The 144,179-nt window shown below is 38.2% G+C and overlaps 7 protein-coding genes and 2 long non-coding RNA genes across 12 annotated transcripts in view; 5 read left to right on the top strand and 4 right to left on the bottom strand.

Moving 5' to 3' along the window:
• The window catches only part of LOC126599255 (uncharacterized), a 3,038-nt gene extending 641 nt beyond the window's left edge, over positions 1-2,397 (bottom strand). The window contains exons 1-2 of the long non-coding RNA XR_007615050.1: positions 2,211-2,397; positions 1,155-1,229 (exon numbers count right to left, since the gene is read on the bottom strand). This is a non-coding gene — a long non-coding RNA (uncharacterized LOC126599255). The remainder of the gene's footprint in view (positions 1-1,154; positions 1,230-2,210) is intronic.
• Positions 2,398-34,767: 32,370 nt separating this feature from the next.
• On the top strand, positions 34,768-37,349 carry LOC126599246 (disease resistance protein RGA2-like). Its single transcript, XM_050265596.1, has 2 exons — positions 34,768-35,189; positions 35,748-37,349. Exons 1-2 carry the CDS (start codon positions 34,803-34,805, stop codon positions 36,573-36,575), a joined length of 1,215 nt encoding a protein of 404 aa, XP_050121553.1. The 5' UTR covers positions 34,768-34,802; the 3' UTR covers positions 36,576-37,349.
• An 864-nt stretch (positions 37,350-38,213) lies between these two features.
• Positions 38,214-43,905, bottom strand: LOC126599239 (probable galactinol--sucrose galactosyltransferase 2). Of its 3 annotated transcripts, none has more exons than XM_050265585.1 (14): positions 43,770-43,905; positions 42,993-43,204; positions 42,578-42,828; positions 42,151-42,241; positions 41,912-41,960; positions 41,709-41,800; positions 41,500-41,607; positions 41,227-41,349; positions 40,198-40,750; positions 39,697-39,764; positions 39,475-39,609; positions 39,165-39,382; positions 38,875-38,963; positions 38,214-38,785 (listed from the first exon to the last, which is right to left on the bottom strand). In XM_050265585.1, the coding sequence occupies exons 2-14, from the start codon at positions 43,181-43,183 to the stop codon at positions 38,447-38,449; spliced, it is 2,307 nt and encodes a 768-aa protein (XP_050121542.1). In that variant the 5' UTR covers positions 43,184-43,204; positions 43,770-43,905; the 3' UTR covers positions 38,214-38,446. The 3 variants fall into 3 exon arrangements, with proteins under 3 accessions (XP_050121542.1, XP_050121543.1, XP_050121544.1); XM_050265586.1 differs by having other exon boundaries at positions 42,993-43,207; positions 43,770-43,900; XM_050265587.1 differs by lacking the exons at positions 42,993-43,204; positions 43,770-43,905 and having other exon boundaries at positions 42,379-42,720.
• A 15,259-nt stretch (positions 43,906-59,164) lies between these two features.
• On the top strand, positions 59,165-65,115 carry LOC126599251 (uncharacterized). Its single transcript, XM_050265602.1, has 2 exons — positions 59,165-59,717; positions 64,741-65,115. Exons 1-2 carry the CDS (start codon positions 59,237-59,239, stop codon positions 64,872-64,874), a joined length of 615 nt encoding a protein of 204 aa, XP_050121559.1. The 5' UTR covers positions 59,165-59,236; the 3' UTR covers positions 64,875-65,115.
• Positions 65,116-65,352: 237 nt separating this feature from the next.
• LOC126599243 (putative elongation factor TypA-like SVR3, chloroplastic) lies at positions 65,353-72,891 on the top strand. The gene is made up of 14 exons (XM_050265594.1): positions 65,353-65,676; positions 65,917-66,026; positions 66,122-66,325; positions 66,415-66,591; positions 66,924-67,076; positions 67,653-67,742; positions 68,055-68,189; positions 68,284-68,400; positions 69,627-69,778; positions 69,857-69,941; positions 70,253-70,347; positions 71,208-71,373; positions 71,661-71,856; positions 72,548-72,891. Exons 1-14 carry the CDS (start codon positions 65,427-65,429, stop codon positions 72,682-72,684), a joined length of 2,067 nt encoding a protein of 688 aa, XP_050121551.1. The 5' UTR covers positions 65,353-65,426; the 3' UTR covers positions 72,685-72,891.
• A 29,285-nt stretch (positions 72,892-102,176) lies between these two features.
• On the top strand, positions 102,177-105,840 carry LOC126599244 (calcium-dependent protein kinase 32-like). The gene is made up of 8 exons (XM_050265595.1): positions 102,177-103,170; positions 103,511-103,634; positions 103,751-103,894; positions 104,068-104,220; positions 104,353-104,468; positions 104,610-104,777; positions 104,983-105,216; positions 105,383-105,840. The coding sequence occupies exons 1-8, from the start codon at positions 102,670-102,672 to the stop codon at positions 105,536-105,538; spliced, it is 1,596 nt and encodes a 531-aa protein (XP_050121552.1). The 5' UTR covers positions 102,177-102,669; the 3' UTR covers positions 105,539-105,840.
• Positions 105,841-106,531: 691 nt separating this feature from the next.
• LOC126599242 (pentatricopeptide repeat-containing protein At2g33680-like) lies at positions 106,532-110,733 on the top strand. Of its 2 annotated transcripts, XM_050265593.1 has the most exons (4): positions 106,532-106,626; positions 106,865-106,962; positions 107,381-107,518; positions 108,605-110,733. In XM_050265593.1, exons 3-4 carry the CDS (start codon positions 107,514-107,516, stop codon positions 110,724-110,726), a joined length of 2,127 nt encoding a protein of 708 aa, XP_050121550.1. In that variant the 5' UTR covers positions 106,532-106,626; positions 106,865-106,962; positions 107,381-107,513; the 3' UTR covers positions 110,727-110,733. The 2 variants fall into 2 exon arrangements, with proteins under 2 accessions (XP_050121550.1, XP_050121549.1); XM_050265592.1 differs by lacking the exons at positions 106,865-106,962; positions 107,381-107,518 and having other exon boundaries at positions 106,538-106,626.
• On the bottom strand, positions 110,579-111,184 carry LOC126599256 (uncharacterized). The gene is made up of 2 exons (XR_007615051.1): positions 111,109-111,184; positions 110,579-110,949 (listed from the first exon to the last, which is right to left on the bottom strand). It is a non-coding gene; the product is annotated as an uncharacterized LOC126599256 (long non-coding RNA).
• A 1,640-nt stretch (positions 111,185-112,824) lies between these two features.
• On the bottom strand, positions 112,825-115,185 carry LOC126599249 (remorin 4.1-like). The gene is made up of 2 exons (XM_050265600.1): positions 114,280-115,185; positions 112,825-113,433 (listed from the first exon to the last, which is right to left on the bottom strand). Exons 1-2 carry the CDS (start codon positions 114,991-114,993, stop codon positions 113,242-113,244), a joined length of 906 nt encoding a protein of 301 aa, XP_050121557.1. The 5' UTR covers positions 114,994-115,185; the 3' UTR covers positions 112,825-113,241.
• Positions 115,186-144,179: the final 28,994 nt, after the last annotated feature.

Below are 144,179 nucleotides of genomic sequence, written 5' to 3'. Positions count from 1 at the left end.
TCAATTAGCAGCCAAAGTAATAAGTAGGTTACCAACATTCTTAATTTCAAAACAAGTACAGACAATGTATATTTAAATTGAGCAAGTAACAAATTATATGCAACAACCTTATGAACAACCCTGATCACAAAAAATTATTGTATGTGCTTGTGTATATGTGTGTGGATCAACAATTAGATACGCAAAATAAATGTGACTATTGTATGGTTGATATTATTCATTTGCAATTTGCCATTATCTGGTGATTCACTTCTTGTTAGCTACTGTCCAGAGATATCACTGGCAAGCACCAACTTTCACTTGTCCTAGAGTTGATACTTCATTTTATTTCAAGGAATAAGGTGATACAAAAAGAGGATGACGACAAAGAAGAAACAATATCTTCGCCAATATGAAGAATCAGAATGAAAAGCTAAAGCACATAAGTTATAACATTAATCAACAGAAAAAGGTGAAATTTAAGTCATTTTTTGGTACGAGGGATGAAGACTCAAATTCAAGTCTTATTTTCGGTGATCTAGTTATGTAGTTAAGAACTTTGATATCAAGCAAAGTAGGAAACCCATTAATCCATTTAAAAAGCAAAACTTAAATTACTGATAGGGTTAAACTAATCAAACTATTATAAAAATTAAAATAGAATAAGAAATGGAAATTCCAAATTGCAGTGGCAAACATTTTGCAATCCATCATCCAACCAACTAATCTTCCAATTATTTGCATATACATACATATATACACACACACACACATATATATATGCTTGGAATATGTATTTAATTATTGCAAAGAAGCAAAACAAAGAAACGAGAAAATTAAAGGGAAAAGGAAAAGGGGAGAAGAGAAAGAGAACTGAGACTCAAATTTAAGTCATTTTTCGGTACGAGGGATGAAGACTCAAATTCAATTCATATTTTCGGTGATCTAGTTATGTAGTTAAGAACTTTAGAGCATAATTTGAGCATTGTTGAAATGAATCTGCAGTATTCACCTGTGGAATTACAGTTCATGCTCTTATGTCTTTAAGAGTTATCATGTCTAAAAATGAGATGTGGAGAAAGAAGAAGCGGAAACAACTGAAGCGGGGGAAAAAAGGTAACATAGTTGAGCATATGATAAATTTTGAAATATGTGTAAAAAGTAGAAAAAATTACCTCCAATAAGAACACCAACTCTAGTTGTTCCCCCACAGCGACCAGACAAGTACTTTGAAGGATTGCACTGGGACACTAGAGACACGACAACCAGTAAAAAAAATGTTAGAACAAAACGAGCCAGCTTGAGATTGTGATGCTATGTATATTTCAGCTTCAGAATATTAATATGTCAGGCAATTGGTAAAAGTTACAGATGCATTTCAATTCACATAAATAAATGGAATGCAAGCAGAATTCAAGGCTCGAGATCACAGAGTAAATCACCCACGAGTTCTGACTTCCTATGTATGGTATATTCTAACTATAACAGTTTGTACAGGTCATTGCAAGCTTTTATTTATTCAACAAGAACTCGGTGCAAATCCAAGTTTGTTACATCCCCTCGTGAGGAATTAAGATGCGAAATAGGAATTCAGTAGAACTTGTAAGTTTGAGAGACTATCAGCGTAATTAGACAACTTGTACTATCAAGGTTTACGTTAGTTATTGTTATAACTTAATCAGGTCAACAACCATCGGATAGCAAAGTTTACTACATGGACAGTTGCACTGGAAAAACTTATGCTGTAATTTTACAAGTCTTCTCTCCCCTCTTAACTTGTAGATCCAAGGTCCTAAATATATCTAGTAAAGGCATGTGCTTCACCTAATATCCTCTATAAACAAACAGGAGAAATTGCACAAAGGCTTTGACTTTCGGTAAAGTATTCGTTGGGATAACGACCATTCAACTCAAAACAATAAGAAAACATTAGAATACTGCAGATTCATTTCAACAATGCTCAAATTATGCTCTACATACTCAGATCAATCTTGGTAATAACTCATAAAAACTGCCAAACATAAATAAGTCATCGACAAAATTGCAAAAACTTCAGCAAGAACACCTCCATGTTCATACACAAAACACACATACAGATCAACAAAATTGCAAAAACTTCAGACAATCAACTTGAATCACATCACGAAAAAATCAATTTGACAAAAACCCAAAATGCAATTTGAGCCTAAACCGTAAATAACAAAAACCCATCGAAAATCAGAAACCCTCACCTTGATTTTGGGACTTAATTCGCGTCGACTTCGAGATTCGTGTGGCTGCCTATCGTTTAAGACGAGAGGGTAGTGGTGGTGGTTGGATTCGAGATTGTGAAGAGGAAAGCTTGCGAAGAGGAGAGTGATGTCTATGGGAAAGAGAGAAGGAGAGATGAGCAAGAGGGAAGAGAGTGGTCTATACGAGAAAGAGGGAAAGAGGAAAGAGAGATGTCTACGGGAAAGAGGTCCAAACTTGGAAAATTGAAAAAAAAACCGCCTATTTTTCACTATTGCATGGCCAAAATTATCATAACTTGCGCGACGTAGGTATACAATTTGACATTGCGCAAAGTGGTTTTGCACGATGACCACATTAAGGCGTCGCGCAAGGTTTTTTTTTTTTTTTTAAATTATTATAAAAATTACTGTAAATATGACTTTACTCCTTTCAAATTCAATTTTTTTTTACTTAAACCCCACAATAATATATATTTTCTAACAAAAATCCACAATAATTTTTTTTTACATATATATCATTCAATTTCTTAAGTGTTACAAGTACAAAATAAATAAATTAAAATCTACTTAGTAAATATATATATACCATTGAAGTTGATGGGAAATGCATTGTACGAAACTAGTTTCAACGATCCAACCATCAAACTTGTTTTTATATGCTTCGAGATTGCATACGCCAAAAATCGGAAAAATTAAACATTCAGAGATCAAGTAACGGGACAAACCTTTTTGACGGCAATAAACGAAAAATCACGATTTAACGGTTATTTTAACTCCGATTTTGATGATTTTTTACATCTACACTCTTTAACCCTATATGAATACAATGAATTAATTCGATCGTCAATTTAAAACATTCACACAAGTGAATACCACAAAATCTTATTTTATACTTGATGAAAGTATAAATAAAATCTAAGTGTTAGGGAATCTATCGTTTTAATGGGATACGCATCGTACGAAACTAGTTTCAAAGATCCAACCGTCAAACTTGTTTGTATATGCTTCGAGATCTCATATGCCAAAAATAGACAAAAACAAACATTCAGAGATCAAGTAACGGGATAAACCTTTTCGACGGCAATAAATGAAAAATCACGATTTAACGGTTATTTTAACTCCGATTTTGATGATTTTTTACATCTACACTCTTTAACCCTATATGAATACAATGAATTAATTCGATCGCCTATTTAAAACATTTACACAAGTGGATACCACAAAATTTTATGTTATACTTGATAAAAGTATAAATAAAATCTAAGTGTTAGGGAATCTATCGTTTTAATGGGATACGCATTGTACAAAACTAATTTCAATGATCTAACCGTCAAATTTGTTTGTATATGCTTCGAGATCGCATACGCCAAAAATCTCAAAAAATAAATATTCAGAGATCAAGTAACGGGACAAACCTTTTCAACGGCAATAAACGAAAAATCACGATTTAATGGTTATTTTAACTCCGATTTTGATGATTTTTTACATCTACACTCTTTAACCCTATATGAATACAATGAATTAATTCGATCGTCAATTTAAAACATTTACACAAGTGGATACCACAAAATCTTATGTTATACTTGATTAAAGTATAAATAAAATCTAAGTGTTAGGGAATTTATCGTTTTGATGGGATACACATTGTACGAAACTAGTTTCAACAATTCAACCGTCAAACTTGTTTGTATATGCTTCGAGATCGCATACGCCAAAAATCTCAAAAAATAAATATTCAGAGATCAAGTAACGGGACAAACCTTTTCAACGGCAATAAACGAAAAATCAAGATTTAATGGTTATTTTAACTCCGATTTTGATGATTTTTTACATCTACACTCTTTAACCCTATATGAATACAATGAATTAATTCGATCGTCAATTTAAAACATTTACACAAGTGGATACCACAAAATCTTATGTTATACTTGATTAAAGTATAAATAAAATCTAAGTGTTAGGGAATTTATCGTTTTGATGGGATACACATTATACGAAACTAGTTTCAACAATTCAACCGTCAAACTTGTTTGTGTATGCTTCGAGATCGCATACGCCAAAAATCACAAAAAACAAACATTCAGAGATCAAGTAACGAGACAAACCTTTTCGACGGCAATAAACGAAAAATCATGATTTAACGGTTATTTTAACTCTGATTTTGATGTTTTTTACATCTACACTTTTTAACCCTATATGAATACAATGAATTAATTCAATCGTCAATTTAAAATATTTACACAAGTGGTTACCACAAAAGAAAAAGGTAATGAAAGAACCCAAAAAGAAAAGCAAAAGTAAAAAAAAAAAAAAAACCTTTGCGCGGCGTAGCTACACATGCGTCGTGCAAAATAGATTTGCGCGACGTAGTACCCCTGCGTCGCGCAAAGTTGTTATTTTTTTTTCCTATTGCAGATACAAAAAACATCATCATTTTGCAAGGATCAGTCTTTGCCCTCTCACCCTCCATCTCCCTCTCCCTCTTCCTCTCCCCTGTGTTGTTGTTGGTTTTTTTTTTTTTTTCTATTGTAGATACAAAATATCCCTATTAACTTTTCTTCACATTTTCATGAGGAAAAATGACTGAAACATGTAATGTGTTTACGTATATTTGAGAGACCATTGATTTAGCCAATCTCAAGTTCGTGCTTCTTGAAATTTGTTATAAAACGCAGTGAAAGTAAAAAGTGGGAGGTGAAATAGATAAAAGGATTTGATTGAAAATAGTGACATGAAATCTCATAGATTGGAACTTCAGTATCATTACAAGGCAAAATGAACAAGAGACTGAGAAAAAATACAAATTGAATTAAAAGAAAAGCTTTCTCGGCGACGGTTTTGAGAGATGGTGAGGGTTGAGAGAGATGGAGAGTCTAAAAGAGAGTGAAAGAGAGAAGGTTGAGTGTGAAGAAAAAGGCCCCAGTGTGCGATTATTTAAAAAAAAACAAAGTCGTCGACTTTGCGTGACGCCAACTACGTCGTGCAAAGTTGACAAAAAAAAAAGCATAAAGCATTTTTGGTTTGGCGCCAAAATCTTGCGCGACCCAGCTTACGTCACGCAAAGTAATTTTGCGAGACAACACTTTGCTCGTCGAAGGTTTGCGTCGCTCAAATTTGTTTTGCACGACGTAGGTGCACCTACGTCGCGCAAAGTTGGGTAAAGCATTATTGGTTTGGCACCAAAATATTGCACGACGTAGGCTGCGTCGCACAAAGTGGCTTTGCCCGACGACACTTTGCGTGACAAAGGTTTGGGTCGCGCAAAGCTGTTTTGCTCGACGCAGAAGCACCTATGTCGCGCAAAATAGCTTTGTGTGACGCAAACCTTCGTCACGCAAAGCCACTATGCGCGACATTTTGTGTTTAGCGTCGCGCAAAGTGGCTTTGTGCGACGAAATTTGCTGCGTCGCGCAAACATGTTTTTGTACTAATGTAACATAAACACTTCCTTTCAAATTTAATGAAAAAAAGCAAAAGTAACCCCTACCACAGTGGTGGAGAAGAGTATTGTCCTTGCACCATGGTGTGAATTCGAGCTCTATTGGCTTCCTAACCTAACAAATCTATTGTTCGACAAAATTAATAAATAAATAAAACCTGACTTTCCTTCCTAGTATGGATTGTCCGTTGGCAGTCAACATCATTGCTGACGTAAGAAAATAGGGTTGATTGTCCGTTGGCAGTCAACATCATTGCTGACGTAAGAAAATAGGGTTGTAGTGACAAATTAACCCTTGAAACGGTTGGATATTGGAAAATTTGCAGTTAAAAAAATGTTTTGGAACTTTAGCATGCATGCTAATATCAGCTTTTGAAAAGCAACGGTCAGATGGTGTGAAATTAAATCCTGCACTATCTTTTTTCTGTAAAATATTTGAAGAATTCTTCATTTTTAGACCGTTTAAGGACGTTGTAAAAGCATTTGGTTACTGAAAAGGTGGTAAAGAGATCCATGCCTGTGGCTAAAGGCACCAACCATGATCAAGTAGTGCTGAAAGCTATGATACCTTATCATAAAAGTAACCTATTCGTCAAAAATGGTTTAGGGTTTAAGGGCGGGGAGGGCGAAAATCACATTACAATGGAAGCTCACTTTATGGGGCGGGGAGGACGAAAATCACATTACAATTGAAAGTTCACACAAAAATGACACACGTATTAAAATATTCTCTAATAAAAGTGGACTTCACAATGGTATATGAAGTTCACATGTATTAAAAAGTGTCAGTCTTATAAATCTCAAATAGCATTACGCTAAAAATTAAATTAATAAAAGAAGACAATAAATTGAACAACAATGGTATGGAACTAGAGGAATGCAAGTAAATGTTTAATTGAAAAGCAAAGAAATATCATTACAATTTTTTTTTAAATTTATTATTATTAAGGGGAGGGAAAATGGTTTGAAACTATTACAATAATTTAGCAGGTATGTGAGTTTCAACATTGGGACGCATGGGTAGAAACTCAACATATTCTCCACTAAATTTGTACTGCAACTCCTACTCTTACGTACGGTAAAACTATGTTACCCTCATTAAGCACATATGGTGAATGGTAATAAGCCCATATATATTCCCCATGATTAACGATTAACATATGAGCATGGGATTACACCTCACCTTTAAATTTAGTTTCTTGTAGTAGTACTGCTGCCTCTTATAATTATATAAATATATATAATTTATGGTGTGATCCATATAATTTCACTTCTTTGCTTCTTCCGTTGCTGCAGCTGGCTTGGATTGTGGTGCTGCAGGGGAGGGTTCCGGTGGAACTCCACCATCAATACAACTCCTGCACTTGCTCTCAACCCATCCTTCAATATCATGCTCCGCACCAAGATGCCTTCCACCACATAACCGAGCTACAATCCCTGCAATCACACCCACTATCGTGATCACCGCTAAAACCACCACCAGTGTCTCGATTGATGTATGCGTGTAGCGGCTGCTACTGCTTGCGTCCACCACTATTGCCGGCGGTGCCCAAATTTGTGGTGGTGGAAGCTGATTGTCTAGCAGCCTTGCCTTTGGAATCCCCATGAACATCAACATGAACATGAACAATGGGACCGTGAAATTAACAGGTGCTAAAGGCTTAGACTGAGAAAATGGGACTATAAACGGAGGTATGAAAATAGTAAAAATGAAAAAACCAAGTGATGCAATGGAGTAATGAGAGAGAGAGAGAGAGAGAGAGAGAGAGAGAGAGAGTGAGGGAGTTAGCACTCTTTGTTTTGGTACTTCTTTTTGGTTTACTCTTTCTTTTGGTACTTTGGATCTTGGTTCTGTTATTATTTCACTTCTCATCGTTTGCATACTTTTCTTAGCTTTTGATTTTCTTTTATTGATAATACTTGTATTCCCCATTAGCGGGATGAGTTCATTCTTCCACTTGTAAATAATATATTTTCACAATAAAAATTTCATAATCAGAACATTCACTCTCTTAATCTTCATTTAAAAATTATTCTTACAAAAAATTATTTGAATTCCATATTGTTTAGTCATCCAAATGTAATAAATAAAATGACGGTGTACATAAGTACCAAATAACATATTCATGGTGAACCGTTGTTTTAATTTTGAAATTTAGATGACTAAACGATCTTTAATTCGAACGATTTTTTTAGACATAATCTTCTATTTTTATAAATTTTGAACGATTTTTTGTAGGAATAATCTTCAAATATAGATTAGAAGATTGAACCCTTCCGATTTTGAAAGTATTTTTTATTTTATTTTTATTTTTTATGAAGATACATTATAAGTAAGTAGGGAAAGAATTTCATCCCTAAAAGAAGGATGCAAGCATTATCCTTCTCGTTTTATCCATTTTAACACAACATAGATCATTGAAAGATTTTTTATTTTTTTATAAAACATGGATGAGGGCTGAACTGTCTTGAAACTTGACATGTATAAACATTGAGGATTTTCACATGTCAGTGGTGTCTTGTTTGCTCTGTGATCCTGAAGCTGAAAAGAGAGATAATATGAGTTCTCTTCCCAATTTGTCCTTAATGGTATCACATGTTAATGTCCGATATGCAACCCCGAGAACCAAGAACCAAGAACCAATAAACCATTTTTCTTGTTGCCAAAGCATATTTCTCTTATATATGTGAGGACTATATTTCTCTCTCTCTCTCTCTCAAATAGAATAACTAGTTGGGTTCTAATGTGGTATCACCAAAGAAAGTTTGACAAGCATATAATAATTGGACATTGTTTAGCTCTTTACATATGAGAAATCATTTTTCTTTATAGGACGATCTAACATCATTTAATTTTACAAATATCATAATCGAAATCGCTCATTCTCCTTGTATATTATTTTTAGAAAACTTTGTTTGATTTAGAGACTATTTAATAATCTATATGAATAAAATCAGGGATGGAGCTAGTAATTTTTTCTCGGGTGGACTATAATTCTAAGCTACATAACTTGTTATAAGAGCCTCCTAATATTGTTTCCCACATCCTCACTAAAATACATATACATATAAAAACATACTGGGCATAAGTGAACTCATGATGAACAAAACTCGATGGTACGGGTATATTTCATAAATAAGTAACAAATATACACCTATTAAGGGGGAAATAATGAACCTTGTCCATCAAAATACATACAAAACATACAACAAAAGCAAGAAACAAACATGCAATGCAAATATAGACAACATAAACTACTTAAGTTCAATCTTAATATAATGAAAATACCTCAAACACTCAAACAATTAGCAACAAAAGCTCAACATACATAAACAACCTATACTAAATCACATATCCTAATTTAAGTGAAATACGTGGGGCATAAATTTTCTCAACAATTACTCGGATGGGCTGAGTTAGACTAAACTATTACTTGTTACTATAATTTTTTTTATAAGTTCTATACCTATAGTGGACGGTCTCAAATTAAATGGAAACTTTTAGACATGATTTTAAAATGATGATAGAGTATGAATGATTCCGACTATAATGTTTGTACAGTAAAATGATGTTACACATGAGAAAAACTTGATGAGTTAATGGACATAGACAGAGATAGCTCAGGCCCACCAGGGGCGGATGCCCCAACTCAATTATTTTTTGTTTTAAAAAAACTTTTTTAGTTGCTTGTGATAGTAGTATTAATATTTTTTTTTATGCATTATTGTCATCGTTGAAAAAGCATATTTAGCCATACAATTTTTGAAGATCGATTCTGAAATTGGATGAGAGATCAATGGATGAATGATAACATGATTATTTTTTATAGAGAGAGATTTGATGGTATTAGTAATGAAGTTTTTATGCAACGTTTCAAAACATGAAACACGTCGAGGGATATTGTTATAAGTTGTATAAAAAAAACTTATGGATTAATATATAAGTATTTTGTAGAGTATATTCTTGAACATTTTAATTTGTAACTTTGTTATTTGAGGATGTTCCCATCCATGCAGATCTCTAGCTACATTCTTGTTAATGGAAGTGAGAAAAACATGCACATAACAAGTCATGTATGTATTCGTATTGAATGGAGAAAAAGTTGAATGTGACCGTTGCATTAGGGCCCTGTTAACAAGTCATGTATGCATTCCATCTGTAAATATTTTGCATGCATGAAATCCATTTCATTCAAAATATGGAAACATTTTATTCTGACCGTTTCATAAAGCAAGTCATGACCAGCATAATGCCATGCCCGTATACAATCCTCGAAACAAAAAGCATGCTCTAAATTATAATTGCCACAATATTTTTATTTGTTTATCCTCTTGCAGAACAGGGAAGCTCTTGCTGCAATCAAATTTTATAGAGCTTTAGTTGTTTTCCTTCCTTCTTATTCAAGGTTAATATTTGCATCACAATTCCCACACAAGGGAAGCTCTTGCTGCAGTCGAATTTTATACCAACATCTGAAGAACTTGTGCTCTTCTATTGAAGTACATAGTATAGAAGTCTTGATCATTAAATGAAACCATAGCATTATTGCTTTAATCCCATGCCTAGTTTCCAAGTAACCATTATGGCTGCTTGTCTATGTCGGCCTTACCTCTTCTCCTTGTTTTAAGGTCCTTCACTTGTTCTTTCAAGTCTTGTGGTTGGTGTAAGCCACCTTAAATCAAGGCAGAGTATGGGTGCTAGGTTTGCCCGGTTTCTAGGGCTAGTTGTAATCTTTTCCTTTCTATCACTCTCTCCTACATATATGTCCTTGTACATGCTTCCTCTTTATGAAATACAATACATTTTAATGATCAAGACTTCTATACTTTGTACTTCAACATACTCGGTTAAAAAAAAACTTGGGCTACTGATGTTTTTGTACACCACATTTTTCACTTGAACTGCTCATCTCTTTGCACGGTTTCTCTCTGTCACATCAATATTGGTCTATATTTATAACTATGGGGTTGGTATCATTATGCATTTCTATGTTCTCAAATCTGATGTTGCTTGCACTTCCTGACCCTCCTTGCATATATCACCTTGTTGGTTTTTTGTATGTACTTTGTACTCAAAGCTCAATATTATACATCTAATTAATTGAAGTGTTTTTGAAACTCTACCTGCCACGTTTTGATCCGGACTGCATTTGTAGTTACATAAAGTTTTGCTCCCTTCTTAAACCAAAGAGTACCGTAGACTAACCCTACTGTTATTGTTATCTTCTTGTTACAACTATATATAATCATTTGTATGTAATTAATTACCTTTGTGTCATCAGTTTCTCCATGACTCTCAGCTCCAAAGTCATTGACACTGACGGCCTCAGCCGAAGATGAAGTGCTGCTATCCATTTTATCGAAGCTCATTGAGCTTAGGACATCTGCACTTTCCTTGATCAAAGTTATAGAAGAATTATAGTGGTTCGCTGGAGACTTACGATTTGGTGTGCTACTATCGTTACGTGGTCTTGTTCACGTGTAAGGTTTAAATGACCCCAAACATAAATCATGTATTGAGCCCAACGGTTCATGTACTCTCACATATATCTTAGTGATATCATCATGTATATCTTATGGTCTTGCGTCCAAAGTAGTGATATCCGGAGAGTGATGAATTGATTCTGAAACCTCGAGTGCAAAGAATGCTTAACCAAGCTACAACCGCATCGTCTCTAATAAAACATAAAGAAGGATGCACGATACAGAGTAGAAAAGATAGGCACTTTTATTACAGATAAACCAGAACACTATTGTGGAGCAAAAAATAATCAAGAAAATTATGGAGGTGACACTTGGATTTTTGAGTTAAAAGGATAAAATTACACTCGAGGCATACTGAAATTCTCATGCACATGCAATAGACAATAACGGCTCAATCAAGGAAGAGACAAAGGTGATCAAAATGGTATTTATTCAAATCCCTCTCATCACTTCTCATCAAATCCTTATTCAAAAGGTAACTCCCAAATTTCCTATTTAAATTAGGATTAATTGCCATGTTAATTGCTTGCAAGATATTAATATCTTGCAATTATTCACCCAATTACACCATATATGGTTGGCTACTATTCTCCAAATAGGGCCGGCCACTCCCTTATAAATATCCCTATTATCCCACTAAAAAGCTAAGTCATTTGCTACCCACAAACTCCTAAACACATTCATTTCAGAATTCTAACTTTGGCATCAGAGATTCTTCGGCCAAAGCCACCCCCCATTAATCGTGGGCGCATGAAGCTTTGGCCTTAATCTTAGGTGTTATTATTTTGTAGGTGCATTTTCGTCAAAGGAGAAGAAAGAGGAAATTTACATCCACAAATTAGTGCTTTCATTGAGAGCTTGATTCACCCACTCGAAGAAGACTCTCGCATTCAAAGTTTCTCATTTCTCGTTCATTCATAGATTTTTCGTACGTTCTTATTCCTATAATTTTTTTATAAAGTTATTTGAATAAATGTAAACAGAAAGTACAATGACTAGAAATTCGGAAACCATAACGAACGAATCTTCCTACGTTCAAGGATTTGGACCAAGTGATGGAGATCGAGGCATAACCCCACCATGATGATCCACAAGGCTTAATGCAAGAGGACTAGCACTACCCCCACGGGGCACTGCCTTAGCAACCCATGGCAAGCCCACTGCCCATGGTGAGTAGGCCACCTTGCAACAATAGACTCAGGCCCATGTCACAAGGCAACCAGCCCAGCGTGAAGCAACCCACACCCAGTATGCCCACGATGCTACAATGGCAGCTGAGGCCTAGGTAACTACAGCAAGTGGAGCATCCCAATACTCGCAGGCCTAAGGCCAGCGCGAGCCCAGCGCATTCCTAAGCCGAGCTCAAGACCTACAGGCCTAAGGTGCAACGCAAGCCCGAGGCGCACCAAGGGGAGCCCAGCGCCCACTCGCTCCAGCGGTCCAACCCTCACCCACGGTCCGACCCTTGTAGGTTATCTAACTAGCTCTTGCGATCCAACCTATGATCTAACTTGATTCCGTGGCCCATTTAGTGATCCCGACAAGTACAAGATTGGTTCAACCATCCCAACTTCAGATTTCTGGACTGATGATTGAACCGGGGGTATTTTCACCCCATTTCTCCATAGATTTGACATGTCCTAACTCAAATCTCGCGCTTGGAGTCCATTACACTTCCACCATTCAAGGAGACGCATATCGTCTAAGCTCTTCCAACCCAAATAATGAACAACACTTGTCTCGACAAGTCATAGAGTTGACAAGCGCCCTCGCGCAGCAGACGACTTTTGTGAATTAACTCTTGCAGTGTACCGAGATGCAACGAGCCCTAGACGAGGTGTCTTGAAGTAGGACAAAGGCAGACGACAAGCCTCTCCAGCTGCGTCCCGGCAAGCAACCACTCAACCAGCCACGAACCAAGCGTTCTGGCAGTGTACAATCTCGACTGGGCCCTCGAGATAGGGTATACTTTTGTCTTAGCGCGCGGAAGAGCGTGCACTCTCGGTTAAGCTCACGGGTGAACATACATACACGGTTAGGGCCACACTTCGATAATCAACATGAGTAACCTTCCAGGCGAAATGTTCATTTGCAGCTAAGCCTGCAAGGTAGGGGTGGGCACTTGAAACCGAAAACCGAAACCGAAACACGAATCGAATCAAACCGCACCAAACGGTTTGGTTTTGCGGTTTTGAAACGGTTTCGGTTTCAAAACCGAACCGCGACACACAAAACGGTTTGGTTTCGGTTTTGGGTTTTCAAAACCGCACCGAAACCGAAACCGCACCATATAATAAATAAATGTTATATTTTAAACTTTTTAATTTTTAATTAGTTCAACTAGGTTATAGATTTGGTTTTGCGGTTTTGGGTTTGCACTTCGACTTCTGAGTGAGTCCTGACTAGTCTGTGTCTGACTGCTTCTGCGCTGCCTCCTTGCATCTCCGCCTCTGCCTTGCCTTTTGGTCACCAGGCTGCTTCTGCTTCCATCTCTGCAATCTGCATCTCTGCGTCTGCCTCTGCGAGCGACTGCCTGCTTGCATCTCTGGAAGCGGTGGAAGTGATCGGTGACTGCCTGTTGGTTGCATTTGTGTTTTCAGTGGTGTCCAGACAAATCGTCTGTCTTTGGAAGTTCTGCAGAGGATGGTCTTTTAAACATTTGGGATTATGAGAAGGTATATTGGCCTTCAGGATGGTCTTTTAAACATTTGGGATTATGAGAAGGTATGTCGGGCACTTTCTTTTCTTTTATTTTCCTTGTAGTTTGTTGTTCATGGTTTGCTTAACTTTATAACTGTATACATGGACAAGGTTGTTGATTTTCATTGGAATGCATCTGATCCATGGACTGTTGTCAGTGTGTCTGATGACTGTGATAGTACTGGCGGAGGGGGTACATTGCAGGTATCGGAATGTTTGTTCTTGTCGTTGTTGAAAGGGTTTCATTTTTCGAGTCATAAAATCATTTCTAAGAATATTTCATAAGAGTACATGTGAAAGCTGAGGGAGCTATAATGAGAAACCATATAAGATTGAATATTACCCATTACATAAGATTAAGAAAGATGTTGCTAGTTTAACATCGCGGAGAGTTTTTTCTACATGATGAATTATTCTGCTGCTAACCCCTTTTTTGAATTTTAGCATTTCGATAAGAGGTGTTTAAAAGCATTATGGAGAAAATTTGTTAGGAAGCAAATTTCCTTTAAAAAGTTGAGCTTAAACCAAATTTTACTGGTGTACCAATGATGTGTTTTACCCTTACGTCCCTCCCTTCCTCGGAGAAATGCTGGCCTTAGATTTTACTCTTGACTTGGAAATTTTGCTTTCTTTTCCGGCCTTAGATTTCTTTTCCAGCTTTTGTTTCAGTGCAGTTTTTTGCTGCAGGTTTGGTGTAGTTTTTGGTGTTGTCTTGCTGCTGTTTTCTGTTGTTTTTCTGTGTTTTTTATGCAGTTTGGCTGCATTTTTTTGGCAGTTTTGGAGCTGTTTTTTGTTGCATTGTTGTTGCTGTTTTTTTGCAATTTTGCTGCATATTCATTAATTAATATACAAGGAAAATAAGACCGTCTTATGCATAAATATGTGTATATTTTAAATTGTACATTTTTTTCTCAAAAACCAAACCGAAACCGTTTGAAACCGCACCGAACCGAACCAAACCAAACCAAACGGTTTGGTTTCATTTCGGTTTTGGCTTCAAAACCGCACCGCACCGCACCGCAAAAAGTTTCGGTTTCGATTGTGGTTTCACTCGAAACCGCACCGAACCGCACCGCGCCCACCCCTACTGCAAGGAGCATCCCCCACCTCACATCGGAGTAGGCAGCACGACGAACGGAGAGAAATAGTCACTCAATTCGACTCAAGTTTAATCGGCAGCCTATGAGTAATTCACTCGCCTGCTAGGAACGTACCACATGCATCGCAGGTGCGGCATAGACTAGTTGAGCACATGGAAGAGCAGCCTAGACTAACAGGTCACGACTGGAAGCAGCCAAGAACTCTGCTACCCCCAATAAAGACAAATTCAGAAAGAAGTAGAAATACTTTTGACCAAACGATTGCGCGACTTCCAGCGCAATGAATTCACTGACGAGGCGCTCTGAAGAGACATGGCCAACATAAGCAGGTCACCCTTCATAAACGAGATCAAGTAAGTAGAGCCTCCACGCAAGTCAACATGCCACATTTCACATCCTTTAAAGGATATGGAGACCTAGAAAGGCACCTAAAGCACTACCGCAGTGCAATGATCCTTTATCAAAACAATAACGCCCTCATGTGCAAGATATTCACCACCACTCTACAAGGCAAGGCACAAGATTGGCCACACCCTGCCGCCACAATTTATCCAGAGATAAGCTTTCTTGGTTTTCACCAAAGAATATTCATCTTATCCCTCAATCAAGAAGAAGTCCGACTACTTGTTCAAAGTCAAGAAGAAACCAAAGGAGTGCTTTGCGACTATGTGAAGAGGTTAAAAGTAGAGAATGTGAAGATAATCGGTTGAACTACTCGATAGCTAGTGCAACCTTCCAAAAATGACTCCTAGCAGACCACCTGTTATGCAGAGAATTGATCATGAAAGAAGATCTAACTTTTGCAGACTCATTTGCTATGGTAGAGAAGCATGCACTTTGGGACGAGGCTCGGCGAGCAAACAAGGCACCTAGGTAGCCTCGAAAAGAATTTGTAGTAGATCAAAATAATGAGGATGAGAACAGTACAACAAGAAAAGCAGGTAGGAGGCCAAGCGTAGGGACCGATCCCCGATTAAAGGAGGCCCGATGCCCAAGAACTACTCTAAGTTCTCGATCTCGATCCACCAAATCCTCCGCGACATCAAGAGTGAACTGTGATTCAAGCTGTCGAAACAATCAAATGGAGATACCTCCAAGTTGGACCACACCAAGTACTGTGCATTCCATCGAGGTCCCGGCCACACAACTGACGACTGTTACACTTGGAGGAACTACCTAAAGAAGCTGGTGAAAGAAGGCAAGGTTGACATATACTTGGACAAGCCAGCTCCATAGCCTAGAAGGAACGCAGACACCTGCGAAGAGCCACCAACTAAGACAATTCGGATTAATGGCATATTCGCTAAATCCGAGTACTTGTTAAGAAGTGAAACATCCACCATGCTTTATTAGTCTCTCATGTCCAAGCAATCAACACCCAACCTGGACCCATCGTTGGCTTCACCGAGCAGGATGCCAAAGTCGTCGACTTCCCACACGACGACGCACTAGTGATATCTGTCCAACTAGCCTACGTTATAGTCGACATAATGATGGTTAACAACGGAAGTGCGGTCAACCTACTTCAGCTCTTAGTAATTTAGAAGATAGGCCTGGAAAGCACAATCATATGCCGAACGGATGTACTCACCAAATTTAACGTACACACCTCGACTGCCATCGACAACATTACACTTGACGTGAGAACATCGCCAGTTGTCTCAAAGTAGATGTTCACAATGGTAAACGACTCGTCTCCCTACAATGGGATTCTAGGGCAACTTAGTTGATAAAGCTGGATGCTGTAACCTTCGTCAAGTATCAAAAAAATCTGATTCTGCATCCCAAGAGGAGGAGTTGGAGAAATCAAGTCTGACCAGGCCATATCTCGACGATGCGCTGTGCAAGTACTGAAGGAGTAAAAAAAGAAGACCTTTGTCGCCGTAGAGGCTACCGAGGTCCAAAGGGATGGCGAAGATACCAAATAGCAATTAAAACCAAGGTCTCAAATACCGATAATATCGGTGATATTTCGCCGATATTATCGGTTTTTCACGTTACCGATATTTTAATAGGTATCCAACGGGTTTTCGTCAAAATATCGCAATATTATCGATAATATCGCGATATTTATGAAACTATCGCGATATTTTGGAAATGTGCTAATCGGAGAAGAATGCCGGAGCTTCTACAACTCCGGTCGACTGTAAAAGAGCAGTTCCTCGACACCCACGACCTCGCCGGAGATGGGTGTGCCTATTCCCGAGCCGATTTCGTCCAAAAAACCTTGCAAAAACTTGATTTTGAACTTAAATTTCACATATAAGCTTCAATCTATAACAGAAAGAGGCAAACCCAAAGCTTACCTAACCGGAGAAATTCAAGAAACTTGCCGGAGTTCCTGCGTTCGCCGAGTTGCAGAGACGAGAAGGAGAGGGAGAAAGACGAGGTTGCTGATGATGATGGGTGTCTTCCTGAAGCAGGTGTGATGGTGTGCGTGTGTGTATGTGGGTCTCGGACCCTCGGTGCAGAGAGAAATGAGAGAGACGGCGCCGACGAGAGAGGAGCAGAAGGCGATGTGGGAGAAGGATCGAGAGACCTTGGGTCTCTGTGCGTGTGTGTGGGAGAAGGATCAAGTGACCTTGGGTCTCTGTGCATGTGTGTGGGAGATCTGTGTGTGTGGGGGGGGAGGGGGGAGAATGGAGAAGGGGGAGAAGGGAGCTCAGAGAAGGATCGAGAGAGAGACTGTGTGCGTGTGTTGTGTTGTGTGCGTGTGTGGTGGCGTGTCTGTGTGTGTGTGGTTGGGTCATCTGACTCACCTGACAACTTTTAAAATCACTTTTTACAATTTCAGACCATGGACAAAAATAATAGTGCTTTCATAATGAAACCGTGTGCCACTGTGAGTCTGTGATATTCTTTCACATTCACAACCGTGTGCCACCGTCTGTGATATTCTTTCACATTCTCAGAGGTGGAGTATCAGAGCCATGCAGAGCATTTTCGTTTCTTCTTCTTCCCTTACCCCTTTCAAAGCCATTATAGATCCATTCCAGAGCTTGAACACAAAGGGTTCAATATTTAAAGTAAGTTTACAAACTTATATTTATATTATTGTAATTTATACAACAACAAAAAAATTTGTGTGGACTCGTATGTTAATTTTTTTAAGTAATTAATACTTGCATGTTAATTTTTGTAAGTAATTAAGTAATGTTAACAATTATATGTTAATTTTTTAAGTAATTAAGTAATGTTGTATAATTATTCCCTAGGATAATTTTAATATGTTTAATGTTATTTATTATTTTATTAATATTAGGTTTTATTATCAAATTGGATTATTCATTAAATTGGATTATTATTCATCACTATGTTTTATATTAGGATTATTTTTTTATCAAATTGGATTATTATTCATTAATATTAGGTTTTATTATTCCATATTATTTTTATAATTACTTAAATTTTTACAATCATTTTCTTTACTTCGTATTTAATTCTTCTGTAGAATAACTTTATTATTTAGGCTCTTTTATATAACCGTCATCACTACTATATTTTTTGGCCAAAAAATAATTGTCTAATTTTCATGAAAAATAAATATAGATACGTTTAAGATGTCCAGTGGAGTTACTAAACGTGATCCAGCTTGGGAACATGGAGACCCAATAGACGGAAACAAACATGGCACAATTTGCAAATATTGTGGTCGGGTAATGAAGAGTGGCGGAGTGACACGACTTAAGTACCATCTTAGTGGATTAGATCCAGCAAAAAATGTCCAACGATGCGATAATGTCCCCTCAGAAGTGAAAGCATTCATCAGCACATTATTAAAAAATAAAAAACAACAGAAGGAAAAGATAACACATGGAATGGAAAATATTCGAGCTGGGCTACGAGGAGAAGTCATTGGCCAAGCGGTTGACAGTGATGATGATGACGATGAAGACGAATGTGATGATGACATGGGACCTGAAGAACGACGCAGTTTGAAACAAGCATTACATGCCTCCAAACAGTCAACATGGGAAAGAGAACACCTTCATAAAATTCCTAGTAGAGCATAAGGTTTCGGGACAAGTGGTGGTGCACAAATGAGAGAATCACAACCAACACCACCAATAGCCCCAAGTTTATATAAGTCATCCAAAGCACGTCAAAAGAGTGTTTGGAGTTATTTCACTGGAGGTAATGTGAATGAGGGAATGGGGCATCTAATTAGCAAGTTCTTTATCTATGAAAATGTCCCTGCTGAGAAAGCATCATCACATCATTTCAAAAATATGGTAGTGGGATGTCAACAGGCCGGTGTTGGAGTACAACCTCCCACTCCCTATGAGATAAGAAACAAATATTTGGATATGGAGTATAAAGACATTGGCGAGTATGTTAACAAGTTGAGGTCAAAGTGGGAAACTAATGGTTGCACAATCATGTGTGACGGATGGACTGGCCCGACCAGATTGTCTATCATAAACTTCATGGTATACTCCAAGAGAAAGACAATTTTTTTGAAGTCTGTTGATGCTTCAGACCATATAAAGAACTACAAGTATATTTACAAATTATTGAGGGATGTAATCATGGAGGTGGGAGAGCATAATGTTGTCCAAGTCGTGACCGACAACGGTTCTGCATTTGTCAAAGCTGGAAAAAAGTTAATGAAGCATCATAATGTGTTTTGGACATCATGTGCAGCACATTGTATTGATCTCATGTAGGGGTGGGTTCAAAAAACCGAAAACCAAACCGAACCGAAACCGAAAAAATCAAACCGAACAAAAAAACATAACCGAATTGAAAAAACCGAACCGAACCGAATTCTTTTGGTTCGGTTCGGTTTTAGTGATCTAGAAACCGAACCAAACCGAACTGAACCGAATTAATTAAATTAATTTTTTTATTTAATTATTTGTTTTGGATATTATTTTCTAAACCCAATTTGTAAGTTAAAATGTGCTAAACCCAATGTGTTGCCAAACTTTAAGCTCAAAATATTAAAAAAAAGTCCTATAAAAACTTTAAACCCTAACCTATTATTTATCTCCCATATAAGGTTCCGGAGTAAAACCTCATCCTGAAGTACCTACATCCATCTCCATAGCACTGTCTACTTCTGTCTCAGCTTTCTTTTCCAAATCTACTCTTATATAACATGTAACAGAATCCATAAACATTTATTTCGGGTAGATTACTTAGGGAATTTGTGATGGAAAAAAATCCAACACATACTAAATAAATCCACCCATGCATTACTTTTGCTAATCAAGTTGTCAACATGCAGTTACAAGCAAACAACCCTGATCTTTGAACAACATCATACAATTTAACTTTTCTAAGTCATTTGTACGATTTTTGTGTTGTGAGGTTGTTAGTTTGGACTTTGGAAGACTTGATTGATGATTTTAGTTCAACTTTAAATGTTTATTTTCATTGTCTTTGATTATAGTTATAATGCTTATGTTATGATTGTGTTGCATATGTTAAAATTTAAAATTTCAATGTTTTTCATTTTTTGAAAGGAAAAAAAAAACAAAAAACCGAAACCGAACCGAAACCGAACCGAAAAAAACCGAAAAAAAAATGAACCGAACTGGGATGTGAGTCATCAGTTCTTTCCTCCGCCTGATAGTTTATTCTCGAGGATCACTGAACTTGGCTTTGACGTTCGGGTAGTGTCTTCCCTTTTCTGAGTTGCATCTGGTCTACCACCTTAGGCTTTTCTTACTGGATCTTGGGTAACTTAGACTGAGATTGGAACTTGATTTGATCATTCGCTCGAACCGAACCGAAATTTCGGTTTGGTTTCGGTTTTGGCAAAAAACCGAACCGAATTAAACCGAACCCACCCCTAATCTCATGTTTGAGGCAATAGGGAAGAGAGAGAATGTTGCTACTGTGGTAAAAAGAGCTAGAACAATCACAAATTATATTTACAATCACGGTTAGTTGTTGGCAAAGATGCGAGAATTTTGCAAAGGAGACATTATTCGTCCAACTACCACTCGATTCGCCACCAACTATATTGCATTAGACAGCCTACTTAAGAAGAAAGCAGGGTTGAAGCAACTATTCACTAGTGACGATTGGGCCAACCACAATTTGAGCCGCTCAAATGCAGGTCGTATGGTGGAAAGTATAGTGCTTGATCATGATTTTTGGACTCAATCAGAACATGTGTGCCAAGTGTTTGAACCTCTTTACAAAGTTTTACGGATCGTTGACACAGAAGTGTATCCTACTATGAGGGCAATATATGAGTTGATGCGTGTAGTGAAGGATGAATTGGAAAGAAAACATGGTGCAAGGTGGGTCATAAAGACAATTGAAAACCGATGGTATAAAACATTATACCACGATTTGCATGCAGCAGGTATAAATTATGTCATAATTTGCAATTCACTTCTTTAGTTGCATACGTATTATTTCTCTTATTAGAGTATGTGTTTCTTTGAACAGCATATTATTTGAATCCTCGATACCAATATAGACCCAGTGTTGGAGATGATGGTACCCTTATACGTGTGGTACATAATGTATACTCTAAATTAGACCCTGCATCACCAGCAGTTGGCCAATTTGGAAATGAGGTACACAATTACTTAAATTATAATAATTACTTTGTTGGATTAAACTAACACGATTTATTGAATTCAGCTAACATGGTTTAAAGATGCAAGAAGAACTTTTGGATAACCAACAACAGTTGCTGCTCGAACAAAAATGTCTCTTAGTGAGTGTAAACATATTTCACGATAAGTTTATAATAGAATTTGTTGGAGTTATTAGGCTTATCAACATTGTTTTTCATTATAGCTGAATGATGGATCATGTATGGGACCGATGCACCAACTGTGAGAAAGTTAGCAATCAAAGTATTATCACAAACAGCTTCCTCATCTGCTTGTGAAAGAAATTGGAGCACATTTGCACTCATACACACAAAGCAAAGAAATAGGTTGGCTCATAGTAGGTTGGAAAAATTAGTTTATTGCTACTACAACATGAAGCTTCAAATTCAAGATAAGGAAGCAGAAATAGATCATGTCGACCGTGGTGACCCACTAGATGTGTTTGATATTGTTGCTGAAGATGATGATACAGAGGGTAACCAACTTTATCAATGGATTAGACCTCTTCATTTAGATGATGATGAAGGCAACCCAGCTCCCAGAGTTGCTGAAGAATCACATAATGAAGGGATAAATGTAGAAAGAGTATTAGAGGAGAGGTGGGATCTAGCAGCGCTAACTCTTTGGAAAAACTTTTGCGCCCAATACCAAGAAACACTGGAATTCCACCTTCTTCCAATCCTACACAACCACAACATCGTGCTGATACTAATGATAACTCTAGTACAAGATCAGGAGACTCACCTACCACCGGAGGTGGGAATGATGAAGGATATAGTGGAGCTGGAGGTAGTGGTGGTGGATATGGAAACTATGTTGGACCACCTCCCGGATTTATGAGCCCTTTCACTGATGAGGCAAACTTCACGCATGCAACACAGGATGAGAACCATGGCAGTAGGCGGGCAGGACCAGGAATTGGTGCAATAGGGAAGGACTATACTCGTAGAGAAAGAGGTAAGGGGATTTTGTCAAGTCAAGAAGATGACTCATTATCTATAACTTCAGACTCTGTTGGAGTGGGAAGTAGTAACTATGGTTATACTCATAACCAACCATTTCCTTACCCTTCATATCCCATTCCTGTTGGGATGGAATCGAGCGACTCATGAAAACAATCTGAGACTCAATCTTTAAATGATTTTGCTTATAGACAACGTCAACCAATCTCGGATCCATATGCGTGGCATGTTAACAATTACATGCAAAACTATTTTGGGGATTTATCATTTGATAACTACTCTTCACAATACACTCACTCTACACATAGAGATGACGAAGATAGTGAAAAATTTGAACCCCATAGGAACTCTATGTGGTACTAAGTCACTCATGTATCTTACCATGCAATGTATAAAGTGTAAAATATTGTACTAATTCATTATATATAAATGATTATGGTGTGTTTAAACTTCTTTCATTAATTACTACATATTTTCTACACTCACAATGTTTGCCAGCTCGCTATATAATCAACTTGATAATGTTAAATCCATCATGCAATGCATTTCCTTCCAATTTTTTGTGATAAACTAATAGATAATTGACTAAATAAACATCCTGCAAAGTTTCAATAAAAATTTCCAAGTTTTTCCTACAATTTCCGTGGTTTCCATATTATTTTTATCGATATCGATAATATCCCGATATTTCCATCGATATTTCCGTATTTTTGAACTACCGATATTTCCGATATCATCGATATTTAATACCTTGATTACAACAGACATATCAAGAAGATGGTGTCCAAATCAACGCGCTAGCAGATGAGATGGGATGGAAACCCGAAGAGGACACCGAACACATCATTCTTGATCCCTAGCAGTCGAATAAGATTGCTAGAATCGGCTCACGTCTGAGCTCGAAAGAAAAAGCTCATGGCTTTCTTTAAGGAAAATTGTGACATTTTTGCATGGTCACCTTCTGACATGCCCTAGTATCGACCCTAAGATAGCTTGCCACAAGTAGCACGTCGATCCCGTTGCTAAACCAGTGATCCAAAAGAGAAGACATTTCGCACCTGAACGAGTGGCGATCATTGAAGTCGAAATCGACAAGCTACTGGAGGCTGGGTTCATAGAAGAGGTAACACACTCAACATGGCTTGCCAACGTCGTGCTAGTAATAAAGAAATAGAAGGGTAAATGGATGGTTTGTATAGACTACACCAACCTCAACAAACCATGCCCAAATAATCTTTATCCAGTTCCTCGAATCGATTTACTAGTAGATCCAACTTTCAGGAACCAGCTGCTTAGTTTTTTGGATGCATACTTCGGCTACAACCAAATAATCATGCACGTGCCTGACAAGGAGAAAACCGCGTTCGTGATCGAATAAGGCACTTACTGCTTCAAAGTCATGGTTTTTGCCTCAAGAACGCGAGAGCCACTTACCAACGACTGGTAAACATGGTGTTCAAGAAGCAAATTGAAGTAACCATGGAGGCCTACGTAGACGACATCATGGTGAATGGCAAGCAGTGATCAGACCACATAGGCAACTTGGCAGAAACTTTTGATATCCTTAGAAAGTACAAGATAAAGCTTAATCCCGCCATATGCATATTCGAAGTATTTTCAGGCAGATTCTTAGGGTACCTAGTAACCCAACAAGGAATCGAAGCACATCCCAAGAAAATCCGGGCAACCCTAGAGATAAAGTCTTTAACTACCTTGAAGGAGATCCAAAGCTTGACTGGACGAGCAGCCGCGCTCAATTGCTTCTTCTTGCGGTTCACCAATCGATGCAAGCCTTTTTTTTCTCAAATCAATCAAGAAGGCATAGAGAGACAAATGGAATGATGAGTGGGAAAAAGCTTTCCAAGACCTAAAAAGGTATCTCATATCACCTCCCTTACTATCCAAGTCGGAAACAGCGGAGGACTTATACATCAACTTGGCAATCTCAGAAGTAACAGTGAGATCTGTCTTCATACGAGAAGAGCTGGGGGCCCAACTATTAGAATTCTACACTTCTAAAGCTCTTCTCAATACGGAAACTAGATATTCGAAGATTGAGAAATTAATTTTGGCGTTAGTTGTTGCGGCTCAAAAGCTCATACCATATTTTCAATCCCATACAGTTATCGTCATAACTCATATCCACTTTCTTCTTAAGATTTTAGTTGATCTTCAGTGCACATTGGAGTTCCAAACTTGGGGTTCAACCCTATCGACAATTTTCTTGAAGTGGGTCATTTTATTATAAGCAGCAATCAACTATTCATCATTTGCGTAAGCAGCAGAACAAAGCTTAGAAGTTGCACGCTTAAGATCTTGAATCTGAGGTATGTAACAACCAATCTCCTTCTCTGCACTTTCATACTTAACTTGGATCGCGTCAAGCCTATTCTTTAAGTCAACGATCTCCTGGCGAGTGGTCTCAAGAGGAAAATAAGTGGGGGCAGAGATATCGGACCCCTTCAAAGCGACGATCTTAGCGTCCAACTTTTTTATCTTCTTGGCAGAAGAATAAGCCTTACCTGCCATAGTCATTGTCATATCCTTGGCAGCTTTGGTATCCTCTTGGTCAAGGATCATAGACTCAGCTGTCAGAATCATCGTTTTCTGCATAATGGCAAGCAAAGCAATCCTCCTATATTGGGTTGTATGCTTCGCAAAGGAACTTGGGCAAACAACCCTTCTAACGCCATCAACAAGCTTAGCACATGCGTCCATGTCTTCAAGAAGATGTAGCTTCAAAAGCGTGCAGATCTCAACAGATGTAGAAACAGGCTTGGTGGATTTCTGACAACTACCTACACGAGCAGCCTCATCTTTCTCAGCAGGCAAACCATTCTCAACAGCATGAGGAATAGGCCTTGGCACCACTTTAGCAGTAGAGTCTACCTTATCGCTCTTCATAGTAGCAAGCCTCTCTAAAGGTGAACCAAACTTAGCTCTCAACGGAAGTCTTGGTACAGACTTCGGCACTCGGGGCACGATGGAACCTCTACGCTGAGCAATCTTATCAGCGATCGTACTAGCCACCTTCAACATGGTAGGCGTCACAGGCTCAAGTCTAGCAGCCTCATCTTTCTTCCCCTTAGAAGAAGTCAAGTCAATCACAAGCCTCTCGGTGGCAGACATACCCTCATGATCTATAGAGAAAGTCTTCAGTTTTTTCTCAACCGGCATCTCTTAAGCAGGCGGGCAATATCTCTTCTTTCCACCTTCATTCACAATAGGCTCTACAACAGTAATCGGACGAGCCAATGCCTCTGCCTTAATCCGCTTTATCTCCTCTCTTGGGGGCAACCCATTTTTCTCTCGGTGAAAAGGACAAAGCAGCTAATGCCATTCACGGTACTCAACAGGGATACCTAAAGCAATGTGCACCTTCTTCATATTTGGAAAAGTCTTAAGAGTTGAGTCAAATTCTAAATCTACATAGATAGGGGAGGACAATCAACAAATTAGATAGCAGCTCAGCAAGCATAAAGCAGCCTAAATATTAACCTTGACTACCTAAGAGCTAAGCCCTGCAACTTATCTTTCTCAGCTCAACTAGACAACAAGGGAACTCAGCCCGTGCTAGTTTTTGCCTCATTCTTCTCTATCGCACCAGCAGGAAGAGGCTTGCATGCCCAGCATTCCATAAGCCATAAAGGCCCGCGGCCTTCTCATTTCTCTCAATCGCCGACTTGGCCCACATCAGGTCCAAGAACCCATAGGGCTTGAGCTATGCGGCTTGCCCAACATTATGCCCCAATGCCTCAAGTCGTGGCCCTAACCGTATAGCTGATCTTGGCTTTAACCAAGCTAAGTAGCCCAAGCCGTGGTCCCTGCCACACCACCTCCTCGGCCCATGTCGAGCCGACTTCTGGCCTCTGCCAGTCGACGTGCTACACCACTCTGATTGCTGCCTGCGACAGCACCATCCAAGAAGAAGATAAGGAAAATTCAAATTTTCTTACCTCGGTGCAGTGCGGAGAAGACAAAGAAATCAACGGAAGATGGTTCTTTGCACGAGCAAGCGAATAAGAATGCTTAGGGAGGGTGAACAAATATCTTCTAGCATTCTCTTTTTCTTATAGGGATAAATAATTGCCTTTCGAAGTTGATTTAATCTCCTACTTAAGGTAGGCTTAAATAGGCTTTGGTGGTGATTTATTTCCCTTTCATAGAAGAATGTAATTCCAAGTTAAAGTGGGAATCTACATCAAAATAGGAAAAAATCTTATGTTTCCTAAAGTAAGAGGAGATCTCTACACCTGTTGCCATTTCCCGTGAGCAGACTAATAGGTGTGGGGGCATTTGTAGAGCCAAAAAAAAATCAAAAAAATTATGGAGGTGACACGTGGACTTTTGGGTAAAAAAATGACAAAATTACTCTCGAGGCACACCGGGATTCCCACGCGCATGCAACGGACAACAACGGCTCAATCAAGGAAAAGTCAAAGGTGATCAAAATGGTATTTATTCAATTCTCTCTCATCATTCATCATCAGATCCTTATTCGAAAGGTAACTCCCAAATTTCCTATTTAAATTAGAATTAATTTGCCATGTTAATTGCAAGATATTATTTCACATAATATCTTGGACGACAGAAATTTGCATCCACAACTATAACATTGGTCACTTTTTCTTAGCAACCTAATTTATGAAATTGGAACACTACAACATTAATGGCTACTCTAGTTACAACATTATTGGTTACTCTTTAGATGCAAGACAACGTCCTAATAGCTAGACTCTTCGTATCATATCAGACCACTTACACTTGGATCTCTACTGACCATGTGTACATCTTCTTTTCTGGGACCGTGATGGTAATCGTCATTAATCCAGAAGCAGAGTCGTATTCAAAACCTAAAAGTCCCGAGCAAGAAAAACAGAAATAAAATATTGAATGTAGTGCAACAGAGAGTTTTCATGTGTTTCTAATTCTATGCTCGAATCGAAGTACGAGGTATTCATAATTTCATATAACAGAGACATAGACAGAGAAAGAGCTAGACAATGATCATACTTGTGTGAAGCTTCCAAGTTTAGAGAGTTCGGGCTTTGGAGAGGGGGTAAACGACCATTTGACCCCTTGAACTATTACTCCAATTGAAATCGACCCCTGAACTTTTTTTTGGCAAATTAACCCCCTGAAACTCTTGGAAATCATCCAATTGATCCCTTGTCGATAGATTACATCCATTATTTCGTCAAATTCAAAGGTTACCTTCATCAATTCTTACTTGTCAAATATAAACACCATTTAGATTATGACATATGAAAACAAAATAATGTGTAATGTCAATGTAAGATGCTCCGTACTGCAAATGTTTGTTTGTTTTTTTTTGTTTTTTTTTTAAATATATTTTCTCATTATGCTATATGTTTCTAAATTATTCTGTGTCCATGCATCAAAATTTTATTGGTGGTTATAGTTGACAAGTAACAATTGATGATGAAATTACTAATTTGCCCTTGAATTTGATGGAATTGATTCCACAATCTAATGGCAAGGGGTTAATTGACTGATTTTAAATATTTCAGGAAGTTAATTTACCAAAAAAAAAGTTTAGATGTTAATTTCAACTGGGGTGAAAAGTTCAAGGGGTTAAACCGTAATTTACCTGGAGAGAGAATAATGAAACGGGTCATATAAATGGGTTAGGCTTTATATGACCATATCCGTTTGAGCTACGGGCTTATATACCCGTCATGATCTATTATCTTTGTTGTTTTTTTTGTTTCCAAGCTAAAAGTCCGGTAAGAGTGTCTATATATCATATATGTTGTGTTCCTTCCTAGTGCAAAAATATGGCTAATATTGCGGGACAAGTAAGGGTGTCGAACCATAGAGACTGATTAAACCCCTACAATTACTAGCTTTATGTGAACCCTAACTAAACAAAGAAAATGCAAACTGAATTTAGATTTTGTTTTGAAAGCTAAAATAATTTAAAACTACAAGCAAAGATAAAGATGAATGACATATTGATTCAGAAACAATGGGAATGGAACTAGGGATATCGATTTCACCATTTCAAGCCAATTCCATGAAAATGAAGTCAAAACACACGCAACTCTCCAATCTACAACTAGGTTTCGTTTTACTCATTTATGATCATCCATTTGATGTGTGGTTGTGATCAAGTACTCCTAATGTGCAACCTAGTTGTGATGTTCAACTTAGATTACCAAATAAGAATCCATTAAGAACAAGAAAACTTCAAATAACCAAAGAAATCACATGGCAGGATGTATGCATAGCAGTTTCTTCATTACTTTAACTTAATAACATAGAGTAGTTTTGCAAGGCTACATCGGAATCCCCAACTATGAACTTAATTACATAACATGATTACATAATATATAAATATCAAGAACAACATGAGTGAAATTAAAGTTCATAGAAAAAACCCCTTGAAGCAATTCTGATGTGGAAATCCTTCAAGAACAGCTCGGTTGCGTGGTTTCTTCGGTGGCAAGAGATGGTGAAGGGAAATAGGGTTTGTTTCAGGAAGAAAGGCCAAAGAAAGAGAAAAGAAAGAGCTCTGGGCTTCCCCAAGAAGAAGCCTCCCAAAGTGATTTGAAACCCTAGTATTTATATGCTAAATGGAGCTGCAGCTGATTGCAAGGTGATCTCAACCATTAAGCCAAATTTTTTAACGTTTTTCCTTATTTGGCCTTTCTATTGGAGTTACAAAACAAGGACTAACACATGTAAAACAAATGATGGTGTTCAATGTCTTTACACCCTGTCAAACACATACAACAACTTTGGGGTGTTGGACACACATGCTCTGCTACCTTTCACAGCTATGCAATCCTCACTTTTGGCCATCGCATCGGAAGAAAAAGCATAAGTGAAAGAACAGTTAGCAGCACATGGGAAGCTTTTTGTTTGAACTTCCTCCACGCATGCTATCCAATCCAAGTCCAAATAAGGCTCCAAAACAGGCGATTAAACTTATCTCCATGTTTGAATATGGGTCAACTCCATAAATGCCATGTTTTCACTTCTTTTCCCTTCAAATTGATCCTAAAGTACATGTAACTGCACACTAACACAAATACGGTAAAAGGCAATCAGTTTAACTCAAAAACATCACAAAGAAACTAGGAATGGATGGTATAAATGCATGAAATATATGAGTTATCAATATAACAACACACACTGTCATGACTCGATATCTTTGTTGCCTTTTGGGTTTCCAAGCTAAAAGTCGAGTAAGAGTGCCTCTATCTATATATACTAGCATATGCCCACACACAAAGTGCATGTGAATATTTTTTACTTTTTATGTTTTAATTAGAGATATATTAGAATCACATGTAAGTGAGGTTTAAAAAAAAAAATTGTTTGTGTGAAATTACATTAATGTCCATATTTTTATTTATGTTCAGTTTTGATCAAAAGGTTACAATGGTAATTTTATGAGGTTTTGGTTAACAATGAGGGTTCTATTAATACATAGTTTAGATATTTGGGGTGGTGTTATTACCCCTCTTCATTTTCGTCGTCAGATCATATGGATTGAAAAAGATCAAATGACAGAAATTAACAATGACTGTGTGAGAGGTAAAAATGAGTGTGCATATAGCACCACCCTATATATAAAACCAGAAGGCAAAATTGGTGAATAATTTATAATCTAAAAAATACCCATCCTTAATCAAGACTCTAAAATAAAACAATTTAATTTTTTTTTTAAATCCAAACAAACACAATAAAACATTGAAACTACCCACATACTAGTGGGCATTTTTTTCTTATACTTTTTTAAATAAAAATATAAAAAAGTATTTAAAACAAAAGAAAAAAAATTATAAGTAAAGAATAATATGTAAATAACCACACCCGTAAGCATGTGGCAAAACACCATTGTCTAATAATTACTCTCATTTACCTTTGAGTAAAAATTTGACTTTTTTTATATATTCTCAAGCTTTAAACTTAGTCTCACTTTTTTCTATAATAAAATATTATCACTTTGCCCCTTAAAATTCAATTTTTGCTCAACATTATCGAGATTCCGTCGATTTCATCAGGTCTTCTTTCTTCTCTTTGATTACTTCCATTGCCAGTCGAAATCAACAAAAATTGAGCCCTAAATCTATGGATGCTGATGCTCGCGACTTCACACGAGTTCAAAAGTTAGTTTTAAATTTTATTCCAACTATTTTTTTTTTTAAATGCAACGCTCAAATATAATTTAGCAATTTTAATGGGAAAAAAAAGATCCAATGACTCAAATTTAAACTTGAATGTCAAAATAATATTATTGATTAATCAAAATTAGATCCAACACCAAAACCCTATAAATACCCATCGATTTGTTCACTAATCCATAAAAATTCAATTTTCTCAAAATGTTCGTAATTTCAAATTTTTTACATCAAAATGTACGAAAAACTAAAACAAGATAGATTATACAAAAATTAATTCGAAAAATCTTAGACAAAAAAAAATCAACGAAATACCAAATTTTAACAAATTATAAAGTTGGGGGTGAGAATTATGGGTCCACTACCGTTGGAGGAAAAAACTATCCAACCTCATATGTATAGATGAACAGTTGAAAATGCGGGGCTAAAATTTGCGATTTCTGACCCTTGGGTTGGAGATAGCCTAAGCGAAAAGGGAAATCTTTCTACATTTTTTTATCCTAACCGTTGGATCAAATAAATCAAAAGCCACGCAAAGGGTAGAGTGCAGAAGGAAAAAACAGGAATGCAAAATCATTTTCCAAAAGAAAAATAAATGACTCTATGCTAGTATGAATGAACCTTTGTTTTTATTGTTCGTTTTTCTTATTCCAGTATACTGTCATACCAAACACCCATAGTAGGAAAATTCTTCAGCTAAAATGACTAGATCATGTGACTAACATAAGACACATAGGTGGACGAGGCCAAAATACTAGTAGGAAGTAGCTCAGTCGGAATGAACTAATCTCAAATGCGATGCAGTGAGTATCTTAGTCGGCAGCCAGAAAAAGAACTCCTCCAACTGATTTTTGTTACGACCGCACCAAGCTTTTGAGTAAAAACTGCATTGGCCACATCAACTCATGTTCCTGTCACTGCATCTATAGAACGGATCTCAAAGTAATCATTCAGGTTGTGTACAGTCCCATTTGCACATGTTTATGAAATCCACTAAAAATAATTACCAAACATGTATTCAATTTTTAAAAAAAAAATGAAAACTAAAACTGAAACGGTTATCAAACCGTCTTAAGTAAACATTTCATTGCATAAATGTTGTACCTCAAAGGAGAAGTATGTTATAGGCTAGCTATGAAAATAAAGGATTAGAATCTGTAGACACACGCTTTTAACACATCTTTTTGTGAGCTTCACTTCGTAATGTATGTATTTCAACGATCCAACCGTATATCTTTTATGTTTTACCTTGATAGGATTAAAAGCACACAACAAAGTAGCACACAAATGTCCTATTTATTTTTCTAATTAACACTTGGATTTGTCAATTGTAGCATATGAAAATAATGGTCTTTCCCGTAGAAGATTGTCATGCTTAACTACTTAAAATATCACAAAAACTGGGCTGCTGTTTCTACTGACTAGCCACAGAAAAATAATTATTAGACTGACTTACACTTACATAAATTCAACGAAATTTTTGCAAATACTAGACACATAGAGGTACACTCCCACAAATGTTTGGGATTTTTGGAGCTGATTTTGCTATTTTAATTCAATCAAACCAAACCAAAACAAGACAGAAACAGATTTTAAATAATAAAAACAAATTGTAGTTCACAAATTAACAAAACGAGTAAGGGGAATTGTTATCCACCACCAAATAATCGTGCAAACATGTTATGTTTCATTCAAATTCCTTTTATTTCTGGATGAAGATGCTTAGGTCGGTTCAATGTTAGAACATAACCTATTACTCTTTTTTACGTAATATGTTAAGAGAATGGTATTTTCAACTTAACTTAGTCCCTAGCATGCAATCTAGAATGGTGTGTTCATATATTTAACAAGTAGAAATCATTAAGAACGAAAATAGTTTGAGTCATCACAAGGCATCGTAAGTACTGGCGTTGTCTTACTTATCCTAGAAATTGATTCACATGTTAATCGTAATTAACAAGTATTACTCTAGAACATATGTAGGTCCTCATTCAATAAAGGCAAGCACAAACATATTCATAGTATTAAAATCCTAGATATGCTTACTAAGTATGCATCCATAAAAAACACATAAAGAATTCATCATTGATGTAAGTAGTGAACCAATTTTCTTCTTTCATAAAAGAAATCCAAATAAAATGTCATAACAAACTTGCAATCGTATTTGGGCCTTCAAAACAGCTCCTAACTTTTGGAAATTAGTTACACATAATCCTTAAATTAAACCAAAAGAAAGATATGAGTTTGAGAAGCTAAAACCAAAATAATAGAATGAGGTTCTTGCGGCCTTGCTTTCTGCCCTTCCCCAAGTTGCTTGCTGCCCTTTTGTTTCTATTTTTCACCCATTGCCGCTGGTCATCTCCTTTCCTTTCCTTTGTTGTGTTTTTATACCTGCCATAGCCTTTATGTCAATTAATCCTCATCTTTATTTCCCTTTCCATTCAAACTAAAACTTCATCTCTAAACGCCATCCATCACTCCCATCTTTCTCTCTAATTTAGTGCGGCACTGACCCTACGAAATGGGAAAAAAACCATGTAGCTTTTCTTTTGTCGGTTCGGTTAAGGGCGTAGGCTTATGATTCTTGATATTGTCATATGCTAATTTCACCAACCACTAATTCCAATTCGTGACCTGCGAACAAGTTAAAAGAAAATGAATTTAAGCCACATGGATCTTCAAAAGCCTAATAATGTACATACTTTAATCGAAGGCATAGGCACAGTCACTTAAATTAGAATAGATCACCTGATTAAATTAAAACCAAGGAATTATAATTTGATTTTTCTCCAACTCATTAATTTAATTTTAAAAGCACAAAACCATGTAATTTCTTTCATTTAAATCCAACATATCACAAGAAAATGTAGTTTTTGGGATAAAATAGATATTAAAATATGCATTCATCGTACCTCAAATATTAGGTCTACCAAAAATCACCCAAATCTGAAACCATATGATTGTCGGATTATATTTAGTGTTTATTTGTAGAATCGTATTCGTCTATTTTCTTCACTACAAATGAATGTCCAAATGATTTCGGATTTGTCTCATTTTTTTGCAAGAACGATGTATGAATGATATACTAAAATATAGATGGTTCGGGTCGCTGAAATACAAAATGAAATGAACCGTACAAAATGAGTGTCAGAATATCTATCTAATGTGTGTCAAAACTGTTAGAGCAATATTAGAAAATATGAAAATAATACAAAAATTCCAATGATAATAATCATAAAGAAAATTATAACATCAATTGTATACAAGATTATATAAACAAGACAAACTTGGAGATTGAGGCTTGCATAAATGCAATGTCCTAAAAATAGAATTTTGCCCTTACTCTTGTGCTTGTAGTTTAGTAGGCGTCCATCTCTCAGGATTCAACAATCTAGAATCCGAATTCAAAGCACTTCAAACTCTGGCGAACCCAATATATTATGTAATCTCAAGACATGACTCATAATTAAACAACAAAGAAAGAACATAGAGTCCAATATGTTCTAATTAACTCTCTATCTCATACTTATTTTACGGAAAAATTAGTATCCGGTCCCTAGTTACTAATGTTCATTGACTGAAACCTTATTAGTTTTCTGATTTTGATCCAAGTTCCTAGCATTAATGTAATGATGAATTTACATGTCAGTTACATAATTTTTTTAAATAAAAATTAATAATTGATTTAGAATTTTAATACTCACACCTTTATTAAACTCCTAACTAATTTTCAATTAAAAACATTTCCAAAATAAATAAATAAATTAGAATAAGTTTGTACCCATTAGCTTTTTATAAAATGTTTTCAATTTTTTAATCTTTTATGCACCCATTCATGCAAATTTTTTTCAATTTTTTAATCTTAAAATGTACCATTTTTTAATATAAAATCTATTCAATTTTTCTCTAATTCATTTTTAAACTTATATGGGTACATTCTTTTCTTTTGATTTGAGAATGTGTCCATGTCAAGTTTAACGATGTATATGTATATACGTATAGCTACGGTGTGGGTGTGTTGGGACAAAATTGAGGTGAGTTATCTAAAGCAAAACGTAAGGTGAACTCATAACGTGCTTGGGAACTCAATTTCTTATGATAAGAAACCAGCTGGAACTGGGCCATTAGACCCACCGTTGACTACTTACAGTCCATTGCTTTTTTGCATACCTTATCACAATGTGCTTGGCCATTATACTAGTTATCATAAGGAAGCATCATCATCATTATTCATACTATCTCAATTCCCCTGCACTCACCTCATCAAGAAAGAAAGAAAGAAAGATGGCCGAGCTTGCATTTCCGTTGGCAGCCAAACTCATTGAAAGGCTCAGCTCCATTGCTTCTGAGGAGATTTGCTTGGCGTGGGGTGTTCAAGCGGATCTGCAGAAACTTGGACGCACCGTGTCCATAATCAAAGACGTGCTCGTGGATGCCCAAGAGAAGCAAGCACGTAACGGTGACCTACGCAGTTGGCTACAACAACTTAAAGATGTGTTCCTTGATGCGGAGGATCTGTTGGACGAGTTCGAGTGCGAAGCTTTGCGAAGGCAAGTGGTTCGTGGCCAGGGGCGGAGCCACCAAGGGACTAGGGTAGTCCCCGGCCCATCATGACTTCATCTGAGGTGTGAACCTCATGGAAGAAGATGAAGCAAACGACGTCGTTAAGCTGTTTTGATTTTAAATCTTTTCAGATGTCTAATGAAACAATAAGTTTGGCAGGGGAGTTTTAAAAGAGATGTGCAATTTTAAATGGAAAAAGTAACCCCACTTCTGATTCGATTCTCTCACCTACCAGTAATATACACTCTATAATTTTCTAAAGCAACCTACCTTCTTTATTTGCAGACCTCTCCCCCTTTTCCTTCTTTTTCTACTTCTTTGCATTTTCTTTAACCTTCCACAACGTATCTCTTACTTGGTTGTTTGGGTTTTTACAATTTTTTTCTTCTTAGTATTGAATTTAAGAGAATTTTTTCAGTTTTGTGAGGATTACAAATTGCATATGTCAACATGTTACGAATTCAACTTTTTACACACTCATATATATATATATATATATATACATACATATTTGTGAAAGGCCTCCTCATTCAGAATTCTGGCTCCGCCACTGTTCGTGGCAGTGGCACAACCAGAAAGGTACGCCGTTTCTTTTCCCGCTCTAATCCAGTTGCATTCCGCTTGCGAGTAGGTCATGGAATTAAGGACATAAGAGAGAGGTTACACGACCTTAAAGAAGATAAAAATTTTGCCGATCTTCGCACTGTTCATCATCACCCTCATCTAGGTGATCATGTGAGGGAGAACATGAATACGACCCACTCCTTTGTCCGTGCTTCGGAGGTTATTGGTAGAGACACGGAGAAAAATAAAATTGTTGATCTTCTAATGCAGCAAGGCGATGATCATCAAGGTGGGGATAATGGGACTGTATGTGTTATTCCTATAGTGGGATTTGGAGGTTTAGGGAAGACCACCCTTGCCCAGTCGGTGTACAATGATCCGAGAGTCGAAGGGAGTTTTGACTTAAGAATGTGGCAGCATGTGTCAGTGGACTTTGATGTTAATAGATTGGCAAAAGAGATCCTTGGCTCTGCATTAGGTACAGAGATCAATGAAAGGTTGTCTCTAGATCAGTTGCAAGCACAACTACGAGACGCTTTAAAGGATAAGAAATTTCTGCTCGTCTTGGATGATGTGTGGAACGAAGATCGTACCAAATGGATCGGGTTGAGAAATTTATTGATAGAGCGGGCCAAGGTAGGAACTAAGATTTTGGTGACGACAAGGAATATCTCAGTTGCTTCAGTCATGGGCCCGGTTGTAACATACATAAATTTAGAAGTTCTCTCTTTTGAGGATTGTATGAAGTTGTTTGTAAAATGGGCATTTGATGAAGGACAAGAAAGAAAACATCCAAGCCTCTATGAATCTCAAAGAGTTGCCTAGAGACATGAGCAAGTTGATCAGCCTTAGACTCCTCCATTTTACCACAAAGCAATCAAGTTTTCCAGAGAATGGAGTTGGATGTTTGACATCACTTCGATTTCTTTCCATTTGGGACTGTAGTAATCTAACGTGTTTGCCGCGTGATACGATTTATCTTGCGTCATTACGCACTCTGATAATAAGCAATTGTAAACAACTTGATTTGGTGATGGAAAACTATCAGGTAATTCCACTAAGGCTCCAAAAATTGGGGATTCGGAAAGTACCACGAATGGTGGCATTGCCTGAATGGTTTCAAGGAGCCACAAACACACTACAAGACTTGGTTATACAGGATTGTGGGAACTTGGAGGCATTACCTGGGTGGTTGACGAGTTTCACATCGCTTAGAATGCTTACGCTGGAATCATGTCCCAAACTGTTGTCTTTGCCAGAGGAGATGCATCGCCTCACTGCCTTAACAAAAGTTTGGATTGTAGATTGCCCTGATTTGGAGAGGAGATGTCAGCGCGACACAGGAGAAGATTGGCCAAAGATTTCTCATGTTCCAAATGTTTCTTTTGAATAGCGATGAATTTCTCGAGATGCGAATAGAAACATACACTGCTGTCTTCAATGCCGCCTGCCTCTGTCTTGGTTTCTGAGTTGCTTGTAGTTTGTTCCGGCCAATGTAAATTGTGGTGGGGGCACAAGTTGATTTATATTTCAGTAGATTAAAACATGTTTGATTTATTGTAATATTACTCCAATTTAATCAACCTTTTTTACATCAAACTCCTTCCTTATCAGTCACACTTTGAATCAACATTACTTGACTATTTTGCTTGCTTATTTGTTTCATGGAAACTCAAGTCTTTTAGAAGCGGTATTCTCGGATCTAGTAATTCCGACAGTCGGTGATTTCAGCGTCATCAAACTAGGTAAAACCATCAGAGGAATTCAGCATTTAAATAGAAGAAAGGTTGCTCGCTAAATCAAATTATGACCCATCTCATAACTAAATAAAATAAAAATTTTACTAAACAATAATCAACTTCTTCATTTCAAGCCCCGAGGACTTACGCAGAGTGAAAACTTTGTTATTTGTCATTCAAATAACTCCTCCATCTGAATTTCTGTTACAACCACACCATGGATGTTGAAATATCCACATAGACCATATCTCTAAGAAAAAAAAGAGTTTAAATATCACAACCCCACTCCAACTAATACCGAGGTTTTGTCACAAAAACTCAACACCTGACAGATTGTACAAGTGATAATACAATATCGGTATTATTAGTAGTGGCTTTTGCCCGTCTATCCGATAATTCTACAGTGGACCCAACTGATCTAACAAATGGCTTACATCACTCAAGTCAATGAGTTCGCGTTGAGATAAATCCTTCAAAGTTACTATCGTGGCCCTCGTGCCTTGTGCCGTGTCAGGCTTATATGACCGCACACATGAACCATGTATTGAGCCCACCGGTTCACACACTCTCATGTATATCTTATTATCTTACATGTCCAAACTAGTGGTGATATCCGGAGTGATGAATTGATTTTGAAACCTCGAGTGCAAAGATGAACGCTTAACCAACCTACAACTGCGTCGATTGTCTCTTAAGAAACATAAAGATGGAAACACGATACAAGTAGGAAAGATGGGCACTTTTATTATTAAAAAGAAACGAGTAACAATACAACATTGGCCACTCTTTCTTAGCAACATAACTTATGAAACTGGAACACTACAACATTATTGGCTAATCTTAGTTACTTCCCAGGCAGTTGAGTCTCTCAATCCATCTTGCTTAACCAGACACATCATCTCTTCAGATGCAAGACAATGTCCTAATAGCTAATCTCTTCAAATCAGATCAGACCACTTACACTTGGATCTCTACTGACCATCTGTACATCTCTTTTTCTGGTACTGGAATGGTAATCGTCGTTAATCCAGATGCAGAGTCATATTCGAAGTTGGTCTCAGCGTTGTCAACAGTGCACTTCAGCGGCCGCCGGGAACAGTAAGCTCCAAACCTTCCACATCCTCTGGTTTTGAGACCAATTGTCGCAGTTGGAGATCGGTTCTCGCTAACTTCTCCATTAGAAAGCTCTGGTTTCTTGTCAGAAGCCAAATGGATTTCAACCTCCTCCACAGCAGCACTTGAATTGAACATGTCAAGTAGGCCTATTGGTGCAAATGAGACGTCGGATGTAATTTCCTGCAATATACAAAAATTATATCAGTTGGTAAATGCTTTGCATTGGAACTTTTCACATTCAAATAAATGTTGGTGATAGCAAGGCTAACCTTGAGAGGACAGAAATGGAAAACCTCATAGTCAAGAACTTTAAGCGTCACAGGCACTGAAGCACCTTTTGGCAACCGAAGAACCTCACCTGACAATCAATCAACGTTTCATATTGTTATAAAGTTGAAGAGCTGGAATACTGTGAGAATAATGTTACATTCATGACAAAGGCAAGTAGATTTCTTCTTAAAACTTTGCCATTATCATATTGACACGTTATTAGAGAACTGCTTCCATGGCAATCAGAAGTGTTCCTTCAAACTAGCTTCTGTAAAGAAAGTAGTGGTACCTGACTTATGAGCATATACTGCTGTTTCTCCATTCCAATCAGCACCAGCAACTTGAGCAATGGCATCAACATCAGCGGCACGAACAGAACCACTGAGGGTACCAGGAGAGTAATCATGAATGCGCGTCTTCTTTTCAATCTTGCACCAACCGGCACCTTGACAGTTAAACACACCAACCACACCAGAGAGATTGTTGACATTCCATATTTTGAGCAAGCTGCAAATAGAATTATTCACACAAGCTTTACTCATAGGGATCTAAACTTTAACATAACTTCGGAAGCATAAAGAGGAGTAAACAGAACAAACCTGGTCCTGTCTCTTGCTGGATCAGCGAAGAGACAATCACGGGTAGGCCTGCCAGGTAACTTGGCACGGAGGACAGATCCATCAGGGAGAACCAGCTTCCTCAGAAGGTCAAAATTGTGATGGCCTGGCTTATCACTATTCACAGAAATACCAAACTTATGCATTAGAACCCCTACCTCCTGAAGTGGCAATAGAATAAATTTGTTTGATGCACAGCATTACCTGACATAGATTGCACATCCACCAAGAGCACGAGCTGCACCATGATACTCTGCCGCTGGGTGTAAACTCTGCAAAGCAAATATTTTTCAACCAATATCATGATATACGCAAATGAACTTGTATTCTAAATAATGACACTGAATGTCAAGCATAATCAACCAAAACGACTGTAGATAATCACACAAATTGTAATTGTAAATCTTGAACAAACATAAATATTGATGTTTGAAGCCTCCACCGAACAGAATAGACTAATATACATCAGCCAACTATATTCCACTGATACCTAATCGATGACGAACCTGAATGATTATAATAGCTATAGGTTAATAAGCATATATACGATTAGACACTAAACTCAGGTCATTCAAGGAAATGGCTCCTCACCAAATGTCCATAAATCATCATCCAGGTAAGAACAAACAAATCAAACAGTACCAAGTGTCCAAGACATAATGAACTAACGAAATAAGATAGAAAATGCTTCATTATTTTACTTACGTGAAACATATCCCAGTCAGGTTGCATGAATTCTCCAAGGAACAGGGTGTTATAAGCAACGGAAGATATATGAATTGTGTGTGAAGCAGGATCTCGGGGATAGAAGTCATCAGAGGCTCTGACCACAGCAGTCTGCTTGGCACTGTAGAGCCCATCAGTGTTGTGACACATGCAAGAAATGCATCCGTTGTCAGCAAAATTTCGAGCAACTGAAGCCTCAAGTGCCTGGTGGTAGCTGCGGGTCAGAGAAACTCTTCCACCATGACCAGACCCTAGAGTCTCGATGATATTCTGAACATCAACCTTAACTCCATCGACTCCACAGGAAGCCAAGTAGGAATGAAGCTCATTGTAGAAATTGAAAACTTTCTTTGGATGTACCAGACCAAGACCATGAACAGTTAAGCTGTCCATAACTATGTCTGGTTGGTTGCCCTCTACACCAGGGGACGACACTGGGTATGCTAAGGCAGTGTCATAGTGTTCCATGCCAGTAGCAGCTGGTTTTACTCCACCCCAGTACCCAGCTAGAGCATGCCATACATACACAAATCTGTGCCAGCAAGAAACATAAATTCGATTAATAAATAACAATACAACTTGCTGCACAATATATTGGTAAACCATCATAAAACATCAAGCAGAGAACAACAGTATAGCATCCCAATAAATTCGACAAAAAAATTATTGTCTGTTGTTAACATAGTTAGATTTTATTTACAAATTAAACCCATGAGCCCATTGAAAATTTATTCAGATCATCACTCCACCATCACAGATATTGGTAATTGATTTCATGTTATAATTCTAAAGATTGTAACAAATATGATTCTCCACATCATCTTTACTATCACCTACCATTTTCAAGAACAAAAAATAATGGATTCGTAGATCCTAGCATTACTTTTCTATGCGTCTAAAGTAGGAAAAAAATAAATTATATGTAGAACGTTACTAATAGAACAGTTGGCAGTTCGGGAGTACTCGTTGCTAGTCCAAGAAAGTAACCAATCAACTAGGACTACTTACTTCACATTGTGATGCTGCTTTGCTTCATCCACAACATGTTTCAGGCCAGAGACTTGCTCATTGTTGTGGTCGTTCTTTTGGAACTTTTCGTTCTCTTTGATTCCTGTCAACCTACTTGCAAACCTGCAATTAACATACTCGCATTAACTAAGCAGCTCCTTTAATTAGATAGACCAACCTGCCAATCATGCACGCAGAATATGGAAAGCGAATGGTAGGAAAAATTATTAAAGGGTAATCATTTAACATTGAGAAATAAGATAAAGGCGTTACTGTGCTCCTTCTTGTACAACGACACCAGAATCCTTGTCTTTATTTTCTATCTGCTGCCAACCGTCATCAACAATTAGGAACCGCGGAGGAGTCCCTCCCTCCGATAAGCTACAATCATTACAAAACAAAAAGTAGCGATTTAATAAATCTGATGATAGATTCAAGTTCCAGTAAAGGAGCAAGTTAAATATGATTTCATGTCTTATTACCTTTTAAGGCCTTGAACCACACCCTCAGCTGTGACATCGGTGTAAAAGGCATCCCATGTACACCAGCCAAACCAGTCCAGAAAAGAAGGCAACTACATGCAACAAAAAGATCGAAAATTAGATTCATTCAAGAAACGTTTGCAACACGTCATTCCAATTGCAGAACACCAATTACAGAAGAAAACAATACGTGCTGGCCCTACCTTTTTCTTCTCGCGATGAACAAAAGTTTTCATGTGTTTTTCCACAGCCCTGTTTGATGAAATTGAAAAACATGGAGTCATGTCAAAAAATTAAAAGCAAAGACATTATACTAATCAAGACCAAACTATTTACCTTTTCTAGCATTAGCGTAATCGTATTAGCAAACAATACTAGATATTTAATCGCAGTTTTACAAGGATCAAAAGAAAGTCATTAAAAATGAAAATCAAGAACTTACTTTACAGCTTGGGTGATGACTTCAAATGGATTGGTTCCAGCGTGCATGTAAACGAGGCACTGGCCTTGATTGGTCTGAACAGCAGAATCTCCTGCAAAACCACACACAACAAAAAAAAAGAGTTGTTTTCGGTTCTTTCGAACTCGATTTCTGGTTTTTTTCTTTTTTTCCTTTCCACAAATGCTTTAAAGTCCAATTAATTTGATCCGTTTGATTGGTATTCATTACATGTGGTTTCTCCAGCCCGACTGTGATCGCATTAATGACAGCTCCACCCCCCATTTTCAGAATGTTGATCTCCTTCATAATTGGCGGCGGGATGGGACTGATTAACGGGAAGACATGGCCTTAAATAATGGAATGACTGGCAGGGAAGGTGTATATAGCCTACACCAAATACTTGTTTTTCATGGCCATAACTACTCACCACTCTCGAGGCAAACCTCGACTTCGTTCCTCTCATTCCCTTGCAGAACAGAGCGGAAAGGGCCCTCGAGTAGAGGCAGGAACACGGTGTAGATGATAGGAGAAGACTCGTCGTCTTCACCTCCATCACCACCACCTTTGCTCTCCACCACCATGAATTGGGTCTCCAATGGAACATCCTTCCCACATGTCCCCATCCTCTGAGTCATCCACCACAACTTGAATCGAAAACAGCACATGAAACGGAGATCCCTATCGATCATGACAACGATACTAATTACTACCATTTTCGGTAAAAAAAAAAATAAATTAACATTCAAAGCATATGAAAATCATTGCACTCTTAATCAATCTCCATGTACAACTAAATTCACAACATCTAAACTTTAACATATTAACATAAAGAAACAACTTACTCTAAAACCCCAATGGGGAAGATATGGAGGCTTTTGTTGTGGGCGGCCGTGGCGCCAATGAAAGCACCGGCAAGGAGTCCGACACCGGTCCCGGGTGTCAGTACGATGTTGTCTGGAACCCCAGTCAAAATGGTCTTTCCATGAACCACCAGGTTCCCATCATTGATCGAAATCTGCGCTGTGACCGTCATGGTTGATGACTGCCTGCCAAACTACTGTCCCAAAACATCAAACACCATGGCATTGACATGATCAGAACAACAAATTAACAAATTATCAGATAAAAAAAAGAAAATTAATTTATATTTATAATAATTCAAATTTTATCTTTTATTCATAAATTTAAAAAATCATAATTTTTGGGAACAAAAAGATACCATCAATGGAAAAAATTAAGAACCAAGGTAAGTTGCATGTTGGTTTTTTTGGTAAATCTAAAAATCTGAGGCAAAACTGATGCAGAAAACAAAAACCCAGAAGCCAAAAGGGGAAATAATATGTGGGTTTTGAGCTTTGGACCACAACGCTTGGGCCTTTTTACCCTTTCCAGCCATTAACTTTTGCTAAAAGCCTCGAACTTTTTTGTTTGAAAAATTCCCACAAATTCAGAGCAACCATACAAATCAAAGTCCAATAGCATGAATTAATTCACAGAGACTGAAGGGTTAATTAATTAATTAAAAGCTTAATGATGAAGCTAACAAAGAGCTCAAGCAGCTCACACCACCGCCATCAGAATCAACAAATCAAGCTCAAACAAGTTCCCTACATACTCACCGAATTTAGAGAGAGAAAGAGAGAGAAGCTCTGGAAAACCTAAACCCAACAAGTAAATGCGCTTGAAAGCAATAAGCACTCAGTGAGTTTCGAAATTACGCGGAAGAAGGTAAGGCTCCGAATGGGGTTGGTGTGGGCTTATATAGCAGTGACCTCGTTAAACTTCGAGCATCTTCCTGTCCTTGATCCTTCCGGATGATGCCACGTTGGCTATTTCGTGACTAGATTTTCCCAATAGATGTGTTGTATTCTCGTTGTCATCTTAATGAATACGGTTCATGAATCATGGAATCAAAATATAATTTAATATGTTGTCGATGATTGTGTTGGAGTAGAATTCTTAAACTCAAGTTAAGGTGGAAATTAATCTTGATCAAAAGAAGCATATTATATTTTATATATTATAGTAAACGATTCAAGAAATAGGTATGTATTAAACAGTTTGGTAAGAGAATATTTTCATAATGTTAAAACAAGTTGAATGACAAAGGACTAATTTTTTTGTTGCTGATACAACAATATTAAGTTAATGATATTTCGGTCACCCAATGAGTCATTTGTAGTTAAATATCAAACTTGGAATTCATAATTATTGAATATAAGACATCCAACTTATAAGTTAGGAAACCACAAACAAAATGCAAAATTTTTAAAGAATTCGAGAAAAAGAGTGACTATTTAAATGTTATATATAAAGTTTCCTTCTTGTATTTATTTCATAAAAAAAAAATAGTTAAATTCACACAATTAGTTCTTGCTAAGCAAGCCGAGATTCTCTCTAGATTTCTATGACAGAGCGATGGATCAAGTTATTCGGACTACTCATTTTAAATTCTACGGTTTTCATTAGCCCATTTCACTTGTCTACAAATAAATCAAGGGTTCGAATCTCTCACTTCAACAGCCTGAATTAGCTGATCCTTGAATTCCGGACACAGAGATCTAGAGATGATCTCAATTCTTGCTACCATCCATTGTGTCCTGTGAATTTAATAATGAAAAGGAAGTCAGTGGCTCATTAGCTAGCTATGATTTCATGCATGTACTAGAACAATGTATTGGTTAAATTCTTTATGCAAATATAAATATCATCATTGGGTACAAAGGAATATGTGCTATGATGCTTAGATTCCCATTACACAAAAATTTATTTGGTTGGTCCAAATCAAATCCTCAGAAAGTTAACAAAAATGACCTCAAAGGAAAACAAACTATGACATGATAAGAAGGAATTTAAATGGAAGAGAGTCCAGAGATTGCTTTATTCTTGTGTGGAAAATTGTTAAAGCATTTGTTAAAGCAAAGTGATCTTTACACTTTTTTTGGTAAAAAACTGTGACTGAAAAGATCTAAGAAAAACAACTAACTATTAACAAAATGAGTTTTGAGGAAACCCAATAGAATCTCAAAGATCAACCTATCCACGACGAGGAGGCTCATCAAAAACATAAAAGACCAGTGTAAAAGTCATGACCTAATTTTGGTCTTAGGACTAAATAAATTAAAGAAGAGTCAACAAATAAAATTAAGAGAATGAGTGCAGAAGAAAAAAATGGTGACTTGTGAGTGTGAAGAGTTCTACCTTAACCATGTTAAAAATTCTCAAATAATTTATACATATCTTTTAGTGTTATAAATAGGCAATATGAGATAGAATTTTTTTTTTTAAAATTGAAGTAACATGACCGATGTATCACTTTATTTGTTTTCTTTACTTGTGTCAAACAAGAGAAATGAACATAGAAGAAGAGAGGTGAGGGAAAGTCGTATTATTACAATTTTCTTTTTGATCATTTTCTACTGCTCGTATGATACGAGCATACCTCGATATATAGAGGTTTTAACCTGATATCTCTTTTACGACCATCTCTAATTCTTGAGTTAAAACCTAAAATTTAGGTTTTAAACTAACTCAATCATTCTCCAATGGTTAAGCCTAAAATAAGTTTTGGATTAAAACTTAAAATTTGAGGAACTTTAAACCCAAAATTTCGGCCAGGGTTAAAGGATTGGCCCACCTTAATTTTAAATTTTAAAATTTTAATACATTAAATCCTAAGGCTGAGATATATAGAATATGATCAAATCTAACGGTAGAAAAAAATATATAAAAGCCCAAAATTAAATCCAACAGTTAAAACAATTAAAAATTATTTAAATCAAAATTCACCCAAAAACTCTATAAATACATGTTTCATGGTATTGGTTTAGTGAATTTTCAACTTTTATCGGAATCTAAATATTTTTAGGTTAGAATGCTCATAAAAATAAATTATGATAATCTACATTTTATTTTTTAAAAAAAAGGTACTGAAAAAAAGTCTAACCTAAATTCATTCTCTAATAATCTTGGGCTAAAATTTTAACCAAGAATCAATAGAGCAGAAAAACTATTCCTCAGTTAAAACCTAAATTTTCTGAGTTTAAAATTTAGGTTTAACTCCAAATATTGGAGTTGGTCTAATGCATGTAGAAAGCTTGTACACCAAAATAATAAAAACCAAATTTTTACTATTTAAGCCATACAATTTTGACTTCTATTTTGTCATCTTTCATCTTTCATCTTTAGCCATGTACTTATTTCTTCTTGGATAATGTTTGCACGCTCTTCATAGGGGAATATATTTGTCCCTCCACATATGATTAACGTATCTTTATCACAGACATCATGATCGTAACTGTTCATTCTCATTATCATCTACTAAAGATCATATGCAAGAAATCATTCAATTTGGAGAGCCTCAAACAAATGGATAATTCATCATGAAGATGCTACTTGTTACCAAAACAGTTGACACATATGAATGGCTAGACGATCTCTAAATTGAATGATTTTTTTGCAGATATGATCTTTGGATGATGGTAAAGAGAATGAACTGTTCCAAATCTTCTAATTATTATATTTGCATGCAAGGGCAGCCCTGATGATAGCCGAAGTAGGTGCTCGCCTAAGGACCACACTTCGAAAGGCCCCCAAAGTTTTTGTAAATATATATAAATCTTTACAATTCAAATTCAATAAAAATATCGCCACTTAGCACTACAGTCTAGTGATATTTCTTTTTACTTGTAAGTGAAAAGTCTTAGGTTCGATTCTTGCCAAAGGCAAATTTGAACCACATTATTTGTAACATTCCACATCGACCAATGGAGAGGGGGTGATGTGTCTTATATGCACATGCCCACCTCTATATAGCACAAGGCCTTTTGGGAACTCACTGGATTCGGATTCCATCGGAACTCCGAAGTTAGGCGAGTTCGGGCGAGAGCAATCTTAGGATGGGTGGCCCACTGGGAAGTTCTCGCGTGAGTTCCCAGAAACAAAATCGTGAGGGAATGGTAAGCCCAAAGCGGACAATACCGTACTATGGTGGAGCCAGTCTAAGATGTGGCAGAGTTTGGTATCAGAGCCACTCTACCGTGTGGTGCAAGTGTGCTGACGAGGACGTCGGGCCCTTAAGGGGGTGGATTGTAACATCCCACATCGACCAACGGAAAGAGGGTGATGTGCCTTATATGTACATGTCCACCTCCATATAGCACGAGGCCTTTAAGGAACTCACTGACTTTAGATTCCATCGGAACTCCGAAGTTAAGCGAGTTTGCGCTAGAGCAATCCTAGGATGGGTGGCCCACTGGGAAGTTCTCGCGTGAGTTCCCAGAAACAAAACCGTGAAGGTGCCGCCCAAAGCGGATAATATCGTGCTACGGCGGAGTCGAGACTGGGATGTGACATTATTGCTAGCCTATTGTGAGGTTAAGCTTACCCCCTTCCCTTAGTATAATAATATTGTTTGTTAAAAAAAATCAATAAAATTATAGGCAATTGAAAAAGAATTGGTTAAAAAATTAGACTATTTAAACTTAATTAGTACATTTGTGTCTAAAAACACGAGATGTGTAATATTTAAATAATGTTTGTATATTTTTCTTCTTTTAATATTGATTTTTAATGATATGTGATGTAGAAATAGACTTTATCATGTATTTAGAGATTTTTTTTTTATGCTTAGTAATGTACAAAGAGTCAAGGGTCAAAAAACTCTAGGACGCCACTTAAATCTAGCCTAGGGCCCAAAATCTCAAGACTGCCATGTTCGTGCAATGAAATTACGTTAATCATAATTGGGAGAATAAGTAAATTTCCCATAAAGAGACACAAGTCTTCCTTCCCTCACACGTTGATTATATAATGAACGTTACTACAAATAAAGTGTAGAACCATGACTTCGTGTGTTAGTAGGTTTGAGCAAAAACCCAAAGTGTAGAAATCGGTGATTGTCGGGAGTAAAGTTGATGATGTACGTGGTCTATTATCTCAAAGTTAAACAAGGGACTAGGGTTTATCAAAAAAACAAAAAAAAAGGACCAGGGACTAGAGAGATGCTGCATGGTCCGTTCATTGATGGAGCGTATGAAATCTTTGTCAGCATTGTATCTGCTTGCCAGGTCACGGGACTACTGTGTGACTAGCTGCGGTACAAGTAGGCCGGCCGAGTTTTATAAAGCAACCATGCATGTCTAAATAATGTCGGATCCGACCGAGTTTGTCGTCATGCACGTCAACTATGTAATTACCCGACTTCTTGTCAATCCTCAGCTACCATTTAGTTTTTTACTTCAAATTATTGTTTTCCATATGCGTCGAAAAGTAGGCCAAAGTACTACAGTAGTTATTCCTTTCGGTAGTTTGCATGTGTGTTATAACAGAAATTAGGCAGCCTAAATTTAATACCTAAACATGCTACACTAGTGTGCTTTTAATATATTGATGAGGTTAAATACTGAACTCATGAGTTTAATAAGTTTAATATATTAAACTCATGAGTTGGCATGACACTCAAATCTTTCGGCTTATTGTAAGAGTGTGATTCCGACCTACTGTGGAAGAGCTTAGTAGCTAGTTTTGAAATGAATTACTTAATTAATTTGATTTAGACTCTTCAATTCTCATACGTGTTTATGCAATGTTATCTTGCATGTATGTTGCATGTATGTTGTAACTTTTCTAGTCTAACATCACTTGTCAAGTATATAATACCTTACAGTTTAATGTTAATTTTAATGTCATTATAAAATAATGTCAAAAATATAAGATGACAGAAAATCCATAAAAACATTTTCTCATCCTCACAATTATGCATCCATGATTGATTACTTTATTCGTAAATTGTGATCGAAATTTGTTTCCACCTTCATTCCTTCATTCCTCGCAATCATGCATCTATGATTGATTACTTTACTCGTAAATTGTGATCGAAACTTGTTTCCAACTTCAATCCTCACAATTATGCATCTATGATTGATTACTTTACCCCTTCGACAGGGAAGTTAATAATAAATTAAGTACAACCTGCGGCTAGAATTTAGTGCTTCATGAAATACCAAGTGACACTTCGAAAAATACAGAAACAAAGTTAGAACCAAGTTTCAAGGAGACAGCCACAGTCGGTGATTTGGCACAATGATTTGGGATTCTCTTAATATCATGCAATAATAAAATGCAAATAATATCTGCTCGATGACGTGAATTCACTGTCCACTTCTATAATCCACATCAATTGAAGTTCTCTGTGAAGAATTATTGTAATTAAATTAATATTTTTGTCTTCGCTGATAATTGTTAAGAGTGGTCCAACCCAGTTGGTGGAGGCGGTTTTGCTAATGGCTTAAGATAGGTTGAATGGCATTTTGGATGGTAGCTAACTTTGCTAGTAGCTCAACTATAATTTGACTACTTTGCATGATGTAATGTCTTTCCTATGCATAAAGGTTATAATATTTAGCGGGATTTGTTGATTTTTTTCTTCATTTTGTTCAAGAACTTTATTGGTTGATGATCTTTCTTAGTCTTCATATACACACCACGTGATTATAAGAGCTAATTACACGTATATCTCTTGAGGTTTTTTGAATTTTCACAAAGCCTTTCAAACTTATAAATATCACAAAGACTCTCTGATGTTTCAAAACCATTTCACAAACCCTTCTTCACGATTGAAAAATCCTGACAGTCGTGACATAAGTGGTGAAAATACCAAAAAACCCTTACGATATTAAAATAGTGTTTGGCTAGTTAGCCCATGCCTATCATATGGAAAACCCTAAGGCCAATTCCAACCTATGGCCTAAAACCTATAATTCCCCTTCTATTCTCCCCCCAATCCATTCCAACCCAAGTTCTAATTTGAACCTAAAACCTAAAACCTAAAAAAAACCTAATTTAGTCCATAATTTAGGCCAAGATTAGTGATGGAGCCCCCACCCACGTGGGTGCATCTCCCAGGTGTCTGCCAATAAAATTGAGCCCAACAGCTCTTTTGGTTGATCAACGGCTCACATTCAAATGGGTTGTTGGTTATCCAACGGTCCACATTTAATTTAGTTAATATTTTTATTTTATATTTATAAATTTATTGAATTCAACGACTGAGATCGAATATGATCAAATCTAAAGGTAAAAAAAAGATCTAACGGTCCAAATTTAAATTCAACGGTTAAAATAATTATAAAAAATTATTTAACTCAAAATTCACCCAAAAACTCTATAAATACCTATATATTTGTTGAAACATCCACACAAAAATCACTTTTCTCCTACAATTCTTTCAATCTTTTCTTTCTACCATCTTCCAAAACCATGTGTTTGCTCATTTGTCTTGTGTTTATACATCTCTATCATGTGTTTCATATTTTTCTATAGTTGTCTGGGCCCAAAGTTTAGAGTCATTCTCGGCCCAATAACATTTATCTAGAATCTTGTCATGGATCGTTTAATCAAGGTCAGTTGAATCCTGTTGCGAGAAGGATTGGTTTAGGTGAATGAGAGGTAGCTGAACCCTAGTACAACAAGGAGTCTTAAAGCTGAAAATGCTTAGAATTAGGGAATGAATCTGGTTTGTTAAAGAGTTTGGTTCAAAGACCTATAGGAGTTAGGATTGGCCGAAACCTGATCAAATTGGGATGAGGAGTTCTAATCTGAGTACATCTCTAGTTCGCCCATGAGGTGGGGCTCGCTGTTATAAATAGAGAAATGAGTGCATCATTCAAACCTTTTTCAAATCAACACATAAATTGCCCTGAGCAAAACTTCTCAACAACCTTGAGAATTTATCCTCTCCTTCTTTCTTCCCGCCAACACATCTTCAGTTTGGATAAACAACATTGTGAAGGCAACCAGCGACATCTTTAGTTTGGATAGATAGCACTGGAGTCGTAGAATCAGCTGATCGATGATCATCTTTAGTTTGGATAGACAGCACTACTTCGAGGCCAACTGGTTATTATCCAAGTCTCGGTCGACAAAGATTTTCGAGTCCTTGTTGGTAAAGGTTATCTCACTAGCCTTCTCGGCAAAGTGAGCTATTACCAAGTTACTAGGCTCGGCACATTGAAAGCCGAATTTGTTTTATGATTGGATATTCACAAGTACGTTTTAGAGTTCTGCATTCTGACAGCCGAACCACATTTACAATCAAGACATTTATCTCATTTGAGTATTTGTGTCCATACAGTCTGGTACCAGTTCGGCGTTCTTATACTCTCACGAATATAATTACCGTGATCGAACCCGGTGGCGACGATTTGTGAAATTTGCAGAACTAGTAGCCTTGTTTTCAGGGTCTAGAACCGAAGTCTGAAACATGTTCCTTCCTCGGCCGTAGTTGCAAGATTAAAAAGTCAGCAGCACACCCAATGCACGTAAACACATTTTACTCACCGGATGAACTCAGCCGACGAGTTGGCACGCCCCTCACACAACCGAAGGACGTAGTTAGCTTATTAGTTACTCGGCATGCGCACTACGTAGGCTTGATAGTTTTTAGGATCAACAATAATGTTTCATGAGTTTCATGTGTCGGTTTAGTGATTTTTCAATGTTTATCGGAATTTAAATATTTTTAGGTTAAAATGTTCATAAAATTAATTTAGGATAGTCTACATATATATATTTTTTAAGTTAATTTTTTTGTTTGAATTAGCCTAAATTCATTCTTTAATAATTTGGGGCTAAAATTTTAAGCCAGAATGTTTGGAGCAGAAAAGTTGTTTCTGGGTTAAAACCTAAGAACTTGTTTGGTACTCTACTTAAATCTAATTTTTTAAACTCAAAAACAATTTTCAAGTTTTAGGCCTTAAAAACTTGTTTGGTATGATTATTTTCAAAAACTGAACTCAAGACTAACTAAAAAATATAGTCTATTCTCTAAAAACACAAAAAAAATAAGTTTTGAGAATTTTTAAACTTAAACTCACTTCTTTCTTTTATCTTCCTCCTCCTCTCTCACTCCAAATGTATCCCTCTTTTCTTCTTTCTCTCTCCCCCTTTTTTTTTACCTTTTTTCGTCTCTCCTCCAATTTGCTCTCTTCATTCCTTCGGTTCTTTCTCTCACTCTTCTTCCTCTTTATCTCCTCCGATCCTCTCACTTCTTTCTCTTTCCTCCAATCATCTCTTACTTTATTTCCTCCTCTCTCATCTTTCTCTCTCAATTCCTTATTTTTGGAACTCTTTGTCGAGTTTAAGTTGAAAGATTTAAAAATTTTAAATCGCATACCAAGCAAATTTTTTAGTCTTAAAGAAAATTGTTTTCAAAAAAAATTCTTAAGAAATATTTTGAGAAATTATAAAAAATTTCAAATAGGATACCAAACAAGCCCTAAATTTTATAGGCTAAAAATTTTAGGTTTTAGACCAAGGGTTGGAGATGGTCTAATGATATCAATCATGTAACAGAAAAACCCTCCTAGCAAGTTATAGATCTGCAACTGCTCATGCAAATAGAAAAACAAACAATTAATCCAAAAACATGTTACTGTTTACTTGACAATATTAGAATCCAAAAATGGAGCAACATTATTTTTTATTAAGCTAAAGAAAGACTTTAGGGCAAATTAGTATGCTTGCAAAAAGAACAATGCGAAGACTGCGATGCTCTTTCTTTGTCATCCGATTAAAATATACACACAAACAAAATGAATGCACATGCCTTTTAAGTTTCGAACAATTTTTTCTGCCAACAAAGGCAAGGCTTCACTGCAAATGCAAATAAGGCCATCAAGTTTCATCCAACATGATCATCCAACTACTCTCAGAGCACAGAAACTGTAGAAATTTTTGGGGCAGCGAAGGGACTTCGTGATGCCAATATGGTAAAATGCCTTGTTAATTCATGTCGACCTAAATCTTATAGGCATACAAGTTTGGGCTTTATCTATTTACATAAAACCAGACGATCTATGGATGAACCAATCGAAGAAGAGAGCGTCGAGCTAAGGACATGTAGTCTATTCAACGTAGGAGATGGGGAATTGGGGACAAATATTAATCTTTCTCCCCTTGTTAGTAATTTGGCGCAAATATGCGTATACATACAATATGATGTATTTTTCGAAGAATATATATATTCATTATGTAATTTACTAACTCAAGTTTCTTCCCTTTTTTAATTTTTGGGATATATATATATATATATATAGGCCCTTTAAGGGAAGGGATCCTCATTTTTCAAAAAAAAATAGAGACACCCTCTTAATCATTAGATTTGACTTTAATGAAATTCTGTGGTTGAGATTAAATCACAGACCACAAAATTCCAATCACATAATTTCATTAAAACCAAATCTAACGGTCAAGAGAATATCCCCATTTTTTTTTTTAAAATGAAGATATCTTCCCTTAAAGGCTTCCTCTATATATATATATATATCCTTTTTTTTCCGTTACATGGAGGAAAAGCTGAGACCTTGAGGATTAAACTACACAACAATCCTAGACTAAGCTTTTTCAGCTTTATCATCTATGAAAACTGGTAGCAAGTTACATGGGAAGATGCACTTCATCATCACTAATTACAATCACTTGAGGAGAATAGAGATATACAAGGAGAAGAAGTAGATAATCCCAGGCTGATGGGATATTTAACTCTCGTGCACATACATTTTGCTGGCTAATCTAACTTCTTCTCGACGAGATAATCTCTCGTATACCCAATGCACCACATGGTAATTATTCTTACTAATTAAAAGTGAGTGTTATGAAAAAATGATAGTGGTGATGATAGTGTGAGGTGAAATCAAACTAAATGGATCTTAACGAGTACCTATTAACAATCTCATAGGTTAATTTGCTACATCTAGTTGCATCCAATGGATTGAGTGTTATATACACACACCAAAATTTGTAAACCAAATTTGCAAATCAAATGATATGGTTGTAGACAATTGGATTATTACTTAAGTGTCGATTAACGTACTTGTTTCTTATTAGTGACACGTCATTTAATTTGTCAATTTAATTTAAATTTTAGTCTCCCTAATATTATCATATGTATATACACACTCCGTTTCACATAGTGGAACCTAGCACTAGTAGTTTAATTGTTGTGGTGTTTGTCCTAACTTCATCGGAAGATATATGTTATAAACCAAAGAGAAAACAGAAACATCCCATTCATGATTTTGAACGCATGGAATGATTGTTGGTCAACATCGTCCAAGTCAGCATTCGACGCAATGATCGACTAAGACACGTCCCACGTGGTCGCAGTGGGCTGCAGAAGATCATTTTCGTTTCAATTTGCACATTTCTGACCGAACACGTAAGCTCTGACCGAACACGTAAGCTAATGTCAACACACAAACTGGTCCTGGCATAGGAAAGATTTTTTCTTGCAACCATAATGTATGGTTTTGGTGACATTAATTATTGGTATAATAAAATTTTTCACGAGCTCAAAAATTATCCATATGATCTAGTAGGTGTTTGTTTTGTGGAGCTATCAATTACATAAAAGTATCTCTCCATACATAGTGCGATGCAGAAGATACAACACTTGTTTTTTACATGTAAGAAGTCATTTCTATATTATTTTACCTTATTAATAATAAGGTTCAAACTGTTCCTTATTTTTAACGTCATCTAAATATTATCTTTAGAAAAATACTTTCATTTAGCGACTGTTTAGCCATTTTTATGTGCAAACAGATTGATAGTTGTCTTAACATGTAATATTTTCATAATTAATCATCAACTTGTTTGTTTCACGACTAAACAATATCCAAATCAAAATTTTAAAGATGATCTTTCACTGATGATAAAGGGAATAAGAAACATGAACGATCGAACATGTATCATGGAGGACAAACCCTTGACTGTATACTAGTATACTCAATTATGACAGATGACTTGCTTTACATTATAATATTGTAATCAAATACTAAATAAGATAAAATTTGAAGCCTCATGCGGCCGCCTCTCCCAACCCTTGTAAGTAAAGGTCGGCCCTGGTGGAATTGGATCCCATCCAGATTCTCTCACATCTTAGTCGTTTATCGTATATCATATGGTCAGAAATTATTTGATTTTTTTATTTAAAATTAAACACAAATAGTATCTAACGAAAATTGACTGCATGATATACGATGAACGGTTACGATGTAAGGATCCCTAAGATCCCCACAAATTGGATTCGGAGAGGATCATTTTTCCGGCCCTGGTGACGTGGTTACATGGAAGGAGCCTGACAATGTCTATTTTAAAGATTTTTTTAATTGATTGAAAAGATGGTTAGTAATTAAATAAGTTGGCTACATCACTTACATTACACATATTTAATATAACCATTATTTTGACAGTTAGATGGTTGTAATTAACACATATATTCACATGAATTATATTTGACCGTCAAATAATGATTTCTTTTTAATACATTTTAAGTATTGTAATTAATTTCTTAATTAGAATAAAATAAAACAATAAAGAATTTTTAGAAAATTCCAATTGATGAAAAAAAAAACATGAAAGTGTTGAAAATTCCAATTTGAAGAAAAAAAATAGAAAGAAGATGAAAGTGAAGTCTCAAAATATCGTCTTTCACTGTCACTTAATATTACGGTCTAATGATATTCTTCTTCACTTGTAAGTAAGAGGTTTTAGGTTTGGTTCTCGCCAAATGCGATTTTGAACCATATTATGAGGCTAAGTCAATCTCTCATCCTTAGTGTAGATAATATCATTTGTTAAAAAAAATATCGTCTTTCACTAGATGGTACCTTTGCACTTGGGCAATTTTAGATGAATTCCCAATCAAAACAATCATATACCAAATTTTATAGTAGTACTTATGAAGTGGAACTCTAAGGGGAAATTTGGTTATCTGGACCCATCAAGGAGCTCCCTTGATCACACATTTGTAGTTGGTCGATCTTGATGAAAGTGATGGGGGATCCGTATGAGCATGATTTATCCATATGGAATTTACCTTGGACGCTGACTTCAACATAATTAGGTCACCCGAAAGGTCCAGAGGGTCGAAAATAGCCAGAAAATTGTCTCCAACTGAGGGCTAGGCCAAATGGCTCGTGGGCCCCACGAGACAAAAAAGGCCAAAGGGCCTACCAGCTGGCCATCTTTAGCCCAGTTTTTTTTTGGACGTTTTTTTTTAATTTCTAATTTTTTTTTGCTACACCATTTCTCACATATTTTTCACAATTTCATATTATTTTACCTCATTTTATTTCAATTCTTCACATTCCATACTATAGCCCTTTATCCCTCGGTTGAAGAGATTTTTTGTGATAGGGCTAAAATGAGCCCTATGGCCCTTTGGCCCAAAATGAGCCCTATGGCCCTTTGGCCCTCGGTTGGAGATGGTAAGAAATATGACTCTGCACTGTTCATTAAAATATTAATTTCTTGGAGGACCAGAGGGCTAAAACAAGCCCTATGGCCCTCCTTCAATTGGAGATGGTCTTAGAGAATGCGATGATGACAAGGGTACCATGAGGGACTCCGCCTAATTACATTGAGAGAGAAATGTTACGAAGACTCTTTTAAAGTGAGACTCTTTATGGATTCTTTGTCATATTATATTTTTGACACAATATTTTATAATGTTGGCGTAGGAATTGTGCAAAAAATTTGAGATTGCGGAGAGTCCATGGAGAGTCTCACTTTGAGAGAGTCTCTTTAGCATTTCTCATATTGACAATGACTTACATGACACAAATTTTTTGCTATTACAAGGTCTCGTGCCAACAAAATTAAGATATGTGAAAATTTTCGTCCATATATCTTTATTGGCCAAAAATCGGATAAATGGTCCTCGTGGTTGTAAGGTATTTGATAGATAGCCCATGTGCTAAAATAATTCAAATTTAAACCCTTGTGATAAAGTCTGTTAAGGTTTATGCCTCAAACTGAACTTCTGTTGTTCCTCGGTTAGTGTGAGGCTAAGATGGTCATTTCATCGATCAGTTTAGCTTCCTAACTAATTGATCAGTTTAGCATTCATAACTAAAACCCCATTCCCAATTCTGAAGCAATGAAATCACAAGTAGAATTCTTTGATGGAAATCAGAAAGGTTTTAGTTCATGTTTGGTTAGCCACATCAATGGCTAAGAGAAGAGTGGATAGAGACATTGCACCAAAATAATCAAGTATTGCTGCAATCTTGATAACTTGCAACACCCAAAAGAGAAAACAAAAATTAAATGACCCAAATTTCAAAAACTTAGATGGAGATAGAAGAATGTACATTGGGAAGTGACGAGGCTGAGATTCTAAAGACTAATGTTAAGATTGTGGAGGGCAGTTTTCGTCAAAGATGAGCAGTAAATTCACGACACGATGCGTTGTTTGAGAGCTCTTTGGAGATAAGAATTCAAATCAAAGAAGTGAGAGAGAAGTGTTGCCAACAGTGGAGGAGCTTTGTGAAGTACATGTTCGTGGGCTGAGAATGGAGGTTCAAAAACCTCAATTGGTCAGAGGAGATGGCTATAGGTTGGGGCAGAGAGAGGTGAAGAAGGAGTAGCTTCCATTTGAGATGGGGAAATCGAATCGACTGATCGAGAAGATGAAATTGTTGCGTTTGGTTTTGTTTCTAGTTCGGCAGGTTGCAGAGATAGAAGAAAGAAAGGAAGAGGAAGAGGGAAGAGGGAAGAGAGAGAGGGTGGCGTTAAGAAGCAACGAACGGGAGTTTCAAATTTGTATCCTATAACCACGATGACCATTTATCCGATTTGGCTTATCTTTATTTCATTAGCCTAAGATGATGTGAGTGTGGGTGTAATTGTTCTCCAAGAGATTCATGCTTAAATTAGAAACTTCCCTCACTTTTCTATATAGGATTGTAATTATTCACAAATTTTTACATTTTGTATGGTTAAGATTATTTTCTTGCTGAACTACATAAATTGACAATTACATTATAATTTTTTTTTGGGAGTTGTTTGTAACACTAGGACCGGCCCTGAGGAGAGTCAAAAGAGGCGACCAATTGTTATTTTTTGTTCATTCCCAAGTTATGTAAATATGAAAAAGTTGACGAATCATCTTCATTCACCTTGTACATAATTTCATGATGTTAAAACAGTTAAAGCATGAAATATCTTTGTTTGCCAATCTGTTTTAAGTATGAAGTTGGGATGGGCCCTTTCGACCCAACGATAAATTTTCCTTAGCCCATGGTAAAAAGCCCAAAGTTCTGCTGTGGTCCCAGGGCACACTCTTCTCATGTTGTGTCCAAAGCTCATGATACATTTATGGGCTTGCTCATGATCACGGTTCATTTTGTCTTTGTCAAACAATAGATTTTGTTAGATTAATCATTGATGGGATTTGAACTCACGCCGTCATGCAATGGCTCAGCATCTATCCACCACTATGGTAAAGGATCACTTGCGCTCATGATCATGGTTTAAATATATGCATTTTGTTGGATAATTGAGGTTTATGACAATAAATTTAGGGGTTGTTTTATCACACCTCACATTTTTGTTAATCAAGATGTGCTTAGTATACCTCACATCCATTTTTTTTTTAACAAACGATATTATCTATATTATGATAGAGGTGGTGGGTTTAGCCTCATAATATGTTAGCAATATTGTGGTTCAAATTTGCTTTTAGCGGGAATCAAACCCAAAACCTCTTACTTACAAGTGAAGAGGAATATTACTAAGCCGTAGTATTAAATGGCACCCCACATCCACTTTTTAAATTAAAATTTATCTTTACTTTCCAATACTATTCTCACACCCCATACTCTTTGTGAATTGGATTTTAGGGTCTCGTTTTCTATAGATTTTGGGGTTTCTTTCAATTAGGGTTCATGTACAACAAAATATTTTTGCATCAGTGTAGAGCTTAAATATATCCAATAAATAGAATATACATTACTTGGTGGATACAAAGATAAAAATTGAGTGGAAACACATCCAATAAGCAAACTCTAAAATCGAAAACTGAATAGCAACCATTGTGAAGAAAATTCTTCCCGGCACATTTTTCTGTACGAATGAATTTAATTAAATCTCAACCGTTCCACATGAAAGAAAAATGTGACTGCTACCAAAACTCTCCATTGTGGGAGAAATTGTTTAGTGTGAAGGACAAACCGAAAGCTTTCCCATAACTGTAGGATTACATCAAGGCTCATCCTTAAGTCCTTACCTTTTTGCGTTGGTAATGGATGAGTTAACAGGACATATTCAAGATGATATTCCTTGGTGTATGCTTTTCGCAGACGATATAGTGTTGATAGATGAAACTCAGGAAGGGGTAAATGCAAAGCTTAACCTTTGGAGAGAAGTGTTGGAATCTAAAGGTCTTCGCCTAAGCCGATCAAAGACAGAATATATGGAGTGCAAGTTCAGTGCAAATGGAGGCCAAAACGAGTTAGGGGTGAGGATCGGAGATCAAGAAATACCAAAAAGCGACCGTTTTCGTTACCTAGGATCTATCTTGCAAAAGAACGGAGAATTAGATGGAGATCTCAACCATAGAATACAAGCTGGATGGATGAAGTGGAAGAGTGCATCCGGCGTGTTGTGTGACCGCCGTATGCCATTGAAGCTCAAGGGAAAATTTTATAGGACGGCAATAAGGCCGGCGATGCTGTATGACACAGAATGTTGGGCGGTGAAACATCAACACGTACACAAAATGGGTGTAGCGGAGATGAGGATGCTTCGTTGGATGTGTGGGCACACGAGAAAGGATAAGATTAGGAATGAGGATATCCGGGGTAAAGTAGGAGTAGCCGAAATTGAAGGAAAGATGAAAGAAAATCGGTTACGGTGGTTTGGACATGTGCAAAGAAGGCCTACTGACGCTCCGATTAGAAGATGCGACTATGGGACAGAGGTTCATGGCCGAAGGGGTAGAGGAAGACCTAGGAAAACTTTGGAAGAGACTCTAAGAAAAGACTTAGAGTACTTGGATCTAACGAAGGACATGACACAGGATCGAGCACAATGGCGTTCTAAGATTCATATAGCCGATCCCACTCAGTGACTTGGATTTTCCAAGTCTCCAACCGAGAAGTTTTCCTCACTCGGGAAATTAAGGGAACATTACCCCAACCTACATGCTCCACTCAGAAAGCTTCAACAAAAGAAAATTCAAAGAACTTAGCGAAGAAGGCTTTGGTGTATTTAACACAATACGTTGAAATGAAGGAAAACTTATTTATTGATATCCCCGATCAGCTACAAATATGTACATATACATGAGTCAAAATAAACACACAAGACGGAGCCTTCACAAAGGTTGCTTAGGAGAAGTCTCAACAGTCGGTAGAGCCCCAGAAAGAGAAGGCACCGGAGGGGGATCATTTGGAACCTCAGTACTGGACAGAACCCTAGAAGGAGGAGGCATCAGAGGTTGATCATTCGGAGCTTCATTACGCGGTACAGCCCCAGAAAACGAAGGCAATAAATGCCTTTGGAACAAACCCACAAATCTCTGATGATCAAGTAAAACCTGACCATCAGTTTCCTTCATCTGGTCAAGCTTCCTCTTCATGTTTGTAGCATAGTCATGTGCGAGCCGGTGCAACTGTTTATTCTCATGCTTGAGCCCTCTAATCTCCTGTTTGAGACTCATCACTTCAGCCGCCAAGGATTCAACTTGGCGGGTTCGAGCAAATAGGCGTTGGGCCATATTAGACACAGAACCTGCACACTGAACACTGAGAGCCAGCGAATCCTTAACAGCTAACTCATCAGACCGTTTGGAAAGTAGTCTGTTATCTTTGGGAGTGAGAAGGTTCCTGGCCACCACCGCAGCGGTCATATCATTCTTCATCACAGAATCCCCAACGGTAAGAGGACCAGTAGGGGAGACGAAGGATGGGCGCCATATGTTGTCTGGAGAAGGCGGGGCTGCCTCTTCAACAAGGTTCAAGTCAAAACGACGGTCGGAGGGGCCAGACATTTTCAAAGGTGTTGAAGAGAGAAGAGGTCGGACAAATCAAGATCTTAGAAGTGCAAGAATGAAGCTTCTACTGGTGGAGATTCAAGTGTGCTTTGGAACTTAATGCCAGCCTCTATAAAAATCTGCACTCGACGAAGCTTCAGAAATCGAAGACTCCTGCTCAGAAATCGAAGAGACGTTTGCTTTCTCAAAAGCTGGGCTGCTTAGAAATCACGAGGGTTGATCTCAGAAATCGAAGAGGCGTTTGCTTTCTCAAAAGTTGGGCTGCTCAAAGACCACGAAGGCCGATCTCAGAAATCGAAGAGGCGCTCGCTTTCTCAAAAGCTGGGCTCCCCAGAGACCACGAGGGCCGATCTCAGAAATCGAAGAGGCACCTACTTTTCCAGCCTTGTCAGCACCCGTCACACGCACACTCAGCTTTGCAGAAATTATGGGCATTCTGTCGAAGACTTCTGGGGAAGTAGAAAACACATGAATCTTACTGTTCAATCACCCACTTCCCACACGCAACAATAGCTCATGGGTACCACAGATAACTTTGCCAAAGTTCTCTGCCAAAGTTGAGCACGTGAAGCTTGCAGCTCCCACTACATCGCTCTGACCAAGAAGGGTAAAAGAATAGCAAAGAAACAGCACTAACAAAGTTTAGACCCATAAATTTTGAAGGTCTAGCTACCATATTATTACCCACAAGGGTAAAGGAACAGTACCACTGCTGGATAATTGGAAAGTCCCTGTGTGTCAACCTCTGTGCTTCGTGGCAAGGTAGACTAGCAAACATGCCCAACCTTTACTCACATTCGAGAAAACACTCCCAATAAGATTGCTTGCTCCAAAATCGAAGAGGCACCGTCCTCCGAATCTCGAGAGCCAGACTCCCAACATGACTACTTTCTTAAAAATCGAAGAGAGGGTAAAGGAACAGTACCATTGCTGGATAATTGGAAAGTCCCTGTGTGTCAACCTCTGTGCTTCGTGGCAAGGTAGACTAGCAAACATGCCCAACCTTTACTCACATTCGAGAAAACACTCCCAACAAGATTGCTTGCTCCAAAATCGAAGAGGCACCGCCCTCCGAATCTCGAGAGCCAGACTCCCAACGTGATTACTTTCTCAAAAATCGAAGAGACACTGCTCCCCGAATCTTCGAGAGCCAGACCCCCAGCATGATTGCTTTCTCAAAAATCGATGAGGCATCGTTCTCCGAATCAATCGATGAGGCGCTCGCTTTCTCAAAAGCTGGGCTGCTCAGAGACCACGAGGGCCGATCTCAGAAATCGAAGAGGCACCTACTTTTCTAGCCTTGTCAGCACCTGTCACACGCACACTCAGCTTTGCAGAAATTATGGGCATTCTGTCGAAGACTTCTGGTGAAGTAGAAAGCACATGAATCTTACTGTTCAATCACCCACTTCCCACACGCAACAATAGCTCATGGGTACCACAGATAACTTTGCCAAAGTTCTCTGCCAAAGTTGAGCACGTGAAGCTTGCAGCTCCCACTACATCGCTCTGACCAAGAAAGGTAAAAGAATAGCAAAGAAACAGCACTAACAAAGTTTAGACACATAAATTTTGAAGGTCTAGCTACCATATTATTACCCACAAGGGTAAAGGAACAGTACCACTGCTGGATAATTGGAAAGTCCGTGTGTGTCAACCTCTGTGCTTCGTGGCAAGGTAGACTAGCAAACATGCCCAACCTTTACTCACTTTCGAGAAAACACTCCCAACAAGATTGCTTGCTCCAAAATCGAAGAGGCACCGTCCTCCGAATCTCGAGAGCCAGACTCCCAACATGACTACTTTCTCAAAAGCGAAGAGAGGGTAAAGGAACAGTACCATTGCTGGATAATTGGAAAGTCCCTGTGTGTCAACCTTTGTGCCTCGTGGCAAGGTAGACTAGCAAACATGCCCAACCTTTACTCACACTCGAGACAACACTCCCAACAGGATTGCTTGCTCCAAAATTGAAGAGGCACCGCCCTCCGAATCTCGAGAGCCAGACTCCCAACATGATTACTTCCTCAAAAATCGAAGAGACACTGCTCTACGAATCTCGAGAGCCAGACCCCCAGCATGATTGCTTTCTCAAAAATCGAAGAGGCATCGTTCTCCGAATCTCGAGAGCCAGATACCACAGACCACTTTTTCAAAGTGCTCTGACAGAGTTAAAACATGTGAAACTGGCAGCTCCCACTACCGTGCTATGACCAAGCAGGGTAAAGGAATAGCATTACTACTTGTTGTTAGGGAGACTCCTATATATGTCGACCTCCATCCCCAACGGACAGGCAGACCTGCAAAAATGCTCAACCCTTCATCATATCTGAGAGGGCACTCCCAACGAAGCCTTTCGAAATATTCAGCTTTCTTTCCCCCCGATAATACCTCTGCAAACAAGTTATACTAGAGCAAGAATATCTCATATCATCAGGGTTAAAAGCAAGAGTATCCCATATCATGCTTTTTCCCTGTCTTTTCCTTTGGCCTTGTTTTTACCTGCAAGACAAGGAGAAAGAGAGCAATTAGTCAGCACTTGGAATCAAGCTTCCAGCCAGGAACTGACTGCCTGGAACCCCTTACCTGAGTACTTACCTGGCATTGCTCTCGAGTACTCATCTTCAACATCTTATGTTTCCAGGGAAGATTCCGCATCTGCTTGAGGAACAGATAGGGCAAGTGCGAAGGATACAAGGAAGCATGTGGAGACAAGCGTAACAGCACACGTGCCGATACATCCATTACTCTGTCAAAAGCAAAAGTATCCCATATCAGCAGGGTGGAACGTACTCTAGATTTGATGGACTTGTTTTGACCCTCAAATTCTTCAGTCGGCCTTATACTCTGGAGGAAACCAGAAAACCCTCCAGCTCAGTTCAAGAATAAGCCTGTGGAAAGTTACTTCTTCAAAAGCAAAAGTATCTCATATCATCTCTTCTCATTTTTCTTCTCTTTATCCTTCATGCTGCTGCAAGATGGGGAGAAGGTGAACAATCAGTCGGAGCTCTGATTACTTACTTTGTCTGTCACCTCTTTCAGCAGACCCCCTAGCTCGGCGACTTGGGGGACTCCTACTACATGGTTTGTATCGCGCTTGACCAAGCCTGAGACTACAAGTAAGCTTCAAGTGAAATTGATACATTACCTTGTGCATCTCCACTAGTTAAAGATACCACCCCTGGATGGAGGAAGAGTACTTCCAGAGAAGATGCCACATCTACCTATGAGACAGATAAGGCAAGTCAAGACGACACCACACTCCGATACTTAGAAGTTTCGTGATTACGAGATCATTCTCCCACAATATTTCCTAATGTCATTTGTACTAAATCATTCACTTGTACTCACTAAAGGAGAGCTTGAACCTATGTACTTGTGTAAACCCTTCACAATTAATGAGAACTCTTCTATTCCGTGGACGTAGCCAATCTGGGTGAACCACGTACATCTTGTGTTTGCTTTCCTATCTCTATCCATTTATATACTTGACCGGAGCAATCTAGCGAAGATCACAAAAAGTGACCGTTTTCGCTACCTAGGATCTATCTTGCAAGAGAACGGAGAATTAGATGGAGATCTCAACCATAGAATACGAGCTGGATGGATGAAGTGTAAGAGTGCATCCGGCGTGTTGTGTGACCGTCGTAGGCCACTGAAGCTCAAGGGAAAATTTTATAGGACGGCAATAAGGCCAGCGATGTTGTATGGCACAGAATGTTGGGCGGTGAAGCATCAACACGTACACAAAATAGGTGTAGAGGAGATGAGGATGCTTCGTGGGATGTGCGGGCACACGAGAAAGGATAAGATTGGGAATGAGGATATCCGAGGTAAAGTAGGAGTAGCCGAAATTGTAGGAAAGATGAGAGAAAATCGGCTCCGATGATTTGGACATGTGCAAAGAAGGCCGACTGACGCTCCGGTTCGAAGATGTGACTACGGAACAGAGGTTCAGGGCCAAAGGGGTAGAGGAAGACCTAGGAAAACTTTGGAAGAGACTCTAAGAAAAGACTTAGAGTACTTGGATCTAACGGAGGACATGACACAAAACCGAGCGCAATGGCGTTCTAGGATTCATATAGCCGATCCCACTTAGTGGGAAAAGGCTTTGTTGTTGTTGTTGTTGTTGTTGTGATCGGAACACAGCATATGTGTTAAAAAGTTAATAATTTAAAAAAAAAAAAATTTCTCACAATTTATATAAAAATATGTAGTGTACCATCTATGTTTTGATTACAATGAAAAATTTCTCCCATGGTGGACCCTAGCTGACATGGACTCACCTAGAGGGGCCCGCCCAACGATGACGTGGAGTAAAGAGCTCCTCTTACCGCAACTGTATTTGTTTGCTTTGGAACTTCCAACAGCAGCCACATTTCCCAAATCTCCTCGTTATCTCTCTCTCCGAGCCACTGCGAGCACAGAGTGAGTGAGAGCCATGGAGATGGCAACCTGCAGCTTCCACAGCTCCTCCTTCACCCTTCCAAACCCTAACACCAACAACCCTAGAATTACTACCCTTTCCTCCAAGCAACTCTTCGGCTTCACCTTGCCTTCTTCCTCAACCGCCAAAACCACCACACTCAAACTCCGCTCCCGGAACTCGAATCGCTTCTCCGCTCACCCGCCAATCAAATGCTCCGTCTCCGAAGCCACCGAAGCCACCGAAGCCGCAGCCATCGAAACAGGTACTTCCGCTTCTTCTTCTCTTGCAACCTTTCATTTCTATGCCTCTGCTCCTCGTTTTCCCATTTACTGCAGCAATTCATTACGTTAGTTTGGTATTTGAAGAGGTTTATCTTCGAAGTAGTCTCGTAGCAACAGAGGTTGTTTTCTTCCGTGATTTGTTGATTGTGTGTGTGTGTGTGTGTGTTGGTTTGGAATGGTGGGTAATGTTAGTCTGATTGGGAACTTGGTTCTTGTCTTAGAGAGGAGGAGTAAATTGATGAGGAGAGCTGACATAAGGAACATAGCAATCGTAGCGCATGTTGACCACGGAAAAACAACTTTGGTTGATGCAATGTTGAGGCAATCAAAGGTAAGACTAGAAACCTCATCAAAATTCTTCATGTCTATATGATTTGGTTTGTATTTCTAAATTTCTTAATGACATTGTTGGGGGATTTTGTGCAGGTCTTTCGTGATAACCAATTTGTACAGGAAAGGATAATGGACTCGAATGATCTAGAGCGTGAAAGGGGAATTACTATACTAAGCAAAAATACCTCTATTACTTATAAAGACTCAAAGATTAATATAATTGATACTCCTGGACATTCTGACTTTGGAGGCGAAGTCGAACGCATCCTTAATATGGTGGAAGGCATTCTTCTAGTGGTACCCTTTTGCACGTTCTGTTGCTTTGGATTGTAATCCTTATGTGTAGTGTTTTTCATGTCAGCATTTTGCTTGCTATGTCTTTGTAGGTAGATTCTGTCGAGGGCCCAATGCCACAAACAAGATTTGTTTTGAAGAAGGCTCTAGAATTTGGCCATGCAGTTGTTGTTGTTGTTAATAAGATTGATAGGCCTTCAGCTCGTCCCGATTTTGTCATCAATTCCACTTTTGAACTATTTATCGAACTAAATGCGACTGATGAACAGGTAACAAATTTTTTGGATTTCCATTTGTTTCTCAAACCGGGTGCTTTATTTTGACTCCTAGTGCCTCTGAAACGATATATCTGGGGTGTTGAAATGGTATCTTGGAATACTAGGAACTAGTTTGTGGCTATTGTGGAATATAATAGCAAGAAATTTCCTTTTTGAAAACCTGTTTTAAATCTTGATCAGACTGAGAAAGCTAAAAAGTCTACAACAACAACAACAACAACAACAACAAAGCCTTTTCCCACTAAGTGGGGTCGGCTATACTAAGTGGGGTCGGCTAAAAAGTCTGTGGCATTAAAAGTCTAATCTCGTTGTTTTCCTTGCAGTGTGATTTCCAAGCAATATATGCTAGTGGTATTAAAGGAAAGGCTGGGTTGTCAGCTGATAAATTGGCAGATGATCTTGGGCCCCTTTTCGAGGCCATAATGAGATGCATACCTGGGCCTGCTATTGACAAAGATGGTGCACTTCAAATGCTTGTTAGTACCTTTTCTTTAATCTCATTGTTCTTTGTCCCTTTATTTTATGAATATTTACAACTAATATTGAGTGTAATATCCGGATTTAACTAGTTCTTACTTAAAGAACTGTACAAAATAATACAGCATAGAGAAGGCTGATCAATATAATGAGATCACAGGGGTTTTCTTGTATTTACCTGTTAATATTTGTAAATGATTAAGGCAATATGAGCTGATGCTTGCATACTTTGGAATAGTGAGTTCAAAAATTACCTATCACGTTTCAGACCAAGACGACCTTTTACTACATTTCAGGAAAATGAAAAAAGTTAATGGCTAAAGTTGACTGTTATGAATTACAAAATTTCTGGTCATATTAAAACAATTCAGTAGAGTGGCTAGCTAAGGCAAAGTGAACTGTAGTACAAAAAGCTTTTATTTTGTCACCATAATACTTGTGTAGCTTTAACTTGTTGCTACGAAACTTAGCTGCATTTGCTTTTACTTTACTCTTTTTATTTTTCGAGTTTTCTTAGTATTCAACTTAGGCATCTATAGACTATTCTGTACGTAATTTTAATCGAAATATTGCAGGTTACAAATATCGAGTATGATGAACATAAAGGACGAATAGCTATTGGACGTTTGCATGCTGGGGTTCTGAAGAAAGGGATGGATGTGAAGGTGAGTTTGAGCCAAATCTGGAAACCTGGTCAATGTGTTCTAGCTTTTTCTTTTCATTTATTTTCTTCACCAAATTAAATAGCTTGGGATATTATTTTCATGATATCTGACTATTGCTGTTAATATTTAACCCATATCAGTATTATTTTTACATATTTTATATGAATTCATAAGATTGTATTTTTTTTTCTTCACGATTGAAGTTCATTTCCAAAAAGAAAGGGAAGGCATAAAGTTCATCTTAATGCATTTTCTTCAATACAGGAAAAGAAACAAGTTTTCTAAACTTCTGCTTATGATGTGATTTTATAGGTATGCACCTCAGAAGATGCATGTCGAGTTGCAAGAGTTAGTGAGCTTTTTGTGTATGAGAAATTTAGTAGGGTTCCTGCAGAAAGTGTGGAGGCTGGTGATATATGTGCTGTTTGTGGAATCAATGATATTCAGGTTATAACTTTGTTGATGCCATTGCTATCACATTTTTTTATTTATAAATTTGAGAGTTATTTCTTGGTTTATTTAATATTTTAAATTTACTCAGATTGGCGAGACAATTGCTTGTAAGATCGCTGGGACACCATTACCTGCCATTAGGGTTGAGGAACCAACAGTGAAAATGGCTTTTGCCATAAACACTTCACCGTTTGTTGGACGTGAGGTATGCCTACAAAATAATTTCTACAGATGTTTACTGTCTCATACTTTTACAACTTGCCCCAATTCCTTAAGATTTCCTTTTAGGTATATGTATGAAACAAGCCAGAATAATCTGAACAATCTGCGCTTTGTAAAGTACAGAGACACCTTATCAATAGGGATCTCTTTCGATGATGGGATCACAATGTGGGCCCAATCCTCAATGCAGTCAATTCCAAGTCTTCACTTTTTTAGTCTCTTCGTGGATCATCCTTGTAAAAATCCAACAAATCTGAAATCAGTTATCTAATTATGATCAAATATATAGACAAACAGAGTCCTTTCGTTGAGAACTGAAATATAGATGATAATTCAAATGGGCAATCAATTTCCAACTTTTCTGATCTTTTTCCAGGGATGACTGTTAGATGGGAGTCTAAAACTTATACGGTTTGTATAGCCAGGCCATTTTGCAAAGTGGCACCAACAATGCTCCCCTTAATTCTCCTTGGAAGGGATCCCTATTCAAAATGAGCCTTTATAATTACATATGCATATATTATGTCCATCCAACAGTTTCTCAAACTACATTAATAGATTGAGCGGCTTACTGGGTACACTAGTTTCATTACATCATAATCTCTTTCCCAGCATCCTGGCTCTCAAAAATATACACACTATACTTGAGATGTACTGTTTATATAATTGGATATATTCTTGAGAATGCTTAACATCCCACATCTGGATTTCAAGCCTTACAGGAGCATTTGAATGGCTTGGTACTTACGTTAAGTCACTCATCTGAGACCTTATTATTAAAACCTAAAACTCCTAAACAGTCATTCTATATTCTAAAGTATATACCCTGTGGGCAATTGGAGCAGAAGATGTAAGACATGCTGCATTTTAAAAATGTGTGAAAGTAGAGATGATTTTGTATTAACATAAATAGGGTGATGTTTTTTGTTTCTGGTCGAAATAGGGTAAGTTCAATTGCCACATTATGGAATAGTATGATGTTAGACTGTTGGTCTGGCACTGTAGATTCAAACAAGAGTCCACCTAATCAGTGGTTCTTGATTGACGGTCTGTCAACATTGCATGCAAATTATCTGACAACTTAAGTTTCTGCCTGGTCAATGGTTCATATCTTTTGTTAATGTCCTACAGGTTATTAGTTCTGGCACAAATGTCAAGGGATCTTTATCTTGTGTGACCTTAATTGGAAATGTATTTGGTCCTTTTCAGGGAAAGTATGTTACCAGTAGGAACTTACGCGATCGTCTTTCTCGTGAGCTTGAGCGTAACTTGGCTATGAAGGTTGAAGATGGCGAAACAGCAGACACCTTCATTGTTAGTGGACGGGGTACTTTACATATTACGATATTGATCGAGAACATGTGAGTACGGTTATTTTGTTGTTATTCCACAATCCTGTTTCTTCTATATGCACCATTTTAAATGGTTATTCAATTCAGGCGAAGAGAAGGATATGAATTCATGGTGGGACCTCCCAAAGTTATTAACAAAAGGGTGAATGACAAATTGCTGGAACCATATGAGGTGAGTGTTGAAACTTTATTGTTTCTTATGTGTATGAAATGGGCGAATTTTGAAATTACTTACTATCATGGTTGAAGGCCAATATTTCCACTTTGATTGGAATGAAAACAGGGCACATCGTCATACTACTTAAAAATAATAATAAATGCATTGCTTAATTTTTAAGAACTGCAAAGCGGTGGTTCATTCAAAATTACAAATAAACGGTTGGCCAAATGCTTTTCTTTTCGAGGAAAATATCCCCTATAAGTTACGAATCATGCTACCGCTCATCTGATAGCAGTCGTTTATGTCATGTGGATTGCTTGCAGATCGCCACTGTGGAGGTGCCAGAAGAACACATGGGCCCTGTTGTTGAGCTTCTTGGCAAAAGGAGGGGGCAGATGTTTGATATGCAAGGAGTTGGGTGTGTAGACATTATCCTGTTTCTATTTTCATCTATAACTAATCATCTTTTATCAATGTGAATGCATAGTAGGCGATGATCAAGCACATGAAAATATTTAGAGCATAATTTTCTCTGTAACTCTAGCAGTGGTTAGGGTGCAACAAAAGTTTGCACCCTGTAAAAGATGGATTTTTAGATAAGGATACAGTAATTACCTAAAATCAGTTGCCAATCTATAATTTTATGCATCTGCTTGTGCAGGTGCAATATCCATGCACCCTCACATTTCCCCTGTATATGCAATGCACATTAGTTGACCTTGCACCTGAATGTCGAGCCCATAATGAAGACCTTGTGAGAAAGATTGTTGCTCCTTTAGTAATTTATTGTGCTTTCTATACCACAATTGCTTGTCAGTTTCACTCTTCCTGAACTAAAAAAGGTCGTACCCAGTGCACAAGGCTCCCGCTTTACGCAGGGTCTGGGAGAGGTGAATGTCGGCTAACCTTACCCCCATTTATGGAGAGGCTGCTCCCAAGTCTCGAACCCGAGACCTACCGCTTATGAGCGAAGGCACTTGCCATCACTCTTCCTGAACTGATGCAAATAAATTTCCATGTAGAACTCTCTTAACTAAAATTATGCACTTTTGGTTTTGAAATTATTAGACTATGTAACTGAAAGAACATTAGTAAACCAATACTTAATTGTCATCTAATAATGGTCCCCTTCCCCCGCAGTGGGTATCATGGAGGGTCATAGTGCTTTCACATACTCTCCTTTTTTTTGTCTGATTATGGCCGTGAAAGTTATTGAATTTTCTACTTGGTGAATGCAACATCTGATCTGATTATCTGTCTGGACTATGCATGCACCAGGTCTGAAGGCACAACCTTCCTCAAATATAAAATTCCAACTCGTGGCCTTCTTGGTTTGCGAAATGCAATTTTAACAGCTTCTCGTGGCACTGCAATTCTCAACACAATATTTGATAGCTACGGACCTTGGGCTGGTGATATGAGTACCCGGGATCAGGGTTCACTGGTAACTTCTGATATATAATTCATTATTTTGATGTTTAACTTTACAAGTCTTAGTGATGGTGAAAGCCTTTTGCCAATGTCTGTTATGGTACTGACTACAATAGTTGTTATATCACTTGTCACACTTTTGGACATCTAAAGCTGAGATGATTTTTTGCATTAAAGTGAAACTCAAGTTCAAGCATTCCAAGTCATCCAAAATAACAATAAGATCATATATGTGACTTGCATATATGTCTCCCCAGTGTCAGGATAACTAAATTTGAACTGTGAGAGATTTATTTTCAGGTTGCCTTTGAGGGTGGAACGAGTACTTCTTATGCCATTTCTAGTTCACAGGAGAGGGGGCAGTTGTTTATTGGTCCCGGGGTGGAAGTTTATAAAGGTCAGATAGTCGGCATCCATCAGCGGCCTGGGGACTTGTCCCTTAATGTGTGTAAGAAGAAGGCAGCAACAAATATCCGTTCCAACAAAGAACAAACTGGTGAGAAGCAACTATAGTGCTTGCTAATTTTTTTTCCTGTCTATTGCGCAAAAGAGTTAACTCCCTTCTGATATTGTTAAGTTTAAATTTATTAAGCTATGATAGGTTGACCAAAAAGATATATCGGTGAAATTTAGCTGTTTTAAGGCAATAATGCTGAGTAAATAATAAAAACTAAATTTTTTTCCTAACATTCCAATTATGTCTAACCAAGTTGTTACTTTGTATTTGTAAGCTATTTATCCCATTGTGAAGAGTACTTTTAGGCAGACCCAATAAACATAGTACTACATGGGGCAACCTAAATAGATTGAATTTTCATCAGAATAATTTTGCTTTTGCTCTACATGATTCGAATGTCCGCTCTTTTTTTCCCAGAACAAAATTATCCTTATATTTGTGAGGAGAACAGGATATTTGATGTTTCTTAAGTTTAATGGTGTCTTATGCTTAATATTTGTCAGAACTAGTGCAATAGCCCTTCAATTAGGCTAGTATTTTCTGAAAGGTCTCTCCAATTTCCCACTTCAATAATCTACCAAGGCATTAATTGCTTATAAAATGGTTGGGTTCTCATGTTTTCTTCTAAGTTTTTTACGAGTAATTCAATTTTCTTGAGTTAGTACATCCGCAGAAGCAAGCCTCAGTTTATAGCATTTGATAATCTCGAATCTCCCTTTTCTCTGTGCAGTGATTCTTGACACCCCATTGGATTACAGTCTGGATGACTGCATTGAGTATATTCAAGAGGATGAATTGGTGGAGGTAACTCCTGCGAGTATCCGAATGTGCAAGAACCCAAAGTTTTCAAAGAAATCAAACAGGTAGTAAGTTTTCGTTAATACATATATGATGTGAACCGATGATTATACCGGCAAAGCTCATTGCTTTATGTTTAGACATTAAGGAGAAAGAGTAAGCAAAGTTTTGCAATCTTAATTGGTTGTATATAAAAGAATGAGACTCAAAGTTGTGGTACTATAAGATGTTCACTGGTGATGTGAAAAGACAAATTGAATTGATGAAGATTTCTGACTTTGAGTTGTAATGGAGACTGCCATTGTCACATAGTTTTTATTTTATCGAAGAAATCAATACTTTTAGCTAATGGAACGGAAATGTTATCAAAGGATATATTATTTTGCGAATTTTAACTGCTGCTTGTTCGAGCTCAGGCCTGTCATCAGTTGCTTAACAGGTACGTTTTGTCACTTGCTCAAACTCTCTTATTGTTAAGATATTCCAAGACCTATCTATTGGTTAGAACAATTTGTTGTCAAATTATAGAGAAACAACCCACTTCCAACGACACCGACCCTAACTTGTTAATTACCGCATGCACAGTTTGATCGTGGTGTGGATTTGTCACAAAAAGCATCGGTATTAGTTGAAGTGAGGTCATACCAACTTAGGATATTTAAACTCTTCTTTTTTCTCAATTTCTGCCCGACGTGGAACATTTCAACATTTGTGTGTTTGTGAGATATATAACGAAACCGTGATTCATACGACCCGGGACAAAGAAGATATGTAAGACCAAACCCTAAGAGAGAGTCATACGTACACGAAAGAGCATTTCGTTTCGTTTTGTTGACTTTTTAAGCGAAGGGACTAGTATTAAAGGCCTAGAAGACGATAAGTTCTTGGTTGTTCTGCCCCTCCTCTTGTAGTATCGCTTGTATAAAAACACCGATCTGGACCCAAGTATGATCGTTTTATATTCGGTCAAACAGTCGAGTCTCTGTCATTTGTGGTGTGGTGTACGGTACAAGGGCTGATTCAACGCAATGTAGTATTGACTTGGTAGCTCTACAGATGGTCTTCTTTCTCGTCTTCTAGTACTAATTGTTATACTTAACAAGATCAATAGTTTATTTTCATTACAAAAAACTAAGACTAATTCTGTCTATGTCTCGATACCAACTGCTTTTCAAATATTTTTCTCCTAATTATTTGTCATAAAAACGCAAGCGTCGACGTTTGTTTTTCTTCTACTCATTCCATATTTTTCTGCTAATAATTTTATCAATTGCACCCCACCTATGAAATTGTCCTCATTTCATAGAAAATTCCAAATGCATATCGTGAAATCTCCATCAGTGTTTTAAAACATGCGCCTCAAGGCGTGACTAGGCGGGAGTGAAATGGCATGTGCCCAGTGGGAGTAGGCGAAACCTTGCCTAGATGTGGTCGAGTTGCGCCTTAAGGTGTTTTGAGGCGGCCGAAATCCTTGTTTGAAATTTTCTTGGGACCCATCGAAGTCGAAGGCTGGGCCTTTGAGGCTTTGCCCTCTAGTTCTTTTCCAGTTGCGGCGGCAGTGTCTTCACGAAAAAGATGCCCGCGAAGAAGAAGGATTTTTTGTGACACTTGGCCCAAAACAACGTCGTCTTGTCTAAGTATAATTTTTTTTTTAATAACCCACAGCAGTCCCCAATTTTTTTTTTCAACACCCACAGTGTTCCCTAGTTATTTAGGTCCCTTAAGACTTTCGCCTAGGCAGGACTATCCATAAAATGTGTCGACTACGCCTTCGCCTTTTAAAACATTCATCTCTATATAATTGTCACATACATACAAGGGAGAAGAGAAATATCAAACGTGAGTTGCGGATTTTTCTTCAAGAGTATATTTCTAGATGGATAGAAAGAAATAAAGTTGCCCAAGGCATAGTCATCTCATCGAGCTTCCTATCAAAGGTTTTGAATTTTCGAGTGTCATTTTCGAACCTCCAACTCGTTTATTGAACTATGGTGCCCCCCAATTCTATCATGCGTGACTATTTGGTCTCCGTCACATTCTGTCAAAATGTCGTCAATTTGCCTACGGAGACATGCATTGGTTGAAACAAGAGTTTTATTGGATGCCTCATCCCAGGGCCGTCTCTGAGATTTTGGGGACCCTGTGGAAAATTTATAAAAGCGCCCTTCCTTAAGATAGGTCTTAAAAAATGTAGGACAATGTATTAACGCTAGAAAACAATCATTTAAATCAAAACAAAGTTTAGCACTCATTGATTGCAAGTTTAAAAATGTCATTAATAATAAGTAAAAAGAGTTACAAACATAATGTTCACTAAATAATCAAAAGTAGTTCAATCTTACAACCAAACAAGAAAACAAACTGCAAAAACTCTAACTTTAAAGTTTCACTTGAATATGTAACATTATTATATAATAATATTAAAAAATACCATCTTTTATGGTGTATTATTGGCACTCAAAATATCTTATTGTACTTTAAATTTTTGTATTTAGAAAGAAAAAAAAACGCTTATAAGCAGTGTAAGATGAGATTTTAAAGTGCTAACAAAATCAATTTTTGAATATAGAACATTATTTCATAACAAAAACAATTTTAAATATATAATATTATTACATATTAGTAGGTGACAAAAATTTTGGGAGCCCTGTGCGATTGCACTTTTCGCACCCCCTCAACACCGCCTTTGAGCCTCATCCCTCCCAGGTTATGGAGCACGGAAGCGCGCATGCACGTTCTTTCCCTAAGAGGCTCAATAGTCATCGTTGATACCTTTCCATCAGATGGTGAGAACATTAACGTTGAAGTGCCTTATTTGCCTTGGGTGATGCCATTTCGTCCCAGAGACGAGACTAATCTGCTCCAGAAGAGTGCAGGGGGAATACTTCTTTCCTTCCTAAGGCCTCTTCATTTTCCTTTGAAGCCCAAGCTCATGGAATTGGTGATCTTGTAGTGACTGACTAAAAAAGAAAAAGGCAAAAAACTGTTTACTACCCTTATGTTTCGTGGTTTTCAACATTTAGTACATTAAGTTTTTTTGGTCCCAGAGTCATACCTAAAGTGTAAATTTTGGGACAGTTTCATACATCCGTCAGTCAAACTGTTAATTCTCCCGTTAAGTGATGACGTGGCGCCCATGTGGACAATGACTGGCCGCCACGGGGGTCCACGTGGATTTAAAAAAAAAAATTCTTTCTTTCTTCTTCTCTCTTTCTTCTCTTCTGGGACGTGGAATTTTTTTCCCCTTCTTCTTCTTCTTCTTCTTTCTTTCTTCTCTCAGGGGCACCCACCCATTCCCCCTCCCTCCTCCTTCCTCCCTTCTCTTCCCTGCACCCATCCTCCACGCACACCTACCAATTCCCCTCCTTCTCTCCTCTGCACTTACCAATTTACCGCGATTGCTTCTTCGATTGGGAATTAGGGTTCTTGGGTTGCGTTTCAGATTGGGATTTTGTAAAATCGAATTGGGTTTTGATTGTTGGGGTTTAATTTGTGTTTGCAGATGGCCCGCACCAAGCAAACTGCTCGAAAGTCCACCGGGGTTTAATTTGTTTTCTTTCAATGTGTTGATTCTGTTTGTGTACCTTTTGAATTGTGGGTTGTGTTTGGTTTCTTTGATTTCGAACTGGGTTTGTGGGAAAATATTGGATTTTGAGTTATGGGTTGTGTTTGGATTGTGGGATTGTGTATTGTGTCGGTGGAGAAATGTCGAGTTCATCGGAGACTGAGGAGGTTTCAGGCCAGAGAGGGATGAGGACGGCGAGAAGCTTTCGAACTTCACTCAGACATGCAACATGCTTTGCCAGTACCTCAAGGAGAAAGGCAACTTTGGAGATCTGAATCTTGACATGGCGTGCAGATGAGAGAAGGGATGGAGAAGGAGGGTAATGGGTGGGTGTGCATGGAGGATGGGTGCAAGGAAGAGAAGGGAGGGAGGAAGAGGGAGGGGGAATGGGTGGGTGCCCTTCTGAAGAGAAGAAAGATAGAAGAAGAAGAAAAATTTCACGTCCCTGAAGAGAAGAAAGAAATGAGAAGAAAAAAGAAGAAAGAAATAAAAAAAAATATTTTAAAAAATCCACGTGGACCCACGTGGCGCCCAATCATTGTCCACATGGGCGCCACGTCATCACTTAACGGGAGAATTAACAGTTTGACTGATGGATGTATGACACTGTCCCAAAATTTACACTTTAGGTATGACTCTGGGACGAAAAAAACTTGATGTACCAAATGTTGAAAACCACGAAACATGAGGGTAGTAAACAGTCTTTTGCCCGAAAGAAAAAATAACAAAAATTTCAGACGAATTGGTGATTTGAGATTTTATTTTCTTACCAGATTTAATATTCTATTCATTAATCTATTAATATATAATATAGAAATAAAATAATTCATAATCATCTAGTTTACAGAACTCGAATCATGTACGAGTCCTCAGCCGCTGGATGGGAGTGCCACTTAGTATTACACTATAGTGGTGTACTTCTTCACTTGTAAGTGAGAGGTCTTAAGTTTAATTTTTGCTAAAGACGAAAATGAACCACATTAACTCGCTAACCAAATAGAGAATCCTTTGGAGGTTCTCCGGAACGCTTGGAACCACAGGCCATGAGATGAGACGAAATGCTTCATGTATGGCTGTCGTTTTTGGTTTGCGTACTCCTCGTTTGGTAGTTAAAACTTTGAGTAAAGGGTCTCAAAGGTCAAGCGCTTGCCAATTAACATTAATATAGAAAACCAAGTTGCTTCTAACTTCAAATGTTTTTCTTACCATGCAATTCAAGTAAAGCTCACATTATTTTTCTCATAAACTAAAAAACCTTCATATATGAAGCACCGAGAAAATTTATTCTATCATCAGTTGTATGTAGTCATTAATCTATCTCATATTTGATTATGAAGATTAGATTCACCAAGTATGTATACCTCGGTGACAATTAAAAATCTCCCCTACAAAATTTAATATCAACCCAAAAGCCTAAGCATATTTTAGAGGTAACCCAAAAATTTAAAATATTCTATATTCAAGTCTTTAATTATCCTTTTTATGACTTTATTATCCTTGCTATTAAATTTTGTCTCTCCTTGAATTTTTCTCTTGTTTAATATTCTTTTATTGACATTTGTAACATGATATTATACTCTTTTGATGAAGTTTTTTCCGATTTCATCTTTGTTATAAGAAAGAAAACTACTCAAAGTAGATAATGATGTTCAATTTTTGCATTTTTTTTCTTCTAAGGACTCAAATATTTTTCTTAGGTAGACAATAGTTTATATCTATGTCATACGTACATAATAATGATTTTCAATATTTTGTATCTTCGTTGTAGGAAAAAAAAAGCATAAATTATGAATTTTCTAGAGTCTTCTTTTTTGTGTGTCAAAGAGTTGAGTCAATGTCGTGTACGGTGTGGGCGTGCAAGGGAGGCTGATTCAACACAATCCATTGTTGATCTGGTTACCTCTACCAAATTATTTTCCTCTTCTTCTTCTAGTGCTAATTATTTGATCTACTTAATTAACAACACTATAGTTTTTGTTCATGTCCCAATACCAACTGCGCGCTTTTCAAGTATTTTATTCTAATTAAAAAAAAAAAAATATATATATATATATATACACACACTTCTTTTTTAAAAATAATAATAATAATAATAAAGGAGGGCAGTTGGTGGCAAGTCACTGTTATCCACTCCTTTCCAACCCGGGAAGGCTATGAAAATTTAATTGAATATCAGGGTGCGCGACGAATAAGATTACAAAATAATAAGAATATTATTAAACAAACAAGAATGCAGAAACGGCTACAAAATCTCAAAATGCTACATCGTGACAAACTTATTCTCAATTGAATAACAAACATGTTATTTATAATAAACTAAACTTGAAACCGAAACCCTAATGCTAACGGGCTAAACCCAGAAAGCCAAACATTAAAGTAACCCTAAATACTAATATTTTCTAACAAATTTCACTATGTCCGTGATCACAATCAGGCAGACTTACTAGCTCGGAACATCGTACCTAGAATCTCCTACATTTTTTTATTCATTAGGAAGCCGCAATCCGCTTTCTTACTACTGGCCATTATTGTGGTTTATATATATATACTTCTAATTATTATCACTTCCAACCATTCATTCTCTTAAAAACATAGGTCATCTTTTCTCCTCATCACTTCGTTTTTTATGCTAATATTTTCATCACTATGTGTGGGAGTCTTCCAGACTCGTCAAAGGGTTTGTTTGACCCTCTCGGACCCAAGTATCGGGACATGTGTACGTGTGGACTTCAAGCCCATTCTAGAACATAAGGTGGACAAACCCAAACATGGGTTCGGAAGGTCCAACCGAATGCGGGGTCTGTACGGTACTCTTCACGAAGCTAGATGAATAGATTCGATACACCCCAATCGAAATTCGGGGTGTGATTCCATAGGTTCCAGCCGAAGCAAAACACTTTGTTCAATACACCCCAGCCGAGACTGGGCGTGTCCTTCAGTAGACCCTTACCGAAGCTAAGTAGGTATTTTGGTAGATTCCAACTAAAGTTGGGCCTGTACAATTTGACACACACCAACCGAATCACTGGTATGTCTCTCTCGCCAAAATTACTAGACTCACCATATCAGGCATCGTCTGGGGTTTATGGGATCGAGCCGAAAGACTCCAAACCTCGCTATCATCCTTGATCGAACTGAGAGAGGTGGTTCCAGGCAAGGCACAAGCCATGGGTGCTCAAAGGAACCTTAATTTGGTACAGCAGAGGGAACTTATGCCGGCATGGACCACGGGGCACGAATCTTCACCTATAAACTTGGTGGAGGTTTTGGGTTCTCGACTCCAACCGGGACTTTCACGGTATAGGGTTTTGGAATTTCTTTCTTTTCTCTTCTTTATTTTTTATTTTTTGATATGCTCACACACATGTACATCAACATATAACATGCATATAGCATAGAACACTAATCATAGTATTCATGGCATGAAATAAATTGAAACCAAATAAACTAGGGTTTAGGATTACTTGAATGTTGATATAAGATGGTGAAAAGCTTTCGTGAGATTTTCTTTAGGATCTTCTCTTTCTTGCAGAGAAACTTTGTGCTGATAACGTGTTGTGAAATAAACTTTGAAAGTGGTGAGAGAGAGTGGGAATACATAGGAAGAGAGAAGTGCTCATGTTTATGATAATTGTATTCCCCTTATGGCCTTGTACCGTTATTTATACTAACCATGATAGGCTTTCTTGCCTTCCAAGTAATACAAAGGCTATGAAGATTTGGTCTCAAAATCCTACTTGGGTTCTACTTTTAAGTTTATACAATCACATTCCTAAATAGACACACAATTCGCAACAGTTTAATCATTTTTGTTGCTATTGTTTAATTTATTCAATTTAAAGGTTATAAATAAAAATGGGCATGTAAGAGAAGAAAAGACTTGACTTATTTAAATCAAACGATAACGGCTTAAAGCTAATTAACATAGTTAGTAAATTCGCGTATGTACATATTTTTCAAAAATTCATCCATTTTTCGTGCACATCTCATTGTTTTGTTAAATTACATCTTTTTAAAATTCCAATGTACACTACATGTGCATACATACTTTTCCACGTTATTTTCACTATCAGAACCTGGATGTGCTGGTGGAGTTGAGCTACGGGTTGAGAGAGGCGATGGTGGGGTTGAATTTGAAGGATGAGAAGGTGCTTCAAGAGGTGGGATGTGGTGGTGCCACTCCACTCTCTCTCTCTCTCTCTCTCTCTCTCTCTCTCTCTCTCTCTCTCTCTCTCTCTCTCTCTCGGATCACCACACGACCATTTTTTCTCTGCTTGAAAACTCCTAAACACTTCCTTCTCTCCCATCCCGCCAACTTTTTTTTCTTGCTGCGAGGTTTATCCTTGTTGGGGTTTTCTTAATTTTCTGTTTACTTGTTTGGGTTTTACTAAAATTCCCGTATCTTATTGGGTTTCTACCTCCCAAGTTTCTTCTTGTTTTCACACATAGATTCTCCAAGTGATTTTGGTTACTTCAAATTTTTCTGAGTTTTTGTTCTCTTTTTCCAAATCTTTGTTGTGCTTGAACTTTGAGGTTTCAGAGGTGTCGGGAGTAGGATCTATGACGGAGAAGGATAAATTGGTAGTGATGGAGAAGGAGAAATCTCGTTTTGCGTAATGATTGAGTTAAAAATACGCACTATGTACACTATATGTACACAATATGTACATGACCTACATAATATGCTCACATATCTAAGCTCAACCCAAACATCCAGAGCTCACGTCATCACCTGTGAGTTTTTACAATTTATATCTAAGTATTTTCATCATTTCACTTTTGTGCATGATTAGCATGGTTTATGTATGACCGATTTGTCTTATTTTAATCTTAAAATTAATAAAATGAGTCATTTTTGTTTGTTTTCCTATAATATATATGTGTGTATTCTTCATGTATCAGACATTTTTCATATTTTACCAATTATGCTGATTGAACCTATCACGACACACTAGCAACATCGTTTTATATTTTTGCTCAAGAAAAGAGAATGCATTAGAAAGAGAAATTAAGAGTAAAATCAGTTTCAATACAATCAAAGAAAAACACATTCCAAGCTTTTGAAGGCAAAGAAAGATCCCAAATATGATAATTCTGGAAGCTCAGGCCACAACTTGTAAAAGCATTCGCGAAAAAGTTGACCTCTTTGTAGACATGTTTCCAAGTGACAGTATTGAAGGTGTTGGCAAGCCACACCATCTAAACTAAGTTTCAGTCTCCTTGGTGTTGGAAAATATTAGGATTTTATTTTATTTGAATATTTGGTTTTCTGGGCTTAGCCCGTTAACATTAGGGTTTTGGTTTCTTACCTTTTTAGGTTAGGGTTAGTTTATTATAAATAGCATGCTTGTTATTCAGTTTAGAATAAGTTATTCACAATGTAGTCTCTTAGGGTTTTGTAGCCGTTTCGACATTCTCATTTGTTTAATAATAATTCCTATTATTTTTTTAGTCTCGTTCGTTGCACACTCTGATATTCAACTTGGTATCAGAGCAGGTTTAATCTTTCAGGATTTAATCTGTTCTTAATAGGTATCCATGTTGTTGTTGTTTGTTTGATATTAGTTTTCAGTGTTAGTTTTGAAAAGAAAAAAATTGAACATGTTTGCTCTGAAGTCGCACCACCTCAGATCCCTGCATACCTGAAACACCAGCCACCAGCCTTCGTAGGTCTACCCTCGTCGTCTCTATGTGAACCATTCCGCAATAGGCCATCGTTGCACCACTTGCTTCCCGCACCCACCATCACCTGCATGATCCTCATCCGCTGCTGCAACAACTCGCATCTCCGCATCACTACCATGTCGCTTAATCAACCCTCGCTCGACCCGCACCAGTACCTGACCTGCCAATGTTGCTCTGCATCCATGATTTCCCTGTTGTCACCTGTCAAAACCACCGAAGCTGCACCCTTGTCGTACCATCTTCGCAAGCCTAGATCCCATGAACTTGTACTAGATCCAGTTACAATCTGGGCGTTTGTATCTGCCAGTCTAGAAACAAAATGAAAGAAAAAGAAAAAAAAAACAGAATAAGAGAGAAAAAAGAAGGAAAAAGAAAAAATTGTTTGGAGTTTTTGAGGCCCCCGCACGGGCAAAAGAAAAAACATATGGTTTACGTTTGTTTTAGGCCCACATACTCTTTGGAATTGTTTTGTGACTGTCACTCAAGTGTTGAATTGTGACCAGTCGAGTGATAGTATTTGTGTTTTTTTGTTCGTTGCTATAATTGAGATATGAAAGTCTCGTCCGTTTATAGACGGGTTCTTTCCATACTCTCAACACTAGCCAATTTGAACCAGAACTAGTTTGCCAGTCAGAATTAAGAATCAAGTCAAAAATCAAGAATCAGTTTGCCAGTTTGCCAGTCAAGTCAAGTTCGCCAGCCAAGTCAAGTCAAGTCAAGTTCGCCAATCAAGTCAAGTCAAGTCAAGTCAAGTTTGCATGCCTGTCATTCCGTCAAACGGAGCCAGGCCGCATCTGCTTGTTTGCAAACCCATGTCGTATACCGTCATGAGTTTGACGCGGGGGGGGGTGTTGGAAAATATTAGGATTTTAGTTTATTTGAATATTTGGTTTTCTGGGCTTAGCCCGTTAACATTAGAGTTTCGGTTTCTTACCTTTTTAGGTTAGGGTTAGTTTATTATAAATAGCATGCTTGTTATTCAATTTAGAATAAGTTATTCAAAATGTAGTCTCTTAAGGTTTTGTAGCCGTTCTGGCATTCTCGTTTGTTTAATAATAATTCCTATTATTTTTTTAGTCTCGTTCGTTGCGCACTCTGATATTCAACTCTTGGGACATGACATTTCCTCTGAGCTTAGCAATCAAGAGAAACGTAGTTGCTTGACAAAGCATGTCAAAGTATCGGGGCAAAGAAAAAACTAATGCACATAAACTAACTTTTCCTCAAATAAAGTAAAAGGATACTTTGGATGCTGTTTCTGGTTATGAATATTCTTTAATTGAAATCTTATTGGTTTTTAATTTTTTATCGAAATTCCTGAAATTAATGTGATAATTTATTTTTATGTATATTACTATATTTTGTAATTAAAAATTGAAATTTATAGTTGTTTATATTAATGAGATTTTAAATAAAAAATCATAATTTGAGCGATTAAAAATATTAAAATATAAATTATACTATTGTGTGTGTGTGTGTGTGTGTGTATAAACATGGGTATATTTGTCACATCTCGGCCTGGGCCCCCACCACATCTCGGACTCGACTGCACCGTAGCACGATATTATCCGTTTTGGGCCCCTACCACGATATTATCCGTTTTGGGCCCCTACCACGCCTTCATGGTTTTGTTTCTAGGAACTCACACGAGAACTTCCTAGTGGGTCACCCATCTTGAGAATGCTCTCGCCTGAGCTCGCTTAACTTTGGAGTTCCTACGGAACCCCGAAGCTAGTGAGGTCCTAAAATGTCTCGTGCTAGATAGAAATGAGAATATACAAAGGCTTACATGATCCATTTCCTTAGGCGATGTGGGATGTAACAACATTCATCTAAATTAATCAAAAAATTATTGTACCAAAACATGGGTACATTCTTCAAAATCACAACAATGAAAAAAAATATTAGGCTTAATAACATTAGTAAATTTCTTTGATTAAACTTGACATGAATACATTTTCAAGTCAAAGAAAAAAGAATGTACCCATCCATATAAGTTTAAAAATGGATTAAAAAAAAAAATTGAATAGATTTTATAATAAAAAAAGGTACATTTTACATATAACAAATTTATAACATCCCACATCACCCAGGGGAGTGATCCTTAAATGTATATTCACATCCCTTCCTAGCACGAGACCTTTTGGGAGCTCACTGGCTTCGGGTTCCGTCGGAACTCTGAAGTTAAGCGAGAAGGTGGCTAGAGCACTCCTAGGATGGGTGACCCACTGGGAAGTTGCTCGTGAGTTCCCAAAAACAAAATCGTGAGGGAATGGTAAGCCCAAAGTGGACAATATCGTGCTACGGTGGTGGAGCGGGCCCGGGAAATGATCCGTCCCGGGCTGGGATGTGACAAATTGGTATATTTAAGAAGGAGTACATTTTAAGATTAAAATTTTGATAAAATTACATGAATGAGTACATATAAGTAGGGATGGGCAACGGTTATGATGGACCGGTAACCGCGGTTATTTACCCATAACCGTTTATGCTCATACCTGCATAACCGTTATCCGTTGGGTAATTGCCTAAACGGTTATACCCATACCCATAACCGTTTATAAACGGTTAACCATACCCATAACCGCATACCCATTTAACCGTAACCGTTTAATACCCGTTTACCCATTTACCCTTTTTAACCCGTTTATCTTTTTTTTACCATTACCCATTTTCACCCGTCTACATGTTTTTTAACAACTTGAAAATTAAAAAAAAATATTGTCATAATTTTTTTCTTTTTGACAATTAAACATCGTTATATCATACATTTCTGCATTTTAATTTTTTAAGTCCTTATATCATTCCAATAATTGAAATAATAATTTACGGACGATATTTTTAACTGTTACCAATGAAGGTAAATATAATATTTGTTAAGTATTATTGGGTTACAATAATTGTTTAGAAGACATTTATATAAATTTTACAGTTACCCACAAGGAATTTAAATTAATTTGGCGAATTCCTTGATGATGTGAATCATCATTCCTGTAGCAATGTTATTGAGAGAAAGACCGATGAATTCCTTGCTAATTTATTGGATGCTAAGTATTATTGGATCAAGAACATGATTTGTGTTAGTTTTACATATATAAAATGAATAAGTAAACGATTACCCATTTATAACCACGGTTAATACCCATAACCATCCATTTAAATTTCGCGGGTAAACGGTTATACCCATAACCGTTTCTTTGTCTAAACAATTATCCATAACCGTAACCGTTTAATTTAAATGGACGGGTAATCACGATTTCCCATAACCAATACGTATTTGCCTATCCCTACATATAAGATTAAAAAATTGAAAACATTTTTTAAAAAAGCTAATGGGTACAAACTTATTCTAATTTTTTATTTATTTTGGAATGTTTTGAATTGAAAATTAGTTACGAGTTTAATAAACGTGTGAGTATTAAAATTCTAAATCTATTATTAATTTTTATTTTAAAAAATTATATAACTAACATGTAAATTCATTATTACATTAATGCTAGGGATTTTGATGAAATTTTGAAAAGTAATAAGGTTTCAGTTAATGAACATTAGTAACTAGGGACTAGATACTAATTTTTCCTAAAGTAAACAAAACTTGCTGTTCCATTTGTGATAAATTTAAATCGACGTTAGGCGCTTTAGACTTGGAATGAGAATCCCTTTTGGATCTCCAAGATTTTCACATCGTGTCTGTTTATTATATATCGGACAATTAATTTTTATTAGATACTATTTATGTTTAATTTTAAATAAAAATATTTAAAATAATTTGTATTCGCACGATAAACGAATACAATGCTTGCATTCTCGGAATCCTCATAAATAGGATCCGCATAGAGGATCCTCATTCAGACTTTTTCTCTTTGCATGGTGGAAAAAATGTTGATTAAGATTGAAAATAATTAATTGACGCGTGGATTCCAATTGCTTCTACACATAAGTCGTCAAAATAACGTGGCACCGGCCATTAATTTGTTTGGTGAGATGTCGATGGCTTGGGATACAATCATGGTCTAAAATATTCATAATATTTCGATATTTTTATCGAAATTTTCGTGTTTTTGAACTACCGATATTTTTTTGGACTTCCGATATTTCCAATATCATCAATATTTTAGACCTTCCTAAGTCACTCATGTATCTTACCATGCAATGTACAAAATGTAAAATATTGTACTAATTCATTATATATAAATGATTATATTGTGTTTAAACTTCTTTCACTAATTACTACATATTTTCTACACTCACAATGTTTGTCAGCTCGCTATATAATCAACTTAAATCAGTTATATCTATCATGTAATGCATTTCCTTCCAATTTTTTGTGATAAACTAATAGATAATTGACTATATAAACATCCTGCAAAGTTTCAATAAAAATTTCCAAGTTTTTCTTACAATTTTCGTGGTTTTTATTCAATTTTTATCGATATCGATAATATCCCAATATTTCCATCGAAATTTCCGTGTTTTTGGACTATCGATATTTCCGATATCATCGATATTTCCGATATCATCGATATTTTATATCTTTGATACAATGCAAACCCAAACTCATTGGGTTTTTTTTTCTTTCTTAGTTTTAGTTCTCTTCTTAAAAAAAGTTCACTGCATATATAGTGAAAAATGTTTGAGCTTCATTAATATGTAATTAATGTTGTTTAGACAAAAAATATATATATTTGCTGACATTTTTTAATATATGCAAAGTCATTTTATAAAATATGTCAATTTTGTACGTTCAAATAGTTTTATTGTTAATTTATAAGCTTAAAACTGAAGGGGTGTAGTCAAATGAGGATTTTAAAGAATTTTAAAAGACTTTAGAATCATGGTGTAGTCAATTAGGATTTTAAAATATTTTAAAAGAATCCGTTCAAATTCAGGGGTAGTCAATTAAAGGATTTTAAAATACTTTAGAACCTTGATGCAGTCCACTAGGATTTTAAAGGATTTTTATAGAGTTCATGCAAATCTCTAGGTATTAAAAAATTCATAGATTTTGAAGGATTTCTTTCAAAAGAGATTTTGTAGGATTTGAGAAGGGATTATAAGTTTATAAGAAAATCCTACCTCCACCCGTAGGATTTCTCTTCAACCCCCTCGCTCTCTCTCTCCATTCTGCAACTCGGTCTTTCTTTTTCACTCTCCATTTTCTTCCAGACATAGAACCTACCACCTGATTTCCCTTCACTTTCTTCCGTCACCGGTCTTAGTTGCAAACTTGAATTTTTTGAATTGTACAATATTTTTTGAATTTTTTATTTCCTTTATTTTGGACTATGTAATAGTATTTCTTGTAATGCTTTGATGGGAAGTGTTAATAACTACTAGCAGTTCTTGTAATGATCATGCGTTCTATCTGAAGGTGTTAATTTTTTACTATGTTAATTGAACTCTTGAAAATTACTACTAAGAATCTTATTGTCAATTCAAGCTTTCTATTCTTTTTCGTGTAATCATGTTAGTGTAAGTGTGCAAGCATCTTCCAAAGCCTATTTATATTGGTATATTAGTAGTTGTACTTAGACTGAACAACACATTATGAACTAATCAATTGTTGAGGAAAAAATGTTAATTTTGAGACGATTGATTTAAGAACTACATGTTTTGGATAGTTAAAATTATTTTTCGTAAAGAAATCACAATTTAAATGAGAAATGAAAAGAAAAGACATATTTGATTGGTTTATATTTCCATATATATATATATATATATGTTTATGTCCTCTTTAGATTGTGCACTGAGAAAATATTTTATGTTGTAGGAGTCAAAAAAGAAACTATAAGAAATCTATGTAAGAAATCCTTACAAATCCTTACAAATCCATAATAATATGTCAAAATCCATATGAAATTGTAGAATTTATTAAAATCCTTTGAAATCTGTCACTTAAAAAAATCCATTAAAATATTCTAAAATCCAAATTGACTACACCCTCTTAATGCTATGAAAGATTAAAAAGAATTAAGTGTTGGTGACTCATTTAGTGGTTGTTTGAGAATTTATGTGCATGTGTGAGCGTGTTCGATTGTATAGTGGTTCGTTTGGATGTGCTTTAAAATAATTAAAACTGTTTCTTGTGTAATTGATTTTGAGTTTCAAGGCACTTCAAGTTTGAAAGAAGCACCAAATATGTGCTTCTTGCAGGAATCGCATGTGAAGCACTTCAAGTGCTTTTCGAGGATCCACTTGAATTTTTACTAAGAATTGGTTTCAAAAATATTTTCACCAAACATGTTTTCAATTATTTAAAAAACGAGCCCTAGATTAATTTTGTAATCATGAGTGTGAAAATGAGTATATACTCAATCGATATTAGTAAGAGTTGTGTTATAATATTTTATTTACTAATATATAAGGATATTTTATCCTAGGAGAGGAGTATTATGAAAACAATTGAGATTTCAACATAAGAATTTACAAAATGAGAAGTAGCCCAATTACTTATAGGCACAATGTCCCTCATTTTCCTGATGTGGGATTCACTTTCTACACATCCTCTGTCAAATTTTCAAGCCTAACACGTAGACAATACAAATCGGGTGACGTGGAACATGTGTGACCATTGGGCTTCACACATAGGGCAATCTATTCTGCTACCACGAAGAAAGTTAAGATTCTACCATAAAACTAATTGGTAATATGAGAAGTAGCTTAATTATTTATAAACACATGCAAAGTCTATCATTTCCCTGATGTGGGATTCACTCTCTCAATGCCCCCTTATATCGGGCGAATTTTCAAGCCTAACACTTAGACAACACAAGCCAAGTGATGTGGACCACTTGTGGCCGTTGGGTTTCACACATGGGGCAATCTGCCCTGATATCCTAAAAAGGTTGAGGTTCCACCATAAACTAATTAGCAGTATATGAAGTAGCCTAATTACATATAAGCACATGCGAGGTCCCTCATTTCCCCAATGTGGATTTACTTTCTACACACCCCATCATGTGTGACGAATTTTCAAACCTAACACGTGGACAACACAAATCGGGTGACATGGAGCACGTGTGGCCATTAGGCTTCACACATAGGGCAATCTGCTCTGATAGTGATACCATCAAGAAAGTTGAGGTTCCAACATAAAACCAATTGACAATATGAGAAGTAGCCAAATTACTTATAAGCACATGCAATGTGTAACGACCCGTTTTAAAATTTACATTTTAATTAGTTAAAATTACAAAAATACCCCTAATGATTGAAAGGTTGACTTCCATTGACTTTCGTCTATTGACATGTAGGAATTTTCCTTTTATTTTATTTTCGTAGCCCTCGTCGATATGAACGCGCAGGTATGAACAAAATTGAATTCGGAGCTAAAACGAAGCTTCTACGAATTTTGTTCATCAAGGGCATTTTGATAATTTCACAATTAAAGATATTTCTCCACTTTGGGCTTTTCCTTGGCTGACATGTGGCATATTTTCTCCCCATTTATGTGGTGTTCTTTTTTTCCTCCCGTGACTCCTTTCTCTTTAAAACTCTCTCGCTCATTGTTCATCTCTACATTCTCATCCCCTCTTTGGGAAAACACACAAACACTACAACCACGACAAGACTTTCATCGCCATTCTCATCATGCCAGAGTTGATCACCACCATTTGGTAGCGACAACAACCACTTATCCTCGACTAGGCACCCATCTCTCTTTCTCTCATTCTTGGTACTGTAGCACAATCTATGTGCATGTGTTTTCCGATGAGTTTCGCAGTTTATGGCCATGGTAAACTCTCTAGAACCCCTTAGATCATGTTTTAGGTTAGATTGGAGTAGTTAGTAAGTGTTAATCGAGTGTTGGATGCAGGAAACAGCTTGGGGGAAACTTTCATCAGATTTCGATGAGAACCGTCGCCTTCTAGGCTATTTCATAGCCAACTCTGGCCATGACACAACTTCAAAATGGTATGAACCTATTCTTCTCATTCTAAGCTTTATTTCTATAGCTAGAATGTTGAAAATGGTGAAGAAATAAGCTCAAATAGAACTCTAGAAACTCTGCCTAGATTCCGATCGACCCACGGCCTGAAACCGGGTCGACCCGACTTGTAACCTAAAATCGGGTCCAACCCAACTACCAGGCCCAACCCAATAACCAGCCCAGTCCAACAACCTAAAACCCAGATCTAACCCGACCTAGACCCAATTCCCTGTTTTTCATGGTCGACACATGGGTGCGAGTGGAAGGCTGTCATGGTCGGCGCATGAAGCACATGTGCCTGTGCCTGAAGTATTGTGCTCTGTCGTCGTCGACGGCAGCGACCATGGTAGTGCTGGCAAATTTTTTGGTGACTTTTCCTGTGATGAGTGGCTTCCAGGGCCGCCACCCTGTGGCGGGGTTTGGGGGAACTCGAGGTTCCTTCTTAGGTTTTTCGATGCGCCAAATCCGAATCAGCTGTCCATTTTCCCAAATTCCATCGTTTTAGTTGAGTTTTATTAAATGGTCTCTATTTATGTTTGGGTGCATCGGTTGGAAGTGACTCAGTCCTCCCTAGTTAGAACGGCTCCCCAGTAGTGAAATATTTGTGAGTGGACCCCTTCTTAAATAGCATTTTTTATTATAAAATATTAGGCTTGCATTCATGAAAAGCATGATTTTATGTTTTGTACATTATTTATGATTTATCGAATTTATGTTTTACGAAACGTCATGAATTATTGGATTTTCCTATATGAAATTCTATGGACTATGAATATGATTTATTTTACGGATTTATGAATATGATTTATCATGGATTTATAAGATGAGGCTTTGAGCTTTTGAGCTCCGGTGGTTTAATACGAGTTTTTGAGATATGTTTTTGGTGCTTATCTAGTGGGTTATCATATCGCACATACACACAACACAAGTATGTAGACGTCTATGGCCATAGGACACAATTGATGATATTTATGACATACCCCCAGCTTCACTAGCCACAGGTAGTATCGGTGTGTTATGTGTGCGTGTGTGTGTGTATATATATATGTATATTTCTTATCTAGCGTAACCTAGAATCGTACAGCTTCATCTTCGGGTGATGGACCCACTATATTGATGGACCCATTATATTTCTTCTCTAGTGTAACCAAGAGTCGTACAACTTCACCTTCGGGTGATGAACCCATTATATTTCTTCACTGGCATAACCCAGTGTTGTACAACTTCACCTTCGGGCGACTATGCTACCCCTAGTTGAGTACGTCGTTGATGAGAATTACGGATTTACCTTCGAGTGACTGTATCACCATTATTGAGTATTGTTTTATACGTACACGATTTACGACGTTTTCATGGCATGCTAGGTTTTTTAGAAAACCTACTATGTAGTATTATTTTATACGTTTTCAAAACATGGGGTTAGTATGTTAAGAAAGAAATTGGTTTATTATTATTATTATTATTATTATTATTAATATAAATTATGGTCCACTCACCTTTTGTTTTTGCGCTCCCTTAAGGACATATTGACAAGGAATACGACCTGAGCATCGATGCATTTCCCTACGAGTGATCTTGCGTTCTTCCACTTGTGTATGGTCTCCTTATGAATAATTGTAACTTGATGTCTTACCTTTCACTGGTACTTCCGTTTAGTGGTATGCTCTGGACATATTTGTGTATCTTTTATTTTGGATTTGTAGCTGTTGGACATTCTGTTTCGTTCATGTTTAATTTGGATTACTATGATTGTTGTCTCTTAGCGTTTGTATATCCCTTGTGATTATTGTTTGTTGCATGATTTTTGGATTACTTATTCCCTCATAGCCTCGCAAATTCATATATTCATGGCTTTCGTCACTCTCGAGTGGCTGCCAACACATGTCATCCAGGTGTCATTTGGATATTTGGGTTGAGACGTGTCACAATGTCCCTCATTTTTCTGATGTTGGGATTCACTCTCAATATTTCTACTCTAAGAAGAGGGAGGGATTGAACTAAGCCACACAATGGTTCATCTACTAACTCGGTATCAAACACAATACAATTAACGCAATATTTCAATGTCATACATGTGAGTTGAACATGAAATTTATGACTTACAAATAGAAAATAATACAACTAAATCATAATTATGGTAGCGTTAAACTATGCTTTAATCCTTCATGTTTCATTAATGTGCAAGCTTTATAAACTACACAAACATTAATAAATTAAATAGATAAGGTCAACTTCATTAACTCTTAATGAGTTTAAATTACTAATACTTGGCTGGCCTAGCTAACAAATTCTTATTAACAAATTAGAATTAGATGAACATAAGCCACAGTTTGCTCACATGAACTACTTCTTTGAACTATATACGAATTACTAGCATAAATACGTTTATTGAGTATTTATTGAGTAATTGAAGTTGACATAATCATAAAAATTTAGGAATGATCCACTTCACTAAGAAAAAACCATATCATAAAAGACTCTGTGCATTTCTAATTGAATTTAGCATAACTTTATTAATTTAGAGGTCATTTGATAACTATTTTGTTTTCAGTTTTTAGTGTTTTACTTGCCATTTTCACTATTTTTAATATTTGAAAACTAAAATCTTTAAAAAAAAAATGAAACTGAAAATCAAAAAGTCAAAACTTAAGGCCAAATTTTGAAAACTAAAAACTAGTTTTCAATTTTTATTCTTTTTGAAAACTGAAAGTAGTTACAAAACAATATTTCAATTTTAATTTTAAAAATAAAAACAAATACTGAAAGCAAAATGATTATCAAAGAACCAAAGTAAAAAATTTAATGCCACAAAAAGAAAAAATTTAGGTGCCCGAGTGAAGATCTCCGCTATACAAACCGATACTCTACATGTTATAATACAGATAGAGGTACACGAATTAAATATGTACTCTCCTTTTGTCATACTTGTATTGCAAGATATGTAAGGCGTCTACTGTCCTCAGGTAATCCGGGTATAGCTTATAAAAGATCCCAACCCAACAGCACTTTTGCCGAGTCCAATTTGAAGCATCGCCCAATTCCCTTTTTATTTTTTAATTTATTGGAAAAATATTAATAATTTAAATCAGCTTGAAAGCGACAAGAGGGGGCACACAAATAGCGTGCACTCTGCTGCTCCAAAACTCCCCAAGTCAAAATCGTCATGTTTGACTAGTCAACCCGATAACGCCAAAAAGCTGGCGAAGCTTCTTATGCCATTTTATTTTATTTTTGCAGCGTCAAATGTCGAAACTACCCTTTTCTCCCACACCTGGACGGCTGCAAGACAGACGGCAACTAGCTTTTTGTTTTATCAGAACGAATTTTGCTCTTTTAGAATAAAAGGACAAAGAAAGAAATGCCAAATCACATCTTTCTGATAAAAAAGTAAAGAAATGTAAAATTACCTCTCTACCCATATATACTTCGAATGCTTCAGTTATTAGCAGAGGGGCAATTATGTCATTTCAGTAACTCTTGTGGCCCCACAAGGTGCAATTATAGGATAATGTTAGGAAGATTAAATTTATAAATAAATTTTGAAAACTAATGGACATGAAAGTTGATGGTTGGTTTATACTTAAGCATAGATAAATATGCTCATTTTTACATTACCCACAATTATGTTGTGTTTATGTGTGCCCTACAAGATGCTACATTGCATCTGTGTATTATCATATTAAAAAAGGGTAATGCTAGGTGAATCAAGATTTTAAAACCAAATTTTAAAACTAAATGATATGTCACAAGAAAAAAAAAGCACGTTAACAACAATTGGATAATAATTCAATCATTAACAACCATATTACTTTATTTAAAAAATTTAATTTATAATTTAATCTACCTTGCATTATCCTTTTATATATATATATATAATGATTTTTTGTTTTTGTCAAATTAATATGACGATATGAGAGTGGAGATTTGTGCTATAGATCAATAATAAATTTGGTATTGAACTTGTCATCTAAGGATATTGAATCAAATCTCACACTAAAAGTACAAATGAATACTTGTAGTATTAGTGGCATCCATTTTTTTTTTTTAGTTTTGAGAAAATTAACTAGTATTTAGAAACAATACACTATATTTTATTTATTTTCGTATAAATGTTATTGGCACATCAAAATTGTTACCATGCATTCTATCTTTACAAACAAGAGAGACAATTTTCACAAAGAAATGCAAAGTGCATGATACTATTTCTGAAGCATCAATAACAACTCTATTTTATTTTTTGCATTCATTCTTTTCATACGAGCAATATGCTTATTTTTTTTAAATTATCGAGAGTAAAATAATTAAGAATGTAGGAAATTGATATCCCCGATAAGTTATAAATATGTACATATACATGAGTCAAAATAAACAAACAAGAGGGAGCCTTCACAAATGTTGCTTAGGAGAAGTCTCAGCAGTCGGTAGAGCCTCAGAAAGAGAAGGCACCGGAGGGGGATCATTCGGAGCCTCAGTACTGGACAGAACCCTAGAATGAGGAGGCATCAGAGGTTGATCATTTGGAGCTTCATTATGCGGTACAGCCCTAGAAGACAAAGGCAATAAATGCCTTTGGAACAAATCCACAAATCTCTGATGATTAAGTAAAACCTGACCATCAGATTCCTTCATCTGGTCAAGCTTCCTCTTCATGTTTGTAGCATAGTCATGTACGAGCCGGTGCAACTGTTTATTCTCATGCTTAAGCCCTCTAATATCTTGTTTGAGACTCATCACTTCAGCCGCCAATGATTCAACTTGGCGGGTTCGAGCAAATAGGCGTTGGGCCACCACCGCAGCGGTCATATCATTCTTCATCACGGAATCTCCAACGGTAAGAGGACCAGTAGGGGAGACGAATGATGGGCGCCATATGTTGTCTGGAGAAGGCGGGGCTGCCTCTTCAACAAGGTTCAAGTCAAAACGACGGTCGGATGGGCCATACATTTTCAAAGGTGTTGAAGAGAAAAGAGGTCGGACAAATCAAGATCTTAGAAGTGCAAGAATGGAGCTTCTACTGGTGGAGATTCAAGTGTGCTTTGGAACTTAATGCCAGCCCCTATAAAAATCTGCACTCGACGGAGCTTCAGAAATCGAAGAGGCGCCTGCTCAGAAATCAAAGAGGCGTATGCTTTCTCAAAAGCTGGGCTGCTCAGAGACCACGAGGGTCGATCTCAGAAATCGAAGAGGCGTTTGCTTTCTCAAAAGCTGGGCTGCTCAAAGACCACGAGGGCCGATCTCAGAAATCGAAGAAGCACCTACTTTTTCAACTTTATCAGCACCTGTCACACGCACACTCAGCTTTGAGGAAATTATGGGCATTCTGTCGAAGATTTCTGGTGAAGTAGAAAGCACATGAATCTTACTGTTCAATCACCCACTTCCCACACGCAACATTAGCTCATGGGTACCACAGATAACTTTGCCAAAGTTCTCTGACAAAGTTGAGACACGTGAAGCTTGCAGCTCCCACTACATAGCTCTGACCAAGAAGGGTAAAAGAATAGCAAAGAAACATCACTAACAAAGTTTAGACACATAAATTTTAAAGGTCTAGCTACCATATTATTACCCACAATGGTAAAGGTACAGTACCACTACTGGATAATTGGAAAGTCTCTGTGTGTCAACCTCTGTGCTTCGTGGCAAGGTAGACTAGCAAACATGCCCAACCTTTACTCACATTCGAGAAAACACTCCCAACAAGATTGCTTGCTCCAAAATCGAAGAGGCACCGCCCTCCGAATCTCGAGAGCCAGACTCCCAACATGATTACTTTCTCAAAAATCGAAGAGACACCGCTATCCGAATCTCGAGAGCCAGACCCCCAGCAGGATTGCTTTCTCAAAAGTCGAAGAGGCATCGTTCTCCGAATCTCGAGAGCCAGATCCCTGACAGGATTGCTTGTTCGAAAACCGAAGAGGCACCACTTTCCTAACTTCAAGAGCCGGATCTCTTTGGATAAAGCTTGTCTGTAATCTTCACACGCAACATCAGCTTTCCAGATACCACATACCACTTTTTCAAAGTGCTCTGACAGAGTTAAAACATGTGAAGCTAGCAGCTCCCATTATCGTGCTATGACCAAGCAGGATAAATGAATAGCATTACTACTTGTTGTTAGGGAGACTCCTATATATGTCGACCTCTATCCCCAACGGACAGGCAGACCTGCAAAAATGCTCAACCCTTCCTCATATCTGAGAGGGCACTCCCAACGAAGCCTTTCGAAATATTCAGCTTTCTTTCCCCCCGATAATACCTCTGCAAACAAGCTATACTAGAGCAAGAATATCTCATATCATCAGGGTTAAAAGCAGGAGTATCCCATATCATGCTTTTTCCCTGTCTTTTCCTTTGGCCTTGTTCTTACCTGCAAGACAAGGAGAAATAGAGCAATCAGTCAGCACTTGGAATCAAGCTTCCAGCCAGGAATTGACTGCCTGGAACCCCTTACCTGATTACTTACCTGGCATTGCTCTCGAGTACTCATCTTCAACTTCTTATGCTTCCAGGGAAGATACCGCATCTGCCTGAGGAACAAATAGGGCAAGTGAGAAGGATACAAGGAAGCATGTGGAGACAAGCGTAACAGCACACGTGCCGATACATCCACTACTCTGTCAAAAGCAAAAGTATCCCATATCAGCAGGGTCGAACGTACTCTAGATTTGATGGACTTGTTTTGACCCTCAAATTCTTCAGTCGGCTTTATACTCTGGAGGAAACCAGAAAACCCTCCAGCCCAGTTCAAGAATAAGCATGTGGAAAGTTACGTCTTCAAAAGCAAAGGTATCCCATATCATCTCTTCTCATTTTTCTTCTCTTTATCCTTCATGCTGCCTGCAAGATAGGGAGAATGTGAACAATCAGCCGGAACTCGAAATCAAAGTTCTGATCTGGGACTGATTGCTTAGAGCTCTGATTGCTTACCTTATTTGTCACCTCTTTCAGCAAATCCCCTAACTCGACGACTTGGGGGACTCCTACTACATGGTTTGTATCGCGCTTGACCAAGCCTGAAACTACAAGTAAGCTTCAAGTGAAATTGATACATCTTATGCATCTCCACCAGTTAAAGATACCACCCCTGGATGGAGGAAGAGTACTTCCAGAGAAGATGCCACATCTACCTATGAGACAGATAAGGCAAGTCAAGACGATACCACACTCCGGTACTTAGAAGTTTCGTGATTACGAGATCATTCTCCCACAATATTTCCTAATGTCATTTGTACTAAATCATTCACTTGTACTCACTAAAAGAGAGCTTGAACCTATGTACTTGTGTAAACCCTTCACAATTAATGAGAACTCCTCTATTCCGTGGACGTAGCCAATCTGGGTGAACCACGTACATCTTGTGTTTGCTTTCCTATCTCTATCCATTTATATACTTATCCACACTAATGACCGGAGCAATCTAGCGAAGATCACAAAAAGCGACCGTTTTCGCTACCTAGGATCTATCTTGCAAGAGAACGGAGAATTAGATGGAGATCTCAACCATAAAATACAAGTTGGATGGATGAAGTGTAAGAGTGCATCCGGCGTGTTGTGTGACTGTCGTAGGCCACTGAAGCTCAAGGGAAAATTTTATAGGACGACAATAAGGCCAGCGATGTTGTATGGCACAGAATGTTGGGCGGTGAAGCATCAACACGTACATAAAATGGGTGTAGCGGAGATGAGGATGCTTCGTGGGATGTGTGGGCACACGAGAAAGGATAAGATTGGGAATGAGGATATCCGAGGTAAAGTAGGAGTAGCCGAAATTGAAGGAAAGATGAGAGAAAATCAGTTACGGTGGTTTGGACATGTGCAAAGAAGGCCTACTGACGCTCCGGTTCGAAGATGTGACTATGGGACAGAGGTGCAGGGCCGAAGGGGTAGAGGAAGACCTATGAGAACTTTGGAAGAAACCCTAAGAAAAGACTTAGAGTACTTGGATCTAACGGAGGACATGACACAAAACCGAGCACAATGACGTTCTAGGATTCATATAGCCGACCTCACTTAGTGGGAAAAGGCTTTGTTGTTGTTGTTGTTGTTGTTGAGAGTAAAATAATTAAGATAACAACGCTTGAAGTATTGTACACAATTCAAATCTTTTTATTTATTTATTTATTTTTTTTTTTTATAATTTGGGTTATTGGAACGTTTCGTACACTAGATCTAACATATTTTTACTCATTATCTAACTCACATTTACCACTGAGCTAATTGCATGTAGACTACGAAGTCTACGTTAGCATAACTACTTGGCTTTTCTTGGCTCTTTTGGGCATATGGGTCTTCGCCCTCCACACAACATTCCAACCCATTTATTTTGGACTTTATCATTTTTTTTGTATTATTACCCTCTGATGGGGTTTATACAGATGTCTCCGAGAGATAAAAAATAAATTACATCATACATCTGTCAAAAAAGTAAATCACATCATTCTGGTGGGGTGTTTATTCCTTGCTTTTGCTTTCTCTTTTCCCTTTTCTTTTCTCTTTTGCCTTTTGGCAGATGGCAGATAAGGCCTAGCAACGTGAAAGTGTCGCGAAGTTGCACGTTATGCTGTCACTTCTTTTTTTCTTTTTGCTTTTTCTTTCTCTCTGTTCACTGCACCTTTCTCTCTGTCTCTTTCTTGAAAATGGCGATGGCAGATCGAGAGAAGGTTGAATCGATTTGAACTTTCTCGAAGCCAGAAACTTGTAGCCAAGCGTGAAGGCGGTGCTTCTTGCCAAGCTAAGGGAATATAAATCTGATCTCAATAAGTTGAAAAGGGAAATCAAGAGAGTTGCATCGCCTGATGCCACTCAGGCTGCTTGCGATGAACTGCTGGAGGCAGGAATGGTTGATACGCATGCAGTTTCTTCTGATCAAAGAGAGAGAATGGCAATGTCTGTTGAGAGATTAACTGAATCAAGTGATATAATCACACAGAGCCGTCCATCTTACTCCAAACTCAGCTTCGCCGCAAGCAGTTTCTTTTCCTCAGTTTTCAACAGCCAAATAGAGATCGCTGCTTCTTCAGACACTGATATCGCTTCGTAAAGACAGAAAATGATGTTGATGGATCTGAATGAATTTTGTAGCGGGATATTTCGCTGTCGATATGCAGTCCGTCGATATGCAGTCAACTGTTTGATGCTGACTGTCTCACACACATGCCAGTGCAGACTCCCTAGGATCCATTCTGAACTTTTACTCTATCATTTTCGCAAGCACTTGGTGCGCTAGATCTCTCTTCGAATTCCTGCCACCGGAAGCTTCTCTTCTCCACCGCTTCATAGTGATGATGGGCTTCTGAGATCGACTTGCACCCCACAGTATCAAAGAAAAGAAAGAGAAAAGCACAAGGAATCCCCCAATAAAAGCAAGTAATACCCATGAGTGAGACCATAAAGGTTTCTATCCTCATCGAGAAGCCCTTCTTCTTCAATAGAACCAAACTGATCCTTCCATGGCCTCCAACCCTTGCAGCGTGAACCGCTATTGTGGTTGCTCTTACTGCGGGAGCCTGAGAAATGAGTAGAGGCGGACTCCCGAGAATGAGGACCAAGAGAAGAGTTCGAGTGGGAGCTGAAACCGGAGCTGAAGACGGTGTCGTTTTGGCCTTGGGCGGACGACCGCGTTGGGGTCGGGCTTCATGTAGTTGTTCTTGACCAGGACAAGCTTGCCGGTGTCCTTCATCTTGTTGAGGTGGTGCGCGAGGAGGGCCGTGTGAGATTCCGGCAGATCTCCGTATGTTGACTCGATGTGCTTGCGATTGCAGACTTGCTTAACCCGTTACTGTTGTTCAGGGCCTCGATTGTCGCCATAATCATCTCTGGGTACTGGCCACTGGGAGAGAGAGGGAACTGGAGGCGGCGGTACTGAAGCTTTTGTTGGTGTTCTCTGTCGCCATGAGAGCTTCCTCACTAGAATCTAACTGAGAGATATTTTGAGTTTGGGTTTTAGGATTTTGATTTCTTTGACCCCCAAGTATGGATTCAGATTGGAAAATGTGCTAGTACTGACTACGACTGAAGGGAGAGAGAGAGACAGGTTACTGGGTTTCTGAGTTTTTTTTTTTTTTTTTTTTTGTGATTTTGCAGATTCACGGTCGAGGTGAAAATGATAGAGAACCGACATAGTTTTTTGTGTCGATTCCCATAGACGGGGCCAAATGTTGATGCACAAAATCGGAGGTATTGGAACAACGTAAATCCGACCGTGAATATGCAAGAAATGTAAATAACACAAGATGTATCGTGGTTCACCCCAAGGTTTGAGCTACGTCCACACTGATATTGTATTTCTCTGAGAGGTGAGGAAGAGAACCTCTGAATATGAGAGGGGATGTGAGAAGGGTGGGAAGGCTTTAGAAATGGCCTCCTTCAATTGTGAGGGTGAAGAGTCCTTTTATAAAATAAGGGCTCATCACTTATTACATATTTGCCCCTAGGTATGGTATAAACAATATTTATAAAAAAATATTATATATATATATCAAGACTCAAGATTAAAAAATACGAATCTTAAAATAGGAGATCGTTTGGAAGTGTTTTTAAAATCGCTGAAAGCTTTTTGGTGGAAATGTTTTTGTAACCAATTTTTAGTAAAAATGCAAGTAAATCATTAAAAAACACTTAAAATGCTTTCTGGAAGATGCACATTACTGTTGTTTCTTGTAGAAAGCACTTTAAATGCTTTTAAAACTTGAAAAATATTTTTTTTAAAAACTCTTTTAATTATTTTAAAAACATTTCAAACGCGTCCTAAATTATTAGGAGACAAAAAAGACAAAAGATCATTTTGACAAATATCATATTTATAGTACTACGTACCCACCACAATCATATTACACAAATTAAATATTGGATTTATTTTCCCTCGAACAAATTAATCTTGAGCATATACAGCTAAGACATACCAAACAAAATATAGGAAAAATTAATTACATGTCTAATTATTGTTATTGCCTCAATAATTTCCATTAGCTTTATTAATTATTTCCATCATACCTTCATCTTCTTTGTCAGCTTGACTTCATCATCTCCGTATTACTTTTCCATCAAGTCTTAATTTTATCTTGTAACTATAATTTTCTTCACAAAGGATAAAACTTTTTTTTTTCACTTAATTATTAATACATATTATTTCTGTGCCTGAACGCTTGTATAGAATATTAGACACAAATATATGAATAAAGAGTGTGTGAGACCGAAATACAAGAAAAGTAAGACACTGTATGTATGCGGTCTGCTAGCAACGTGACTTGGATGTTAGTATTTAAGAATGATTTTTTATTTAAAATGATTTATGAGATTTGCATAACTTTTCACTTTAGTTTCAGAGATTTGAAATTGATTGAAGTAGTTCCTAAGTTTGTTCACAATTAATAATTTTGGTTATTCTGTGAAAAAATTATGTTAAATAAGGACTAAATTACAAAATAGCCCCAATTTAATAAAAGGAAAACTAATGAAAAAAGCTTAAAAACTTTGAGTTTTACGATAAAAACAAAATAAAGGGTAAAGTGAATAGTATCATGATTGACTTTTTAGTGTAAAAATGTGGTTTTTCGTTAAAGTGAACAGTATTGAGAGATTTTCATTAAAGTTCTCTTATTTTAATCTCATATTGACAAGGTTAGTAAATAAGAAAAACCGAGATTTTGATCATTTTATCATTAATAAACCGAGATTTTTTTTACGGAAAAACCAAAGTGATTGATGGTAGACAAATTCAGAGACTAGTTATGTCAATTTTAAATCTCAATAACGAAAATGAGGAGTTATGGGCCGACACGCTAAGCATTCTCCTTCTCGTTAAGTACAACTACTATTGAAAGAAAAAGGAATAATGCTTATTTCATAAACCAAATTTTATAACGTGTTTAATTTATACAATATTTGGTTTGTGAAAGCAAATGATATGTCTTTAATAAAAAATAAATAAGTTAATCGACACATAATTAATAATTTAATTTGCAACATTTACATCATTTAATTTAAAAAATTTTGCGTCCCAAAAAGAAAAAGGAAAATACTGATAGTTTATGAAGTCATGGCTCAATACAATTGGTTATGCTTATCCACAGAAGACCTTCTAGAAGCCAACCAGAAACTTAGTGAGAGCGAGTAAAATATTGCATAATTTAAACTCCGTACATCTGGCCAAAAAAGAAAAAGAAAAAGAAAAAGAAAAAGAAAAAGAAAACTCTGTAGGGTAATTTGGTCTATCAAAACAATATTTCATCGCGTTTATTGGTATGGTATCTCTAGCATCATCTAAAAGAATAATAGTACCATTTTGTAATTATGATAACTGGTTAGGGGCATTGTTTGAGATAATATTAATTTTGTTTACAATAATTTAGGAAACAACAAATCTCTCCCCTTCCGGAATCTGGACCTCGTCTTCTCTCTCTCTCTGCCTATTCTACTGTGTAATGTATTAAGAGAGAGAAAGAGATAGAGAGGCTAGAGAGAGAAGGAGGGAGGGAGCGAGAGAGAGAGAGAGAGAGAGAGAGAGAGAGGGTCTAGAGAGAGAAATAGGGTTAGGAGGGAAGTCTCTGCGATAGAGGCTGGACCCTTTCTCTGTCTTTCTATCTATATTCCACCAATCCTCCAAATGGTGGCTCTCACGCGCTGAAATTCCCCTTCTCATCTTCTTCTTCAATTCCAAACCCCAAAACCCTCTCTCCCCATTTCCTTAAATCCCATCTCTCGTTTCAAATTCTGGTCATCTTCCAAAAATTTTCTCAATTCAATTGGGCTACATAGCAATTCGGATCTTGAACTCAAAAACCCATCTCTTGATTTTGCCCTAAAACCTCAGATCTCGAGTTTTCGATTCGAATTCTGACACGATTGTGGCTCCGAGACCGATCTTTCACAGATGGGTAATTGCTGTGTGACCCCCCAGACGGGTTCGCCGTTGAAGGACAAGAAGAACAGGAAGAATCCATTTGCGATTAACTACGTTGCCGGCCATGGAAATGGTGGCTCCAAGCTCTCTGTGCTGAAAGACCCAACTGGCGTTGAAATCGAGCAGAGATACGAACTGGGTAGGGAGCTCGGCCGCGGAGAGTTCGGAATTACCTACCTTTGCACCGATAAGGACTCCGGCGAGACGTTTGCATGTAAATCGATTTCGAAGAAGAAGCTGAAGACAGCTGTGGATATAGAGGATGTGAGGAGAGAAGTTGAGATCATGAAGCATTTGCCTAAGCATCCCAACATAGTGACCTTGAAAGACACCTATGAGGATGACCATGCTGTCCATCTTGTTATGGAGCTCTGTGAGGGTGGTGAGCTCTTCGATCGAATCGTGTCCAGAGGCCACTACACAGAGCGTGCGGCTGCCGCTGTCACGAAGACGATTGTTGAAGTTGTTCAGGTGAGGGTTTTGGTGGTTTTTTGTGATCTGTTGGATTGGTGATTGATTGGATCTTCTGAGGGTATTTTACTAGTGATAGACTTTGATTAAATCTAGATCTGATTGAAATTTTGATCATTTGTTTAATTCTTTGACGAGTATATTCCATTTTCATTGTATATCAGTTAAGCTAGCTTTTGGTGGTCAAATTGCAATTGTCGAATTGTGGTGAATTGATTCTTTTGACATTTTGTGTGTATAGAATAGATTTTTTGTTCCCCAAGATTATTCTTTGAGGAATCAACCTTATGATAGGTTTACATGCACTGGCATGATTTTAATGTGTTTAATTCTCTTGCAGATGTGCCACAAGCACGGTGTGATGCATCGGGATCTCAAACCCGAGAACTTTTTATTTGGAAACAAGAAGGAAACAGCACCTTTAAAGGCAATTGATTTTGGGTTGTCCGTGTTCTTTAAACCTGGTAAAGTCCTCTCCAAAACTATTGACATTTGATTGTTCTTGCTCTGATTAGTTTACTAATAATTTTTTATTTCTCTGATTAGTTTACTAATAATTTTTTATTTCATGTGTTTCCAGGTGAAGTATTTAGTGAAATTGTTGGAAGTCCCTATTACATGGCTCCTGAGGTGCTTAAACGCAACTATGGTCCTGAAGTTGATGTGTGGAGTGCTGGAGTTATACTATATATCTTACTTTGTGGTGTTCCACCATTTTGGGCAGGTTTGTGTGTGTTTGTATATGTGCGTGTCTATTTAAACGTCACCATTTTGGATTTCAGACCCATTGAAATGAATTGCTTACTTTTCTTCTATCGAATTCTGATTTACCTGCTGGCTTTCCTATGTTAGCATCTCTGACAATTTCTGACTTGAATCTATTATCTTGCTGTGCAGAAACTGAACAAGGAGTTGCACAAGCAATTATCCGGTCTGTTGTAGATTTTAAGAGGGACCCCTGGCCTATGGTTTCTGATAATGCGAAAGACCTTGTGAAGAAGATGCTTAATCCTGATCCAAAGCGGAGGCTTACAGCTCAAGAAGTTCTAGGTAATGTCAGTTCTGCTGACGGTTATCATTATTGTTTATCATTATAAAGAGACTTTTGTTGCTTGAAGAATTTGGAAAGTGCAAAACATAATATTATGAACGTACATCTTATTCTTGCTTCTTTGAGTGCAGATCATCCTTGGTTGCAAAATGCAAAGAAAGCTCCAAATGTTTCTTTAGGTGAAACTGTTCGGTCAAGGCTCAAGCAATTCTCTATCATGAACAAGCTCAAGAAAAGTGCGCTCAAGGTAGTCTTCCAAAGATTTATGTTTGATAATTTTTTTCATAACCTTTCATCTGATTTCTGTGTTCTATTGTACGTGTGATATGTATGTGTCCTCAGTTACTAATGGTTTCTTTTGGTTCTTTTGGAATTTTTAAATTAACAGGTTATAGCTGAGTTTTTGTCGATGGAAGAAGTTGCTGGCATACAGGAAGGATTTAAGCTCATGGATATTAACAACAAGGGCAAGATTAACATTGACGAGCTAAGAGTTGGTTTGCATAAACTTGGCCATCAGATTCCTGATGGGGATCTTCATATTATGATGGAAGCTGTAAGTATTATCTTGTATTAGTGTATGGTTTGCTATGTTAGAGGATTAATTAGTTATGACCTGTGGGCTAATAACAATCTATATGCATGTTCAACTCAAAGAATCTGAAACCTTCTTGCTTAAATGACTCTGCATTGCATTACATTTTAAAGATCCGTATAATGCTACATGTGATAATAAGAGTGGTTTCTTTTCTCTTAAACAGGGTGATGTAGATAACGATGGATATCTGGACTATGGAGAATTTGTAGCCATCTCCGTTCACCTAAGAAGGATGGGCAATGATGAGGAGCACCTTCGCAAAGCATTTGAATTCTTCGACCAAAACCAGAGTGGGTATATTGAAATTGAAGAGTTGCGAAATGCCTTGAGAAATGAAGTTGATGACAACATTGAAGATGTAATCAATGCCATTATTTTTGACGTAGATACAGACAAGGTCAGTCAAATTGCATGTTAAATCTATAACCAACACACATCGACCATTTTTCTAATTTTATCTTAATGGGAGTCTTGTTGCAAATCTGCAAATGAATCAAAACCTTGAATTTTTCTTGTTGTAGTATTTGCCTAGAATCCAGACTGAATCCTTTCCATGATTGCAGGATGGACGAATAAGTTATGAGGAGTTTGCCGCAATGATGAAGGCCGGGACAGATTGGAGGAAAGCATCAAGGCAGTATTCGCGAGACCGGTTCAATAGTCTCAGTTTGAAATTGATAAGGGATGGATCGTTGGAAGGTAAATCGGAGAGTACGTAACGTTGGAGGATTGACCCACGGTACTTGTGGGGAAGATGCATATTAAGGAAACAATCTTTCATTTTTTTTGTTGTGTTATGCAATTCTTTTTCCATTTTTTTCGTTGTTTTTAGACCGTTTTGTGATTATTACTAGGACATGGGCCAAGGGTGTTCGTGTCTTGGTGAATGGTGATGCATGTAACGTATTTGTTGTAAGGGTTGGGTGGGGGAAAGAGTAGGTTGGAAAACAAGCTCATTGTGATTGTAAATATGTTACAAATTGGGACGTATATTTTCATCAAAAGTCATTGTTTGGTGTGAGTTATGAGATTCATACGGATTCGAATTAAGGGCTTGTTTGAAAAATGCTTTTAAATGATTAAAAGCACATTTCAAGAATTGTTTTTGAGTTCCAAAAGCACTTGAAGTGCTTCTCGTAAGAAGCCCATGATTGGTGCCTTGATGCCTTCAGTCATGTGCTTTTTCATGATTACTTTGTATTTTTACAAATGATTGTTATAAGAAAAACATTTTCTTCAAAAACGTTTTTAGTTATTGAAAAACACTTTCTAAACGAGCTCTGATTTTTTGGGAAACAAACGATATGAAATTACCGATACAAGGAATTACAAGTTGAGGACATGTTGTATGGTTTGAGCAGTTGAGGATTATGCGAGTCAAACTATACATCAAGCTTAGTCGTACAAAGTCTACTGACTATGAAACCAACTATTATCGTCCGCTTAGAGCGATTGACATTTGACGATAACCAAGCTCCAGATAGGGCGCCTAACCCCGAACCACTTGAATTAACTTACCAAACCGGCAATTTGATAAATCCTTGGCGCCCAAGGCACCTGTTTCTTGAATTAATGGAACCTCGTCCTCAGTGCGGTGGCCGCCGCACCTATAACACCGACAATTCCAGCAACTATTCCAATGACTCAAAAATGTATGGGCCTGTTTTTTTCCACAAAAATAAATTTTGAATAACATGACCACTATTTGTAATCGCTCCCGGAACCCGAAACCCGAAACGCTTCTCCGCTCGGCCGCCAATCAAATGCTCCGTCTCCGAAGCCACCGAAGCCGCAGCCACCGCTGCAGGTACTTTTGCTTCTTCTTCTTCTCTGGCAATCTTTCATTTCTATGTTTCTGTTCGTTCTTTTCATGTTTACTGCATCAATTACTTATTTAGAGCCAATAGGTTTCACAATTTATCTTCGACATAGTCTCGTAGCGGTAGAGGTTGTTTTCTTGCTTGATTTGTTGATCGGGTGTGTGTGTGTTGGTTGGTTGGGAATGGGTAAGGTTAGTCTGATTGGGAACTGGGTTATTGTCTTAGGGAGGAGTAAGTTGATGAGGACAAGTAACATAAGGAACATACCTGGACCTGCTACTGACAGAGATGATGTAAACACTTCACCGGTTGTCGGACGTGAGGTATGCCTATGATGTAATTTCTATAGATGTCTACTGTCTCATACTATGATAACTTCCCCAATTCCTTAAGTTTTCCCTTAGGGTGTATGTATGAACAAGCGAAAGAGGTGAACCTGTCTAGGATATTTGTAACAACGATCTGCATTTGTAAAGTGCAGTCTTTGTATTAATAGGGGTCTCTTTCGATGAAAGTCAAGAGGGATCTCATGTAGCTCAATCCTCACTGCAGTCGTTGATCCAACATCTTCACTTGTTAGGTCTCTCTTTTTCTGGATCTTTTCAAAAACACAACAAATTTGAAATCCCTTTATCTATTATGATTAAATAAACAGGCGAACACAGTACTGAAATATATATGATGATAACTCAAATGGGCAAGCAATTTTCAAATTTTCTGATTTTTTTTTTCTTTTTCCAGGGATGATTCTTAGATGGGAGTCTAGAATTTAGACAGTTCAGATAGCCCAGACCATTTTGTAAATTGGCACCAACGATGCACCCTTTTAGTTCTCCTCGGAAGGATCCCTATTCAGAGGGGCCTTTGTAACCATATGAGGTGATTGTGTTGAACTTTTATTGTTTCTGATGCTTAGGAAAACAGTAAAGGTCGTACCCAGTGCACAAGGCTCCCGCTTTACGCAGGGTCTGGGAGAGGTGAATGTCGGCTAGCCTTACCCCCATTTATGGAGAGGCTGCTCCCAAGTCTCGAACCCGAGACCTACCGCTCATGGGCGAAGGCACTTGCCATGCAGGGTATAAATAATTACTGTCACGGTTGAACGCCAATACGTCTGCTCCATTTTGAACGAATTGGAATCAAAATAAGGCACATTGTCATATTACTTAAAACTAATAGTAAATGTGCTTCTTTCATAAGAACTGTGATGCCGTGGTTCGTACAAAATTACAAATATAGAAACTGTATTGCCAAATGCTTAACTTTTCTTTTCTTGAGGCAAATATCCTTACGAGTTACGGATCATACCAGTCGTCTGATATCAGTCATTTCTATCATTTGGATTGCTTGCGATCGCCACTGTGGAGGTGCCAGAAGAACATACGGGCCCTGTTGTTGAGCTTCTTGGCAAAAGGTGGGGCAGATTTGATATGCAAGGAGTGGGGTGTGTAGAAGTTTCCTGCTTTTATTTTCATTTTTAACTGATCATCAATTCAACGTAAATGCATAAAGTAGAATCAGAAGCGATAATAGCATGATAATATTTAGAGCATACTATGCAACAAAAGTGTGCACAATGTAATAGTTAGATTTATAGACAAATATATACCATAAATGTTTAAACATTAGTTGCCAACTATATGCATCTGCTTCTGCAGGTGAAATTTCTTTGCACACTCACATATTCCCCTGTACACATAATGAGCGTTATTTGACCTTGCACCTGAACATCCAGCCCATAATATTTCTCTGCACACTCACAATTGCTTGTCCTGTTGCTCTCTTATATAATAATATGCACATGTCTGGCTGTGAAATGATTAGGAGTATGAAACCAAAAGAACATTGGCTTGGCTAATACTGTCATTTGTTTGTCTGATTATGGCTAGTGACAGTTATTACTGAATTTTCTGCTTAGAAAATGCATCATTTTATCTGATTATCTCAACTTTATGTATACACTAGGTTGGAAGGCACAACCTTCCTCAAACAACGAGAATACACATTTCTCTTCAATGATTGGCCTCAGCTCCTCCAACTCTCAATTGGGTCCAAAAATCTCATTCTGGGTCAGGCAATTCATGCATTTTTACTCAAATGTGGCTGCCAGAATGTCACATTTCAGGGCAACAATCTTGTCAACTTGTACTCGAAATTCAAAAGACTGGATGATGCACATCACCTTTTCGATGAAATGCCTCTTAGAAACACAATCACTTGGACTTCTCTCATAAAGGGATACTCTGACATTGGTGACTTTGAATCTGTCTTCCACATTGCACATGATATGTTTCACAGCAACGAGAAGTTTAACGAGCATACATGCTCGGTGATTTTGGAGGCATGTAGTTCACTTGAAGACCGGAGAAGTGTGGAACAGGTTCATGGTTCTGCTGTAAAAAGTGGGCTTCAGAAGAATGTTTTTGCGGCCACTTCTTTGGTTTCTATGTACTCTAGAAGTGGCTTCTTGGGTGGCGCACAGAAAGTGTTCAATGACATGGATTACAAAGATGTTCAGTGTTTAAATTATATGATCTTGGAATATGGGAAGGCAGGCTATGGAGAGAAAGCAATTGGGGTCTTTATAGATGTTCTGAGTTCTGGCTTGGAGCCATTTGATTATACCTTTACAAATTTGATTAGCGCTTGCGATGGAGATGTGGGTGCGGATGAATGCTTGCAATTACATGGACTTGCTGTCAAATATAGTATTATGGGTGAAACTTCTGTTGGAAATGCAGTAATAACCATGTATGGAAAGCACCGGATGGTTGAAGAAGCTGGGGCAATGTTTTATTTATTGGGTGAGAGAAATTTAATTTCTTGGACCCCGCTTCTGTCAATGTATGTTAAAAATGGCCGTGATGATATGGCTCTCGATGCTTTCTTAAAAATACTCGATCGAGGTATATGTGTTGATTCTAACTGTTTATGTACTGTGCTTGATGCCTGTTCAGAGTGCAGAAATCTGGAATTGGGATGTCAGATCCATGCATTTTGCATAAAGCTTGATTTTGTCTCTTGGATCAATGTTGGCACTGCATTGATTGACATGTACGCTAGATGTGGGAGCCTTCAATCTGCAAGACAGGTTTTTGATTGCCTTTCAGGTAAAAACACCGCTTCATTTAATGCAGTACTTGTTGGATTTATGGAACCACATAAAGATGTTGAAGAGGATTCCATGGTCTTATTTAGTCAGTTAAGATCTTCTGGTATAAATCCAGATTTTATAACGTATTCACAGTTCCTTAGTGTAGCAGCTGAAGAAGCTTGCTTAGAAAGGGGGAAGAGTCTCCATGCTTGCATTATTAAAGCTGGATTTGAAGCCAAATCCACTGTAGCTAATGCTGTAATTACCATGTATGCCAAATGTGGTAGCATTGAAGAAGCTTATCAAATGTTCAATGATATGAATAGTTGTGATTCCGTATCCTGGAACCCCATAATTTCGGCGCATGCCCTTCATGGAGAAGGCAACAAAGTACTTTCACTTTTTAAATCCATGAAGGAAGTAGGATTTGCCCCAGATGAGATCACGTTATTGGCTACTCTTCAAGCTTGCAGTTACGCTGGACTATGGGAAACTGGGTTACGCTTATTCAACGAAATGGAGCCAAAGTATGGAACTAAGTCAGGAATTGAGCACTTTGTATGCACGGTGGATCTTCTGGGTCGGTCTGGGAATTTTTCAGAAGCCATCGATTTCATCAACAAAAGTCCATTTCCAGATTCACCTTTGCTTTGGAGAACTTTAGTCAATGTGAATTTGAATTATGGCATGTTAGCCTCAAAACGTTTGCTTGACTTGCAACCTGAAGAGGCTGGGTCTTACATACTTGTTTCAAATATGTATGCTCGAGGAGGAGTGTTTGATGAGGCTGCAAAGGTTCGAACCCTTATGAATGACTTGAAAATGAATAAAGAAGCAGGATGCAGTTGGATTGAAGTTGGTAATAGATTTCATTATTTTGTTGCAAGTGATATGGACCATCCAAAAAGTACTGAAATTTATGCAGAACTCGATCTATTAAAGGTTTTAATAAAAAAAAACTGTGATGATAGATGTGATCTCCATCTGATTTGAGATTTGATATCTGTGTATTAACATATCAGTCGTCTTCTTCCTTTGAGATTTTCCGCAAATATAACTCGTACAATTCATTGCTCATGAAGCACATGCAACTTGATCGCTTCTCTTAGATGGAGATGTCAATGCAGATGCAGGGTATCAGTCAAGGAGCTTCCATTTCTGTAAGTGGTCCTCTTTTTCTTGAAACGGACATGGAATGTGCTTACGTTTTGATTTTCTGTAATACGACATGAGGATAAGATTAGTAAGAGAATGCAAGCTAACATATGAATATATCATCCACTGCTTGATTGTAAAAGTTCAACATTGTGATGGCATTATGTAAATAAACACATGCCATATCTTAATACACACAATTTTGTCTTGTAAATGGTACCTGAATTTCGATTAGAGATCCCGGTGTGTGGCAATGTTCAGGCCCTATTAGAGAAGTAATCTGTTTTGTTTACCTGTGCAGACTTTGGTATTTTTGCATTTTCTTGTTGGTTGTGAGATAAAAATCTCTAGGCTTTTTATCCAAAATAGTCTTTGAGATTAGCATAACTCTTCATTGGTCCCTGAGATTTGAACTCGATAGAGTGGTCCTGAGTTTGTCCACTGTCAATCATTTTGGTCATTCTGTGAAAAATCTCTGTTAAATATGACCACAATGACAAAAATACCCTCAAAATTTGTCAAATCATTTTGGCCAATTGTTTATTAATGAGGGTATTTATCGTTTTGGTCCTATCTAACATAGTTTTTGCACATAAAGACCAAAATGATTGATGGTAGACAACCTCATGAACCACTTCTATTGATATCAAATCTCAAGAACCAAAGTGAAGAGTTATGCCAATCTCAGGGACCATTTTGGCTAAAAAGCCAAATCTCAAATTGAAAGTTTGAAAGTTCAAACTTTGTATTCAATAAAATGATCGAAATAGAAGAGCTACTTCTATCTTTCGGTGTGAGAGTTATAATCTGCTTTAGTGCATACTACACAAATAGGAAGCATCTATCTTGCCTTTTTGTTAGCCAAAACGTAGAGCCATGAACTCCTAGTCATAAAGATGAAATGGGGGCCAATGCAAGAAAGTATTTTCAATGCAGTGCAACCTCGAAAGGGAGATTTTTGAAGATCTTCTTTGTTTGAACCTTGTAGGGAAATATCTTTCTTGTTGGCCTTTTTTGTACTAAACAAATAATACGTTGAATGTTGGTGATACATCATTTTCAGAGTTTCGAAACTTTGGACATTGTTAACACATTGGAGAATACTAAATGGTCCAGGCTCGTTGTCACGGACTGAAGACATAATGCTTTATACTGTTAAAATCTTTTTCTTTTGCTTTTGAAGCTGGTGTTGCATTTTTATTAACAGAAGTGCATTCATGCTTGTACAGTATGTCGTAATTCCAGGCACTCAGCAAACTTTCATTTATTTATTTTGACTCAAAAAGTATTCTGTGGGTGCTTAAAGTCCTTATTGTAATAGAGGATTATAAAGTATGTAGGTACCAAAACGTCCTAGGTCAGAAGGCACCTTCAGGCCTGTCTTTAAAAAGTTCGGTTGATTAGGTTAAGGACGTCGCCATTTGTTTTTGGTCTTCTGATTGGATTTGAATCTTCCCACTTATGATTAACAAACATATACTATCCCGACGTTATAATCGGAATCGTTCATTCTCTTTTTCATCATCTGAAGATCATTTATGCAAAAAATTGTTCAATTTGACGATTTTTTAGCCATCCATATGCTGAAACAAATGGACGGATCATCATGAGGATGTTACTTGTCACTAAAATCGTTGATTTGTTTAACACATATAGATGACTAAATGGTCTTCAAATTAAATGATTTTTTTTTTTTTGCAGATAAAATTTTTAGGTGATGATAAATAGAATAAACGGTTCCGGTTATGATATTCATACTTGAACAGTTCTGAATTTCCGATTATGATATTCAAACGGCAAATGTTCGTTAATTGTAAGCGGGATGACAAGTCCCTCATGGAGGACACATGCATTATCCTTCAAACAATCTATGACTTTAATACTTTGCTTAGACACAACTCACAAACTCACAAGCCCAAGATATTAGGCTCGGGAATACGAAATTAGTGCAAATTATCATTCCATTCCATAATTGGAAAATAAAATACACCAAATTACGCTTAGGAAATTATATGTAGTACGACATCAAACACTTTAGAACTCCCGAGTCCTGCCCAAGAATAAGAAAACTGTACAAGGCTCGACGTCGTTTCACTAACAAATCCATCCCAACATCCCAGCACACTTACCACACTAAAAAAACATACGCATCAACCAAAAGCACTCAAAATTTATAGTTGCTAGATTTCTTTGACTTCACTGCTCCATTTCTTACAGGGGTGCCTTTGTTCAAAAGGGAAAGGCCATTGTATACGAGGATTATGGGGCACTTATTTTCCCTAATCATTTTCCTTTTTGGGGGTGGTGGTTTGTTTCCGGGCATGGAATTTGGAATATTCCGATGGTAAGGGGGCTAAAAGAAGGACTTTTTGGCAGGTGCTCTTCCGACAGCTCTCATTAGATTGGCAATTTCAAGAACCCTAGCCACCTTCGTTCCCCTTTTAGCCTCTGCCGATGCCTTCCTCTCCTCTGCTTTCCTATGTGCTTTGGCTATGTCGTTTTGCATCTTCTCTAGGGCTCTTGCTCTTTTCTCCTCCAACTTCCTCTGCATCCGCACATTCATTAGATGATATATGTGGTGTTATAACGATTATTCATCTTCACATTTTCTACTAAAATTCGCGGAAAAAAGAGACGCGAATAAAAAGAAAAAAAACATAGAAAATTGGCTAAAATTATCATAAATCAAATTACACTTGCTAAACTATCAAATTCAATGACATAACGATCAAAGATTGACTACATTAATAAAAAATTTGTCATTTCGACAAGAGATGTGAAAAAGCAATCAATTTGGCCAGCTTCCCCAAAGAAGCTTCAAAGGCCTTGTATGCCATAAGACGATGAAACAGATGGAACATCTTTATTATTAAAGTTATCACTGTTTAACGATCCCGATTATGACTAGTTGTTTGATCGTGATTTGAAACATTGGCAAGGATAAAAATATTATTAAGACAATTTAGTTTCACCAAATAGAGATGCTTCAAAGTCCAAATATTGTTCATAAGATGATGATAATGAATCTGATAGACGATGATCATGGTCATGATTAAATTTTTCATTATGGCATCCTAAAAGAACACTGAAAAATTGGCTAAAACGATCAGAAATCAAATCTCAATTACTGAACTGATCAAAACCAAATACTGACGCTAATGATCAAATATTGACAATATAGAGACCACATATCGCCAAGATGCTAAAAACTGACGGGATTTGAAAAATAATCATTTCGGCCAATTTCTCAAGAATAATTGGACGGTAAATAGTATGAAGTCAAGTGGTAAATCATCCTAGTTTCAACTAGTCAGAGAAACCATCATGGGAAATCAATTTTTCCAGCATGCACAAAAATATCACTATCCAAATCAGTTTTTTGGCAACGTACCTCAACTTTCTTCATCCATAAAGAAGCTTTCTGAACCTGCTCACTTTCCCACCCATTAATAATAGCATCCTCCCTCTTAAACCTGTTATTAAGCTTGGCAATCTTGTTGTTTTGCCAAGCCGATATCTTTGTTTCAACCTCTTCCTTCTTCACCCGATCCACCGAAACCATCTGATCGCCGCCGCCGCCGCCTTCTTGGTGATCCCGAGTCCTAACCGTGCTTGATGAAGACCCAATATGGTTATTAGCCTGACTATTCCTTGGAGAGTAGGTAATTGGGTCCAAATGGTTGTAATTATCCGGGACTATAGCCAAATGGTTGCTCTCCAGCTCCTGCTCATGCATATTATTGTCCTCCTCTCCGATCCTACCCAAATTATTGTTCCCTTGATTAATCATAGTATTATAGTCACTATCATTTGTGGTGCTATTATTTGTCCCGATTGCCGACCCAGCAACTACTAAAGCACTGAACTCTCTACTCATGGTGGTGAAGTTCTCACTTGAAGCTGTTCCTAATTCAGCACTGGCCATGGACAAAGATGTTTGGCTACTGGTTTCCCAAGCTTCTCTTCTGCGGCCGCCGCCATTGGCGGGAGGCGGCAGGCGAGGCGGTGTCAAGGCATGGATGTCCCTGATGTTCTGCTCATCTTCACCATGATCATCATGATGATCTTGTACTCCTTGCCTGGTGCCAGCCCTTTGATCATTCATATCAGAGTGTTTGAGTGTGTGAATCAAGCTTTTGATTTGTGCAGAGAGAGTACTAGGATTGGTGGATCAACTGAGAAATTTAAGAGTACCAAGGGCTTCTGAATTGTCTATTTTTGCTGCTCTTGAATGTTAACAATGGTTTGATTAACGCGTAATTTGAGCCACACATGGAAGTAGATTGGAGACGTTTGAAGTGAAAGGCTCATAACGTGAATAAGGACAAATTAGGGCGGTCAATTATCCCAATGAGATAAAAAGTGGCTTAGGGTTTTGATTATCTTTTTAAATCTATTTATTTATGTAGTTCCTTATTTTTGGTCTTATTCTTCTGTTGCCTCACCTTGTATAGACTCTTTAATTTGCATCCTCTCCTTGAATATCGGCATCAACATGTACTAGTTAGCTGATTATGTGGGATTTCGCTTAGAAAAATAAAATGCGTAGCACTATTCTTTTACAAAAAGTTACAAAACTTGGGTGTCTAAGCACTTACTAGTTGTCTAGTTAGTTGCATGTTGAATTATGATTGGGAATGATGATTGCACTTGAAGAAATAAAATGGTGATCCAATGCATGAGGCTTCCGCCATTTTATATTGAAGTCCTTTACTCACAAACTTCTAATCAACGACTTAGGTTTAAAATAATAATAACAAGGATTGCTAAAACAAGCAGATACAATGGCTTCCTTGGAGAAATATTTGATAAATTACTCCTGCTTGAAATATTTAGGTGCATCGTGTCGGTCGTTTATGTGGCTAGAGTTGTATATTGGCTCAAAACAATTTGAGCTTGCACTAGATTCGGCTCTTGTTTGGTTTGTCGAAGCTCAATTTATGAAAGAACCAGGCCAAGCCTAGTCGGGTTGGTTAAAAAACATGCCAAGCTTGAGCATTAGTATGTTCGGCTTGTAAAGCTCGTGAACAACTCAAAATTTTTCATGAGACAACTCAAGATAGGCTTGAGCTTGCCTCGGTCATCCAAGCTCGACAACTCTTGTGAAGTACCTTTTTGGAGGCCCAATTCGAACTAACTGAATTAATAAAACAAAGAAATAACCGTAAAGTACTACGGTCTAGTAGTATTTTTCTTTACTTGTAAGTGAAATGTCTTATGTTCGAATCTCGATAATGGTGAGTTCATAACCAATTTATTTCTCTACCCCCCTTAGTGTAAATATATCATTGTATTAAAAAAAAAAAAAAAAAAACTAGAAATGATAGTTTGATGGGTTTCTTCTTTCTCGTGGAAAGTACAAATAGGGCTTCATGCATGGTTGCCGCTTAAAGAAGCCTAAACCATATAACAACATATGCATTGCCGTTCATTCTTTCCGGTGCTAGTATGCTTCAAAACATTTTAGAGGTAACTTAATGATCTTATATGTATAGTAGTGTATAAAAAAAACTATATCCTGATATATTTTTTATAGAATACTATATCATACTAATGATTAGTGATTACTACAACACTATATTTAAAATACTTGGTATGATTGTTAGCTCTTAAGCCTAAACCCTACCACGATATTGCAAAAAAAAAAAAAAAGGGAAAATTAGTCGAACCAACTTACATTGGAAATAGCTCGAAGCAAGTTGAGATCAGTATGGGGCTCGAATTTTTTGGTTCAAAACCAAGTCAAGCCAAACTTGGCCAAAATTAAACAAGCCAAACTTGAGCAAGGTGATCTTCAGTTTCGCTCAGCTTGTTTATAACCCTATATGTGACAGATCTTTATCGGCTATGCTTGTTCCTTATGGTGGTCGTGTACAACGATATATGAGATATTCGAATTTGAGGCATTTTCTTCTTCGAGCTGTAGAAAAAATATTCAATATATTACCAGTAAATTAAGAACTACGCTTTTCCTTTTTGGATTGTAGAAGATATCGTACTATTGTTGGCAGACAAATATTTCTCTCTCATATCACCTCGATACCAATATAAGGATATTGCACTTTCGACCTCCAGGTCAAATGGTACGCCAAGTAGTGTGGGTAACTTAAAAAAAAAAAAAAAAAAAAAAAAAAAAGAAAGATGGCGACACGGACACGCGTTCAAACTTGAATGAAAAATTCCAAACCCAGATATCCACAATTTCAACCCTTGTTAGAACTTTAGAACTAGATAGTTAAGTGCAATAGTTCAACCTCTTCACGTTTGTAGAATATGGAGGAGGATGTGGGAGGGAGAAAAATCAAGGGGCACTGCTGCAAAAAGTACACTTTAACCAAATCTTTTTTTTTTTTTTTTTTTGGAAACACACTTTATCCAAATCTTTACCATATTCTATTCGATTCGTAGTGTCGGCCGAAAGATTTATCTGAAAAAAAAAAAGCAAAAAAAAAAAAAGAGAGATTCCCACAAATATAAGGAATTAGGTTAAGTGGGAGATGGACGATTCGGACGCTAATCACGCGTCGCACCGTAACTATCAAGGTCCTGTTTTTGGGATACACGTGGAACAATTTCAATGGAAGATGGACCCATTTGATGTGCAACGTAGGTTCCCTCCATGCAAGCGATGACGTCATACCACCGTATCAAGGACACGTATACGGTTACCTATAAGATATTGATTTTAGGTTTAACAGACGCCCACGTCTCACGTGTTTTTGACACTTAATACTTAGTAGTCTACTGTTATCTTTATAATGGTGACATGTAAGAAAAGATGAAATGTGCTTCTTAGAATAATGTCCTTTTTTAGTCTTTTAATTTTAAAATTTTGGGTAGGGTTTCAGCATCCAAGTAGAGATCAACGTTTGGGGATTGATGTTTTGAAGCTGTTTAGTGATGTGATTGAAGTGTTAATATTTTAAGAGGAATGTTACAAAGAATAAATTTATAAACAAAATTTTATAAATTAAATACCATGAAAATAAATGATGGATTATTATTTAAACGATGATAAACGTGTTCAATTTTATTGGTGACACATCATTTAGTTTGCAAACTTTATTTACAAATTTAGTCTTTGCAGCATTACCCATATTTTAAAGTGGAGTTTCACATTCTAAAGTGAGACTATCTTTGAACTCTCTGTCACCTTATAATCTAACGTTAAATTTTATTTCAAATTATAAAATATTATGATAAAACATAGGATAACAGCAAATTCATAAAAAATGTCACTTTTCAAAGAGTTGTCTTAACATTTCTCTTAACAATAATAATAAAGTTTGGTGCGGAGTTGTTTGCATCTTTGATTGGAAATTGGGAATTGAAAATAACCCATTCATCTGTCTATTGTGAACCGGTGATAATATAATTTGGGGATTTTATCACAATTATCTCTAAAATTGAATCATCACATCAAGATAGTTCATGAAATTAAAAATTGATCAATGTGATTCTTGAAAATGGATGTTACAAATCAATTTAATCCTTCCGTTACAATTATGTAAAAAATTCTGTTATGTGCTGATGTTGCACATAACTATATCCCACAAATTTAATTAAATATTACCATGTGAATTAGAAAATATTTAGATAAGTTTTTGTTTTTTTTTTGTTATAATAGGATAATTAAAAACTTTAAAATATCCCCTCCCTAAAAACCCAACCCTGTCTCCTATAGAGACACAACCATCAACCCAAACCCTGTCAAACACACAATGCAATTGCCATATGCATAACCCCCACACCCACCCAGCACCACCAAACCCACCACCCTCTCACCACCAATGTCTTCCTCTTCCTCCTCTGCTCCCAACCTCTCCCCGCCATCCAATGAAACCACCACCACCTCCACCCTCAGCTCATGCTCTCCCTAATCGACATCTCTCGTCCTGAGATCGTATCGACGCTGTCCGCTCTAGCCAGTCTAATCGGCCGCACCTCTGTTCTCGCGGTCCTCGTGCTCTTCGGCGCTGATAATCGAACTGAAACCTCTTCGGTGTCGCTTGACCTGGAGGTGCAGTCGACAAAGTGGTGTGAGACTGTAGTGGTTGCTTGGTGGGAGAGGAAAGAAGATGTTGAACAGTCTTTTTATTTGGGTAAAAATAAAAGGTTTTTTTTTATTATTCAAATATTTTTTAATAGATTTGTGGGATCTATTTATGTGCCATATCAACACTTAATAGAATTTTAACGGAAGAATCACATTAATTTGCTACACCCATCTCTATGGATTACATTAATCGATTTTTAATTTTAAAAACTATCTTAATGAAAATGATCAATTTCAGAAACTATTTACCATAAAAACCTATAATTTTTTATAACAATTATGGTGAGGAGGACACAATTCCATAGTACTATACCATTAGGTTGAGGGAAAAACAGAAAAAGTAATAGGCAGTTCAAAGAACATGGGAATAAGACAAGACAAAAGAAAAAGAGCATAGTTAAGTAACAAAGCAAATAAGGAGATATAAAAAAACTAAGGAAAACTAATGAAAAATGCTTGAAAATTTTGAGTTTTAATGATAAGGACAAAATAAAGGATAAAGTAAATAGTACTAGAATTGACTCGGGAACTTTTCGTTAAAGTTCCCAAAAAACTATCCATGAAGTTAATATCATCAAATGAAATGTATATCATATCCTAATCTTTTTTATTTTTTATATATTTTATGGATGATGTACTTTGAAATGTTGTTGATCAACTCCCATAATTTGATGTAGGGTAATGCTAGGGAGATTGTGGATGCAAATTTCTTCCTCCTTGATCTTGGACAATTTTGCACCTACAAAACAATTAACACCTTAGGTTAAGGCCAAGAGCCTCACGCGCCCACGATGAATGGGGGGGGCTTTGGCCGAAGAACCTCCGATGCCAAATTTAGAATTTAGAGAGAAATAGTGTTTAGAGAATTTTGGGATTTTTGCCAAAGTGTTGGAATTGCTTTTTGGTGGAAATGGGAGCCTATATATAGGGATAGTAGGTGGCCGGCCTAGCTAGGGTTTTTGGGTTAAATTTAGGTTTAATTAGGGTAATTAAAAAGGGAAAATATGGTAGAAAAGGTAGAAAACATGGAGGATGGCCGGCCATGTGGTGTTTTATGGGTCAAAGGGATCACTTAATTGACAATTTAAGGGATTAAATAGACAATTAACCCCTTAATTGGCCATTTATCATGATTTTTAGAAGGAAGGTTTTAGAAGTTATGGAAAGAATAAAATAAATAGCTAATTGATTAGCTAAAAGAGGGAAAAAGAGGTAAGAAATATATGGAATGAAATAGGTTTTAAGTTGATACCTATTTTGGGCACTTTTGAATTGGTTTAGGGATAATTGCCCGCTGCTCACGCGTAGGAATCCCAGTATGCCTCAAGGGTATTTTTGTCCTCTTTTACCCAAGAATCCACGTGTCACCTTGTGATTATTTTTGGCTCCACAAATGCCCCCACACCTGTTGGGCTGCTCGCAAGAAAGGGCAGCAGGTGTAGAGATCTTCTTGTTTTAGCAAACTTAAGACTGCTTCCTATTTTGATGGTGATTCTCTCTTTAATAGGAAATTAGATCCTTCTAGGAAAGGGAAATAAATTTCTCTCAAAGCCTATTTAAGTCCACCTTAAGTGGGTTATTAAATCAACTTTGGAGAGAGATTTATTCTACCCTACAAGAGAGAGATAGCTTAGAGGATATTTGTTCTCCCTCATCTAGCAATCTTCTACATCTTGCCCGTGTGAAGGACTGTCTTTCATTGCTCCCTTCATCTTTTTCGTGCCGCACCGAGGTAAGAAAAAATTAATTTTCCTTGTCTTGTTCTTGGATGGTGCTACCGTGGTGCAACCGTCGGGGTGGTGCGGCATGTTGGTTGGCATGGGCAGGAGTCGGCTCGACATGGGCCGATGAGGTATTGTGGCAGGGACCACTGCTTTAAGCTGCTCGACTTGGCTAGAACCAAGGGCAGTTTGTATGGCTGGGGCCGCGGATTGTGGCGTTGTGGCGCAGTGCTAGGCGAGTCACATGGCTCATGTCCTTTTAGGCTTTTGGACATGACGCTAGCTAGGCAGGTGATTGAGATAAATGAAGAGGTTGCGGGCCTCATGAGCTGTTGGAATGTTAAGTTGAACTCCCCTGTTGGGTACCAGGAATGGCGTTGGCTACTTTAACTCTCTTCGTCAGGAGAAACGTAGGCTGCTCCAAAAAAAAAAAAAGGTGAATAGGATCAAGGCGGATGCATTGGCTCGTCCAATCACTATTGTGGATCCTACTGCAAGTGAAGGTGGGAAAAAGGATCTTCCCTGCTTGCTCAAGAGATGCCGGCTGAGAAAAAACGAAAGACTTTTTTTTCTGCTCGCACAGGCTCGCCAACTGCCTCCAGGCTTGTGATTGACTTGACTTTTTCCAAGGGGACGAAAAATGAGGCTGCTAGATCTGAACATGTGGCGTCTGCCATGTCAAGAATGGCTAGTATGATTGCTGATAGGATTGTTCGGCATAAAGGTCCTATCATGCCCCTAGTACCGAATTTTGTACCAAGACGTCTGTTGGGAGCTAAGTCCGGTTCACCTTTGGAGAGGCTTGCTATTATGAAAAGTGATAAGGTGGACTCTGCTGCTGAAGTGGCGCCAAGGCCCATTTTTTATGCTGCTGAGACTGATTCGCCTGCTGGGAATGAGGAGACTGCTCGCGTAGGCAGCTGTGAGAAATCCATTAAGCCTGCTTTTGGGGAGGCTGCTGAGATCTATGTGCTTTTGAAACCAGATCTCTTGAAAACATGGACGCTTGTGCCAAGTTTGTTGATGGCATCAGAAAGGTTATTTGCCCAAGCTCGTTTACGAAGCATACGACCCAATATAGAAGGATTGCTCTGCTTGCTATGATGCAGATATAGCAAGGCTGCTAAGGAGATGGCAAATACTATGAAAGATTCTGAGTTCGTTGCTTTGAAGGGGTCTAATATTTCTGCCCCCACTTCTTTGCAGCTTGAGACCGTTCGCCGACAGATCATTGACTTGAAAACTAGGCTTGACGTGATCCAAGTTAAGCATGAAAGTACAAAAAAAGAGATTGAATGTTACAATACCTCATATTCAAGATCTTGAGTTTGCAGTTTCTAAGCCTCGTTTCGCTGCTTATGCAAATGATGAAAAGTTGATTGCTGCTTATGCTAAGAAGGGAGTGGATGAGCTGCAGCGCGTCCGTGTTAGTCAGCTTGAGAAGAAATGAGCAGCTGAAGGGTGAGAAGGATGGGCTTGAGGTTTCAAGACCTTATCTATTTCTCCGGAAGACTTGCTTGCTTTTACTTTTGAGGCTTCTATTGGTGAAGTAGTTGGAGAAGTTAGTGCCTAGGCTAGGGCAGCCGGGGGTGAAGCGCCGGATGATGCCGCTGCTAAGAGCGTTACGGTTGCTGAAGGTGTGGCGACCGAGTAGTCGTGGGATGTCCAAATTGCTGTAGTGTAGTATTTTAGGTAGCCTTTAGGATTTTCTTTGTTTTTCCTTGTAGCTCTTGTTTTGTTTGAACTCTTTCGGCTTTTGCTAGTTGTTTATAAACATGTTTTCCTTCGGTTTTCTTCATCTTCGCTTCTTTTGTTCATGCCCTAACCTTTAGACTTGATAGACTAGTGGCATGCATGCTACTTTTTTATAAGCAGACAAGCTCGCGTAACCTATGCAGCCGTAGGTGTTGGTGTAGAACTTTGCAAAGTTGTTAGCCATAGGTTTGGCAGCCGGATGCCTTACTTACAGAAGCAGACAAGTCTGCGTAACCACTAGGCTGTTAACCTTGACTTTCTTCAATTCTGTAAGTTGCGTAGCAAGTATCACAACACTTTAGGACTTGGTGTAAGTTGTTCCGCGCTTGGCAGAGGTGAAGCTTATCGACTACATAGCATGTCGGCAGTGGATAAAACTTCGTATATGCGCGCTAGCTTGTTTAACCTTTCACAAGAATGTGCGGTTGTATAAGTCTAGCGCGGCTTTACTGCTAAAAAGGCAAGCCGTAAGCAGTCTTCCAGAATCCGTAGGCTATCTTAGTGCACTCGGTAGCAGCTTTAGGGTTCTAGGGCAGTCGTTTATAGGGCGTACTGTGTAATGTGCCCCCTCCGTCTCTAGGGCCCGGTTCCCCGCAGATTAGGCCAAGATACCCAAAATCCTTCAGTTAGCTAAGCCTTGAAAAAGACCATCATGGCTAATTCTAGGAATCCCGGCGCAAGCCATCGTGCATCTAGTTATACTAGGGCAGCCAGGCTCATCCACGTCTGGATATTCGGAGTGTAAAGTTTATCCTCTCGTCTTGGAGAGCTGACCTATATGGGTGTCGGGGAATTGGTTTACCCTCTCGCACTGGAGAGCAATTAGTTTACCCTCTTGCACTGGAGAGCATGGTTGGTCCCTCGGGGGGCGTAATTCCTGCTATGGGTCCCTAAGAAGGGCGCATTCTTCTTTTGAAATGCCGGAGTGATTAGTTGTTGTAAGCATGCAGCTGAGCTAAGTTGTGATCAATTCTGAATTCCTCATTGAAAAACAAGTGAAATGAACGAGAACTTAGCTGTAAGGTAGGAACTGCATAATAACCGGATAGTTCTCGACTTGTGAGGTGGTGCCCGTCGAGCTTCTTGAGTCTTCGGGCTTTGATGTAGTGGGAGATCACACATGGTACTTCTTCAGATTGTAGGCGCTCCACTACTTTTCGATCTTTTTATCGTTTCATGGTGGCGATGGTGTAATTACTCTTGTCGCCTATTCTGCTGATCTTGTACAGACTTTCCCAGATGAGATCCATCTTTTTGGAGCCTTCTTTGTGGGCAATGATGAAGGCTTTTCTTAGGATTAGATTTTTGGGCTGGAACTGCCGGATCTTGGCCTTTTTGTTGTAGCTGGAAAGGAACTACTGCTGGTAAGCTGCGATGCGGGTGATAGTCTGCTCGTACTTTTTCTCTGCCAGATTTAAGCTTGTGGCCATCTTTTTTCGGTTACTCGTCTTTTGGTGGTGCGATATGCCCATAGACATCCAGGGAGTTCGTCTGTCCATTTTCTTTTCTTACTGGTGGGGGATTTCTTGTGGCAGTCGAAGATCATCTTGGTGGATACTTTGGCTTGCTTATTGCCTTGAGAATATCTTGGCGTAGACATATGCTGCTTGATGCCATATTTTTGGAAGAACTTTGCCAAATCTTTGCCCACGAATTGTGGGCCGTTGTTGGTTACGATGGATTAAGGGATGCCAAATCGGTAAATGATGTTCCTCCATATGAAGCGTTCTATGTCTGTATGAGTCGTGGTCGTCATGGGCTTTGCTTCTACCTATTTGGTGAAGTAGTTGGTTGTCACGATCATCATGCCTTTGCCCCTAGTAGTCTGGCTGGTGATTAGCTGGGAATTGGAATGAATTGAAAGCTTTTTCACCGCCAAGTCTTTTGTCATTCGAAGGCCTGCTAGTGGGGCTTCGTACTCTGCTTCGTTGTTAGATGCTTTGAAACCTAGAATGATCGCCTGCTCGGGCATCGAACCGTTTGAGGTGACAAGGACCACGTCCGCTCTTTTGTAGTTGGATGCACTGTTAACATGCAAATGCCAGAAATCTCCATCGGGTGGAGCAAGCGCGGCTGAGGTGTGCTCAGCTACCTTCGAGGTGTCATTGGGCCGCTCTGTTACGTTGTCAAGGCTAGGTGTGAAGGCGCGGTAGGGAGCCATGGAACTAGGGCCATGTTACATTTGGCAGGAGATGCTCAACTGCTGGTATTGGGCCACTTTAGAGCTGAATAATGGAGCAAGGGTCGGCTAGGGCCCTGTGACACGCAGCAGGAGGTAGTGTTTAACTGCCGGTACATGTTGCTCTTATGTAGAATCTTCTGGGGTGACGAGGATAAAACTTGCTTATGAGTGTTCCTTCCAGTGTTCGTTTGCCCTTGGCGTGTCTTTTGGGCCGAGTTGTTGCGTTCGTCAGAAAACTTTGCATCCGCCAAGGTCTACGCCTTTATTGTCGTGCGTCTGGATTCGGCGGAATAGTGTGTCAAGATGATGACTGCGTGCGAGGAGAGCTTTCAGGTTACAACAAATATTGCCAAAGTTAACTTTTGAATTTCTAATAGCATTGAGGAGAGCTTTTAAACTGTAGAATACAGGTAGTCGGGCCCCCAACTCTTCTCGCATGATGATTGAGCTTATTGCTGCTCTAGATACCGTCAAACACGTGAATAAGTCCTCTGCTGCTTCCGGTTTAGATAGTAGGGGTGTGACGTCGGGTACTTCTTCAAGTTTTTGAATGTGCATTGGCGATCCTCGTCCCAAAGTGCATGCTTCTCTGCCAGAGCGAAAGAGTCTGCCATAGTTAGATATTCTTTCATTATCAGTTTTCCGAACAGTGGGTGGTCTGCTGGAAGTTCTTTTTGGAAGGCTGTTCTAGCTATTGAGTCGTTACATCCGACTATTTTTGCCTTTTCTGCTTTGAACCTCCTCACATAGTCGCGAAGCGACTCTTTTGGGTTTCTCTTAACGTCGAACAAATGGTCAGACTTCTTTTTGATCGAGCGATAGGATGAATATTCTTTGGTGAAAACCAAAGAAAGTTTGTCAAAATTTCGGATAGATTGTGGCGGCAAGGTGTAGAACCAATCTTACGCCTCGCCCTGTAGAGTGGTGGCGAATATCTTGCACATGAGATCATTGTTGTTTCGATAAAGGATCATTGCGCTTCAGTAGCGCTTTAAGTGTTTCTCTGGATCTTCATCCCCTTTGAAAGATGCGAAATGTTGCATGCTGAACTCGCGTGGAGGCTCTGCCTGCTCGATCTCGTCCGTGAAGGGTGACCTGCTTATGTTGGTCATGTTCCGTCATAGTGCCTCGTCGGTGACCTTGTTGCGTTGGAAATCATGCAATCGCTTAGTCAATAGTCTATCTACTTCTTCTTGAATTTGCCTTTATTGGGGGTAGCAGAGCTCTCGGTTGCCCCCAGCCATGATTTGTTGGTATAGGCTGCTCTTCTATGTGTTTGGCTCGTCTATGCCGCGGATGCAGTGCATGTGGTGCGTTCCTAGCAGGCGAACGAGTTCTTCGCAGGCTGCTGGTTGAACTTGAGCTGGATTGAGTGACTGCTTCTCTCCGTCCGTCGTGTTGCCTACTCTGATGTGAGGTGGAGGATGCTCCTTGCAGGCTTAGCCGCGAATGAACACTTTGCCCGGAAGGTTGCTCATGTTGACTATCGGAGTGTGACCCCAACCGTGAATGTATGCTCATCCGTGGGCCTAGTCTAGAGTGCATGCTCATTCGCGCGCTAAGACGGGAGTATACACTATCTCGGGGGCCCAATAAAAAATGTACACTGCCCGAACGTTCGGTTCGTGGCTGCTTGCCGGGACGCTGTTGGAAAGGTTCGTCTGCCCTTGTTCTACTTCGGGATACCTCGTCCGGGGCACGTTGGATCCCGATGCGTTGCAAAAATTGATTCACCAAGGTTGTCTGTTGTGCAAGGGCGCTCGTCAACTCTATGACTTGTCGAGACAAGTGTTGTTTGCCATTTGGATTGGAAGAGCTTGGAAGGAATGCGCCTCCTTGGGCAGTGGAATGGTGGTAGACTCCATGAGCGAGATTTGAGTTGGAAAATGTCAAATCCGTGAAAAAATGTGGTGAGAATGCCCCCGGCTCGATGGTAGGTCCGGATGGTTGAGATAGTTTTGGGCCGACTTGGGCTGCTTGGAAAGCCACGTGAGCAGGCTGGGCCACGAGAGCAGGCTGGGCCATAAGAGTGGGCTGCTCGATGGAAGCAGGCTGGACCACGGGAGTGGGCTGCTCGGTGGGAGCACACTGAACCACGAGAGTGGGCTGCTCGTCGGGAGCAGGCTGGGCCACAAAAGTAGGCTGCTTGACGGGAGCAAGTTGGGCTGTGAGAGTAAGTTGGGCCATGAGAACAGGCTGGGCCGCGAGAGTGGGCTGCTCGTCGGGAGCAGGCTGGACCACGGGAGTGGGCTGCTCATCGAGAGCAGGCTGCTCAACGCGTGATGTATGCGAATGCGAGGCTTGGGCTCAAACGCGTGCAAGCTTGGATGGCACGGCTTGGGCTCGAACGCGTGCAAGCTTGGATGGCACGGCTTGGGCTGTGGCCTTGGTGCCGTGAGCCTTGGATGGCACGGCTTGGGCCGTGGTGAAAGCACCATGGACCTCGCCACAAGTGGCTACCGAGGTAGCCACCGTGGTGGAAACTCGTGGTAGTGATGCTGCTCCACTTATTGTGACATTTAGCCTCACAGATCTCCGCAATCCCATTTCTTGAACATTAGAATTTTCACTTGTAGAATTTTCTAAATTTCTAGCCATTATATTTTGCTTATACGTTTTATCAAAGAACATTTGCAAGTAAAAAATTCTAATAATAAGAACGTATGAAAAATATTCAAATGGACTAGAAAATAAAGAAAAAACCATTTTGTGCGAGAGTCTTCTACGAGTATGGATTTCAACTCTCAATGAAAGCACCAATTTGTGGATGCAAATTTCTTCCTCCTTGATCTTGGATAATTTTGCACCTACAAAACAATTAACACCTTAGGTTAAGGCCAAGAGCCTCACGCGCCCACGATGAATGGGGGGGGCTTTGGCAGAAGAACCTCCGATGTCAAAGTTAGAATTTAGAGAGAAAGAGTGTTTAGAGAATTTTGGGATTTTTGCCAAAGTGTTGGAATTGCTTTTTGGTGGAAATGGGAGCCTATATATAGGGATAGGAGGTGGCCGGCCTAGCTAGGGTTTTTGGGTTAAATTTAGGTTTAATTAGGGTAATTAAAAAGGGAAAATATGGTAGAAAAGGTAGAAAACATGGAGGATGGCCGGCCATGTGGTGTTTTATGGGTCAAAGGGATCACTTAATTGACAATTTAAGGGATTAAATAGACAATTAACCCCTTAATTGGCCATTTATCATGATTTTTAGAAGGAAGGTTTTAGAAGTTATGGAAAGAATAAAATAAATAGCTAATTGATTAGCTAAAAGAGGGAAAAAGAGGTAAGAAATATATGGAATGAAATAGGTTTTAAGTTGATACCTATTTTGAGCACTTTTGACTTGGTTTAGGGATGATTGCCCGCTGCTCACGCGTAGGAATCCCAGTATGCCTCAATGGTATTTTTGTCCTCTTTTACCCAAGAATCCACGTGTCGCCTTGTGATTATTTTTGGCTCTACAGAGATCAAATTATTTAAACTAAATTTGTAAACTAAATGATATGGTGATTGATGATTGGATTATCATTTAAGTACTGATTAACGTGCTTATTTTTTATTGATGACACATCATTTAATTTGCAAATTTAATTTAACATTATCGCATTATCTATGCCACCATTAAGGAACTGAACCATGCATCCTCAAATGAAACATCACCTTCGCCTTCAAGCTTACTGTTTTCAGAATATTGCTAATAGCACCTTCTTGCACTCGGTCCTGCACTTGGACCAGGTGAAGAATATTCCATTTCATGATCATGCAGAGGTAACTGAGTAGTAGTACTTGAACCAGCCAAACATTGATACTTGTCATAATCTCGCTTGAATATTTCTTCTTGCAAAATAGAGGTCATTGATGATTAATGAAGTTGCAATTTCCTGAAGCTCCATTTTGAAAAGGTTTGATAATCTGAGGGCTTGCTCCAAATTTGTCGATCTGGATGATGATCAGGCTGCAGAACTGATTGATGATTTAGGAAAGCCCGAGGTGTAAGAACATTGCCAGTGTAGGGCTCTTTGGATAATATGCAATTCAATCTCCTGCAATGAACAGTAACTGCCCAAGTGCATTTCCACCGTAAATTGAACATTCAAGGCAATTCATATAAAAATATTAGTATTTTTATTTATAATTAAAGATTTAACTTTATTTTTAGTATCTGATAATAATAAAAGATCAGTTGAAAGTATTTGAAAATATTAAAATGTAGTGTAAAGTGAAACAACATAGTTAGGTATTTATAGTGAAAAAATTATTTATATTTTAATGTTTTTTTTTATTTATAATTTTTAATAATTTCTATAATTTTTTAATAATTTAAAATGTGGCTGGCCTTATAATGACACCAACCTTATATCACATAGGCAGGGCACTGGGCTAGGCGATTATTGTCTAACTTCTCTATCAAGCTTGCCTTGAGTCCAATTGCCCAAGTGGGTTGGAGTGTTTTAAAGAGATGAAGAGTGGATTGGGTTGCCCATCCCCGAGGCAATAACAAACGGTGGAATTGCTCTTACAATACTTGTAACTTGCAGTGGTCCTCGTCCTTGTTGAAGTTGTGGATTGGTCTCGAATAGCGCTGATAATATGCGGGGTTTAGACGTTTGCTTGCAGTGGAAGAAGTGTCACAAGTCACCAACAAGAAAAGATGGATGCTAAATTGATTGATCTGGGGAAAAGTATGAGATGTTAAATTATTTGAAACTGCAGGCAGATCAGTGGCTCCTTGATCAGATTCTGTAGTACCCTTAGCTTCATTGACGTTGTTCTTGTCCGCCTTGCTTCTGGTATATATTCTTGTAAATCTTACACAAAACACAATCATTCAACTGCAACAAGAAACAAAAAAGTTTTTGAGCCATATATAAAGTACTCTATGTTAATTAATTGGTCAACATGCAAAGATCAAATAACAATTGTACACAAAAAATAGTAATAACGAGAGTACCCTTAGCTTTTCTAATCCGAGTGGTTTATTATTAAAGGGTTACATTTTGTGTAGGGTTTATATCATTAAACCCTAAATAATTTGAGAGTACACTTAAATTAACAGTATTGACATGCACATATGCAACAATATGGATGGCTTTGAGTAATTTAAAAGTGTTTATACCATATTTAGGGTCTCCGTATTTAGATCTCGTACAAATACTCAGGGGACTTAAATGTAATAATGTGATAAAGGAAGGGGCAAATATGTAATAAGTGATGAGCCCTTATTCTATAAAAGGACTCCTCACCCTCACAATTAGGGGAGGCCAATTCCTAAGGCTCCTCACCCTTTCAAAGCTCTCACTCTCAGAGCTCTCTCCCTCAGATAAATACATAACCAGTGTGGACGTAGCCCAAATCTTGGGGTGAACCACGATACATCTTGTGTAATTTACATTACTTGCAGATTCACGGTCGGATTTATGTTGTAACAAGACATCCGGTTCTGTGCATCAACATTTGGCGCCGTATGTGGGAAACGACACAAAAAACTATGTCGGTTCTCTCTCAATTTTTCAACTCACCACCATGAAAACCTCACCACACTCCACGGTGAATCGGCAAAATCACACAAGAGGGACAAACAAGGGAGCATGAGGCTAATCTGTTCAGTTGCCACATAAAACTTGCCAGATCAAGTTGACGAATCCAAAGTGGCTGCACCAAAGGAAATATTTTTGAAGGATTACAAAATGCCTGACTACTACTTTGACCAGGTGGACTTGGACTTTTCACTGGGTGAGGAGAAAACAATTGTTGGTTCAAAAATACGTGTCTTCCCCAGGCTCCACACCAGGTGCACTTGAAAATTACTTAGAGGGCTAATGGATCAGAGAAGAGGCCGCATCGAGCAGCAGCAACATCAACCAGTCCCAGTGCGTTGCTCGCTCGGTGAGTCAACTCGGAACCCTCTGCCCCGACTTCTGCAGTGGCGTGTTGTGGTGCCTCGACTCCTGCGAGGGCTGCTTTGGGAAGTACGACAACGCAACGTTCTTAAACAAGGTGAACAAGACCGTGGTTGTTAAGAAATGTGAGTCGTCGACTAGGTTTGACTCGGATTCGTCGACCAGCGAATGAACTTACAGGCCGTACAGAATCAGCTGCTCTGGGAGTGTTCAGGGCGTGGCGCCGACGTGATGATGTCCAGAATGCCCGACGGTATTCCGCCGTTTTACAGCAAGTTGGCGACGAAGATCTTCCAGGCTGTCTTGCGAGGGAATTTGAGTTATCCTGCAAGCACTTCTTCCACAAAAGTTGTCTGGAAAAGTGGTTCGACCACAACAACAGTACGACTTGCCCTCTCTGCCGCTCTATTGACTAAAAAAGATAAGTTTTTTTTGTGCTATGGAGTTTTGGGTTCATCAGCTGTGCTTTTTCTTATTGATGTTAATTTTTATAAGCTAGTTGATCCTAGCACAATAGGAATTGAATACATGGAGTGTGCACTGGATAAACTGTTTCGGTTGAAAGCACGCTGCTATGATCCCGTCAGTTAGCTTTTTCAGCAGTCACTTTAGAAAAAAGCAAGAAAAGCAAGTGGGTTGGTGTCACGGCTGTCCAGGCAGCTGTTACGTTTTACAGCTGGTGTTCAGACAACAGTAAAAAGAAAAAGGGAAGAAAAGGAACAGAAAAGCAAAAAGAAAAAAAAGAAAAAGAGAAGTGAGAATGGATGGGTACGACCAAAGCAAGTGGGTTTGCAAGCAAAAGATACCTTACAAAACAAGGTGGACAGAGAAGGAGCGGGGAGATCAAGAAAAGCAGAAAGAAAAGCAGAAAGCAAAAGCAAAGAATAAACACCCTACCAGAATGATGTGGTTTACTTTCCTTATTTTTGAAATGATGTAATTTATTTTTCGTATCTTTTGGAGATATCTGTATAAACCCCATCAGAGGGTAAAAAAAAAAAAAAACGACAAAGCCCAAAATAAATGGGCGGGAATGTTGTGTAAAGGGCGAAGGCCCATAAGCCCAAAATAGCACCAACCAGGTGAACCAAAGTACGTCCAGTACTTCACAATTATTCGGCAACCTACCGCTATGACCACCAACCAGGTGATCAAAAGTACGCCCAGTACTCCACAATTATTTGGCAACCTGCCGCTATTACCACTAATCAGGTGATCAAAAGTACGCCAAGTACTCCATAATTATTCGGCAACCTGCCGCTATTACCACCAACCAGGTGATGAAATGTACAATCCGTACTCTAATATCATTTGGCAATTAGCCATTCATGCCACCAACCAGGTGATGAAATGTACAACCCATACTCTAATATCATTTGGCAACTAGCCATTCATGCCACCAACCAGGTGATGAAATGTACAGCCCGTACTCTCCTTCATGCCACCAACCAGGTGATCAAATGTACGCTCAGTACTTCAAATTATACATGAACATTACTCATGTCAATCATACATAAACATTCATGAGCATCACTCATATCAATCATACATAAACATTCATGAGCATCACTCATGTCAACATTCGTGAACATCACTCATGTCAACATCCATGAGCCATGAGCATCTCTCATGTCAATCAACATAAACATTCATGAGCATTACTCATGTCAATCAGCTTCAAAAGCTTCATTTACAAAAACTCTAGCTTTCAAAGCTTTATTTACAGAGCTTCACCTACAAAGCTTCACTTGCAAAGCTTCACCTACAAAGCTTCACCTACAAAGCTTCATTGCAGGGTATACAAATACCGCCTCCGAACAACCGCCACTTCGGCCCATACACGGATTCAATTTGAAGTCTCCAGCCAACAGACTCTATTGACCGAAGACTTGGGGGACTACATTATGTACCATATATTGGGCCTCAACTGGGCCTCATGAAAAATACTTGAGGGACTTAGCTCATTATTTATGTATTAAGGAGCGAGCTCTTATTCTATAAAAGGGACTCCCTCACTTTTATTAGAGAGCACCCATTATTTATGTACTGAGGAGCGAGCCCTTATTTTATAAAAGGGACTCCCTCACCTTTATTAGAGAGTAACGCCGCCAGCTGAGCAACCGCCTCACCGCGAGCATCACTCCTAGCCCATCACTTATGTATTGAGGAGCGAGCCCTTATTCTATAAAATGGACTCCCTCACCTCCATTAGAGAGCATTGCCGCCAGCTGAGCAACCGCTTCGCCGTAAGCATCACTCATAACCCATCACTTACGTAGTGAGGAGCGAGCCCTTATTCTATAAAAGAGACTCATTCACCATCATTAGAGAGCATCAACTCTAACCCATCATTCATGTATTGATGAGCGAGCCCTTATTCTATAAAAGGGACTCCTTCACCTTCAACGCCATAAGCCGAGCCAACCAAGGCAACATAAGCCACGAGCCGAGCAGCCTCGCAGTATGTGCTACTTCTAGTTGAGCATCATTTCAGATTGAGCACCGCCTCATATCGAGCATCAGTTCAAGACAACATCTAGTTATTTCGGCCCACGCATGGACTGAATTTCAAGTCTCCAGCCAAAAGACTCTTTTGACTGAAGACTTGGGGGATTACTGTTTATACCATATTTAGGGCCTCCGTATTTAGATCTCGTACAAATACTCAGGGGACTTAAATGTAATCATGTGATAAAGGAAGGGGCAAATATGTAATAAGTGAGGAGCCCTTATTCTATAAAAGGACTCCTCACCCTCACAATTAGGGGATGCCAATTCCTAAGGCTCTTCACCATTTCAAAGCTCTCACTCTCAGAGCTCTCTCTCCCTCAGATAAATACATAACCAGTGTGGACGTAGCCCAAATCTTGGGGTGAACCACGATACATCTTATGTTATTTACATTACTTGCTAATTCACGGTTGGATTTACGTTGTACCAAGACCTCCGGTTTTGTGCATCAACAAAAAGTAAAACATCACATTTATGGAGTGCAATGTGAACATCTCTATTAAGTTAATTAGGATCAACTCGTAGGATGTCGGATATATTTTGAAAGTTAATCCAACCTCTATTGTGGCTGAAAAATTTTATTATGCTTCAATGTATAGGATATTCCGGAGCATGTACGATAAAAAAATTTATTGTGGTTCAAAATATAAAGTCCACAAATGTACCAGCGCAAATACTTTTCTCCTATGATGCCTCACACGCACACATACGTGCACCATCCATACTTTCATGTCAGCACCATCTATTTTCTTTAGAGGATCAGTCTCATTACCGAGCATATATTCATACATTTTCCAGTCTGTTTTTACCCCTTCTGATTGTTTCCCTTCATAAAAGTCCACAGTCCTTTTGGCAGAATATTTTTTAATATTTTATAAAGTGGGACTCTCTATAGACATCACAGATGCTAATGTCCTGACGACGGCTTTCCATTTGCCTTCCAATATCCATTATTTGCTTTGCGACTTGGCCGTTGTCCTTTCAGGTACTTCCGTGCCATTTGGAGTGAAAACGTACCACTCAAACTCTCTCTGTTTAAGTGATAGTCTCCTAAACGATGAACAAACAAAGTTGAAAATTTCCCATAATTAGAAAAGGAAAACGAGACTGGGCTTACCAATCTTGTTAAAACCTCAGTATATCAGAAGAAATAAAATATCAATCTTCTTGAAAAAATATCAACCCTAGAATCTCTGCTAAATCGTAACCGTTACAATTACAAGTCATGGATGGAGAGTCGATCGATTCAGAGTAGTATTAGTACGTATAACATCCTACTGGTTTGTTCCAATTATATCAATGACTTCCAGTTATATATTACCAACAACAACAACAACAACAACAAAGCCTTTTCCCACTAAGTGGGGTCGGCTATATGAATCCTAGAACGCCATTGCGCGCGGTTTTGTGTCATATCCTCCGTTAGATCCAAGTACTCTAAGTCTTTTCTTAGGGTCTCTTCCAAAGTTTTCCTAGATCTACCTCTACCCCTTCGGCCCTGAACCTCTATCCCGTAGTCCTATCTTCGAACCGGAGCGTCAGTAGGCCTTCTTTGTACATGTCTAAACCCATTTTGTGTACGTGTTGATGCTTCACCGCCCAACATTCTGTGCCATACAGCATCGCCGACCTTATTGCCGTCCTATAAAATTTTCCCTTGAGCTTTAGTGGCCTACGACGGTTACACAACACGTCGGAAGCACTCTTCCACTTCATCCATCCAGCTTGTATTCTATGGTTGAGATCTCCATCTAATTCTCCGTTCTTTTGCAAGATAGATCCTAGGTAGCGATAATGGTCGCTCTTTGGTATTTCCTGATCTCCGATCCTCACCCCTAACTCATTTTGGCCTCCATTTGCAATGAACTTGCACTCCATATATTCTGTCTTTGATCGGCTTAGGCGAAGACTTTTAGATTCCAATTATATATTACCAATGAAGACAAATTGATTGTGGTTGGCATGTGTAGAAATACTGAAGAACGAATTGCAAGACAAAAAGAGATTGACAGCTGACTAAATTGAAGATAAAAAAAATCTGAAAAACCTAACGTGATAATATCTAACTTCTGAAAAACTTATGGTGAAGGAAATGTAGTTGCGGACAATTTTGCTAACATTGGCTTGTCCTCTCCAACTTTCATATGGCATGATTCCCCTCCGATGACAGTTTGTACCGCTTTATTTTTGCTTCTCAAATTAGTGTGCATCTCGGCATACAGGTTTGTCTCACTTTCTTGTTTTTTTTTTCTTAACCTTGTGATGTTCCATGTTCTGTTTTGCTGGTTTAGACCTTTAGGTTTGGCTTTAAAGGGGTGAGGTTTCATGTCCCCGTCCCCCCCCCCCCCTCTCTCTTCCTTGTATCTTTGTTGTTTTTGCTTCTAGAAGGGTAAGGTTTATGTCCTTTTTTTTCATGTATTTTTTAATTTTTTTTTTCTTGTATTATGAGGGGTTAGGTTTATGTCCTCCTGAGTAGATATACCTTTTTTTTTCAATATGAATAAAATTCTTCTTGTACCGTCAAAGTTTTCTAAAAAAATAAATTAAATTAAATTAAAAAAAAAACCTATACAAGACACATTTATATACATTTTGGAGCGGATAGAATCACCCAACCATACCCATGACAAACTACTTGAAAATTATAGATGTTAAAGATTTTCGGGAATTTGGGCTTTCTATGCATAGGAATAGGGTCTACTTATAACGTATTTTTTTTACTAAATAAGTGTAAAAATCCATATACCGCAAGGTCTAGGAGTTTCATTGTGATCATGCCTCCTTAATTTGGGGATAATATATATATATATATATATATATATATATATATATATATATATATATATATATATTATGCAATGGTCATATATTATGCTTCCTTAATTTGTGCATTTTGTGATTTAATTCATCTGTAAAGATAAATAATAATCATAACACTACTACAAAAAACATTTTGCTCAACGAAATAAGTTTGTTATGCAAAGTACAATTTGGTCGCGCAAGACCTTGCACGACTAAATTTTGGTCGCACATGGTTCATCTCGCAAAGTTCGTGACCAAAAGATTTACGCGACGAAAATTAATCTTCATCACTTTGCGCAATGAAGTAGTATCTTTGCGCGACAAAATATTTTAAATTTTAAATTTTTGTTTTTAAATTTTTTTAATTAAAATAAATTAATTTAATATTTTGCACGACGAAATATTTTGTCGCACAAGGTTTTTGACTTTTTGTTTTGTTTGTACCATACTTGACCAATCTCGAAACTACTGAGCACCGGTCAATGTTATACCGTCAAGGACCCAGAAGTGTTTCCCTCCAACCAGGAGGCCAATCATAGTGCGACACGTGCCGACATCAGAAGCCAATCATAGCGCGACACGTGTCAACATCAGAAGTCAATCACAACACGATACGTGTCAATGTCAGAATGAAACTAGAAACTCTCTTCTATAAATAGAGATCATTCTCTCACAATATTTCCTAATGTCATTTGTACTAAATCATTCACTAGCACTCACTTAAGGAGAGCTTCAACCTATGTACTTGTGTAAACCCTTCACAATTAATGAGAACTCCTCTGCTCCGTGGATGTAGCCAATCTGGGTGAACCACGTACATCTTGTGTTTGCTTCCCTGTCCCTATCCATTTACTTATTTATCCACACTAGTGACCGGAGCAATCTAGTGAAGGTCACAAACTTAACACTTTCTGTTGTATCAAAGTCCTCGCTAATTTTGTGCATCAACATTTGGCGTTGTCTGTGGGAAAGACACTTATTCCCACTTTCTTCAGCTTTACCAAGCTGGTTTCCATCATTCGTACACTCTCTTTTGACCATGCATCCCTTTCCAACATGGGGAGCGAAGGAAACCACAACACACAGAATGGCACCCCTCTTGCACCTAGTGCGAAGCAATGAAAGAAGGAAGGAAAGAGGGTTGCTCTTCAAGCTAAAGTCAATGAGCTAGAAGCTCAGAACAACAAAATAGCAATGAAAAATGAGGTCCTCCAGGAGCAGTATGAGAAGCTCTTTGAGACGCTCCACGAAACTAGGCGTACTCAAACACTCGAGCTCGTTACCCCTGTGGACATCAACCATCATCTGGGTACCCCCCAACACGGAGGGTCACCTCCCTTCGACATGGGTATCCTTGATGATGAGCGAGCTAATCATCAAAACATTGATCAACATGAGACTTCTCTCAACCCAGATGCTTCGACCCAAAGTAGAAGACGTGGAGGAAGACACCTCATTGCAGAAGGGTTGGAAGGATCGAAAGCCGTTTATCGTGACTGCCGAGACTTCCTAAAGCAACGTCGAGAGAATCCCCTCCACATATGCTCGAAGATCAATGACCAAGGGTTTCTGAAAGACTCGGTCCCCGCTCACGACCCAAGCTAGCTGCCAATCTAAGGAAGAAACGACAGGTCCCAGCGGAACATAAAAGTACGGAGGACTCTGAGGTATTTCGACAGACTCGCCTTAGAACTCAGTACGGTGAGTCCAAGAAAAAAAACACACGCCCTTGCTCAAAATTTCTTACTTCTAAGAGGCGATGGAGACTTACGAAAGAAAATTCCAGTGGTACATAACTCCACTTGTCCTAAAGCACACGCCCTTGCTCAAACTCCCCTTGTCCTAAAGCTCATTGAGGAAGTAAACAAGTTGAAGGCCGAACGTTAGGTCGAGATACCTGACTGGAACTAACCCAGGCCTGGCCCTCTCACAAGAAGGATCCTCGACACCCTCTTCAAGTGAAGACAAAACAAAAGCTTAGTTTACAACTCTATACTGGAAGGGAGGACCTACTTGAACACCTTAACCTCTTTGAGTCCACCATGGCATATCGGATGCACACCAACGAAGAGCGATGTCTTTTCTTCCCCTCCACCATCTCTGGCGGAGCTCTAAACTAGTATTACCGTCTTCCACCTGAGACAGTAGACTCATTTGAGGAATTGAGGAAACTGTTTGTCTCTCAACACATCTTCCAGACCGATCACTTGCATTCTGCAGATGACTTGTACATTATTCGCCAGATGCCGGACGAGTCATTACGAGAATATTCCGGTCGATTCAGCCATGAGTATTCTCGTTGCACTGAGGCAGATGACAAGACTGCCCTTAAGGCCTTCACGGCAGACCTACGTGATTGTTTCTTCAAGTACATGATCAATGCCAACACTTGGAAGACTTACTCTGAGGTGATGGCACATGCTTACAACCACGACTCTGCCGAAGCAAGGACATACCAAGGGAACCCCCATATGGTTAACCCCTATCAACAAATGGGAAGTGGAAGTTAAGTTCTACCAAGTAAGGAGATATTGGCCATTCAGACAACCATTGCATCATCTCCTGCCTTATTTAGCTACTTGCTAAGTCACCAAACGTATTTGTCTCTTGGTAAGAGGAAGGATTTTTACTCTCAGCAAGCCCATTACAACAAGAGGGATAAAAGTTCGTATGAAGATAACCAAGGGTGAACATACCGTCGACTATTATGACTATAGGGCCAAGCCTCACTCTTTCAAAATGGAGGACTAGGTACTGAAGGAAATGCTATTATAAGAAGGCATACACATTACAAATGTTTTGACTCTCAACCGCTTGAGATCTTGTCAAACAAGCTATTCGACAAATATTTGAAGAAGAAGGAATTCAGACAACTTTTTCTGAGTCTTTTGCGTTCCTAACACTGGAACACTTGGTCCACGTTGACCTACCCTTATACTCTAACTCAGAGCTTCAACATGCGTACTTTGACACAAAGTATGTGATACTAAGTGTTACAACCAACATGGTTCACATATCAAAAGCATGGATCCCTTCATGCATACCAAAACATTCATAAACATCACTCATATCAATCAACATAAACATTATACAATCCAACACATTCATACATAAACATCATACATTCCAACACATCCATACATAAGCCAACTATGCTTCGAAAGGTTCAACATACTTTGTGTCTTCGACACTTGCTACAATGTGCCTCGACACCTTGCCCTTATTCTCACCAACCATGTGATGAAATGTGAAGAAGGAACTTATGTTCATGCCACCAACCAGATGATGAAATGTACAACCTATACTCTCCTTCATGCTACCAACCAGGTGATGAAATGTACAACTCGTACTCTATATCATTTGGCAACTTGCCACTCATGCCACCAACCAGGTGAAGAAGGAACTCATCTTCATGCCACAAACCAGGTGATGAAATGTACAACCCGTACTCTCCTTCATGCCACCAACCAGGTGATGAAATGTACAACCCGTACTCTAATATCATTTGGTAACTTGCCACTCATGCCACTAACTAGGTGAAGAAAGAACTTATCTTCGTGCCACCAACCAGGTGATGAAATGTATAACCCGTACTCTCCTTCATACCACCAATCAGGTGATGAAATGTACAACCCCGTACTCTAATATCATTTGGCAACTTGCCATTCATGCCACCAACCAGGTGAAGAAGGAACTCATCTTCATGCCATAAACCAGGTGATGAAATGTACAACCCGTACTCTCCTTCATGCCACTAACCAGGTGATGAAATGTACAACCAGTACTCTAATATCATTTGGCAACTTGCCACTCATGCCACCAACCAGGTGAAGAAGAAACTCATCTTCATGCCACCAACCAGGTGATGAAATGTACAACCCGTACTCTCCTTCATGCCACCAACCAGGTGAAAAAGGAACTTATCCTCGTGCCACCAACCAGGTGATGAAATGTGATGAAAGGTGATGAAGGAACTCACCTTCGTACCACCAACTAAGTGATGAAAGCAACTCACCATTCATTCCATCTACCAGAAGACGAGTGGTACAACTTGTACATGTGAACTTCTAGCATTCACAAATAATCAAAAACCCTCAAGCTTGACAATTCAACTAGGGGAGCACTTATGCCTAACAAGAGTTATAGTCACCAACAAAGTCTTATTGCAAGCCAACAACAACTTCAGTGCATGGCATACGAAGATCAAGCTATTCAGCCCTCTTGCATCTGCTTCAGACATTTCCCCTCTGTAACAATGCAAACACTACAACTCGTAGAAAGCTTCACACTCTTGATCATGACAGTGTGAAGCAAAACCAATTTATGGTGCCAACAAGAGCTTCGTCAAAGGAGTTTAACCATAATTCTCAAAAGCTTCACACACTCTTGATCAAGACAGTGTGAAGCAAAACCAATTTATGGTGCCAACAAGAGCTTCATCAATGAAAGGCAACCATAATTCTCAAAAGCTTCACATACTCTTGATCAAGACAGAGTGAAGCAAAACCAATTTATGGTGCTAACAAAAGCTTCATCAAAGGAGTTCAACCACAATTCTCAAAAGCTTCACACACTCTTGATCAAGACAGTGTGAAGCAAAACCAATTTATGGTGCCAACAAGAGCTTCATCAATGGAGGGCAACCACAATTCTCAAAAGCTTCACATACTCTTGATCAAGACAGTGTGAAGCAAAACCAATTTATGGTGCCAACAAAAGCTTCATCAATGGAGGGCAACTACAATTCTCAAACCTTCGAGGCAAATTCAAGACTATTAGAAGCAAATTCAATTTATATGGTTCATCCAAACCTTCGACTACTACAAGGTGTGGCTTGTATCACAATTTCTTGCTCAACAGTGTGGAAGCAAAATTTGTATATGTTGTCTCTCCCACATTTTCAAATTTCTAGTTTCCCAAAAAAAAAAAAGAAAAAAAAAGAAAAAAAAAGGGAAATTCAACAAAGCTTCATCAATGGAGGACAACTACAAATTCTCAAAAGCTTCACACTATCTTGATCAAGATAGTGTGAAACAAAATCAATTCGTGGTACTCAACAAAGCTTCACCAACAAAAGCTTCATCAATGGAGGACAAATACAAATTCTCAATATCAAGATAGTGTGAAGCAAAATCAATTCATAGTACCCAACAAAAGCGTCAACTCCAAAGCTTCACCTACAAAGCTTCAACTCCAAAGCTTCACTTACAAAAGCTTCACCCATAAAAGCTTCACCTACCACAAAAGCTTCACTTACAAAAGCTTCACCCACAGTAGCTTCACCCATAAAAGCTTCACCAACAAAAGATTCATCAATGGAGGACAACTACAAATTCTCAAAAGCTTCACACTATCTTGATCAAGATAGTGTGAAGCAAAATCAATTCATGGTACCCAACAAAAGCTTCAACTCCAAAGCTTCACCTACAAAGCTTCAACTCCAAAGCTTCACCTACAAAAGCTTCACCCACAATAGCTTCACCCACCACAAAAGCTTCACCTAGAAAAGCTTCACCCATAAAAGCTTCACCCACAAAAGCTTCACCCACAAAAGCTTCCCCCACCACAAACGCTTTACCCACAACAAAAGCTTCACCCACAAAAGCTTCACCCACAAAGCTTCAACACAACATCTTCTACTACAAAAGCTTCACACTATCTTGATCAAGATAGTGTGAACCAAAACTTGGCTACTAGCAAGACACCTCATTCGTCAACTCCCTCGACCGGAGACTTGGGGAACTCCTACCATATGCTACTGCACCTTGATACTCGAAAGTCTCACGACCACTTAGTGACTTGGATTTTTTCAAGTCTCCAATCGAGAAGTTTTCCTCACTCGGGAAATTAAGAGAGCACTACCTCAACCTACATGTTTCACTCACAAAACTTCAACATACAAGATTTAACAAAAGGAAAAATTCAAAGAACTTAGTCAAGAAGGCCTTGGTGTATTTATACATGAATCAAAATAAACAAACAAAATGGAGCCTTCACAAAGGTTGCTTAGGAGAAGTCTCAGCAGTCGACAGAGCCTCAGAAAGAGGAGGCACCAGAGGGTGATTATTCAGAGCCTCAGTACTAGGCAGAACCTCAGAAGGAGGAGGCACCGAAGGTTGATCATTTGGAGCTTCATTACGCGGTACAGCCCCAAAAGACTAAGGCAATAAATGCCTTTGGAACAAACCCATAAACCTTTGATGATAAAATAAAATCTGACCATCAGATTCCTGCAGCTGGTCGAGCTTCCTCTTCATGTTTGTAGCATAGTCATGTGCGAGCCTGTACAACTGTTTATTCTCATGCCTGAGCCATCTAATCTCATGTTTGATACTTATCACTTCAGCCGCCAATGATTTAACTTGGTGGGTTTGAGCAAATAGACGTTGGGCCATATTAGACATAGAACCTGCACACTGAACACTGAGAGCCAGAGAATCCTTAACAGCCAACCCATCAGACCGTTTGGAAAGTAGTCTGTTATCTTTGGAAGTGAGAAGGTTCTTGGCCACCACTGCAACGGTCATATCATTCTTCATCACAGAGTCCCCAACGGTAAGAAGACCAGTATGGGATAAGAAGGATGGGTGCCATATGTTGTCTTGAGAAGGCATGGTTGCCTCTTCACCAAATCGAAGAGGCCATTGGTTCAAAAATCGAAGAGGTATCACTCTCCGGATTCCGAAGAGACACCATTTTCCACACGCAACATCAGCTCCTCGGGTAACACATATAACTTTGCCAAATATCTCTGACAAAGTTTAGACACATAAATTTTAAAGGTCCAGCTACCCTACTATTACCCACAAGGGTAAAGGAACAGCACCACTGCTTGATAACTAGAAAGTCCCAATGTGTGTCAACCTTCGTGCTCCGTGGCAAGGCAGACTGGTAAAAATGCCAAACTTTTACTCACATTCGAGAAAACACTCCCAACAAGATTGCTTGCTCAAAAATCGAAGAGGCACCGCCCTTCGAATCTTTAGAGCCAGACTCCCAACATGATTATTTTCTCAAAAATCAAAGAGACACTGCTCTCCGAATCTCAAGAGTCAGACTCCCAACATGATTGCTTTCTCAAAAATCGAAGAGGCATCGCTCTCCGAATCTCGAGAGCCAAACTCCCAACAAGATTACGTGCTCAAAAATCAAAGAGGCACCGTCTTCCGAATCTCGAGAGCCAGACTCCCAACATGATTACTTTCTAAAAAATCGAAGAGACACTGCTCTCCGAATCTCAAGAGTCAGACTCCCAACAGGATTTCTTTCTCAAAAATTGAAGAGGCACCATTCTCTGAATCTCAAAAGCCAGATCCCCGACATGATTGCTTGTTTGAAAACCGAAGAGGTGCCACTCTCCGAACTTCGAGAGCCAGATTTCCTTAGATAAAGCTTGTCTGCAATCTTCACACGCAACATCAACTTTCCAAATACCACAGACCACTTTTTCAAAGTGCTCTGACAAAGTTAAAACACTTGAAGCTTGCAACTCCCACTACATTGCTATGACCAAGAAGGGTAAAGGAATAACACTACTACTTGTTGTTAGAGAGACTCCTATATATGTCGACCTTCATCCTCCATAGCCAGGCAGACCTGCAAATAAAAAAAATGCTCAACTTTTCTTCACATCCGAGAGGGCACTCTCAACAGAGTCTCTCGAAATACTCAGCTTCTTTTCCTCCCGATAATACCTCTGCAAACAAGCTACACCAGAGCAAGAGTATCTCATATCATCAGGGTTAAAAGCAAGAGTATCCCATATCATGTTTTTCCCTGTCTTTTCCTTTGGCCTTGTTCTTACCTGCAAGACAATGAGAAAGAGAGCAATCAGTCGGCACTTGGAATCAAGCTTCCAGTTAGGAACTGACTGCCTAGAACCTCTTGCCTGATTACTTACCTGGCATTGCTCTCGAGTACTCATCTTCAACATCTTATGCTTCCAGAGAAGATACCACATCTGTCTGATGAACAAATAGGGCAAGTGAGAAGGATACAAGGAAGCATGTGGAGATAAGTGTAACAGAACACGTGCTGATACATCCACTACTTTGTCAACAGCAAAAGTATCTCATATCATTAGGGTCAAACGTACTTTAGATTTGAAGGACTTGTTTTGAGCCTCAAATTCTTGAGTCGACCTTATACTTTGGAGGAAACAAGAAAACCCTCTAGCCCAGTTCAAGAATAAGCATGTGGAAAGTTACTTCTTCAAAAGCAAAAATATCTCATATCATCTTTTCTCCATTTGCTTCTCCTTATCTTTGTTGCTGTTTACGACACAAGGAGAAGGAGAACAATCAACCGGAAAAAGAAGCCGAACCTTCGATCCAGGTTGCTTGCTTGGAAGTCTGATTGCTTACCTTG

The sequence above is a fragment of the Malus sylvestris genome, chromosome 14, assembly GCF_916048215.2.
Source record: "Malus sylvestris chromosome 14, drMalSylv7.2, whole genome shotgun sequence".
Taxonomy (NCBI): Eukaryota; Viridiplantae; Streptophyta; class Magnoliopsida; order Rosales; family Rosaceae; genus Malus; species Malus sylvestris.
The sequence above is the reverse complement of the archived record's forward strand: the minus strand, read 5'-3'. Positions and strand labels throughout refer to the sequence as shown.

Coding starts and splice junctions, on each gene's coding strand:
- LOC126599246 (XM_050265596.1), top strand. CDS start 34,803: ATGTGCTTGGCCATTATACTAGTTATCATAAGGAAGCATCATCATCAT. Junction 35,190..35,747: donor GAAGGCAAGTGGTTCGTGGC/CAGGGGCGGAGC, acceptor ACTGTTCGTGGC/AGTGGCACAACCAGAAAGGT.
- LOC126599239 (XM_050265585.1), bottom strand. CDS start 43,183: ATGACGGTCACAGCGCAGATTTCGATCAATGATGGGAACCTGGTGGTT. Junction 41,961..42,150: donor GTCATCACCCAAGCTGTAAA/GTAAGTTCTTGA, acceptor TTCATCAAACAG/GGCTGTGGAAAAACACATGA. Junction 41,801..41,911: donor TTCATCGCGAGAAGAAAAAG/GTAGGGCCAGCA, acceptor TGTTGCATGTAG/TTGCCTTCTTTTCTGGACTG.
- LOC126599251 (XM_050265602.1), top strand. CDS start 59,237: ATGGATGAGTTAACAGGACATATTCAAGATGATATTCCTTGGTGTATG. Junction 59,718..64,740: donor TCAACACGTACACAAAATGG/GTGTAGCGGAGA, acceptor TACACAAAATAG/GTGTAGAGGAGATGAGGATG.
- LOC126599243 (XM_050265594.1), top strand. CDS start 65,427: ATGGAGATGGCAACCTGCAGCTTCCACAGCTCCTCCTTCACCCTTCCA. Junction 66,592..66,923: donor TAAATGCGACTGATGAACAG/GTAACAAATTTT, acceptor TTTTCCTTGCAG/TGTGATTTCCAAGCAATATA. Junction 67,077..67,652: donor ATGGTGCACTTCAAATGCTT/GTTAGTACCTTT, acceptor GAAATATTGCAG/GTTACAAATATCGAGTATGA.
- LOC126599244 (XM_050265595.1), top strand. CDS start 102,670: ATGGGTAATTGCTGTGTGACCCCCCAGACGGGTTCGCCGTTGAAGGAC. Junction 103,635..103,750: donor GTCCGTGTTCTTTAAACCTG/GTAAAGTCCTCT, acceptor ATGTGTTTCCAG/GTGAAGTATTTAGTGAAATT. Junction 105,217..105,382: donor TTGACGTAGATACAGACAAG/GTCAGTCAAATT, acceptor CCATGATTGCAG/GATGGACGAATAAGTTATGA.
- LOC126599242 (XM_050265592.1), top strand. CDS start 106,583: ATGCTCCGTCTCCGAAGCCACCGAAGCCGCAGCCACCGCTGCAG. Junction 106,627..108,604: donor AGCCGCAGCCACCGCTGCAG/GTACTTTTGCTT, acceptor TGTATACACTAG/GTTGGAAGGCACAACCTTCC.
- LOC126599249 (XM_050265600.1), bottom strand. CDS start 114,993: ATGAATGATCAAAGGGCTGGCACCAGGCAAGGAGTACAAGATCATCAT. Junction 113,434..114,279: donor TATGGATGAAGAAAGTTGAG/GTACGTTGCCAA, acceptor GTGCGGATGCAG/AGGAAGTTGGAGGAGAAAAG.